Below are 144,179 nucleotides of genomic sequence, written 5' to 3' on the forward strand. Positions count from 1 at the left end.
GTATCTTCTATAGGAGCGAGTCAATCATTCTGGTCCATGAAGGACAATGGGGCATAGCGGTTAAATAACTGGAGAGGTTCGACAGAAGAATTTTGCCGTGATAAGAAGGGATATTGAGCTACAGAATTATGCCTTATATCCTGCCCTTGTCTGGGGTTGGAATCCCAGGGTCTATCCCACCCCAGTGCCGGAGTCCTTGGGTAGGTGACATTTTGTTGCTCCCCGTAGAAAAACTTCAATGTAAGAGGAACAACTGTGCCCTTTCTGCGTTGAGGGGGGAATAGATTGGCCAGGATGTTTGGGAGAACGTCTTGGTTCAAAAGGGTCACTGCCACGCAGTCCCCCTTGAACTTTTTCGGGCGGTTTCCCAGCCAAGGGACCCTGGTCGCAGACGTGATGACATTTGCTAGATGATGTTTTCCCCCAGGGGCTAACCGCATATTGTTGGTTAGCCAGTGCAGAGCCTTACTAGTAAGGGAGGTAGGGCTTTCGACTATTCCCCCTTCCAGGGGGGGTACGTTTGCAAGCACCAGAACCACAGGGGTGGCCTCAACTAGAAATTGGTGAGGGACCGTTGTTTGGGTATTTGCCGGGGGTGGTCCAACAGAAGGGGGAACCTCTGTTGGTATGGAAACCAAAAGAGGGCCCTCAGAAGTGGTAGACAAAGGTATTAATGGCTGGGGCAATGAATTATCAACAGGTAACTGAATCCCTTCATTATCACGAAAGACCTCATGTCCCGGGGGTGCCGGGTTCACAGGGGTGTCGACCACCTGAGGGGGGTCTGGAGGTTCAAACAGAAATACCGGTGCCTTTAATAGTGGTTTTAAGGAAGGTTTTATTGGGATAAAGGTTTTTTTCATGGGAGTCACAGTAAGGTCCTTTGTTCTGTGGTTCCGTCGCGGTGCCTTGTGGTCTTCGTGGTTCTACTTCCGGAAAGGATCTGCCCCGGTTGACTCACGTCGGACCCAGAAAGGAAAGAAAGCAACGAGTTACACCCTGAACTCAGGGAATGAGGATAAACGGGCCGGGAGTGAGGGAACGCACCCAGTGCTCAGTGCTCAAGAGAATGGTATTGGCAGGAAGTGCTCGTGCTCGGGGAAAGGGTTTCTTTGCGGGAGATATCTACGGGGGTGGCTGCCTCCGCCTCCCAACCCAACCCGCGACCCGGCCCCGTACCTCTCGAAGCCACGCTCCTCCCGTGGGCGCGTGGCAGGGCGAAGCGTCCAACCGTGGGCCTCCTGGCTTGTCGTCTTCGTCTTCTTCTCTTCCTCGTTCTCGTCCTGCGTCCTCCTCGTTCTCCGCCGCCTGGGAATCGCCGTCCGTCTTCGTGTCGGAACTTCCTCCTTTTGACGTCCTCAGGGGTGGCGTCCCGCGATCCAGGTCCCAAGCCTTAAAGGAGCCGCACTCATTTTCCTCCTCGGACCAGTCCTTCACGCCGTCATCGGGATTCCCATACCAAGTACCGGTTGGTGGCTGTGGGGAAAAGGCGCAGGGTGAGTGGGGGGTGGCGGACCACCAGTCATTGATAACAGGCTCGTGGGAGTCGGCTCCGTGACACACCTCCCCCCCTGGATTCTCCCGTTCGGGGAGAGGAAACACGCGGGAAAGGAAGTCCGCATTCGCATTGTCCTTCCCCTTACGGTGTTGGATCGTAAAGGAATATTGCTGCAAGGACAAAAACCATCTCAAAACCCGGGGGTTATGAGCGCTATTTTGATGCATCCATTTCAGCGGGGCGTGATCAGTATGTAGGATGAATGGTTTGCCCTCCAAGTAATATCTCAGTTTGTCAATGGCCCATTTGATGGCCAAGGCCTCCCTTTCAATGGTAGAGTACCTACACTCCCTGGGGAATAGCTTCCTACTGACAAATAGGACAGGATGTTCCACCCCCCCCCTGATCTGCGACAGTACTGCGCCTATTCCCTGATTGGAAGCGTCCGTGGCCAGCAGAAAAGGTTTCTCATGGTCAGGCGATACCAGAACGGGAGCGGTGGTCATGGTGGTCTTCAGGGTTTGGAACGCCTGTAATGACTCCGCAGAGGGTTGACTAAATTCCCTACTCCTGGTGTCCTTCCGGAGCATGTTGGTTAATGGGGCTGCTAGTTCCGCAAAACCGGGTATGAATCGTCGGTAGTATCCGACTAACCCCAGGAATGCTCGAAGGTCTCTTTTAGAGCTGGGAAACGGGACTGCTGCTATTGCTCTCACTTTTTCACTCTGTGGAGCAATGGTTCCCTCGCCGAGTACATACCCTAGGTACTTTACACTCTGGTACGCTGCTCTCGATTTCTTCGCATTGATATGGAGTCCTGCTCTGCGAAGAGCTGAAAGGATGGTCTGTAAATGAAGAAGGTGTTCCTCCCACTCTCGACTATAGATGACAATGTCATCTAAGTAAGCCGAGCTGAAGTGGGTGTAAGGTTGTAAAACTCGGTTCATCAGACGTTGGAACGTCGCTGGCGCTCCATGCAGGCCGAACGGAAGAACTGTGAATTCGAACACCCCGTCGTCTGTCACAAAGGCCGTTTTCTTCCTATCTTCCTCACGGAGGGGAACCTGCCAATACCCCTTCGTGAGGTCGATGGTAGTGATGTATTTAGCCTCGCCAATTTTCTCGATCAAATCATCGACCCTAGGGATAGGGTAAGTGTCGAAATTGGAGACGGCGTTCAGGGCACGAAAGTCCATACAGAACCTTTTTGTTCCGTCCGGTTTCGGGATCATGACAATCGGGGAGGACCAATGGCTCTGGGAGGGCCGGATGACCCCCATCTTGAGCATGTCTTGGACTTCTTGGCGTACAGCTTCTTTTCGTGCGGCGGGGATTCTGTATGGCCTCAGCTTTACCACTTCACCTGGACGTGTTTCGATGCGGTGTTCGGCTAGCTTCGTCTTACCCGGCACGTCTGAGAACACGTCTGCATACGGTGACAAGGTTTCTGTCAATTCCTTCTTTTCTTTGGCACTTAACTCAGGGTTCACAACCAGCTGTTCCAGAGTGGAGGGGCTCGGGACATTGTCCTGTCCCACAAAATGGCCTGCCCGGGGAACCGCACCCAACCACTCCTTCAATAGGTTGATGTGATATGTCTGAGTTTTGGTAGGAGATAGACGCAGGCGGTATGTGGTGTTTCCGATTGTTTCTATCACCCTATAGGGCCCTTGCCACTCGTTTTTGGTTTTATTACTGATAGAGGGCAACAACACAAGAGCCCATTTTCCTACCGCTAAGGTTCTCAGCCTCTTGCCCTTGTCGTAGACCTTTTTGTACCGCTCCTGGTGGTGCTCCATAGAGGAATACGCCAATTCTCTGAGTTTCCCTAGTCTGGTTCGGAGATGCGTGGTGTATTCCAGCATGTTCTTCTGGTCTTGGGATGCCTCGTTTTCCCACATCTCTTTGGTGATGTCTAGGAGACTCCTGGGTAGTCTCCCATACAGAAGCTCGAAGGAGGAACACCCTAAACTACTCTGCTTCTGTGCCCTTATAACATACAGGGCAATGGGTAGGAGACGATCCCAGGTGGGTCCCTCTGTAGTCAGCATTTTCTTCAAGGTGTGTTTTAGCGTTTGGTTGTACCTCTCCACTAAGCCATCCGTTTGTGGATGATACACCGAGGTTTTGATGTGTTTGATATCCAAAGAGGCACACACCTCTTTCATTAGTTTAGACGTAAAAGGTGTCCCTTGGTCAGTCAGCACTTCTTTGGGAAAACCAACACGTGAAAATAATTCCACGAATTTTTCGGCAATGGCGGCTGTAGTGGTGTTTTTCAATGGGAAGGCTTCTACGAATCGGGTCGCGTAGTCCACTATTACCAAGGCATACAAATACCCCCGCCCTGTCTTTGGCAAGGGTCCGATGAGGTCCATACCGACTCTTTCGAACGGCACTCCTATGAGGGGCATCCGTTGTAATGGTGCGGCCGGTGGTCTCTGCGTGTTTCTTCGTTGGCAAACCTCACACTGGGCGCAGAACTCCTGTACGTCTTTATATAGTCCCGGCCAATAGAAGTTTCTTACAATGCTGTCAGTGGTCTTTTCCTTGCCTGCATGTCCGGCCGTTAGGTGGGCATGCGCAAAAAATAGAACTTGATCTCTAAAGGACTGGGGAACCAACAGCTGCAGGTCACCCTCGGATTTGGCTTGTCTGTATAACAACTCATTTCTGATCAGGAACCGGGGGTAGGTAGGGGAGGAGAGACCATCGGACTGGTGGGCGGCCTCCCATGCATGGAACAGGGTTCTATCCTCACTCTGCGCGAAGCGAAAGCTCCGGTCTATGACCCAGGGTTCTGGTGATAAGTAAGCCGGGACGTTCTCCCTATTCTCAGGGTTGGAAAGGTGTTCCCTAAAAATGGATAGAAACTCGGAATTGTCAGTTCCTAGGATCATATCTTCAGGCAGGGAATCCACCACCCCCACCTGTACTGTATAGGGTTCTCTGTCTGGTAAAGTGATGGTGATAGAAGCAACAGGGTAGGGCTTTACATCCCCGTGAACACACCTAATGTATACGGGAGTCTGGGGAATAATCTGGTCAGCGGTGACAAACCGTGTCTGTACAACGGATTGTCGGCACCCGGAGTCTAAGAGAGCTTTTAATTGGTAACCATTCATCCACATACTCACGTAAAACGTGCTGCCCATTTCCGCTGAATACATTACTGTCCGGGGAAGATAACCAACTTCCATTGGTTCCTCTGGACTCTTTCTTTTAGGACACATCCGTGCTATGTGGCCCCATTCACCACACTCAAAGCACTGCGGGCCCTTGGTCGGAGGAGCCATCAGTCCGGGTGGTTTGAAAATCCTGGGTATCTCAGGGGCTACTTTCGGTCTCTTGTCCGTTTTGGAGGGGAGTGGCACCGTCTTGGATGTTTTCTCCGCTTCCCATAGGGGGGTCTTTGGCTGGGCTCTGGCATACTGCGAAGCCATTTCTATAGCTTGTTCTACAGATAGACCGACGTGTTGTTTAAGCCAGCGTTGGGTGGCATAAGGTAACGCCTCCATGAATTGTTCTAAGTAGATTTTCTTCATGATGTCCTCCTTAGTACACACATCCGGACGCAGCCACTTGTCGGCCGCCATTTTTAATCTAAAGAACAAGGTTTTAGGGTTTTCCCCTTGAACCCCTCTTTCCTTTCGGAAGCGTACCCGGTAGGCCTCTGGGTCTAGTCCTAAATGATCCAGGATCACCATTTTTATAGTTGCATAGGGGGTTGTCCCTAGGGGATTAGCTGCCTGATAGGCTGCTTGAGCATCGGCTGTGAGAAGGGGAGCCAGAAAAAACGGCCATTTTTCCTCGGGCCAGCTCATTGCCCGCGCCGCCCTTTCAAAATTCAAAAGAAAAGCGTCAGGGTCTTCCCCTGGCACATACTTCTGGAGGGCCATCCCTGGGGGGTGAGGGGTGTGTACCCGTCCTTCTCCGGTAGTCACCTGGGACACCACAGGTAGAGACTTGAGTCCTTCTACGTGGGCAGTCATGGTTTTAGTGAACATCTCTCGGTCCGCCTGGGCGATTGACAGCTGGTTTTCCACAGCCCATTCCAGTTTTTCCTGCCCCTTAATGAGATGGTCGATAAGGGTCTCCATCGTAGCCTGACAGATGGATGATGTAGGGGATCCCACTTCTGACACCAGTTGTCCCGGGGGTGCCGGGTTCACAGGGGTGTCGACCACCTGAGGGGGGTCTGGAGGTTCAAACAGAAATACCGGTGCCTTTAATAGTGGTTTTAAGGAAGGTTTTATTGGGATAAAGGTTTTTTTCATGGGAGTCACAGTAAGGTCCTTTGTTCTGTGGTTCCGTCGCGGTGCCTTGTGGTCTTCGTGGTTCTACTTCCGGAAAGGATCTGCCCCGGTTGACTCACGTCGGACCCAGAAAGGAAAGAAAGCAACGAGTTACACCCTGAACTCAGGGAATGAGGATAAACGGGCCGGGAGTGAGGGAACGCACCCAGTGCTCAGTGCTCAAGAGAATGGTATTGGCAGGAAGTGCTCGTGCTCGGGGAAAGGGTTTCTTTGCGGGAGATATCTACGGGGGTGGCTGCCTCCGCCTCCCAACCCAACCCGCGACCCGGCCCCGTACCTCTCGAAGCCACGCTCCTCCCGTGGGCGCGTGGCAGGGCGAAGCGTCCAACCGTGGGCCTCCTGGCTTGTCGTCTTCGTCTTCTTCTCTTCCTCGTTCTCGTCCTGCGTCCTCCTCGTTCTCCGCCGCCTGGGAATCGCCGTCCGTCTTCGTGTCGGAACTTCCTCCTTTTGACGTCCTCAGGGGTGGCGTCCCGCGATCCAGGTCCCAAGCCTTAAAGGAGCCGCACTCATTTTCCTCCTCGGACCAGTCCTTCACGCCGTCATCGGGATTCCCATACCAAGTACCGGTTGGTGGCTGTGGGGAAAAGGCGCAGGGTGAGTGGGGGGTGGCGGACCACCAGTCATTGATAACAGGCTCGTGGGAGTCGGCTCCGTGACACCTCATTAATCACATCTCCCCCTGTGTTGTTGGGCGTGGTAGTGACTATCTTGGTAATATTTTCCACCCCATCTACTACCTTAGAGCTTAAACCACCCAACCTCTTGACCTCTGCATGCAATTTGTCTAACTTAGATATTAAGGGTTTGACAATATCATTGATTTTATGCTCAAGAAAGCCAGAAATCCTTTCAAAAAGAGCGTCCTCCAAATTATGACACTGATTATCCTCAATGACGTTTGCTTGTTTAGTCTTTGGGGTAGTGATCCTTTTCTTTCTGGCCCCTATACGTGGACCACTCAGTTTTAGAGGGATCTTTGTACATAAGCGTCTAGGTCTTGTAGCGTGCCCTTTAGGTGTCATCTCCTTGGGTGCAGCCTGTGCGTGTGTCTCTAGATCAGAGTCAGTGTCAGAAACACTACCACCCTCAGCCTGTGTGTTAGAAGACTCAATAGCTGTGTCTGCATTATCTGGTGCACTGCTTACATCCAGGAGAATGGGGCCGCTGATTACGTTCTCCTGACTAGATTCTTGCAAGATGGTGTCATCAATCATGGTGGAAGCTGTAGGTGACAAGCAGCGAAGGCCTGGGGATTGGCTTAGACCAAGAGAGTCTCTCCTTTGCATATTAATTTTCCTAACAGTCTGAACTAGAAAATTATCAAGGGTCTTCTGTGGGGCTTCCTTGGTTTTCGCAGGCATACTTTTCAATGTGTTCACAGCCAACGTTTAAAACTTTAGATACGTAGTACATGGTTAACACCACTATATGGCTTACTTGGTATCAGTCCTGTAGAGTTTCTGGCCCAGCCCTGCCTCCTCGTGCCGATGAGGGCCGTAGAGGGCCCGCCCTTTGCCCGGGCTTAGCCCTGCGCTGCCCGCGCGCGTCCCGCGGGACGGGAGGCGTTCCGGTCTTTATTTGCGCCTCCGGGCGCCGCCTCTGACGTCCCGGGTGCGCCTCTGTCGCTGGGGCACCTGGGAACTGTGGTCTGCTGGTGGCGTGGACTGCTGGTGGACCGGCCGTTTCCCTCACGGCGCTCGCTGGTCAACAAGTGGGTAAAATACAGAGCCGTTGCCCTCACGGCGATGCCTGCCGGTTAAAGAATGCCCCCCACAGAGCGCTCGGCGCTCCGGTCTTTATTTGCGCCTCCGGGCGCCGCCTCTGACGTCCCGGGTGCGCCTCTGTCGCTGGGGCACCTGGGAACTGTGGTCTGCTGGTGGCGTGGACTGCTGGTGGACCGGCCGTTTCCCTCACGGCGCTCGCTGGTCAACAAGTGGGTAAAATACAGAGCCGTTGCCCTCACGGCGATGCCTGCCGGTCAAAGAATGCCCCCCTCATGAGTAATAAATCCTGTTCTTGTTATTCCTGCTTCCAGCGCCCGTCTCTTTATTTGGTAACTATCCAGAATGGGAACTAAGAGGCGACTTGCGCCAGCAGCCCGGGCAAGCAGAGCCATGTGAGAACCAACACTGGTGCCATTTTTGAAACTAGGGCCCTGCGAGGGATGTCCCTAACCCTAGGTATCAGTTCGCAGAATGGGGAGGATGAGTGGGGCGGTAAGGAATCTTATACTAACTACTATTTCTTAAAGATATATCATTACCGAAGGTAAGTAACTTGTTCATCTGAAAGAAACAGGTTAGTATTAGATTCCTTACCTTAGAATAGATACCCCAGCAATACCAACCCCGTTGGTGGGTCTGCGAACCAATACCATCTTACACCAGAAAGTCCTGGAGGACAGAACGGCCAAAGAAGCCATCCCTCCGGACTTGACTGTCCAGGCAGTAGTGCCTCGCAAAAGTGTGCAGCGAGGCCCACGTAGCCGCCTGGCAAATGTCCTGCAAGGGGACTCCCCGGCCCAGGGCAGTAGTAGCCGCCGTGGCCCGAGTGGAATGGGCCCTCAGCCCAACAGGAGGCTCCTTCCGAGCCAAAGAGTAGCACGCTTTGATGCACAGAACGACCCACCGAGAGATGGTCCGTTTATGTACCGCCCGTCCTTTCTTCGCACCCACGTAGCCAACAAACAGTTGGTCATCCACAAGGAACTGGCGTGTGCGATCCATATAAAATGAAAGCGCACGTTTTGGGTCCAGACGATGGAGCCGCTCTTCATCCTTTGAAGGATGCGGAGGTGGGAAGAAGGAGGGTAAGGTGCTGGATTGCCCGATGTGGAAAGCAGAGACTACTTTGGGCAGGAAAGAAGGTCTAGTTCGTAAAACCACCTTGTCGGGATGAATGGACAAGAAAGGAGGTTTGACAGAAAGAGCCTGGAGCTCACTCACCCTTCTGGCAGAGGTGATGGCAACCAGGAAAGCCGTCTTTAAAGTGAGGAGACGGAGAGGACAGGAATGAAGTGGCTCAAAGGCAGCACACATCAAGAAGGTTAGAACTAGGTTCAAGTCCACTGAGGCATCACAAACAGAACAGGTGGATACATGTGTGTGATGCCCTTCTAGAACCTTGTTACAATGGGGGACTTGAATAAAGAAGGTTGATCAGGCAGCCTCAGAAAGGCCGAAAGGGCAGAAAGGTAGCCCTTGATAGTGCCCAGAGCAGAGCCCTGATTGGCAAGAGAAAGAAGGAAGAGAAGAACTTCAGAAAGAGGGGCAGAGAGAGGATCCACAGCCTTTGCTGTGCACCATGCCACAAACTTGTTCCACCGACAGGCGTATACCGACTTTGTGGAGGAACGCCTGGCTGCCAGAATCACATCACAGACTTCAGGAGGCAAGTCAAATGGCCTCAACTGCCGCAGCTCAATCTCCACGCATGGAGGTGGGGGCTGGACAGGTTCGGGTGGAGGACCGTCCCCTGCTGCTCCGACAAAAGGTCCCCCTGAAGGGGCAGGCGGATCGGGGGACCGACTGACATGCTGAGTAGCTCGGGATACCAGTACCTTCGAGCCCAGTCCGGAGCCACAAGGATGACTTGGGCCCGGTCGCGCCTGATCTTCTTCAGCACTCTGGGCAGAAGTGGTATAGGCGGAAAGGCGTATAACAGACCGCAACTCCACTCACGCCGAAAGGCGTCGCCGTGCGAGTGCCGTCTTGGAAACTCCAACGCGCAGAACTGATGACATTGAGCGTTCTCTTCTGTGGCGAATAGATCTAACCAAGGCTCTCCCCATCGCAGAAAGAGGCCTTGCACCACGTCCGAGTTCAGACGCCATTCGTGATCCATCGAGCACCGACGGCTGAGTTTGTCCGCCCTGGCGTTCAGAGAGCCCGCCAGGTGTTGAACCACCAGGGTCACATCCTGATGTTCCAGCCACTGCCAGAGCCTCCTGGCAAAGGGTCCATGACCCAACCCGCCCTGTTTGTTGCAGTACCACATGGCGGTGGTGTTGTCCGCTAACACCTGCACCACACTCCCGCTGACAAAGGGGAGGAATGCCTTCAGTGCCAGACGAATCGCCCGCAGCTCCAACAAGTTTATATGGAGCCGGGACTCCGCCGGAGACCAGATGCCTCTGATCTCCGCCTCTCCCAAGTGGCCTCCCCAGCCCAGGAAGGGACGCGTCCATCACAACAACGTGCTCCGGTTGGGGAAGGGAGAGGGATCTGCCTCTGACCCAATCGCGGTCCGTAAGCCACCACTGCAGTTGTCTTGCAGTGCCCTCTGAGATCAAGATATGGTCGGACAAGTTGCCCTGATGCAGGGCCCACTGAAACTTCAGGTCCCACTGCAGAGCCCGCATCTGCCACCGGGCGTGATGCACCAGAAGGATGCAGGAAGCCATCAGCCCCAGCAGCCGCAGCGTCAACCTGACCGAAACCCGGGATAACGGCTGGAAGATGGGAATCAAAGCCTGTATATCCTGGACTCGCCGTTCCGGAGGATAAACCCGAAACTGCGCCGAGTTGAGAACCGCTCCGATGAAAAGGAGCATTTGAGAGGGACACAGGTGTGATTTCGGCACATTGATGGAAAACCCCAGCTCGCGCAGGAGGTCTGCCGTCATCTGAAGGTGGTGGACGACTGTCTGGGGCGAGCCCGCCTTCAACAACCAGCAGTCTAGATAGGGGAAGACTGAAACCCCTAATCTGTGCAGATGGGCTGCGACTACCGCCATCACCTTTGTGAACACCCGTGGGACGCTGGTAAGGCCGAAGGGGAGCACGATAAACTGAAAGTGCTCTTGGCCTACCGTGAACCGCAGGTAACGCCGGTGGGCCGGCAGGACGGGGATGTGAAAATACGCATCCTGCAAGTCCAACGCTACCATCCAGTCTTGCGGGTCTAGAGCAGCCAAGACCTGAGCTAATGTCAACATCTTGAACTTCTCCTTCCGGAGGAAGCCGTTGACTTTCCTTAGATCCAAGATAGGACGTAGGCCCCCTTTGTCCTTCTTGGGTACCAGAAAGTAGTGGGAATAGCAACCACGCCCTACTTCTGGCCCAGGAATGCGCTCGATGGCCCCCTTGGACAAGAGGGCCGTAACTTCCTCCTTCAGAAGTGCCAAGTGGTCCCCCGACACACGGTGGTTCTGCGGTGGCATGGCTGGAGGAGTGGTCTCGAAGGGGAGGGAGTAGCCCCTTCGGACAATCTGCAGCACCCACCTGTCCGATGTTATTGTGCGCCAGTGGGAGTGGTGATGGCGAACCCTGCCACCCACTGGCGTCACATGGGCCTGAAAGCACAGACTAGGAGGATTTAGTGATGGATGCTGTGGGGGGAGGTGTGGTCTGACCTCGCCGTTGTCCCCGACCGCCACCACGGCGGTTTCTACGGCCGCCACCGCATTGATAAGTTTGTTGCGGTGCGTGGCTGGCAGCAAGTGTGGGACCGCCCCTTCCTTGGCCACAAAAGGAGTGAAACGAACCCGTTTGCTGGCGCTGGGTCGAGAGACTCAAGGACTTAGCCGTGACCCTGGAGTCCTTGAAGCGCTCCAGCGCGTGGTCCGCTTTGTCGCCAAACAGGCGACTGCCATCAAACGGCATGTCCATCAAAGCATTTTGGACATCTGCCGAGAAGTTGGCGGATCTCAGCCAGGCGTGGCGACGAATCGCCACCGCCGTGGACATCGCTCTGCCCAGCGAGTCGGTCGTATCAAGACCACACCTGATGGAGTATTTCGATGCGTCTCGGCCTTCAATCATAGCCTTGCCGAGCTTAGCCCGTACCTCCGGCAGGCATTCTGGCAGCAGGTCCGCGACCGTATCCCACAGAGAGTGGGTGTAGCGGCCCAAGAGGCATGAGGTGTTGCAAGACCGCAGTCCCAGACTCAGGGACGAGAAGACCTTTTTTCCATACTGGTCGTACCTCTTAGATTCCCGGTCGGGCGGGGCCGACGGGAATGCGGTCTGGGAAGTTGAGGCCTGGATCACCAGACTCTCAGGGGTGGGATGGGTGGACAGGAACTTGGGGTCATCCGTACACGTACGGTGGCGTCTGGCCACGTTCCTATCAACAGGCGAACCTGAAGCGGGCCTGGACCACGTGCCCAAAAGAACGTCAGACAAGGCCTCGTTGAACGGCAGCAGTGGCTCCTGTGGGCATGACTGCGGTTTGAGGACCTGAGTGAGGATGTTAGTCCTCACGGCCGCGACGGGGAGCTCAAGGTTTAAGGCGGTGGCAGCCCTCATCAACACCACTGAATAAGCAGCCCCCTCCTCCGTAGCCACGGTAGGAGGCGAGACAAAGCCAGGGTTAGGGGAGTCATCTAGACCACTGGCGTCACCCAAGTCACCTGTCCAGTCCACATTGTACTGACACTCACGTGACAGAGGGTCCTCAGACCCCTCCCACTCCTCTCCGTAATCTACCTCCTCATCATATTCGGTATCAACAAGGTAGACCGGCTCCTCGGGGTTCACAGACCCCATCGGCGTCGGACTCGGCGTCGGGCGACGCCGGTTCGGCTCCGGGACCGGAATCGGAGAGGGTATGGGGGCGGCGCCGCTCGGTGCCGGAGAACCGGCGTCGCGCGGGGACGGCATCGAGGGTAGCCCCGATGGAAGCGGCGCCGGAGAGGTCGGTTGGCCAGCCGGCGTCGATCCTGAAGGCCCATGCGGCGCCGGGACCGGAGCCGTCGGCGGCGCCGGGGCCGGAGCACCCGGCGGCGTCGAGGCAGGAGCACCCGACCCCCTAGGGCCCTTAGACGGGGCCACAGGGCCCGAAGGCGCCGAAGGCCCCGTCGGAGGAGCCAGCTTCCTCATGGCCATGAGGAACTCTTCTATCTCCTCGGGCGTCGCGCCTTGCCCAGGGACCGTAGGGTATGGAGCAGGCCGCGCCGGCGGCTCATGCAGAGCCGCGGGGGTGGGCCACCCGAACCCCCGGCCGCATCGCGCGAGCATCGGGGGGAGTCGGGGGTACGATGACGACGCCCCGACTTCTTGTGTTTCCTACATGAGGAACCAGATGAATGGTGACGACTTCCGGAGCGTTCGTGACGGCTCCGCGACTGCTCCCTCGACCGCTCCCTTGACCTCCGGCCGGATCGGGACCTCTCTCGACGCGGGGCCGACACCCGCAGCTCGAGTAGCTTGCGGGACCGCTCCCGCCTAGCTTCACTAGTCAAGGCCCGGCAATCGACACAGGAGTCCACGTCGTGGTCGGGGCCCAGGCACCGGAGGCAGAGTCAGTGATGGTCCGTGACCGACATCGTGCGGTCGCAGTCATCACAGGTCTTAAAACCGGGCATCCTACCGGCACTGTAAGAATATCATCAAAAGATCAAAAAACTTTGGTCAAAGACCGGAGTACTGCTCTTCTCGGATCTGCGCTAACTGGCGCGGAAAAAAGAAGAACTGACGTTAGCGCGCGGAGGCGGCGTCTATATACTCCAGCGACGTCATCACGGCGCACGACGCCAACGACGGACGCGGAGCCGCAGGGGACGCCTGCAGACGACGCCTACCGACGCGCAGGGGTACTGCTACGCAAAAGTTTCCGGATCCAGACTGACGCCTGGGGATATTCTAAGGTAAGGAATCTAATACTAACCTGTTTCTTTCAGATATATAACCACAATGGATTATAATGCTCTTAATAGTATATGGTATGGCATTATCCCGGAACAGCTTAGGGAGTTGTTCCCGACAGCTGCAGACAAGCTCAGCTCATGCTCTAGCACCATCTCACGTTAAACCACGCACTCTGCCTCCAGGATTGATAAGGCCTGCCATAGGAGTGACTTATAGGTTCATATGTGTCCCGATATAGGTTTAGATATAGGTATACTATATCTAAGCAAGAGGTGATCACTCAGCTTGGGCAAGTTGGTGTAATCAGCCAGTTGTGTCAATTTAAGAACCAGCCAGGGGTGGCAAAAGCTATGCTGCAGTCCCTGGTAGGCCTTGGATGCACCTATGCCCTTGGCACCTATAGTGCACTATATAGGGGCTGACAAGGTGTCCAGTACCAATTTGGTTATGCCCCTAGGGTGCATGGAGTCCATTTTAAGGAGAGAGCAGATAGCCTGGGGCCCTGATTAGCAGGGAACCAGGCCAACTAAGTTGAAGACCAGCTAAACACAAGGCAAAAAATCTGGGGTAACCATAGTCAGGTGTCCACCTTCCTACATAAGGGTCTAATGCTTTACATTTATTCGCACTCTCTTCGGCCTATACTTACAAGAAAAAACACGTCCATTTAAAAACACAATTATATACCTATTTAAATAGCCATCAAACAAAGCAACAATAAAGGAATCTATGGGGTTCCTGTGTACTATGTATAATTTTAAATAGTTAGCCTGTGTAGGACAGGTAAGCCATCCATCATTCGTTTAACGGTCTTTACACAATCAAGTTTAAGGAGGCTCCTTATTATCCCACGCTCTTCCTCAACTAAATTCTCCATTCAACTCTTGTGCCTCTTCACAACAATTCACTTTCAATAACTTAGCGAAGTATGCCAGAGATTGCTTCCAGAACTATACACAATATATCACAGGTGTACTGGACTGTACATACATAGATGAATCCTTTAGAAATGGTCACAATATCCTAGAACTGTGCACAAAACTCCAGTACCTCAGAACTGGATAGAATATGGTACTGGCGGCCTTAAGATAATATATTGACACAGCTCCATGACAGCTATGGGTAGTAGTGTGCTTTATATAAATGTTATTGTCATTTAATTTCACAATGCACTAGAAATGGTTTCCAGAACAGCACATAGTACAAAATAAAAAAATAAACAAACTTACCTGGGCGCCTCCGCCGTTCGCTCCATCAATCAATCAATCAATCAGGATTTGTGAAGCATGCTACTCATCCGTGGGGGTCTTAAGGCGTGGGGGGGGGGAAGTTGTGCAGCTCCGATTCAGCCAAAGAGCCAGGTCTTGAGGTTCTTCTTGAAAGTGTGCAGAGTGGGGGAACATCTGATGTTGTGCGGGAGTCTGTTCCAGGTCTTTGCTGAGAAGTAGGAGTAGGCTATGCCACCTGTTCTGGCTCTGTATATGCGTGAGGTTTTCGGTGAGGGCGAGGTAGGCGGAGAGGAGATTTCTCTTGGGTGCGGGGAAGGAGGCTCTTTTGTTGAGGTATTGGGGTCCAGTGTTGTGGAGGGATTTGTAGGCGTGAGTCAGTAGCTTGAAGGTTACTCTCTTTTTGACGGGGAGCCAGTGGAGTCGTCGTAGGTGTTGGGTGATGTGTTCATTTGGTGGGTTGCCAAGGACGAGCCTGGCAGGGGTGTTTTGGATGGACTGGAGTTTCTGGAGCAGGGATTTGCTGATTCCGGCATAGATGGCATTTCCATAGGCCAGTCTGCTGGTTATGAGTACGTGGGTGACGGTCTTTCTGGACTCAGCAGGGATACACTTGAAAGTCTTGCGAAGGATGCAGAGGGTGTTGTAGAATGACAAGGAGCTGGCGTTGATCTGTCAGATGATGGTGAGGGAGGAGTTGAGTATGATGCCGAGGTTGCGGGCATGGTCTGTGGGAGTAGGGGGGCTACGGAGGGCGGAGGGCCACCAGGTGTTGTCCCAAGCTGAGTGGTGGGTTTGAGGATGAGGACTTCTATCTTCTCCGAGTTGAGCTTCAGACAACTGGTGCTCATCCAGGATGTGACGTCTTTCATTCCTTCCTGGAAGCTCAGGTTGGTGATGTTGGGTTGCCTCGTGAGGGAGAGGATGAGCTGGGTGTCGTCAGCGCAGGATACTATGCTGAGCCCATGTTTTCTGACTATGTCTGCAAGAGGGACCATGTAGATGTTGAAGAGTGTGGGGCTGAGCTACGATCCTTGGGGTACTCTGCAGTTGATCTCTGTGGGTTTTGGAGATGAAAGGCGGGAGTCTGATTCTTTGGGTTCAGCCGGGGAGGAAGGAGCAGATCCAGTCCAGGGAAGTTCCCTTTAAGCCAGCCTCATGGAGTCTGGTGGTGAGAGTGTGGTGGGAGATGGTGTCGAAGGCTGCAGACAGATCAAGTAGGATGAGGGCCGCCGTGTGCCCCTGGTCGAGGGGAGTGCGGATGTTGTCTGTGAGAGCGAGGAGGGCGGTCGCGTTGTGGGGTTGCTGCGGAATCAGTATTGGAAGGAGTCGAGAATGAAGTTCGTGAGTTGGCTGTTGACAATCTTCTTGGTGACGTTAGCTGCTCCATCGCGCTCTTTCTGCTTCTGGGGCAGGCTCCCACACTGCACTGCGGCCAGTCATGACACTGCAGGAAAGCAGCGTCCGGATTGGCCTGAGAGCTATGTCTTTGCACTCCCAGGCAGACCTGCTTTCTCTAGCCCTAGCAATGCTACTGGGTTGGGGAAAGCTTCACTGAGAATGAGATGTCTGGCCAGCCTGAAACAGCCGGCCAAATACCTCATGCACAGTGAATGGACAAGGGAGTGCACTACAACTCCCCCACCACAGTGTCATCCCACTGGACCTGTTCTCAAGACTCGTCAGAGTCCTTGGGGAAGGTCCAGGGGGATTCAAATAAAACGATAATAAAACAAGTTAGAAACCCGTGTTATTAATGTTTTATATGTGGGAGGTGGTAGGGGGGAGGTTGTCCTCTGCTCTAATGGAGGGCCACCGCTGCACAAATGGGGTTTTCAACAGGTATTTTGATTTAATAATGAAAACATTTTTCTTTTATAGATTAGTTTAGAAAATTAAAGCATTTCAGGATGTATCAGAAAGGTGCTACGTTATAGAGCTTTTTTTTAAAAAATCAGATAATCTGTATTCAATCTTTCACAGATGAGCACTGTATTCAATCTTTCACAGATGAGCATAAGAGACAACCATAATATAAGACAAACACAATTAATATAAAAAAGAACTGTCAAAATATTGTAATATTTAAAATACATCAATAAAAAGGAATGCATATCAAGCACAAGACCATTATCAAAAATCCAATCTTATTATGTAATACATCAGTTTATATTTTAAAATTAAAACAGCAGATCATACAGTACTTATTCAACAAAGTAGCCAATGACTGATTGCATGTTCCAGTTTCTTAATCTGCATAATGTAACTATTTTGCAAACAAAAATGATACGCAATCATTTGAAGGCATTGATTCTTTATATTTATCGACTGGGCCTTGCATTTTAGGTATTTGCTGGCTGTTTGGGGGCTAGCTCTGTTCCACGCTAGCAATGCACCTGCCATGGTTTGCATGCTCTGCCATATCAACACTAGGAATGGTAATCTAGTCTACCATATTGAAATCGCGAAAAGCCTTCAACAGGTGACGGTCAATTTTCTGATAAATGTATGTTATCCAGACAAGGTTTTATCCATATTGTACGTAACTCTCTCTCAATTCATATATCATGATCCCAAAAGGTTCTCCAGTTGGTCGCATTGTTCCAACCTTTGGAAGCTCATCCCAGTACTTGCTCACTGGCTTTTCAAATGTATTGTTCTTTTTACAGAGACGAAAGCCTCCACCTCGGTGAACAGGGTGCGCTGGTGTACATCAAGCAGGGAGGAGAAAGCAAAGTGTGACACATGGAGTGCCCTGAGCGGGGCCACCATTGAATGCACAGAGGCAAACTCAGCGGAAGAGTGCATTCTTCAGATTCTGGTGAGGGATTTATCGAAGGCAACTGGTTTATATCTGTTCTGTTGCTATCCTTCACCAAGGCCTTGCCACCAACCATATATTTTGCCGCTATACAAGACCAAACTAACTCCAGGACCTCAAGAAATAGCCTTATACACCCTGGGTGTGTTATGGGTAGTGCTGGAAACTCCTGGAGCCTTCAGTCAGAATACAACACCATTCAACTTTATGTCTGACTGGGCTGTTAATTCACGACAGGGATGCATGTGCCACATCCTCTCAATGGGTAGATTACTTGGGGAGACACGTGAACATTGGAGGCGCTTTAACACTGAAGATCATTTTGAGTGTTCTGGATTAAGGCGATAAATGGATATAGGTACTGGAACTGGTTGCTGTGTCAGAAGAGGAGACTCTTAGCGACGTAGGCTCTGTTAAAGCACTGAAAACGAAATGTCATTGGTCTTTGTTCTTCAGTTCCATCCTACCTTTGTAGGAAGTCATAGTCGTAGGACAGTTTTGGGCATGAGCAGTCATGGCAATCAATGATCGTCAGTTATTATCCGATTTTAGAAACGAGAGGCAGATGCTGTGACCGTGGATGGAGGAGTTGTCTTTACTGCTGGGAAGTGTGGTCTGGTACCCGTCATGGGGGAGTATTACGACGCAGGTATGTTGCCAGCAAAGACCTCTGAATTACAGGCGAGTTGGAGTTTGAGCATTTGTCTAACTGTTGCTTTGTGTCCATTGCAGATAATAAAACTCCATGCAGAAACAAAGCAGCAAAGACAGGTGGGTACAGATGGTTTCTGTTCTGTCCAGTGTTTGAGGTCTGAGGTCATGAGACATTATGGGCCTCATTTAGGAAAAGTGACGCATTGCTGCGTGAAAACAGCGATGCATCACGTTTCATTGCGCCCTCCTTGCGACACCAATGGTGCGCCATATTTACAGTATGACGCATCATTGCACAAGGAATTACAGATACGTCAGCATTTCTGACGTATCTGTATGGCGCAAAAGTGACGCATTGCTGGAGTGTGTCACAAAAGTGACGCAACTCCAGCAATGCGTCCTTTCACATGGGGCAAGCCCCATGTGAAAGGGCCTACGTCAGTCTTACGCCTGCTGTGAGGCAGGCGTAAGATATTGGCGCATTTGCATCCTAGAAGTGGCGCAGTGAAATCTTATAGATTTCACTGCGTCACTTCTAAGGCCCTTTCTTGCGTCAATATGCCCCCCTTGCATACATTATACCTGGTGCAGGTATAATGTGGCGCAGGGGTTTGCAAAGTGACGCATCTACTTAGATGCGTCACTTTGTAAATATGGCGCAAAAAGGAGCATTTTTTACTCCACTGGTGTGTCACAAAAAGTGACGCACCGGCGGCGTAAAAGTGACGCACAGCCTCATAAATGAGGCCCTATATTTTTTACTATTGTAACGCTATGCAAGGGCCATTAGCCTCGGACAATCAACTACAAGAGTAAAGGAAGGAACCAAAGATGATCTCTTCGCCGATAATGAAGGCACACAGTTGCAACGACCGTTTGTAGATGCGTTAAGAAGATGTGATCCCAATACATTTTCGGCTCCCTCGTTGATTCTTGCCTCAGCACTTCCCAGTCCACATCCCTGGGAGCTCTTAATCTAGTGTGTGGATGATAGCACTGTGCCTCTCAGGTCATTTTACATATCTCATTTACGGTTATATTGTTCTCTGCTCTAGTTCTCGTCTGTATTTAGAGTTGCAATTTCAAAACAATTCAATTGTTCCGCTCCTCAAATTTTCTCATTTGCGAATACTCTAGTGTAGTTTCTTTGTGTTACTAAGGGGCTTGGTCTGGAAATTCATCATATAGCTCTTCTTCAGTCAGTTATTGCGATCTCAGCAATGTAGCAACTTATTAGTCTCTACTTGGTAATTACACTTTCGTAGTGATGCAGCATTCTTGTTTGCTCTGTGGATGTTGAAATGAACTATCGGGATTAAACAGTGTGGAGTGGGAATGTTGTCTCTGCTGTGGCTAGATAAGTCCATATACACTGAAGTCTACCCCTATGGCGCCTCTATCTGATAATGAGTTCAAGAGCCTACTCAAAAATCCTCTCTCAGATGCAGTTTCACACACATATTTCCTTTTGCCATTATTCAAGGAACATACTATGCTGTGGCCATAGTAAAGAAGAGCAGTAAGGACATCTCCTGGAACAACCTGCGTGGAAAGAAGGCCTGCCACACAGGCTTCGGTAGAACGGCGGGATGGAATGTTCCAATTGGTTTGATACAGAACCAGACCCAGAACTGCAAAGTTGGTGAGTGGTCGACCCTATCTTTGCATTTTGTTTCTCATTTTGTTGTCACCAGTTTCTTGTGTGCATTTATTGTAAACACAAGGTAACATTATTTAAAGTTTTTGTGGATATATGTGTTTAGACATGGTGCTCCTTAACGTTACATTAAAGTGTTCTTCCGCACACAGGTTCAGGGGGTCTGTAATTGAAAGTTGATGTGAATGGAATGTAGAGGAGGTCTGAACATAGCAAAGAAGAAAGTAAAAAAAGGTGCAGATGCAATACTTGCACTGGTGACAGAAACTTTAAAAATTCTAATAGCCAGATTTATTGCATGATGATCGGTCCACTGAACCACCAATGGAGCAGAGGGGGCACTTTCAACACACTTGTGACAAATGGTCCGCCATATTTTCAATTTGCCCCTTCATTCGTTGTTAGTCATTTTCTGAAGGCTTGTTTGGCTGTGGGCTCTCTGGCCTTCTCTCAGTTTCTCAATGAAACGGGAGAATGCACAGGTGCAAGATACCTTTGAATATCAGGCTTCATGTGTTTGGTGATAATGGTGGTGGCAATGGCAAAGCCACATTGTGATGGGCTCATGAAGTACTGGTGGCCAAGAGAAACGAATATTGGCAAATGCAATAGGTCTGGCTTGCATTTTCTGTTATAACTAAGCAAGTGGTATTGGATTTTTAGTGCTGGTTTTACTACTGATTTATTTATTTGCAGAGCTTTATAAAGCGTGAACATGACCCTTCCGGGTATCATGGTGCTGTACTTATAGCAGTCAGGTCACACATACTTGAGAAAATGCAAGGAAGGAAATGTAGGAAGCAATGCAAAACACAGAAACAGATACAGTATACCACAATGGCTTGGTATATCCGTGATCCAGATGAGTCCACCTGAAAATGATCGAGCTGAGTGACTACAGATAACTAGTGGAGGAATCCATTCAGTAGAAGCTTTCTTACTTCAGGTACAGGAAGGGTTTGTCCTAATTTCTGGGGGCAGTGTGTTCCATATTCTTGGGGCTAGGCCAGAGAAGAAACACGGTTGTAAGTTTTCTTTTTGTTGAACTTCTGGCTTCAGCAGCAGGGAGTTAGAGCCTCTTCAGGAGCGACTGCCATCAGATAGCTCAAGTTTTTGAGCCAGGTAGACATGTGTGGTCAAGGCAGAAAACTAATTGGACTACAACTACCCCACAACTCACTCAGCAATATTTGGGTGAGATATGTTTCAGGTAATTATCAATCCTACCAGAAATCACAGCCCCAAACATATGCTCCCCGAAGCAACACCCCTGCCTTATCTTGTGATCCCAGCACTTCCTCAACAGTCTCTGAGGCCAGGGGTCGCAGAATTACTGTCAGGGATCTTAAGGGGAAAACCAGAGGTCGCAGTTGCGATCACTGGTGACTACTAAATGACGTCCATGGGCTATGCCCATGATTGGTGGACAGGTTACTCGAGAACATAAAGTTTTTTAATGTGTTGTTCTGCGCTCAGCCTAATTAAGACTGGGACCATTTAAAGCCATACTATTAATGCCAAGACAGCCTGCTTCCATTTAAAGGATGATACTATACTCATAGGTATCACAGGGAGCAGAAAGCCTGACTAGGACTAGAACTGATGGCTTTCCTGAATCTTTCACCTCTGGCACCATGAAGCAGACCAGACTCGGATACCCAACGAAACAGAGCCCGGAATGACTTGGGTGAGGCTTTTACTTCTTGCCAAATGGAATCAGGGGATGACACAAGTAGCTTTATCTCGGTTGTATGTCGTTACAACGCATTCCGTCGCAACGCATGCCTTTTCCACGCATGCCTTTTCCACGCACGCGTTACAACGCGAATGCAATTACCACGAATATGCTTTACCATGAAAATACCTTTACCACGCATAGTTCTACAACGATTTTCGTTGTATAACTATGCATGATAATGGCATTTTCATGGTAAATGCTTTCTCCAATCCCTGCCCCAATACTTACATGTTCCCTCCGCCCCCAGCCCCAATCCTACCATACCCTTACCGCCTGCTGTGCTTTTTTTAGTTTATAACTATAAATATATTTTTAAATATGCCTAACATTATAATTTAGTATCATAAATAAAATTACTCGCAGTTTTCCTTATTTTTCTATCAACAGACTTCTCCTTCTTCATACTCTGTTTTAAGTGGTCCTTTTTCTATTTTTTTGTAAATTCAGTACGTAGACGCCCGTACGTTATTACGTAGTTAGTGAGGCTCATTGAAAGACGGACAAGAAGCACAGAAGACCTTTTTTTAGGTAAGACTTATTTCTTTTTATTAAACCCACTCGTTTCTTTTGAGGGGGAACCCCCCAAGCCCCCTTTTTTAATTCTTCCTTTTACTCACATTACTTTACTACGTATTGCGTAGTAAAAGAATGCGTGGTAAAGCCTATACATGGTAACTACGCATGGTTTGTAAAGCATGCGTGGTTAAGTATTGCGTGGAAACGGCTGCGTTCTAGTGGCTGTTTCCCCTTATTCTCACCATGACCTGGATAAAGTGTATAGTGCCACAGGGAACACGGAGGGATTCACTGCTTTAAATGTATGTATAAGGGATCTTTGGAACCTCATCAGTGCTTACACATTGACTTGTGCTACATGCATAACTGAGTGCCCAAGTACAACTGTACACCAAAACACTTATCGCTTCATTAGGAGTTAGATTAATTTCTGCCAAGTACCCTACTCGTGGTACCCACATGGGGTCTTTGCTAACTCCACATAATTATAAACGGGTCATTAAATATTCATGATTATTGGATTTTTGGGAGTACCATGCATGAATCAGTATGTATACTCCCTCTGCGTCCTGTATGTATTTGCCCAGTATTTCACTTGAAGATCTCCGCTGCTTTCAGCAGCCAAAACCTTGTGGTGATATAGTCCCAACCCCCAAGATGACCACAGGTGAAATAACCCGGATTCGGTAGCTAACTTTGTCCAGCCAAATCGGAAATACAGTTTAAGTCGTATTAAGCCCCTTAATGGGAGTGCACATAATCCTACCAGCCTTGATAGCTTTTAGGTTTGTGTCTAGGTTTTAGTAGCCATTCCTTTTTTCTGGTTTTCAACAGCATTGTAGCCCTTGTAGAAGCATATTTGACAATTAATCTTCTTCAGATCACATCCTAGAGTTTTTAAGCACAACTGTTTTTCTGGCTTTTAGAGGCACTAGCCAGTTTGGCCAGGATGAACATATGTGCCTGGGGGTATGGATATCCTTACGCCAGTTAGATTAAATAAAATATTTTGTTCATTTCACCCTCACACAACACAATACTGAACTCCCCTAGAAACAATGGCCACACTTTTCAACATAATGATCATGTACAAATAAAAACCAACAGTTATGTTGTCTAGGTGATATGTACTCGCTACGTTAAACAACTGGTAAACATAGTCATCAATGCATCCTCTTGCACACTCATCTACTGCATTCCTAATGAGGAAAACATCATTGCACTTCGTCCATGCTGCATATGAAGAAATTAAAAACGGTGAACTGGGTCTTTTTCTAGGTCGAATCCCAGGCAATCAATCGGGGTAATGCCTACAATAATTCACTGGCTTCTTATCAGACAACAAGTCTCTTCTCAAGCACTGACCACATTACACAAACTTTTCTATTACACTGGCCCTCCTCTCCTGTTGCCCACCTTCTGAAAATATGCTCCACCGCTAATCCGAAGGGGTTAAGGGTTTAAGGGTGGGTAGGTAGGTGTATAGGGTGGTAAGGGCATTTTAGGGTTTAGGGTTGGGTAGGATTATCGAGTGGTAAGGGTGTTTTAGGGTTTAGTGGTGGGTAAGGGTATTGGGTAGGAAATACATTTTTAGAGTTTAGGAGTGTGTAAGGTGGTAAGAGTGTTTTTAGGGTTTAGGGGTGGGTAGCAGTACACAGAGTTAAGGTTATTTGTAGGGTTTAATGGGTGAGTAGAGGTATATGGTAGTAAGGGATTTTTAGGGTTAAGTAGTTGGTAGGGATATTGGGTGGTAAGGACATTTTAAGGTTTAGGGTTGGGTAGGGGTATAGGGTGGTACAACTGTTTCTAGGGTTTAGGGTTGGGTAAATGTATAGGGTAGTAAGGACATTTTTCGGGTTATGGGGTGGGTAAAGGTATAATGTGGAAAGGGGTTTTTAGTGTTTAGGAGTGGGTAGGGATATATAGTTGTAAGAGTGTTTTTAAGGGGTTTAAAGTTGGGTAGGGTTTTATAGGGTGGTAAGGGTATTTATAGGGCCATTGGTGGGTAGGGTATTGGTTGGTAGGGCCATTTTTAGGGTTTGGTGGTCGGTAGGGGTATAGGGTGTAAGGATGTAAGGGTGTTTTTAAGGTTTAGAGGTGATTAGTACTAATGGGTGGTAGGGTTAAAAATCAGGGGAATATAAATCATTTGAAAGAAGGACTGAATGAAACTTTTTTTAAAAGTGCTCTTTTTTGCAGAGTTTGAGCATGGAAAGTTTTAAGGTGATCCATTAAGTGGGGCAAGAAAAAAGAGGGGTCTCAAAATGTCTTTTCCCCATTCATTCATCGGAACTTTAGATGCAGCTGCAGCCAAAAATACGGTACGGATTTACACCAAAGTTGGTAGAAAGCTTGATCTAGGACCAGACAGAGTGCTTTGTATGTAAATCCATTCAGTAGTTCTTGAGCCATTAATGGTCAAAAACTTTTTACATCTAGGGATGGACTGGCAACATGGATCCCAACAAATCTCAAGCTGAGATCTGATTGGCTGTCACCTCTTCAACCAGGAAGGGGTGGCAGTCATCTTAGAATTTTGAACTCAGTCATGAGTCTCAAAAAATAAAAATAAAAATGAAGACACAAGAGGTCAGGGTAGGAATATCCTAATTCCATAGACCTGGTGTTTACATTACTTATTTTAAAAAAAACCTAGAAATACACTGAAAAAAAAGGTTACAGTTATGTTAGAATTAGGTGAAATATTCATTAACAACATAATGTATTAAACCCTAAAGCCACAGAAATTCACCAGTAGTCAGACAGTCAAGAATACTTTATTCGGCAACTCAATGCCATAAAAGTGAACATATCATACAACAGTACATTTCATTGACGATTTAAAAAAAACATAATTAAGATAAAACATTCTTAATATCAGTCAGAGGGCCGAGTTCTGTTTACATAATCTAGCAAAAGCATTATTTAACCCCTTCGCTGCTCGGCACATTCCCCTGCTGTGCTGGGGGGGGAGGGGCGCGTGTGCAGCACTTCCATGCTCATGACGAGCTCAGCTCGTCATGAGCTACAGTGCTCCTGTGCTCATGACGAGCTGAGCTCGTTACGGCCGCACCCGTTTCTTTAGAACGTTCAGCACAGCAGGGGAATTAGCCCAGCGTGCGAGCGTTCTAAAGGCCATGACGAGCTCAGCTCGTCATGAGCACCGGAGCACCGGACTGAATTTAGCTGTTATCTATGAGCTTTATCATGATACACATAACTGATATGTACTCTGCATGTTTTCTTGTAATTGCCTTCTCATGATAGTAATGATTAATGGTTTATTATTTGTCGTTTTTTAACCTCTCGATTTTGATTAATCCCACTAAGTTTTTCAGGGATGTTTGTTAGTTTTGTTCATTTAATCCGTTTTTCACTGTTCTTGTACGGGACGGTGGCACAATTATCATTTTCTCATCTCATATGATTGAAACGTCGACAACGTCACCAAGAGTGTTTTTATGCATGAAGATCACCGTATTTTTCTTATTTCACCTTTATCTGCATGTCTTACCCCTATCTATCATGGCCGCTCACACTAACTAACTATGGACCTCAGCTCGTCTTCTATTTTTACTGAATGATTAGGGACTTAGTCCGTTTTCTGTATTCATTAAACTCACGGCGATTTAACCTGTGCTTTCAAACCCGATTCGGAAACAACTTCCGCGGTTGGCGGGTAGGAGCTTCTGTTTAGCACAACCGGTAAGCGGGTGTAAACTCTTTTTTTTCTTTTTCATCCTGGCATTAAATGCATGTGGGGGGGGTTTCTCGTTACCGCACTCGAACTGTTTTTCTATTACACGTGCACGGTTCGCTTTCAGTCATTCTTACTTACCCGGTAGAGGTATATTGGTACTACTTACTTCGAACTGTTTAGTTTTGGTTTTTTACACAGGCACAATATAATTTAATCAAACGTCACACTCGTTGCATTAGTTTCTATCACTTTGACCTAATGGGTGGTATTTAGAAGTCGTTTCATTATGCACCATTTTGAGACTATCACCATGATGTGAATCAGACATTGAGTCCCCGATATATCCTTACATGTGATTATTTGATTTGTAGAATCCAGTCCCTGATGAAGGCTAGTAAATAGCCAAAATGCATTGGACGCAAAAATAATTATTCATAAGGCTGGATTACTCATTTGGATGAAACAATTTTGGAAATGATAAAATAAAGACATTTGAAGAAATTTGAGTTTATTTGAAACTCTTTTGTGGAACTCTTACAACCCAATTTATGGGCATAACGCTGTGACCAGGGGACGTCACTCAATTAAGGGTCACGCAATCGATTTGATTTTAGGTTTACCCAGGTGTTTAGGGATAAAAAATAATTCAGGACAACCTAACCATTTTGTCGAATTCATTATATACTTTAGCTTTAGCTAGGAAGTCAGTAATTATTATTTGAATTATATTGATAATAGAACTTGCCCAAACTCTCAACCAGCGCAATAGGGGGGCTACCACTATCTGATGCGATATATATCTCACCCCTATTTCTTCAAGTAGTATGCATGCAGCAGTTGAGGACGGGACTCCCTAGAGCTTACGAAAAAACTTGTTTTCAGCATGCATAACGTCCTTTCCTTCCTTATATCCCCATATATTGCAGCCATAACTTGCCATGGGGATGCATTTTTCTTTATACATCTTCATCAGGGCCGAAATGGGTTTAGATCCTAATCTCTTGGCAAAATTTTATGTTGCCCCCGTCGCTCTAATGAGAGTATTCTTTTTTTGTATGATTTGTGGGCACCATGACCCGCATTCATTAAAAAGTACCCCCAAATAGGGGAATGTTGGAACCTTTGTTAATTCGACCCTTTACAGTAAAATGTAATCTTATTTTGGGACTTTCCAGGTATGATAGACATAGTATGTTATTTCTTAAAATTTGTTGAAAGGTCTAAAGAGTCCATAAAAACTATAAAACCATCTAAAAGGGATTGAAGGCCCACTGCGGTTCTAGCTAATAAAACCATGTCAACCACATATAAAAGTACGGGAATCATCTTGTAACCAAACCTAGGGATGTCTTTACAGCTGGCTGTTAGAAAATCCCCTAACCTATTTATATATAGTGTTAATAAGAGGGGGGCCAGGATACAACCATGTCGTACCCCTCTCTTCCCATCCCAGGGGGTTGTCAGATCACCATTTTTGTTATATTCGACAGCAGCTGTATTATTTTCATGGATAGTGTATAAAAAGGCCACAAGCTCTGGTTCGAGACACATATCACTTAAAATTAACCATACCTTTAATCTGTTAACACAGTTGAATGCTTTTGTTAAATCCATGAATGCCAAATATAATATACCCTTTTTAGCAATTATATACTTTCCTACCACTAGGTGTAAATTTAAACATTGGTCCAAAGTCCCTTTGCCTGGCCTGAAACCATATCGCACATTGGCAATAATATATATAGTGGCCCATCCATGCCGTTAGGTGGTTAAGTACGACTTTGTATCAAACAACAAAAGAAGAGAGGTCTGGTCAAGCACAAAGCTACCAGAAATATGGAGCAAAGAGATAAGAGGTCCGGTTCAGAGGAATCTTGCAGGTTGACAAGCGGGTTGTGAGCGCTGAGGGCGATGTGCCAAGCGCGCTCCAATCCTCCTCCCGAGACCCATGGTGCTAGTAGCGCCCTGTTTTAAAAGTGCTGATACACCCCTGAAATTGGGGCTTTTTTTTGGAAAGAGCAATTGCTCTTCTAATTTTTAAGCACTTTTTTCACTTTTCCTTTTTCACTTTCACGTCCCCAGGTCAGGGTGGACTATTAGAGTGTCCATACCGCCGGGGTATAGTCCTGAAGAATGCCATGGTGAATATATACCACAAGTAAGGCAGAAACATCTTGACTGATTAATTTTAAAAACTCGTGGTATTTAGCTGAATTTAACCAAAATCCTAATAACCTTGGCCCTTAAATTCAGACACATATACCACTTACACGTGTCTTAGGGATCACTCAATAAAAGTTTTTTTGATACCCTGTTAGTCACTTTTAATTTTATAATTTCCACAACACGTCCTCCCCACACGACCAGCTCCGCAGTCTTTCTGGCGTCGCAGCACACCGAAGAGACACTCGGTCTCTTCGGTGGGGCCCGATGATGAAGCATGACACTGACCAGGTCGGTGTGTGAGGGCTTTCCTACTCAAATAGAGTGACTGTGATCAAAATTACCCTCTTATCTCTTTGCTCCATATTTCTGGTAGCTTTGTGCTTGACCAGACCTCTCTTCTTTTGTTGTTTGATACTTAACCGGGGATCAAGAGAGTGTCTCTGATTCTCCCTACCTCTCTCCTTGTTGATATATAAGTACGACTTTGCCCATTATTTTGGTAGCAGAATCTAGGAGTGAGATCGGCCTATATCATGTAGGCTCGTCCCTCGCACCCTTTTTAAAAATGGGAACAATGACGGCCTTTCCCCAGGATACTGGCAATCCATGTAAACATGCAGCGTTAAAAACGTTTGCCAAAATATTAGCCCAGACATTCGGATCAGGCTTACATAAATCAGCCGGGACTATGTCGGGGCCCGGGGCCTTTCCACTAGATGTGGATATGATTGCGTTATGGACCTCTTCTGCGCTAAAGTGGAGTGGCGTACTAGTTTGCCCACCTTCTCTATACTCTTCAAATTCTCTTAACTTTGCATCACTAAATATATGGTCAAAAGGCAATACCCATTTGTCAGCTGGGATTAGTCAATCAGTGTTAGAGGTAGGAGTTTTGGAGAGGAAAGGACTATTGACTACCGACCAAAAATTGGAACTATCTTTTAGCACACTAGCTTTCCCCAAGGCATCCCATGCATGCTCCCTTAACTGCTTCTTCCTATTCTGAACAGCTAGTTTATAAGCCTTTCTTTCGTTCCTGATTTCTGCTTCATCTCTGGGCATGGATTTTAAGGCCTCCACAAGCTCCGTATGGGTCATTGAACATGCACCACTGAACCACCTTAGGGCCTTCGGGCGTCTGGCCCCACCCACAACCGTGAGGTCAGATTGTATTTGTTTTGTTAGCTTCCCGAAGGCTGTTATGATAGAACTACCCTGCATATCGGGGTCTAGACAAGACTAAATTTCAGGGGCACAAACGGTATATAGATTTTTCAAAAAGTTATCTGGAACAACAGTTTCCCGCTTTAGTACTAATATCTTTGTTTATTGGACAAGTGGTAGGTTCTACAATTTCGGGAACAGGGAGTGATATAGAGACAGTAAGGGGATTAAGGTCGCTAAAACCTGACCAGGAGACAATTAATCCCTCACTGAACAAAACTAGTGGAGCAGACAGTAGAATAAAATCGATGGTGCTTGACCTTCCATTCCTTACATAACTGGGTACTGACGCCAAACTGTCTGCTTGCTGAAGGCAACATAGGTTTTGATTTGAGAAGATGCCTTCAAGCAAGATACCTGAAGGCGTGTGCATTGTGAAACAATTTAAGTAACATTGATGAATATTAAAATCCCCTAAGATTATTATAGCATAGTAAAATTATTTGGCCTCCTCATAGTATTCCAGAAACTCCTTTAAATCTTGCAAATGTTCTGACTCGTGCCCTCTGGAAAAAGAATTATAAAAATGTACCACTAGCACAATGGCACGGTTCTTAAAAGACATTTCTACTGCCAAAACAACATGAAGTGATTTACTCAACCAAACGTGTCCTGCACAAGAGCTTGAGTGAAAACATTAGGAGCAAATCCCCTCTAACTCTACCCATGTTCGCTGGAATAGCATGTTTATAAAACAAAATTAAATCATCTAGATAAAAACAGTTGTTTGTTTCCCAAGTTTCCTGGAGGGCAATAATGTGGTACATACAGAAAAAATCTTTCCAATGTAAGTTTCCTCTTTTGGACCTTATTACCGCTATGTTCCATGAGAGGATCCTTTCATGGGCGGCCATGTAGGGAATTAGGATAGGAGGAGTTCCAGGGGATTTATTAGTTATTTCAACAGGGTCCAGGACTGGTGGTATATGGGTGTTTTGAGCCATGTTAACTGGAGATGTACCCTGATATGTTTTGTCTTCTAGCCCTAGTCAGTCATTTTCATCCAGATTCTGGAGACTAGCTAGGGGTTGAAAACGGTTACTCATTGTTAAGATGTTATCTGTATTGCTTTAGTTAACAAACCTACCTGGGTTTAATGGTAGATGCCATTGCCTTTGCTTAGGGCATATTCACTGGCTAGGGGGGGATAAAAATGTTGTAGCAAGACTATTCTGATTGAGGAATTTGAGCTACTCTTATATGCGCAACCCGTTAACAGCTTAGCTTTCTCGGGATTCTGAATGTTGACTACTATGCAATCTCCCACACCAGTCTTTTTTGCTTGGCGGCCTATCCATCCCACTCTTCTGGCCATAATGATGTCAGATGATATATTCATGCCATTTACAAACTTTTTAGTACACCAATGAGTAACTTTATGTAGTAGGTCCTGGGAAGCTTCTCTGGATTCTTGAGAGAGAGAAGGGGCCTTCAATAAGACTGTCAAGGTCTGCGGCTTCGGTAACGTGGGGCCAGCGGCAAAAACGGGCTTCCAACGTCAAAGACTACATTTCCTGGCATGCCGTGCATACGTCACGCAACAACGTGAGATGCGCGCGCAAACCGGGAAATAAAGGGCTGCTGTAAGCGACGGGGAAACACTGATAATTTGTTTCTGTGGAGGCGTTCTTGGTTCTTGTACAAGCAGCGGTAGGATTCCTGACTTGTTTTCCCAAGTCCTACTTGACCGTGAGTAACATGTTCTAATCAGGGTGCGAGGCGTTGGTTCCACCGATCCCAACAGCGCACCCTTCCTGCTGTGTCATCTTGGAGGTTTCTCTCGGCTGAGAGGAACACAGGTATCTCCAATACTCAGTGGATATACCAGAGGGTTTGTTTGGGCAATCTCCGGCCACAGGGATAGAGACCCTTGTGTATGTGGCAAAACCCTGCGATAACTGCTTTTGCCCAAACTTGTAAATACCAGGTACTTTATTTACAAAGAGGAGAAGAGTGGTGCGATCGGACTCATACGTGTGAGAGTAACACAGAGCCTCGCAGTCCAGCTAAACGGAGCCTGAGCATACAGAACTATTGTGTGTTCATGTTAACAGGGGGAAGTTAATCCTTTGTGTGCAGTATTAACAACGTGCTAACACGAAGGAACCTAAACGCCTGTATTCTCTTTGTGGATTCATTCTACATGCAGGGTTCATTATTATTTACTTATCTCTTTGATTCAGGAGACAGGAGGGGTATTGCAGTATTGGAACAGTGAAGTACCCATACTAAGAGATTTGATGCATAGTAAATGGTATGTGTATTACAACCTCACACATGATAGTTTGGAATTGCTTCTACCTATCAGAAGACCTTGAATGTGTATTGTTTTATCTTCACAGTTGGGTATAGTTCCTGATACCTCCTCAAGCTACTGTCTCCATTGGATTTGGTCCTTTATATTTTCCTTTACAGGTATAGCCTACTCTCATTTGGGGTTTTCTCGTAAGGGACTGAAAGAAGGTGACACTGATAGGTTAAGGGAGGTGGGGTGATCTAATTCCCTGTTATTTGTCATTTCAGATCACCCTCCCCACTGTCCCCTTCATTTCCCGCGACGTCTGACCTGTCTCGGTTGTCTGTATCATTTCATTCGGACTCTGAGGCAGTTCAGAGGGGGCGGGTATTGGACTCTCAGCACGGCCCCGAAGAAGACGGAAAGCAGAGCCTGATAAAGACTGCTACTAAAGGGGCAGATACAGGAGGCAGATCAAGGATAGATCGAGGATACAACCTTAGATAAAACATGATGGGGTTGGGTGCGTGTAGGCAAGAGGACACTCTAAGAATTTAGAGGCATGGTAAGGTCATTGCTTTGTAAACACATTGCATGGTAAATGATGCGTGGTAAAGGTATGCATGCTAAAGGAATGCATGCTAAAGGAATGCATTGTTCCATCGTACATCCGTGCTGCAGCATGCCTTTAACAGTATAATACACAAGATGATGGACACAATTTTGCACAATGGCAAAACATTCACCCCCAGTCACAGATCTGGGTTTAATCCATCGTTATTTTGCTCACCAAGCCACCCCAGTTCAGACATGGCCAAATGCAAATCAGTCTTGACTCTGTGCCTCATGGGAACAGTCTAGACCGAACTGCCAAGCCATGTATTTCCTGGACTGGAATCAAGCATCCTAGACCGGTTTCTGGCTATTAGCCGTCTTCAGCCAGGATAGCTTGACTCCAGTGGTTAGTGAGCGCGGGACCCACGTCTGGGCATGCCCTTCTCATATAGGGTGAACAGCAAAATACACAAGATGATGGACGGAATGTTGCACAATGGCAAAACATTAACCCTCAGTCACAGATCTGGGTTTAATCCATTGTTTTTTTGCTCCCCAAGCCACCCCAGTTCAGACATGGCCATATGCAAATCAGTCTTGACCCTGTGCCTCATGGGAACAGTCCAGACCAAACTGACAAGCCATGTCATTCCTGGACCTTATTCAAGCATCCTGGGACCGGTTTCTGGCTATCAGCCATCTTCAGCCAGGATATCTTGACTCCAGTGGCTTAGTGAGCACGGGACCCACGTCTGGGCATACCCTTCCCACATAGGGTGGCTTGCTGAGCAAAATAACGATGGATTAAACCCAGATCTGTGATTGGGGGTGAATGTTTTGCCATTGTGCATCATTCCGTCCATCATCTTGTGTGTTTTGCTGTTCACCCTAAGTGGGAACGGTATGCCCAGACGTGGGTCCCGTGCTCACTAAGCCACTGGAGTCAAGCTATCCTGACTGAAGACGGCTGATAGCCAGAAACTGGTACTAGGGTGCTTGATTCCGGTCCAGAGAAGACATGGCTTGGCAGTTCGGGCTGGACTGTTCCCATGAGGCACAGGGTTAGACTGATTTCCATATGGCCATGTCTGAACTGGGGTGGGAAATCATGCTCAACATATATGTGGCTAAATGTAGAAGCATAGCTCTTTACGGAGCAGGGATATGGGGGTACCAGGATGTTTCAACGCGCCAAACTGTAGAAAACAATTTTTTTCGATACCTTCTGTCCCTCCCAAAAAGCATATCAGTCTACAATTGTCATATGGAACTAGGAATGGAATATTTGACAGATCTGATTAAAATCCAGCCAATTTTGCTTTGGAGGAGAATTTGGGTGACGCCAGAATTGGGACTAAATCGAGAAGTAATTAACGACGTTATGGCCCTTGACAATGTAAAAAGTATCAAATGGCTTGAGTATGTGAGGAATGTTTTAATGGACATTGAAAGGCCAGAATGGTACTACAAACCTGAACTAATTGGGAAAATCCCAAAGAAAGCCCTAAAAAAACTATGTATGGAGCATTTCAACATTCTAAGGCTTGGGAGTGAAGCCAGCAAAAGATCTGTGCTCGAACACCAGTCGTTGCTGACTACTTACAAAATACAACCGTACTTAACCATCGTGACTCTGGGGTTTGAACTCTTTGTCCTGACCAGATTCAGGTTCAACATTTTTCACCACTTAGTTTCATACCCGGCTAAAAATGACTGGAATAGAACTCTGGCTCCCTGCCCATGTGACAATGTATCCACCCAGACCACATTCCATCTAGTACTGTTATGCAAATTGTATAAGAAAGAGCGTGCTAGATGGTTAAAACAATACCTGAGAGGTGGGGCTTGGCGGCAATGTAGGCCAGCTTATCTGAATTTGCAACAACTAGGAAACCCTCTGTGCATAAGGACTATGATGATGTTTTTAAAAAGAGTTTTGAAACGACGGAACTCATTATGAATTAATGATCATTTGATTAATCACTCCAATTGATTGAATACCTTTTTAATCTATTTATTATGTGTACTTGTAAAGATATATTTTTTGTATGAATTGCTTTTATGATTTTTAATAGGTGAAAATTGAATAAAGCTTTAAATTGAATTGCATATGGCCATGTCTGAACTGGGGTGGCTTGGTGAGCAAAATAACGATGGATTAAACACACATCTGTGACTGGGGGTGAATGTTTTGCCATTGTGCATCATTCAGCCCATCATCTTGTGTGTTTAACAGTATGCTGAGCACAGAGCTGGTCAGTGTGCCCTGTTACAGATAATTCATTGTCTCCAATGCAGCAGTGAACTCACACCTGCCCTAAGTGTAGCACATTTGTGAAAGACAGACTGGCTGTTTGAAGCAGTCAGTCCATCTTTCATTCAGGTGGCATAGCAGCTTTCCTTTGCAAAGCAGGAACTAGATCGGTCTACAGGAGATGCACCAAGTCACTATACTCACCTACAGAGATGGATATCTCAGGGGGACTTCATGTGACCCACTTTCCCTTGTTACAAGTGGCAACCACAGAGAGTGCACAGATTGTTCACCATCTCTTTGTGGGTCAAAGTCACTTTGTCTTTTGACAGCTTCTTTGCATCTGGACCTGCTTTTATAATAAGTTGCGGGTGTAGAGGTAAAGTGTTTCCTCATTTGCATGGAGCCATGCCCCATTTAATGGGTGTAGGACTTGGCCCTATTTGGCTAAAGTCGCTAAACTTTTTGCTTTCCCCCTAGACCTTTTTTCTGACAGGGTGTTGCCAACTTAGATGCTTTGGACACTTTGCCACTGCTTAACAGTGTCAAAGTGTAAGTGTTCCCTGTATAAAGTAATGGTAATTGTTTGTCCAGGATTGGTATGTTTGCCTTACTAGTAAAGTCCCTAGTACAGTGCACTATGTGTGCCAGGGCTGGTAATGCAAATGCTACTAGTGGGTCTGCAGCACTATTTGTGCCACCCACACAAGCAGCCTTAAAAAGGGAACTCAGGTCTTCCATTGCAGGGCCTGCGTGCGCAGTTTGTTAAACTGCCATGTTGTTCTGTCAAGTGCATTCACTTACCAGACTTTTCCCTTTCCTTTCTAGGCACATCAGAGCCCCCTATGGTAGAAAGGTAGAAACATTTATTATGCTTTATTAATTAAAACAGTTGCATATGTTAAAACATAATTAAAAATATCTTGTTTATATACAGTTAAAAAGCACTATTAAAAGGCCACATTTTAAACATCAGTTACAAAAAAGGGAGGAGGAGGTCGTTGGACACAATTATTAGACCTTTTCCAATGTACCCTTTAAAATTTTTCCAGATAATTGCAGTTCTATTGTAAAGCAGTCTGTGGCCAACATGGAAGGATTCTTCAGTGTCTTTTCCTTAAAACATATTGTTTGCCAACAACATTGCAACACTCCACCAGGATAAACCCCTACAGTTCGACTACGATGAAGAGGCACTGATGGCAGGCCCACGTTTTATATGCCACAAGTTACTGCTTTAAGGTGATAAGGAGAAGAAGAGTTTTTAAGGCATAGGCTCCGTTGGTAAATCTTCTGCTACTTATTATTTTAAGTAGGTTAATCCATCTAACAGAGCTTCTGTTGTAAAGTGTTCCAAGGGCAACAAGAGCGAGTTTTTCAGTCTCTTAGCTGTTATTGTGTAGGAGAGTAGGGTTTGCTATCGTATGGTCATCCCAATTTTTGCTTTTTGCTTCACTGGTTTTCAACTTAATGTGGCTGTGGGCCCGCTAATCAGACCCACAGCCTGCTGTTCTCTCTCTAAATTCACAGATATGTACTATAGGTACATAACCGATTTGGTACTGGACACCTTGTCAGCCCCTATACAGTGCACTATAGGTGCCAAGGGCATAGGTGCATCCAAGGCCTACCAGGGGCTGCAGCATATCTTTTGCCACCCTGGCTGGTTCCTAAATTGACAAAACTGGCTGATCACTCAGCTGGGGCAAGGTGGTGTAATCACCCCTTGTTTAGATATAGTATACCTATATCTAAACCTATATCTGGACACATATAAACCTATAAGTCACTCCTATGGCAGGCCTTATCAATCCTGGAGGCAGAGTTCTTGGTTTTACGTGAGATGGTGCTCTAGCTAATTCTGCTCGAGGGCCTTATCATACTAGCCGGCGCAGTTGTCTACAACTCCCCACGGCAACGAGCTAACATTGGTGCTAAATTACTGAATCAACTGTTACCATTTTGTTTAAAACACAAAAATTACATAGTCATCGCTGACTTCAACGTCCACTATGAAAAAATAAATGCCCCCGGATCTTCCCAGCTGAAATATGACATGGAAATTTTACAACTCAAACAATGGGTTGAGGGCCCCACGCACTCAGCAGGGCATACCCTAGATCTCCTTTTCACCAACATTGAGTCAACTACTATAAAGGAAATCCTCCCCCTGTCCTGGTCGGACCACTCCATGTTATCCTTTTCATTCAAGCTCCCTGGCAAACCCTTGAAGCACAGCCTCACCCCGTTTATCACCAACAGAGCCTGGAGACTAATTAATTACTCCAATTTTCAAGACCACTTTCTCGAGATAGACGTCACCCTGCGGGACGACTCTCCCATTTGCAGTAATGTCTCCCTCCTAGACACTGGAATTCGCCAAACGCTGGATAAAATAGCCCCTATGCGGGAATCAAGGAAAAAAATAACTGCTAGGGAAAAATGGTACACCCCCCTCCTCAAGGGCCTTAAAAAGGAATGCCAAAAGGACGAACACCGATGGAGACAAACAAAAGACTCAGAAACCAGAGCAATCTATGTCACCAAACGAAAACAGTACATCTCAGCCATCCGAGACGCAAAAAAAGCATACTTCACCCAGCGAATTTATGAAAGTAACAATTCCGCCAAAGAATTGTTCAAAATAGTAAAGGAACTCAGTAACCCGTGCAGCACCTCACAAACCCTTACCCCCTCAACCGAGGCCTGTGAGCGCATCAGCACCTTCTTTGCTGAAAAAATTGACAAAATTTACTCTACTTTCGCCCCCTCTAACATCCCTACCTTACCAGATAACCCCGACAAGCATCCGCCAACACCGGACAACTGCAATGCCCAACCAGATGCTGGCAACTCTCCGTGTCTAACCAGTTTTCAACCATTTTCCGATGATGAGGTACTATCGGCATTGAAGACAATCAAATCCGGTTCTCCCGCGGATCCGTGTCCCCATTTTGTGTTCTCCAAAATTGCACCAACGCTCTGCCCTTTTATCACCCAACTTTTTAATCAATCAATCACCACCGCGTCCTTTCCGGAAGCCTGGAAACACGCATCCGTGACCCCCCTCCTGAAAAAAGCCGGGTCCGATATCTCCAATCCGGAGAACTATAGGCCAATTTCCCAGCTCCCTTACCTTTCCAAGGCTTTGGATAAACTGGTCAACACACAATTGTCCCGCTATCTGGAAGACAATTCACTCCTGGACCCCTCCCAGACCGGCTTCAGAGTCAACAATAGCACCGAAGCAACGTTGCTGGCAGTGTCGGACAGTGTCAGATGCATCACAGATCAAGGGGGATCTGTGGCTCTGATACTGCTTGACCTGTCAGCGGCGTTTGATACGGTAGCACACGATTGCTTACTAAACACCCTCCTGAGTAAAGGGGTGCAATCCACAGCTCTGAGCTGGATTAAATCATTTCTCAGCAAGCGCACCCAAGCAGTGCACATGGGCCAGTACCACTCAAAACCCTACCCCACCAGCTGTGGGGTCCCACAAGGGGCCTCACTGAGCCCCACTCTCTTTAATGTCTATGTTTCATCTCTGGCCGACATTGGAAGAAAGTGGGGCATCGGCATATGTTCTTACGCCGACGATACACAGCTGATGGTAACAATGGGCGAAGAGGCGGAGACAACAAAGAAAAAACTACATAGCTGTCTCTCCGAAATGGCGGACTGGATGCGCAACCACTGCTTAAAACTAAACGCCGGCAAATCGGAGATACTACTGTTCGGAGGAGCCAAACTCACATGGAACGCCACATGGTGGCCACCATCATTGGGGTCAGCCCCCACCCCAAAACAGCATGCCAGAAATCTGGGTATCATCATGGATGACGCCCTATCCATGAAGGACCACATACGATCACTTTGGGGCAAAGGCTTCGCAATACTTAAACTCCTGGCAAAAATCTTTCCCTGGATACCTCTGGACTGCCGACGTACAGTCACTCAGGCCCTACTGGTCAGCCGCCTGGATTATGGCAATGCCCTGTTCGAAGGGATGAACGAACAACTGTTCTCCCGACTACAGGTCCTACAAAACCAGGCAGCTAAACTGGTTTGCAACAAAGGCAAGCGAGACTCAGCATCCGCATGCCTCAGGAAACTCCACTGGCTACCAATGCGCCAGAGGGCTACCTTCAAAATACTCTGTCACGCGCACAGAGCGCTTAATAAAACTGGCCCCACTATCCTCCAAGGGAAAATTGAATTCTATACCCCCAACAGGAATTTAAGATCGAACCAACTGGCTCTGGCTACACCCAAGCGCATTTACAAGGCAAGGACCGGCGGACGCGCCTTCTCATATCTGGCCGCCAAAAGGTGGAATGAGTTACCTGTAGAACTCAGACACACCACAAACCACTCTCAATTCCGAAAAAAACTAAAAACTCACCTTTTTCCCTAAAAACTAACTCTCAGCACTGTCCTCGGCAGTCTCTTTTGTTTACAGCGCCGTGATATCCCCTGGGATGAGTGTCGCGCTTTATAAATACCAGAAATAATAAAATAGCACGAGCTGAGCCTGTCTCCAGCTGTCGGGAACAACTCCCTTAGCTGTTCCGGGATAATGCCATACCATATACTATTAAGAGCATTATAATCCATTGCGGTTATGTGCTAACTTTGGTTTGGCTTTATCGAAACATGTCGTGTAAGGTGTCATACGATTTAGAATACTACCCCCTCGCCAGTCCTGGCGACGGGGGTAGCATTCCACCCTTCTAGAGGGAGAAGACATGTTACTTTACTAAAACGCGGTTAATCCTAACCAGAGGCTCAGCATCACAAAATGGATGCTGCTGCCACCGACACAAGTCTGACCTCCTGCTGCTGACCGAAACTTGGCAGAGGAGGCCTGGACAAAGGGTTTCCTGTCGTGGGGAGGTGCTACACCACCCCAGACAGGAGATACTGTATTGGGGCAGGGAGGGCTGAAAGAAACTAGACACTGCCTGGGGAGCACAAGGCTTCCCCTTGCATAATCCGGTCAAACCGGTTCTGGGGCTCGCCAGCCCCAGTCCGAGCGCGACCCTGGACAAAGGGAAAGGGGTGTAACCACCCCCTTCCTGGGTCCCACCCATAGGAGGGACCTAGTAGGTAATCCAGCCCACTAGATTGGTATAAGAGTGGGAGCAGTGCCAACGTACATCAGATTATCCTGACTGAAACTTATGAAATGAAACTCTGGACCCTTCGACATCCTACTCGACGTAGAAGACTGAAGAATCTCCCTTGTGGTCAAGGAGTGACCACCCTGTGCAAACAGGCACCATCCAGCACCTCACTGTTTGTCGCTCGAGTTCCGGCGGGAACTGCAAAAAAGCAGAGATCGACAAGACCCAGCGTTCCCGCCTTCTTACAGCCCGATCCACAGTCCCAGAGAATCTGAGACCCGTGGAGGCGACCTGAAGCGTGGGGCCGGCCATCTTGGAAAAACCATGAGGCGCTGACCGTGCAGTTCCCGAGGCTCCCTCGACGCTGTGCATTGGGGTCTGAGAAGCCCTAGCCCTGAGCAGCTTTTGCACTAAAGCTACCCCCTCCACACTCTCCGAGTGCTGCGTGGGGCCCTTCTGCATTTTGCTGCTCAACGCATTGGTCCAGTCGCTTGCCCGTTGGCTAGCGGCCCCAGTACCGACGACCCTTTGAATTCGCTCTACCAGTCCGGTTGCTCTGGACTGGCCCCACTCCCCTGAAAAGGAGCACCCGCTCTAACCTTCCTGGTCCAAGTAAAAAGCGATCTTCGAATCCTGCGTGGGTTGCGCTTGCCAAGGTTTGTTTGCTCCAATCCGGAAGCCGACAGCGAGAGCCTTCGTGGGACAGCTCTTGGTCCACTCCAGGACCTCCTCGGTGCCCCAGAGTCCACGTGGCAGCGGAGACAAGCTTCTCGACAACCACCTGATTGCGCCCGACATTGCCTGGTTCCTTCCTGGTTCCACCCTGGTCACTGCTGAGTGACCCAGACTCTGTCCCCTCTGCTTTCAGGTTACCTTCAGCTTTGATCCACCCTTGGATCGCAGCGGACACTTCTCTTCTGACCGCCTGCAGCATCATCATCTCCAGGCTCCATAGATCCACACGACGAAAGCCGACACGACTTTGCACCTGTGCACCCGCTTCCTGTGGGTGAGGTAACTCTTGAACGCCGGTGCTCCTGTAAAGGTATACACCTCTAGAGTCTAGGTCTAAAGTTTTGTCCTTCTAGGTAAGTCGGAAGACTCTTAAAACAGTAACTCGATAACTTTTACGCACAATTGACTTTGCATTGGTGTATGTGTGTGCTTTCAGCGCTGCACCCGAATCCCGCTGGCTTTTCCCGACTTCAACATTGCTAGTCCCGATTGCTCCCAGCGATTCCCCAGGCCCTAGGCCTGACCACTGTTCGATTAATGATACTTATACCAAAGTGGTATGAGTGGCCCCTGGGCCTCATCCAAAATTGTGCAACTTTTATATGTTTAACTGTGCTTTTGTTTAAACGCTTGTGCCTCTGCACTCATAAAGAGTACAGAGGATTATTCTAGTAATAAATACATATATTTTTATAATATATAACTTGTGTTTTGTCCTTTCATTTGATATTACAGGATTGTGATTGGTAAAACAGCTTGCTTTACATGCCCTCTTGAGTTAAGCCTTTAATGCTGCTTAGTCCATGCTACCCTTAGGATAGCTTGTCTATAAGGTTGACTTACAACCATCACCATAAGGGATTGTTTGGACTGATACAAGGTGCCCCGAGAATTGGAGACATCATATATCAGGCCAACTTCTCACATATGTCGAAAAACTTTGTAAGTCGACAATTTAGCTGCACTCTCTCTGGATTGAAACACAGCAGTGCTGTAGTGTAGTTCCTATTTTCCCTATAGGTCCTGCGCATTGGAATAACATAAACAGTAGTATAAACGTAGAAGTGCGGCCTTCCAGGTCTCTACTGACTATGCTAAACTTAATTGGGTTTGTTACCAACTAGCTCAGAGGTCACTGGAAACTTTCTTGACTGAATAGAAAGTGATCAGCTTCCCTGGTACAGACAAGAAGGGATTCAGTTTTCCAACAACTGCATAAACATGACAACTTTGCTCCTTAAAATAAGAGTCAATCTCTAGAGTCGTGTGAAACAATAGACAGTTATTTTACTCAGTCAGTTGTGCAGATTACTTTCACCAAGATGCAGAGAAATAGAGAGACGGGCGTTTTCAATAAAAAGGTATTATTTATTGAACAGTCTTTCTTCTCGTGCAAGAGAAATGAATTGCCACAATTGCAAGACAAGTTATTATAAAAAGTGCGTACAGTAAAATGAGGATTGCGAAATAATACTGTAAAAGCATTGATATGGTTTCTTAGCCATACAATGGTTAAAATGAATAAAATATATACATTCATATATACATTTGACTAACGTACTCAACTGGTGCTTCTAACTACGCCTACCCCAGTGTACCTGACCTAAGCCTAATACCTGGGAGGGAGTAAGTAAGTAGGAGTTTTAGTTAAGTTGGTTTTGCCAAAGTTTGCTTCAAGAATTCTCTATAAGGGTTTAGTCAACACCATACCTCTGGAATAGAATGTTGGAGGTCTTGTATCTCCTTCCAGGACTCGATATCCCAGTCACTCGCAAGAGTAGGCTGGAAACGCCGGAGCTGGATTTTCTCTGCAGGAGAAAAGACAGTGTCTCTCTCAGCGCGTCGAGGAGGAGGAGGGGCAGCGTCAGTGGGCAGCTTGTATCTGCTGGGCTCTGCAAGGGACAGCTGTTCTGCTCCTGTATTCACCACACCATCGCTATCATCGATGTCGTTGAGGCAGCGTTTGCTTAAGGCAACGTTGGTAATATTTATGCCTGAAAGGTGCCTGGTTTGACGTAAGTTTTTGGATATAAGACGTCAATAAAGATGTCACTAGGAAGTGATCGTCTCTCAGTGCTCGTTAGAGTTCTATTACTAATCAAAACATAGCAAGCGGGGCTTTCCCAGTTTGCTGAGTTTTATCTTGTTAAAGAACTCGGAGTGTAATCTAGGAATCTTAGATAGTGGCTTCTGCTGTGTCATTTGCTCTAATGAGCTGCAGAGGAAGAGATTCTGAAATGTGGCTCTGATCGTGTTAGGCAAGAGACGAGTTTCTGAAATATCGCTCTTGATTGTTTATGCCATTATAGGGGTATAAATGGATTATAGCCGTATAGGGGCATAAGGTCACAGTATTGATCTGGGTCCTAGATTAGAACGCGACACCCACTCCACGAATTTATGTCCATCAAATTACTAAAAACTATAGCAAAAGATGCATGTGTAACATTACCCGCCCCAAAATACATATTCGCATTTGAAATGGCGTATTTGAAATACATGGAATTATTTGTACTGTACGTCTAAGCATAGAAATCATTCAAAATTATAGCATATGTAATCAGTGAACGATTTTGCGAAAAAAAATTACACATGAAATATCTCTTAATACAGAAAAAAAGGGCGAGATAATTTCATCGCATAGAATGCATTTGCTGTAACATGTGCTAGAGGCTGATGTAAAGTTATTATGTCTCTAGAAGTACCTAAAAATAGAAGTTCTGTTCTTTATGAATAGGTCTACTTTAAGCAAAGAATTTTTGTGCCAGATAAAAGGTAAATATTTTGAAAAATGTTCAATTAAAAAAAAAAAAATTCTTGGTGAACGGGGGAATAGAGTTCCAACGTGTTTCAGTAGTTTTTGTTGATCAAAACTGAAGGCCGAATTCAGAGTTCACGGGAACGCTGTGGGTTGGAATGCTTTTCAAAAATTATTGTTTCTGTTCGGGGGAGAACATCATATCAGACAGGCTCTCAAAGAATTGGTCTACAAAATCAGGTGACAGTTCGACCAAGTTCGATAATGCTGTAACTTGGCAGGTGGGAGAATGATTGCTATCATCAAAGTCTGGATCAGCAATGCTCACAGAAGGTCGTACCTGGGTGATGTTGCTTTTATTTCTCGCTCCACTGTCACCACCTAGTCGTAGCACAGGAGTCTCAACGAATGCCGTCATCAGGATTGGTAGCCGCTGGGGACAACACAATGCGTGAGCCGTTATAGGACTTAGAAAAGTATTGATATCCATTGGTACTGCTGATGGAAGTGCAAGACAGATGTCCAACACACACTCATCTCCACATAGCATACATCGAAGCACAGGTAAGATGCAGGTCTGCCATATCGGTCTGAATGAAAGAAACCAGGTCATGTTCAGATCTCTTAGCCGGGCTAATCCAAGGACTTTAGTTATGCGGTCCCGGTAGTGTATTGCTAGGATCGTTTCTTCCATCCTTGTCGGAGTCATGTCTGAGTTTTGGCTTGCCATATCGGAGCAGGAGGGTCAAAAATAAAATGCCTGCTACAAGTCCCAAAATCAGGGGTATGCCGCCAAAGACTGAATGGACAAAATTAGGAATGATTCCTAGAATTGCTTTGAATGGTGTTAACAGTCCCGTAAAAATGGTCTTAAATACGCCTGGGATGCCTATGGCACTCGACATGTTAAGAATTTGGTTAAGCATTTCTGTGAAATGCACGGGGCAATTTGTTGATAAAAGGTCATGAATCTCTGATGTTGTCCTTGCAACTTGGAGATCATACGTCTCTTTTGATGACGTGATGGGCACTGTTGTCTGCAAAAGCACAGACTTCATTCTGCTTAAAGTATCAATTTGTATAGAAGAGACATTCAAACAAGGCCATATGGGAGTCTCTGAGTCTCCAGGGCCGTTTGGAAACAATGCTTGCATACAGCATTTGACCATGGAAGTTACTTGAACGAGATATGCTTTCCCTGGCAAAAGGCCACAACAGCTGTGATCCGTTATTAGAATGTAACTCCTGTTCGAGAGTTGCTTAAAGAAAGGCTCTATCTGCGTTGCAGGTGTGACATGTTGGTGGCATGAAAGGTTCTTTGAATTTCCTTCACAGGCTCCGTGTAAATTAATACCGTGGCACAAAAGTATACCGCTTAGTGAATGTTTGCAGTTTTCACCACTAAGAAATACATTTTTGTTGTTGTCACTATAGCATGTGTGTGTGTATGGTAATTTCCATGCTGACTTAATGTATCCTTTACCCAAACGTTCATACTGGCCAGTCGGTATGTATTCAAGGCAATTTTTAAATCGGAAAGTTGTTATCGGAATTGTGATAATCCCGTGTATTATCTATTCAATGACAGGACTTTCTGACATTGTCAAAGGTAATCTCTCAAGTTTTTCGATGCTCAGGATTGTATAGTCTGCTCCTTTCTGTGTCAAGCTGATTTGTTTATCAGTAAGGTTAAAGATGGAAAACAATGACGTTGTGTTGATTAAGGGTGGGCGGTCAGCTACGCTCCGTGCACGGAGTGCGCGTAGTGCCGTCTCCTACGCATTTTGCGTAGCGGGCGTAGCCAGGCGGCACTACGCGCGCTCCGCGCGCTCCGCAGACGGTGCATAGCCGGCCGCCACCCGCCTCTCTCCCGCCTTCCCACGAGAAATGCGCATGCGCGGGCGCCCGCGCATGCGCATTAGTATTCGAAATGGCGGCGCGAATCCAGGGACGGCGAGAGGGAGCCCCGGGGACGCAGCGGACAAGGTAAGTGTTTTTAAAAGCTTTCTATCCTTTTATTGAAGCATTTAGGGAGGGCGGGAGGGAGGCGGGCGGCGCGTAGTGGGGCTACGCGGAGTGCGCGGGTGGGCGTAGTTTTGTGCCCACTTCGCGTAGCTCCGCGTAGCCCCACTCCGCACACTACGCCCAGGGTTAGTGTTGATTAAACGCCAAGGCACATAGCCTGAACGAAGATTTTGCAGCGTCCAGCCTAACTGTACAATAGAACGCAATTGTGACTGGCCATGCTGTAACATTAGCAAGTCTTTGTCTATTATATCTATGGCAGATGATACAATACTGTCCAGTGAATATATTCTGGAGGACAGAGTCATTAACCCATTGTCCACAACAGAAAGTGATTTTTCCAAATTAATACGATCAATTTCTTGTATTTTTTCAGCTGTTTCAATTTGTGTTACTTTCCAAGCCTCGTTGTAAGCCGCATATATACTGGTCGCTATGAAACGCTTTTGACGCTGTTTGCGAGGTCCCAGAATGAAATCGCGCAAATCAGCACCATCTTTAAGTAAAGATAAGTGTTGCTTAATTTCTGCCAGTGTGGATGTTTCTAGCCATTCAAGGCACAGCTTCCCTACACTGTATGTTGTTACTATCCCTGGATGTTGTCTCTGGGAGTATCTAGGGTCTGGTCTGGTCATGGCTAACCCCTGTGTTTTATTCAGGAATCTATCTTGACAGTTGTTTGTGTCAGTGGGCCAGATTAACCACTTTTTCCAATCAGGATGTGTTCTGTTTAGATGTAAAATTTTAGATACGTCTATTTCAGTATCTGTTGTTGCATTATCAGGTATTGGCTTTGGAATAGACAGTTTGTTAACGTCTTTAATCTTAGCTAGGCCAAGACAGGTTGTTTGGTGAATTGTGTCATTTAAGAACATTAATTGTTCTGGGATCATGCAGGCTCGAAATAATGCTTCTATGCCTTGTACCTGCCAATCTTTTGTACCCCAGATAGTTTTTGTTTCAATGTTATTTTTCCAATAATCAAAACCAAATGTCATAATTTTTTCATCAAATGCTTCTGAATATATCAATTTAGTATTTGTCAGCATAGTTTTCAATCCTGCTTTATCTAACAGTTTATAATAAAACGTTTCTGCATCACTAGTGTTAAACCCTGAGAAGTACTGGAATTTCTCATAGAATGTTTTAGAACTGCTTTTAGGTGGAGTAGCACAATGTTCCCATTGGTTATATTTAAAAACATTTCTAGGTTGTGCAGATTTATGCAAGCAATGATCACCGTAATGTGAGAAGCAGTACATCTGTTCATAACTAGACGAACCTTGTAAATAATCATGTTCTGTAAATCTTGCTGACAACACTAAATCAGACATCATATTATTAATACTTTCAAAATCCCAATCATCAGAAAATGTACTTGGTTTTACAAAGTCACTTAAGGAAACCTTGAACTGGTGAGGATATTTCAGGATTTCGACCGGACCATATACTTCATAGTCAGTTTTGTCCCATACTACCCCGCCGGGTATTGGAATGGCTGTGACATTTACTGTTGACAGTTCTCTTTTCTTCACGTGGGATGATTTGTGTGGTTTTAGGACTAAGTTGATGTTCTGACTTGCTGTGTCCATTGAACTGTATTTTTCCTCAATGAATTTTCCCAAACAAAGTACCATGATGAGCCAAAGCAGGAGGAAAAATACACCTAGACCAAACCAGAACTCTAACCATGGAGATATAAGGTACATTTCCTTGAGTTGATGAAAGAGTTCTGTTACTTTTTCTTTAAAAGTCTTTGTTTCTGGTGTTACTTCGGGGTTGCTTTGATCCTTAGAAATGTTATCGAAGTTGATGAAGTAGCCAGAGGCAGTTCTGTTCTCTCACTTTGTCTTTCGGTAGCACATTCTGATGCCACGTCATTGTAGACTGGTGTTTCATGACGAACTGTTTCAATCTGTGTTTCAAGAGGCACGAGTTCCATGGCATTATTGCGTAGTCCCTCTCTGTGCACTGCAGGTTTATCAAATGTGATTAGTCTTTCAGTTTGGACCTCTTGAATTGTTGCAAGTTTGGGTATTCTGTTGTTTCTTGGGAGTCCACTGGGCCTACTGTTGATTATAGGCCACATGCTTGTGGTTTTACCAGGTCGATTGATACAACTCTGTTCTCCTTTTTACCAGCAAGGAGCGGTAGTACTACTGATATTGTTCTCTTGATTTCCAAGACAGGTACAGCTTTTCTGTAAGAAGGCCCAAATTTCTTCTTCACCGCTATTTTTTCTCTGACTAGATCCCCAATCTTTGTAATCCAGACAGGCCTTGCTGGGGCTAGTGGTGCCTCGTCAGTGGTAGCTGGCTGTTGCTTTAACTTTTTGTTGCTTAAGGATTTTCTTGTTTTATTCAAGTCCTGTAAAACAGCCAAACAATCTTTGATGTCAAAGTCTTTATTCTTATCTTTTACCACTGATACCTGACTATCTAAGTCCTGAATGTACATTCTAGTTCCGAACAATAGTTCGTACGGGCTGAAACCTTTTAGAGAATTTCTTGGCAAATTGTTAAGACTTAACTGGACACCTATTAAATGTTTGACCCACCCATCACCCAAACCTAATACCTTCGCTGTTATAGATTGCTTTATGTCCCGGTTTTTTCTTTCCTCTACACTGTTCCCTTCGGGGTGTGATGTACAAGAGTATCGCAAGCCAACGCCCATGCTGGCAATGGCCTCCTTATAAGCTCGAGAGCTGAAAGCAGGACCCTGGTCAGAATGGAACATTGCAATTGCGTATGTGCCGATAAAGACTCGCAGATCTTTTATAACCGTTCTGGCGTCAGCCGAGCGCTGGGGCCACATTTATTAAGTGAATTTTTGTCTTAAATGATTAATAGGACACAGGATGGCATGTAGACAGCATTACCCTGTCTATAAACTGTAACTGGGCAACAGACTGGACCGGTTCACTACTGTGATCCCTGTCACAGTTGGGACAGTTCTTCACATATATTTGGTGTTGCACGCTCATCCCCGGCCACCAGTATACTGATTGTAATTCAGTCAGAGATTCCTTGATCTTTTTGTGCCTCGGACCTTCACCCATGTGTGCGTCTGCTATTAATAACTTTCTCCGGTTCATGTTTGGAATTACCCTATCCCCCACTCCAGGGATTCGAGCAAAAGGAACGGAGTTTGCATCAATTACGTATGTATAATTGAGTGGATAGTTCACGGGTAGTGCTGCACAGTCGCCTTTTACGGACGTTTTTACTGCCAGCATGGTTTCCCCGTCTATGTATTTTTCTGAACGCTTTTTTGTGGCTACGGAAGCCGGTTTAGTTGCTTCCACTGTGGCTGTAATAGCCAATGAATTCCCTGCAACGTGAACGCCATCACGTTGATGACTCAGACTGTGTATCACGTGAGTCTTTTGTAGTTCTTTCTGTAAAAGAACTACTTGTTTCCAAAGCATTTTATGCTTGATTGTGGCACCTGTGTCATCTTTGTAATCATTTTGAACCCAGCTCTGTAACTTATTATTGTAAGAGTTGACGCAGAAATGAGAATCGCACACGATTAGTGTTGGGAATTCACGTTCTGCATTTTCAAGCGCCATCTTTAAAGATCTGATTTCAGCTCGCTGAGCCGAACAGTTTCTCACTGATTCAGTTTTTGTTATTTTCGGTCTGAATTTACCGCACAGCCAGCGACCTTTAACAATCGCGCAAGCTGCATTGTAGGATTTGTTCTCTAAGTTAAAATGCTGTACAAATCTATCTGTATAGATTATACAGGAGTATTGTTGGAGAGGCAGAAGTTCGATTGGCAGAGGATATTCTTCTTCATAAGTCAAATCATTCAGTTTTTCCAGTTGCGGGGCGAAATAGTATTTCACATCTTCCGCTCCAAGAGAATTTACACACTGTTTCCATTTCGGATCCAGTGACACTGTAGACAGATTTACTGGGCAGAATAGCGCCTCGAAGGCGGATTCCGCTGTGAGGATATTGATCCTTCTGCCACGTGCTAGTTCTCGTTCATTCGCTAATGCAGTTTCTACTGCTTTCACAGTTTTTTCTGTGGGACAATGTTTTTTCCGCTTGTGTGTACAAGTGTGATTTGTAAGCTATTGGTACCTTTTCTCCCTCATTAGAGGTCAGGTACGTGAATCCGCATCTTCCTGGGATTACTTTGATTACAAGATCGCGTGTGTTATGTGTATCTAATTTTGTTTTTGCTAACATGTCTGTTTGCAGTGATCTCAAAATTTCTGTGTGTTTTTGAGTCCAAGTGATTGGTTTAAAATCAGGGTTAATTAGTTCATAGAGAGGTTTAACCCTCTCCGCATAATTTAGGATGTAAATTCTTCCGAAATTCAGAAAGCCTAGAATCGATTGTAAGTTCTTCAGCGTTTTTGGTGCTTGGAGTACAGCGCACTTCTCTAAGAAGTTGTCCGCTAGGCTTTTTCCTTCACTTGATAATTCGTATCCTAAAAATAATACTGTCAGATGGGCAATTCGGGACTTTTTAAAGTTGAATTTGTAACCCTCTGCTGCGAACCCAAGTATTATGGTGTTCACCCTTTTCAAGTGAGTCTCCAAGTCGTCATCTGTTAGATAGATGTCATCGACGTAAGATAATGCCTCATCATCATACATTTGTAGTAACTCTGTTACTCTGGCTGAGAATAGTCCTGGGCTGTTCTTGAATCCCTGTGGGAGCCTACAGAAATTTTCTGAGACCCCATTACTGAGAAAGCGGTCAAGTATCTGCTTTCTGGTGCAATATTTTGACAAAAGAAACCATTTGATATGTCTAATGTCGTTTTATATTTTTTCCTAACTATGTTATTCATTAGTGCAGCACTATGCGAATTTTGTATTGCAAATGTTTTGCAACATGAATTAAGGGGTCTGTAGTCCAAAACTAGACGATATGAATCCGCTGGTTTGGAGACAGGAAACAAAGGATTATTCATTTGAGAGGTGCATGTTTCAATCACCCCCTGATATTCAAGTTGATCTAAAATCTCCCTGACTTGTTTTTGAGCTTCTTGCTTAATGGGATACTGCCTTTGTGCAGTCGGTTGACTTTTTAACTGGATTTTGTGAGGAGGAGAGTCCTCATCCCATCCTACATGATTTTTATATAATGCTGGTGCCTGGGCTACTGCCCATTTCCTTGCATATATATATTTAGTGTGAATCGGAATGTGATTCGAGAAGGCAGGCATAATCATTTCTTCACCACGAGGGCACTCCCTGACAAACTCTGGGGGCCAGTCTTTTTCAGCTAACAGAATGTCATAGCCTTTTGAGAGTTTATCCCAAAATAGACCCTTTATTTTCCTAGTCTTATCACCCTCTATACGCAGTATTATTTCGTATATCTTATGGGGCTCGCTAACTCTGGTGTCGGCAGTTTCTACTTGAATGTATTCATTCGTGTCCACTGTCTCCAGATGACTCATCAGGATCTTGCGAGCTATGGTGATTTCTGCTGCACTGTCTAGCATGGTCTGTGCCCACTCCCCGTTTTTCAACTGTGTCCTCAGTATTCTCGGCATGTTCGATTACTCTAATACTGGCTACCTTCTTTCTTGGAAATTGAGATTTTTTACTCTGAGCAGGTTCCTTGTCTTTGGACTCGGTGTGCTCTCCTGGGTCTGACCGTCCTCTTCTTTCCGATTTCTGTGAAAAAGATCGAGAGGGACGCGTATCAACACTTTGATATCTATCAGGCTTCTTCAAATTATCCCCATTTCTAAGGTTATATCTTTTCTCAGAGGGCTCCCTCTGGGGAGACTGGTGTTCTCGAGTCAGAGTTCTTTCCCTCCGTCGAGGAGACCTTCCTCTGGACTGGAAAACTTTTTCCTTGGGAGTGGATTGTTTATTTCCATCCCAGCTCTTTTTAGGAGTATTTGAATTATTTTTAATAAATAATTTTTCAGGATTTTCGAGCAGTTGGGGCTTTACTGGTTTTCCACCCAAGCTGTCTCTACCTAGTTCTTCATAACATTTTTCTATAATTCTGGGAAGCTCAATTGGTTGATCTGTTATATCTGTTTCCTTCAACTTCTGGCGGATCGCCACAGATGCTGCTTCTCCTTTTATATTGGCTAGTAATATAGCTGAGACCTGCTTGAAGTCTTTCAGTAATTTCATACCAAGAGTTAAAGCAGGCTCTGGACCGTATTCATTCTGAATCTGTTTTAGCACTTCTGGTATTACCGCCATTGACGGAACACCATGTGGTTTTGTGTAAATGGAAGCAAAGACTGTACCCCAAGTGTCACAGTCCTCCACGTGTGGTGCGACCCTCATTTGAAGGCAGATGGTCAGGATTCTGTGTTTCTCAATAGGGGTAGTATTCGGAAATACTGCCTCTATTTGAGTAATTTTCTGCGCTAACCAGAAAGGAATTTGTTCCAATTTTATGGGTGTTTTACCAAGACATGATTGTATGTTCTGTGGTGTAATTTTATTTGTGTTCCCCTGATGAGGGGTCAGCTGTGGTACATTAACAGCAGTTTGGACTGTTGCAGTCCGCATTACATATTGGACTAATTGTCTATGTATTTTGATTAATGTTTTTAGCTGTATTAACAGCTCATCTCTTGACATTTTTGCAATGTCCAGATGTGGTGTGTAGCTGGCTAGAACCGGCCACGTTGCTCCTGGTCTACCTAGTGGACCGAGCCTGGTAATATGATCGTTGTGTTTTAGGGCGCCTTTAAACTAGAGCAGGTGCTCTTGGTATTTTAATGGGATTTCAATCTCCTCGAAAGGAGCGCACTCTTCCGGTGGATCCCCTATTTTGTATTAGTGGAACTCGTGTGTTGCAGTGTTTGCCGCTGGAAATTTTATCCAAGAATAGAATACCTCTGTCTGCCGATATTCGTGTGCCTCTATCACGAAGACGACTGTGCCACCTTGTGTGGTCAGTCCATTTTCTATAAGTTTTGACGTTATAGATTTTCTTAAATGTACCGGAATTATTATTGCACCCGGTTCATTAATTTCATCGGGACCCTGCTGAGTCGCATTTACTGCTGTTCCCGCTGTTCCGTTTTCAGTGTCTGACATTTTTATTGTCAGAAAGGTTTTTTGCAGAGCAGGTCTCCAAGGAGACAAAGATTAGGTGCACAATATTTTGGAATACTGTATCCTTCAAAGTTGAATAAACCAGAGCTTTACATAGGAATCTCTTCCTACTAAGATCGGGCAGATTTTAACCTTTCACCCACTCCAGACGTCTATTGGAGTATTTACGGTAGAAAGGGGTCTGTGTGAAAAATGCACGACTGAGTTACTCTAACGTCTTGCGTTAGTTTTATCGCCTTACCAAACGTTGGGCGCCATGTAGTGTAGTTCCTATTTTCCCTATAGGCCCTGCGCATTGGAATAACAAACAGTAGTATAAACGTAGAAGTGTGGTCTTCCAGGTCTCTACTGACTATGCTAAACTTAATTGGATTTGTTACCGACTAGCTCAGAGGTCACTGGAAACTTTCTTGACTGAATAGGAAGTGATCAGCTTCCCTGGTACAGACAAGAAGGGATTCAGTTTTCCAACAACCGCATGCATAAACATGACAACTTTGCTCCTTAGAATAAGAGTCAATCTCTAGAGTCGTGTGAAACAATAGACAGTTATTTTACTCGGTCAGTTGTGCTGATTACTTTCACCAAGATGCAGAGAAATAGAGAGACGGGCGTTTTCAATAAAAAGGTATTATTTATTGAACAGTCTTTCTTCTCGTGCAAGAGAAATGAATTGCCACAATTGCAAGACTAGTTATTATAAAAAGTGCGTACAGTAAAATGAGGATTGCGAAATAATACTGTAAAAGCATTGATATGGTTTCTTAGCCATACAATGGTTAAAATGATTAAAATATATACATTCATATATACATTTGACTAACGTACTCAACTGGTGCTTCTAACTACGCCTACCCCAGTGTACCTGACCTAAGCCTAATACTTGGGAGGGAGTAAGTAGCAGTTTTAGTTAAGTTGGTTTTGCCAAGGTTTGCTTCAAGAATTCTCTCTAAGGGTTTAGTCAACACCATACCTCTGGAATAGAATGTTGGAGGTCTTGTATCTCCTTCCAGGACTCGATATCCCAGTCACTCGCAAGAGTAGGCTGGAAACACCGGAGCTGGATTTTCTCGGCAGGAGAAAAGACAGCGTCTCTCTCAGCGCGTCGAGGAGGAGGAGGGGCAGCGTCCGTGGGCAGCTTGTATCTGCTGGGCTCTGCAAGGGACAGCTGTTCTGCTCCTGTATTCACCACGCCATCGCTATCATCGATGTCGTTGAGGCAGCGTTTGCTTAAGGCAACGTTGGTAATATTTATACCTGAAAGGCGCCTGGTTTGATGTAAGTTTTTGGATATAAGACGTCAATAAAGATGTCACTAGGAAGTGATTGTCTCTCAGTGCTCATTAGAGTTCTATTACTAATCAAAACATAGCAAGCGGGGCTTTCCCAGGTTGCTGAGTTTTATCTTGTTGAAGAACTCGGAGTGTAATCTAGGAATCTTAAATAGTGGCTTCTGCTGTGTCATTTGAAATGTGGCTCTGATTAGGCATGGGCGAATTTTGCGAATCTCGCGTTCGCGAATTTTGCGGATTTGCGAACTCGCAATTCGCAAAATCCGCGAATTCTCGCGAATTTGCGGATTTTTTTTGTGTGTTTGCGCGTGTTTCTGCCAGTTCGCGAGGGTTTTGTACAATTTCGCAAAACGCGAACTTACCTGTCGGGTCGCAAGTTTTGCGAACTTGTTGTTTCTACGTGTCCAGCCTGTTTGGGACACTCTTCTTCATCACTGCCACTCTCTGACTACTCATGCCACCCTCTGGCCCACCCATGCCACCCTCTGTTTCATCACAGCACCCTCTGGTTGTCCAGTCAGTGTACATTATTGTGGCAAAGCAAAGCACACCTTCCCTGCCTCAAGTGACCTGAATTAATTTGGGGCTGATTAATGTGTCACAGAATATTTTTTTAGTTGGCACCTGCTTCCTTAGTGCTTCCTGATTAGTGATCTTTTGCACTTGCTAAGTGCTTCCATTGTTGCAAAATTAGTTACAACACCTGCCCTGCCCCAACTGACAATAATGAATTAGGGGCTGATTAATGGATTTTAACTTCCAGCCTGGCTCCTGCTTGTCTCCCTTAGCTGTAATTCAGGACCTTTGTGGCATATGTGTAACTATTCTGAGGTTCAGAGCTGGGTCACATAATAGTTGCAAGTAGGCAACTGAACTCTGGAGGGGCCCCTCAGGAAGCACTACAGGAAATGGCTACTAATGATGAGCCTGAACTTTTGAACCTGTTAAGTAGTTTCAGTTTTGCTAAGATCGTATTTCTGCAATTTAGCGCTTATTCGCGGGGTGCGAAGTTGTACTGGGAAGCCGCGAACTCACGCGAACAGTGCGAGCAAGCCATAAAATCCGCTGCTCGCGGATTTTGCGGGATATTCGCGAATCTCGCGGATTGCGAATTTACCGAAAATCCGCAAAATCCGCGAGCGAAACGGATTTTCCGCCCATGCTTAGCTCTGATCGTGTTAGGCCAGAGACGAGTTTCTGAAATATGCCCCTATACGGCTATAATCCATTTATACCCCTATAATGGCATAAACGGATTATAGCCGTATAGGGGCATAGGGTCACAGTATTGATCGGGGTCCTAGATTAGAACGCGACAGTGCCGCTTGTCTGCAGGTCCTAACTCCATACTGTCTGAACATAGGTTTTAACAGGGTTGTTCTTATATCCCTTAGGTCTTTACAGATGCAGATAACATGAATTAGGTCCTCCACTCCACAGCCACAAAGGCGATACAGCTGGTCACCGCCTTCTCTCTCCCATGGAGGAAGAAATTGATTAATTGCGCCAATCCCCAAGGGGAGTTTTAGGAATTTTTCCTTGGTGATGGTTTTTAGTCTGATGTTCAAGTATGATTGCAGTTTTAAGGTGTTGTACGTATTTAATACGACCCATCCATGAGATAGTTTGGATATCGTGTTTTTGTCCTCTATAACTGACAGTTGGCGGGTTACCTTGTTACAGCTTTTTTAAATATGGAGTGTGACACGGTAATACTCCAAAGATCTGTCAGCCCTAAAAGTTTGATGGATTCCTGCAGGTACTCTCTAGCTGGCGATTTTTTAGGGTGAAGTAACTCAGTCCAAAGATGGTTATTCAAGGACCCTTCCTTTGCTTCTTTAATTTTATGCCAGCATTTTATGTATGCTCCCCTTCTTTCAATTGACTGTTTCTAGGGTCCCCCCTTGACAGGGTGCAGTGCATGTGAAAGGTAGGACATGTACTAAGGTGTGTGTCATGTCCTGGCAGTGAAATAATCTCCATTTCGTTTTTCACTGTTGAAAGGCCATCTTGCCCATAGGACAGAATGGGAAGGCTGTGTAGTATGTTTTCCAGCCTATCTTACTGAAAGCTTAAGATGGAAAGGTAAAGTTTAGTATGCCTGAACTCACAATGTAATAACGAATGTATGAGTTACTATGCTAGCAAATACCACACAGTAGGTTACAACACGGTCGTTACAACAACCACTTTGTTACCACACGTGGCTTTATATCGCAAGTCGTTTCTATGACTTGTGCTAGATGGCGCGCTGGACTTAAGAATAGTATAAATTACTATTCCTATTCCAGTTAGCACAACAGCCGGGAATGTATTGGACTTAAAATCCAACACATTCCCTGGTGTTGCACGCCACCTAGCTCAAGTCGTAGAAATGACTTGCGATGTAAAGCCACGCGTGGTAACAACGCGGTCGTTGTAATGACCGCATTGATACCTACCTGCGTGGTAACAGCAGCATTGTAAACTGTGTTTCCCTGTAATAACACATCTTTTTATGTAGGTGGTTTTGCACAGTGTGTTCAGAAGCCACTCTTTTAGAAGAGGTGAGTTTTTTTGCTCTGACATTTCTGTGTGTCTCTGCCTGGCTGTGAATTGACTGTCTGGATTTGGAAGCAATAGGATCTGGGGAATGTCTTGACCCAGGGTAGGAAGAGAGACAGTAACAGGCTGACCTACATCTGGAGTGTAGGGGGAGGACAAGCCCCTGGAGGTGAAAAGGCGTGGGTTGCTGCTATAAAACAATTATCCCATCTCCTGCTGAGTGATTGAGAATCCAGACCCCCACTAATCAAAGAAAGAAGGTGTCACTGGCAGGGAGGCACCCAGAACTGGTTTGAACAGGGTTCAGTGCCCCCTGAACACAAATACCTCAAAGCCATTGAGGGGTATACCAATGAGTGCTGAAGCCCCTGAAACTTGGAGAATGGCTTGATCAAGATTGAACAATACTGAAGATACTTTGTGGTCAACAGAAACCTTTGCCAAGGAAGAAACAACTGAAGCGACTGAAGGATAGGACTGACCCCTGCTGTGTGATCTGGGGCTGGCCTGCAGTTTGCTGTTTCAACCAAGGAAAGGCTAAAGGGACTTTGCTGTGTGCTGTGTCCCCCTGCTTGAAGGACTTTTCTGTGTGCTGTGTCCTGAAATAACTATCCCAAAGGGCCTGAGGTGAGCTGGCTCCCTGTTCGGAAACACAGGAGCACAAAAGTTTCCAGGAGAGTCTCAGCAGTGCTGTGTGAGCGTGCCTGTTTCAGCCTGAGACCCTTGTAAGTACTGCCTGTGATCGTAGGAACCTGGCATCCAAGTGAGCCTAAGTGGCTTTGTCTGTGCGTGTGCAGCCTGAACCCCTTTGTGGGGATTGTCCAGTGATCGTGTGCATCTGAATCCGAGTGAGTCTCATCAACGCTGTGTGCGTGTGCATTGTGCACTGTGAGACCTTTGTGGGGATTTGCCTTGTTATTGTGTGCACCGGAATCCAATTAAGTCTCATCAACGCTGTGTGTGGGTGCATTGTGCACAGTGAAACCTTCATAAGGAGTTGCCTTGTTATCGTGTGCACGGAGTAAAGTGAGTCTCAGCGGCGCTGCGCACGGGATCTTCGTGCAGGCTGAGACTTGTGTGTGGAGTGCCCAGTGATCGTGCACCCGGAGTGAAGGATGACTCAGCAACGCTGTGTGCGTGTGCTTTGAGGCAGCCTGACATTTTCGTAATTGAAGTGGCCCGGACCGGCAGTCCCGGAGGAGCTGCGTTACCAGTCCGAGCCACCGTTGCCATTTCACAAAAGCTGCATTGGAGACCCAGCCACTGGACGGAGAGAGGAGAGTGAGTGCACGCCCAACAGGTAACGTGTGTGGACTTCTAGGGCGGAGCGCGGGCTCGAGGGAGACGCTCTTGGCCTCTCTCCCGTGTTTGCAGCGCAAGCCTCTGCTTCGGCTCGTATCGCAGCCCGTATTGCCAAGGGAGTGGAGGTACAGGGGCCGGAGTACGAAGCTGAACTTTGGGATTACACGTACTGTCTTAGGGGCAACTGTGAGAGGCTGACCGCAGGTCAGACGGAGAGGCAGAGAGTAAGTCTCGGTGATCGGGACTGAGTGTATTACGCATTATTCCATTTCTGCAGAATGGAGTACCTGACTGCCGTATTACACAATGCATTCTTTCTGCATAACGGAGTACCTGATTAGAGTATTACCCATTGCATTTTTCAGCATAACGAACTACCTGTTTGTCATATGATGCATTGCCTTGTTTATGCATAACAAACGACCTGATTAATGTATTGTGCATTGCATTATTCCTACATAACAAATACCTGATTATTGTATACGCATTGCCTTATTTTTTTTCTTTCTTTTTTTTCTTTCTTTATTTCGGCCTGACAAGGCCATAAAATCACAGATAAAAACATATAAGAAACAATTCAGATAATGTCACATTGTCCAAAGTTGCTAAACATACACTAGTCTAAAATTTCCCAAGAAATAAACAAAAGAATTATAAATATATAAAAATAAAGATGCATATTTATAGCTCCTTGCCTTATTTTTGCAGAACAACATAGCTGGCGGTTGTATTACGCATTGCATTATTTTACCTTGCAAAGTGTCTGATTGTTGCGTTAAGCATTGCATTCTTTTCATTGCAGAGTGTCTGATTGCTACGTTATGCATTACAGTATTTTTACATTGCAAAAGTGCCTGATTCTAGCAATACGAACTGTATGATATGACATTAGGAGTACAGGAGAATGTTTAGAAGTGCTAATTGACATTGCCAGAACTTACAAGAGCTGGCTGGCCTAACAACTTGCCAGGAGAAATATTACACAATGGTTTTCATACGTTGGTTTTATATTGTGTGGTCTTATCGTATATCTTTTTTCATAAAGTTTATACTCGATTTATAAAACTTGTGTGGAGTCTATTTGTGGTGTCATCACTGGATTATTGTGAGCGTGGTTGCGAATACTTTACACATTTGCCTTGAAGATAAGCCTCGCTGCTTGTGCCAGGCTACCGAGGGGGTGAGCGGGGCTATCTAAGAAGGTGACCTTCCTTTCCCTGATGTTGGAACGCGGGTCCCTACTTGGCCTAAGGTACCTACCTCAGCCAACCAGTGATCCCGGGTCTAACAATGGGGGATTGCTACCTGCAGATCGCGCTGGTGCACATGTAGTGATAGCAAGATCATTATTACAGAAGGGGCTGCAAACGTCTCTGCAGCCCCTTCTCTATTACAAACATGCTCCAGGGATGAAGGAAGAAGGGTACTTTCTGTAATCTGGTCACTGGTTGCATTTCTTTCTGCTGACTCTATATAAAATTCCTTGTTCGTAAGTTCTGAAATGGCTTCTCTTCCCTTACCCAATTAGGCAACAAAAACTGAGTCCTTCAGTTGGTGTCACACTGCATCCAGAGGCGATCTTCTTCACACTGCGTATATTATAATACTGAAATGTATACGTTAATTCAGCATCAGAACCCTCCATTTATGTCCAGTGTGTCTCATGTCAAGAATGCATTTTTCTAGTGCCTCATAATACCCTGGCAATGCATAAAGACAGGTGAAAGGGTTGGAAATATAAGTGCACAGTGTAACGTGTGGGAGCTGAACTTGTAGAGAGTGTGCTTGGAGGGTAGCCAGTGCACCCCGCAGACTTAAGATTTGGATGCTTTAAATGCAGGGCCAGAGGGAGTGGTGACACCTTGAGGGGGGGCTTGTCCAGTTTGTTTCCCAATATGTGCCTCAGTTAACACCTAATGCTGTCTTTTGATCTGGACAGGTGAGTTCTTTGGTGACAGTTGTGCGCCAGGAGCAGACCGTGGCTCCACACTGTGTGCCCTATGCAAGGGAACTCCTGGGATCAAACAACAAGACACAAAGTGCCTGCCGAGTGACAAGGAGCCATACAACGGGTACTCTGGTGCTTTAAGGTAAGTACCACAAGTTATCACAGGATCAGGCATGACTTACACTGGCTTTCCGACCACATTAAACATGTGCTTTCCTCTACTTTAGTACCCTCCCACCTCATGAATATCCATCACTGAGTATCAGGATCCCAAAGTGAAGACACTTTTTTGACACTGTCTGAACTGACCTACAAATAAAATTCACATGCGAAAGTCCTTTCTATCATGATAGTTATCTTTTTACTCTACTGAAGCGTTTTTCATCTTTATTATATTTTATGTTGTGCTAGGTTTGAAAAAAAATTCTCCCAGTTTTATACAGGGGGATTATGACACCACAAAAGAAGATTTACAATTACTTGCCATTCACTGTTTTCATTTTATTTGATTTTGTACTTTTGTAAGTCGTGCTGCTCTCCAAAAAGGATGTTTGTGCTAGTAACACAGTGTGGCGAGTCTGAATAAAAGAACAAGTTTCTCAAGATATCATTCATTCATTCATTTCAAAACTTTATTGCGGGTAGATATAGCCATAAAAGCACATTCATTTCTCGACAATTATTAGTACAGATCCAAGGTAAATCCAAAAATTTCTAATGAACACTGGCAGATGGGCAAATAAATTAATACCATTAATTTACAATCGTCATTATGGGATTTCATAGTTGATAAAACACACTTTAAAAGTATAATTTAGCTGTAAAAGTATATAAAACTCTAAAAACTCTAAAACTAACCTCCCACATCACTCAAACCCCAGATGCATACCAACAAGACTCCCTCTTGATCAAATTCTCCGTAATTAAATCAAGGGGCTAGATATGACAGAAGGGGAATTACTATTCGTTACTTTTAAACTGTTCCAATTTTAGTAAATTCCTACAGTTTGACCACATAGCAAATAAGAACTTTGATACAGTGACCACATAAACCGGATCAGTATCAGTTTTTAAGATCCTAAAGAAAACTAGATAGTTCCTGATGACTAGGTTCCTACAAAGTTGAATGATCCATTTAGACCTAGGTTGTTTAAATGCCACGCAGAAGAACTTAATATGAATAAAAGATTCTTCCTCTGTGTGGCACCCAGGACACAGATGAATAGGAGCTCCCGACCATTTGTTGGTGTTCGCAAGTAGCTGCAGGGTTCCAAATCTGAATTGAAGGAACAACTTCTTTGCTAAGGTAGGTTGTATGGAATCCAGGACCCCTTCAAATTCATAGTGGCTCTTAAAATCAAGAAACCTGTACATAAGGCTCGTTGGATTCGCTAACTGGAAGATTTTTGCCCGTTTATACTCTTTTAGGGCATTTGCCAAGGATTTCTTGGAAATGGCTAGGCAGGATACTTCAGGGTCTATCCAAAGGTTTGCCATGCCAATTGCCCTGAAAGAGTGCTTTACATAAGAAAGACAAGGTATACTACCCGCTCCTAGAGAGGTCAACACCACTTTTAATTCTTCCCTGAAGCTAGACATCTCCGGAGTAGTCCACAACCGCCGCCAGTAAAGCAGCGGACGTATCGAGATAAGGTCCGCAACAGGAAGGATATTTAAATCCATCCTGAGCGGAACTAGCGGGGTGTTTTTTGCAGAGACAGAATTTGTCTGAGGAAGTTGTTTTCAATTATTTTGAGAGCATTATGGTCCTTATGCCCCCACAATTCCGCCCCATAGAGGGAGGTTGACCTAGCTTGAACCCTATACATTTTCAATGCTGGGCTTATGTTTTTCAAAACACAGATTTTTTGGACTTTTATAATTCCCCCAACTGTCTGGGTCAGTTTTAAGTTGGCCTTATCCATCTGAGGGCCCCACCCCATGTTTTCAGTCAGTGAGAGACGCAGATAATCAAAAATAGGCACCCTTTCCAGGGGACCAGCCTCCATCATTCATTGGATACGGACAATTAATGGAGTTAGCAATAAAAACAATGTATTTAGTTTTATTAATATGGACCACAAAATATCTTTTTTTACAAAACTGGGCAAATTTATTTAAAACACGCTGCATACCCATAGCTAACTTTGAAAGCAGCAGGGTATCATCCGCAAACATTAATGCGGGAAACCTAGCATGGGCCAAGTTTCGGGGAGGCTATGTCCTTGGTGGCAAGTAAATCATCTATCAACCCGTTTAGGAAGAGGGAAAAGAGGGTCGGCGCCAACACGCAACCCTGCCTAACCCCCTTTCCAACAGGAAACGGGACCGTCAATTGTCCATTCCTGCCATACCTCACTCTAGCAAAGTTGCCTTCATGAAGTCGTTTAAGCTGAAAGCATAAGTATGGTGGAACCCCCAAAGCCAGCAAAATACTCCACAGCTGGCTTCGGTCCACCATATCAAATGCTGATTTTAAGTCGACGAAGGTTAGGTATAGGCTCCCTCCTTCCAAAACAACATGCTTCCAGTGATTTAACTGGAGCCTGAATAACTGGTCTATAGTCGAAGTTTTGGCCCTAAAGCCTGCTTGTAACGGGGTCAAAATACCCACGGTCGCTAATCCGTTCCTGTAATCGTTGTAATAGTACCCTTGCATACATTTTTTGGGATACGTTAATGAGGCTGATTGGCCTATAGTTGGCAGGGTCCATGGGTGAACCTTTTTTGAAAATGGGTATTATCTCGGCCCCGGCCCAGATACAGGGGGTTTGGAGTCCCAGAAGAATAGCATTGAATAACAGTTGTAAATAGGGACCCCACACTGCCTGTTCACTTCTGTACAGGTCTCCGGGGCTCCTATATAATCCTGGGACTTTGTTAATTTGAAGATTTTTTAAGGCTAACTGTACCTCAACCGCTGTACACTGTGGTATACACCATGTGGGGTCTGCAGTTAAAAGACATACCGGGATCTCACTTTGTTCGTTTGGTGAAATGTTATAAAGATTTAAAAAATATATACGCCAGGCTTCCTCACAGATATTTGGTTCTATTGTGGTCTTCCCTGTATGAACCAAATTCCAGAAAGCCCTTACGTTTTTTCCGTCTAGGGCAGACTTAATGGCCTGATGGGCTGCCATCTATCTGTTTCCAATTCCGATTTTGCAATAAAAAGATTTATTTTTAAATCAGCCCTTGCTGCCTTAATACATAATGAATCACCCCCCTTAAGGGATGATATGAGAGTTCGCTTAGCTTCCCTACAACCCCTGCTGAACCACGGGTTTTAATCCCCACGGGGTTTGCATTTAGTTGGCCGAGGGCAATAGAAAAAATCCCCCAGCAATACAGCCATTTACTGGTGGATTTTTCCCAAATCATTCCAAAACTACTATCAAAAGTGTTTTTAGTAACAATAGCTGCCTTTTCTATTAGGGGAATAATACTATTATAGATTCTTGCCATTGTGTCTGGGGATTGTATAATTGTAGCCCAGCGAATACGCCTCCCACCATTTATTATTCTAAGATCACTAGAGGGGGGCGTAAAAAAGCCTTGGTCTGTGTCGTTTATTTGTAGATCTAACTTAACCACTTGGCTGCTAGGCGTTTTCCCCCCCCTGTGCTGGAAAATGCCATTTTAGTGGCACCATGACGAGCTCAGCTCGTCATCAGCACACGACACCCGTGGGTGATGACGAGCTGAGCTCGTCATCAGCATGGAAGGGGTTAATGGTCAGTGGGTTATGGTCGCTTTCAAAGCCCTGAACGACCTTAAAATCTACCACTTTGTACCATATTACTACACTAATTAAAAAGTAACCAATTACTGATTCCTGTCCCAATCTTTCAAATGTTGGGAGCCCAGGATTATCGCTCGGGAACCACATTTTACAGGCCCTTATAGAAGAGGTCAGTGTAAGGGACGTCATTTGAAGTACTAATGGAGTCCACCTTTTTATAAGTGTTAGGGTGTTGGATTGACCAAATTGAATCCTCATCCGCAGTTATGGATTTCATAGGTCCGTTGAGGGGTTCGTATTGGCAATTGAAATCCCCTCCAATCAAAACGCCACTTCACCCATGAATGAGTTCAAGAGGTTTCCCAAAGAATCGAAGGTCGGAGAAATACCACCATACTGAGCTGGCGTGAATAGATATTAATAAGTGCCAGTTTTTTACATTTTTAATGGTCAAGAGAATACAGGGTATATCTGGGGAATGGGTGTTAACTCTTTTTACCACACATTCAAGGTGAGTCCCCACCCATAGGCGCAAACCCCCGATGTTCTACCTCTAGGGCCCTTCACTGCTGGCTCAAAATATGTCACAAAACCCACCCTATGGATAGGTCTTAGGGCCCAAGTCTATTGAAAGAGGAAAATCCCGTGGGAGTCAATGAAGTCTCCCCAGTTTGGCAAAACCATTTTATCCATAAGGCCCGCAATTTTCCATGACAACATTGTCAGGCCTCTGCTTAAACCCTCTGAATCACTCCCGACTTTAACCACTGGCACTACATTCTCCAATAAGTTTGGGTCCAGCGAATCTAGATCAACAATACGTAAACGGGATGGTACTTCAGGGGATAATATAACTTCACTAGGCGGAATTGGCATTTTGTTGGTTAACACCTGATTTCCTACCTCTACCTCAAGATATTGCAAAATATGTTTTGCTGTTTTGTAAGCATCAAAAAAGGCGGCACAGTATTAGAAAATGTATGGACTAAAGAAGCATTGTTCCCGATGCCAATACAGACACTGTATGCCTTTCCGTGCTAGAAAAACAAAAATGAGACATGACTGCTCTGCAGCCAAAGTCTCATGCGATTTGTCTGGCCAGTTATGCCGACTGAAACATCGAGTCAAGTTTTTCTACACTAGGAAAAACCAAATGTGAAAAACCTAACTACTAAGATCAGGCATACTGAAATTAATGCTTGAAATAATGCATTAATACACCAGACTCATAATAGGGGCTTGATGGCACTTTTTCCCTAATATGCCAATTTTAAAGAGCTTCTAACACACCAAGAGTGGTTTTAAATCCCCTAAGAAGTCGGTGCTTCTGAAGTGGAGCTATACAAAAATAAAGATTTTAAGAAATTTCAGAAAGCCAGTCAGTCAATTAATCAAGTATCATATAATAATGTGATGATCAGAATAAAATGCAAATAGTCAAATGGAAGAACAAAATATGGTTCAGTTAAAATTAGTGCTACCTCCGAAATTTCAGGGGAGGGTGAGACCACAAACCTTAGAAATTGGCTTCTTCTATAATGCAAAATGCAATGAAAACCATGATGAACATAATTATATTAGAATAGCACAAATTGGAGCAATCAGGTTAAAGGAAGAACGATCCAGTTTCTGAAATCACATTATTCATCACTATCCCATAGATTCACATATTACAATTCCCCCCCCTGGTGCTTTTCAGGCACCTTACAAAAATAACTCCTTAGTATACAAAGTCAAGTTCTCATAAGAATCACACCATGGTCCCAATAGGTGAGGACCTGGCAACATTCACTCACAATAATAGAACAGTGTGGTACAGGACTCTAAAGATAAGAACCAGTGAACGAGATATTACATGTCAAAACATTGTTTACAAGATGTCTGTACACTGAAATATGGCAGCATGCAGAGTTGCCATTTTGAATTTGAGGACTACATTGAGTAATGTTAGCATAGCATAGATTCCCCTACATAATGCCTTAATTTCAACAAGTTGATTTTGCTTTTATCGTGTTATTGCAGTTGTACATTTAATTATAGTACATTTAATTATAATACCCTGCATCAATCCTAAGTGTTCAATTATTTTATTATTTAAAATAAGTTATTTCTTCTTTTCAAAAGTGCGCATGTCTGCTGACATTTTTCAATCTGTTCACAATATTACCAAGATGTTATAAATGGTGATAGAGGAGGTTAGTGAAATATAAACAGATTGCTCTCTATGTACCATGTAATTTTGACTGTCTACTCTAAGTAATATAGTATCCTGTATATTGTCGTAAAATACTTCCTTTACTCTGAATCTAGTCAAATCCTCCAGAAGGGATTGGTCTCAAATACATGTTCTAAATATATGTTAATGTATGTTAAACTATACATCCATCTATCATAGGGAGCCTCTCATGAGCTACCAGTATTTTTATGGTACATGATTGAGACTATTCTTCCGTACATGAAAGATATTTACTGGCCTTGGTAAGCCTAAAACAAAGTTGGAAAAAACATGTGCTATTTTGATGACAAGTGAGTTTGCTAAATATTAAAACTAATTAATACTTAATATCCCTACAAAACGTATGTCAGGATAACTGGAAATGTCCCGCCAGAGTTCCCATTCCTCACAGTTGCAACTTATGAATTTTGTCTCCTCCAATCAACACCTCATATTGAAATGATATGTCAGTCTACATCCTTTTAATTCTGAGCCAGAGTCTCGGAATCACCTTTTGAAAACATCACATCACACTTTTTTTTAAAACTTTTTTTTATTATTTTCCATTCCATTTACAGGATGCTTTAAGAGTGTACCTAATACAGTCAACTGAATACCTGCTTAGGGCACCGTGACATCACACATTCTTAATTTAAGTTTGTTGTCTCATCACATCACTTTGGAAGTTCAATGCATATTTTCTACTAGCACTGTGTCCAGTGTGATATGTTTGGTTGAGCAGTTTTAAATAAATTCTAGAATAGGTGGTTACACAAAGTGTAGGAACAATGACTGTTGCAAAACTGCAACAAGCAGATACCTGACATCTTCTCGTAAGGTGTAAACTCTACAATTACCTTACTTAAATGTTTGCGCACACCGCAAAGTGAACATGGATGACCTTCGGTGTACATCATGTATATTTTCTATGATATATATGACGTAAATATATAATTTACTCTCTTAATTTCTATACAGGTAAGTACTTAATCAATAATAACTCAATCGGAAAGAAAGAAACCAGAGTCCGTGGTGTTAGAGTTTCTAAGGGATTTTATTCCTCAAAAAGGAATGGTCATGACCCAGATATCATGTTCTTCCCACCACTGGGGTGGAAGAAGGGATAGTAAGAGCGCGCCACATTTTATTGACAGTACATAGCTTATATACTTAATTTACAGCATGGAAAGCAATGCAGTGGGCGTAACAGCTGAGAGAAGACAAGATAACAGTATACACGTGTTGCTAGTACATAATCAGAAGGCGTGGATTAGGCGTGAACTGGAGGTGTGTAGGGACTTGACATTTACACTAAAGGAAAGAGACAGAAGTCTGGTATGTCAGAGCAACTTGTACTTCTATCATATCTGATATCTGATGTTTGGGAACCATATTATCTGGACGGAAAGGTCTCTAGGGCAGAAGCTATTCTATACTGACTGTGAATGCGTGTATAAGCGCCTAAGTGTCTGCATGAGAAGCGTGGGGCACGGGGCCTTTCATGGAAGCATGGTAACAGAAGCTATGAATTACTTGCACGGAGACAGGTCGGCCCTTTGGCTCTGCAGCTGGGGAGGATGTTTACTGGAGCTAGCAGGCAGGAATGTATTTTCGAGGAGCGGAACAGATAACCCGAAGGTTATAGTCAGTCTTGGCAGGCAGCAGGCTGAGCTGAGCACGGAGGGCCGCGCTGGAAGTAAGTCAGAGTTCACGGGTACAGAAGCAGCCTGGGCTGAGGCTGTCAGAGTCAGAAGCCAGAAAAGAGGCTCGATGACAGAAATTCAGGGCCTACTTGGCCAGAGCAGGAAAACATGTAAAGTACACTACAAAAAGACGTTGGCATAGCATACTTAGGAACGGACCATTTAATCCATTCAAGGTGGATCTGAAAGAGGACAAGTTAACGTTGGACGCAAATGTATTTGCGTCTTCATAACTGACACAGGAGGGAAGTTACATGCACTTTAAGCTGGTACATGGAGTCGGTGGGGTACGCGCTAGGGAACACAATCATGACCATAAAATTTATATTTCCTCATTCCCTCCTTGTTCCCTACGGACCCTTCATGATATATCGATCCTCATGAATCGATCAGTTTGTTCTTGTAACATCATTTGCTCATCTTTCTTTCTTTGGCGGCTTGAAAGGAAACTGGAATGTTCAATACAAGAGGTGGCACACAGTCCACAAATCGCTGGCCCGCACTGCAGGCACAGGCAGCAACTGAATACTAGGACTAGGCCAATGCCTAGGAAGGATAGGATCTTCCATCCCCAAGCGGTTAACGTTGTCCAGAACCAACCGGACCAAGTCCAGGTGCCTGGATTCTGATGTATCTGATTCGCAATTTTATGGAGACGTGTAATAGCTTGATATACAGATGGTGCGTTTTGTGGAATGAAAACACAGCAACTTGACCCGATGACCTTACAGGCTCCACCTCTATCTGCCAAGATGACGTCAATAACAAGACGATTCTGAAGGACAACAACCCGCATGGCGGACTGCTCTTCTGTTAAGTTACCTAAGGCGGAGGCAGTTTCATTTACTACTGCTTCAAGTGTTCTCGTTAATCTGCGGATTAGTTTACTATTTTGGACAGGTCCTAAAAAGAAAAAGAATCCTTTATTGAAATCGGTATACTGTTCCCATGCCGTTTCTGTGTAGTCGACAAGTGGGATATCTCTTCTGGGTCTATTCTTTACTAGATTTGTATTTCTGTGGTAATCAGGAGGAGCTAGGAAAACAGGTGGCAGAAGGAATGCAATATAACAGGTACCATCCCAATCTGGAGGTAGACGTATGTATGCGGTATGACCACAAACAAAATAAGAATGACGGATAGCTTTAAAGGACGATTTTCCATGATCACTGAATTCGACCACAGTAGTGCATTTACTATGACCTAGGTGTACTGAACCTTTCTTCCTGATACATAATTCACCAGTGACTGGCAATACTGACATAGTGGGTATAACAGGTGCGGCTTCGGATTCAACAGTAAGAATCATAAGGCTAATTGTATAATTACTTAATCCATACACTTCATTTTCTAGATCAGTTCCTATTCTAGTGGGGAGTCCCTCCTTATCAGGGTAACAGACGTCGAGCAGGACCAAGTTCAGGTTTCCCCAAACCCAACCCCCGTCGAAAACAGCAATATCAGGATCTAAGGAATTAATTATTTTAAACCATGCACCACAGGAGCCATTGTGAGTGAACGGGTACGGAAAGAGGGGCAGAGCTCCCTTGTAATTCTGGTAGGGAGGGAGTCGGCCACATATCCAGCAGTCTGTAGCATTGTTAGTTTGATGGGAATGGTGTAGCATACTAATGAATGTGTTGTTGCGCAGCGCAAGTCTGTAGGAGAGTTCATGTGGAGGTAACTCGCTAAAAGTGTGTTCAGCAGAAACATTGTAAACAGATTGTTCACGCCTGAAAATAGGGTAGTAGACAGGTAGAAGGATGCTAGCAACAATAATTAAGATACTTAGAATCAACATGATTAATAGTGTCACTATACAGTGACTACGCAGTGATTTACAGTATGTATATTTCTTGATCTCTCTCTCTCTATCTCGATCTAGGGGATACATGTCAGAAACTATTTAACCGATTCACCTAGGGGAGGACTTAAACAATTAAACTGTCTGACTTGCTAGATCGGAGTTTCGTTCGGTACTCCTCTTGGGGAGTTTTTTCTCGTTCGGGTGCTGTAAAGTCTTTTGGCTCAACACAGTCTTTGGTGGGGGTGGACGAGTCTCGGTCTGGTTTCAGTTCATGGAATTTTTTCACATGACTCGTGTGGACCCACCCCTTTCTCCCTTCGATCTTCACGGCGGTCCTCGTGGTGAGAAGGACGGTCTTCGGTGATCTCCAGCGGGGCTCCAACGGACTCTTTCTATCAAAATTGCGCACCAATACTAGGTCCCCAGGACGGACATCATGTGGCTTTACATCAGTGTTGTCAGGGAAGGCTGCGGCAACCTGTGAACGACATGATTGGAGTGCAGACATCAAGGAGGCAAGGTAATCTGTCAACATGTTACAATCAACATCAGTAATCTTTTTCGGAATGGGCGTCCCCCACATATTCGGTGGTCTGCCAAAAACCACTTCGTACGGGGATAGCCCTGATCTTGAATGGGCAACCATTCTCATGTAGAATAGTGCCACTGGCAGGGCGACTATCCAGTCGACCCCTTTCTCTTTACATATTTTAGCAAGTCGTAGTTTCAATGTCTGATTATGCCTCTCTACAAGGCCTGCGGCTTCGGGGTGTCGGACACAATGGAATTTCCACTGGTATCCTAGCAATAAAGAAACTTCTTTCATTAATGCGGATGAGAATGGCTGACCGTTATCTGAGTACACGACACGAGGCAAGCCGTATCGTGGGAAAAATTCACGAACCAACTGCCTGGCAGTGGTCGGAGCAGTGTAATCTGGGACTGGGTATGCTTCGGTCCAGCGGGACAGAGCACAAACAACTACGAGAACATATTTAAATCCTCGACAACGGTCCATCTGGATATAATCCATCTGGAGGACTTCAAAAGGGTGATCGGGAGGATGAAATCCACCTTGCTCTACAGGGACGCTTTTACCTGGATTGAACTGACAACAGATCATGCAAGTACGCACTTTCTGTTTCGCTGCTGCTCGTAAGTGTTTATTGTTCCAAAGATTTTGTAAACTGTCTAACATCGCTTTCTCTCCTAGATGTGCTGGACTATGTGCTGTATTAATCATGACTTGAACCATAGAGTCAGGGAGAAACCATGTACATTTTCCCTTCGGCATCCAACCTTGATCTGTCTGGATCCCTCCTAGTTCAATCCATTTCTTTATTTCTTCTGGAGTAGCATGTGTCTGAATATCAATAACATCTAGTGTGGGATCTCTGACTGTCATACAATGTGTCGGTCCGGTTGTCTTTGTCATGTCAGTTGTCTGAGTGTGAGTCAATGCTGTATGTTTTGCTGTCTGATCTGCCAGGTCGTTACCCTGGGAAACAGAATCTGTGACTTTAGTATGTGCTTTACACTTCATAACAGATATGCCTGAAGGCAGATGTATTGCTTCTAACAGTGCTTGAATGAGGGGACCATGTTGGATCTTGGTACCGTGAGAGGTCAGAAAACCTCGTTCTTGCCATAACATGCCGAAGTCGTGTACAACTCCGAACGCATAGCGGGAATCAGTATATATGTTGACATTTCTGTTCTTGGCTAGAATACAGGCTCGGGTCAGAGCAATAAGCTCTGCCGCTTGAGCAGACAGTGTATCGATACGATGTGTTTCTTTAACTTCGGTTTCAGTGGTCACGGCATATGCGGCCACTAATTCTCCTGTACTTGTTCGCATGCATGAACCATCCACATAAAGTGTCAGGTCTGGATTTGTCAATGGAACATCTGTTAAGTCTCGTCTGGGCTTTGTTACTGCATTAATGATCTCTATGCAATCATGCGGGGCTGGATCTGTCATAATTGTAGGTAGCAGTGTTGCGGGGTTCAGGATGCTGCAGCGTTTGATTTCTATGTGTGGCTGGAATAGCGTTAATTCATAACCTGTCAGTCGTGCTATAGTCAAGTGTTGAGTCTGAGTTCTGTTTAAAAGAACTTCTACAGAATGTGGAACTTGTACTGTTAACTGATGGCCTAGAACAATTGAATCGCTCTGTCTAATTGCTAGTGCTGTTGCTGCTACTGACTTTAAGCATGCAGGGAGTGCCTGAGCTACTGAATCCAATGTACTTGAAAAATAAGCGCAAGGCTTATGTGAACCTGCTTGATCTTGAGTGAGGACAGACAATGCTGTACCATCACGTTCTGTAACAAAAAGTGTAAACGGTTTGCTGTAGCATGGTGTCGCTAAAACTGGTGCTTGGCATAATGCTTTCTTTAATTCCTCAAAGGCTTGTGTGTGTTCCTGAGTCCAAGGGAGGACAGTCGAAGTCGCTGCCTCCTGCGTCGTTAACTGGATGAGTGGTTTAGCTAGAAATGCATATTGAGGAATCCATTGTCTGCAGTACGAGGTGAGGCCTATGAAGGCCCGCACTTCCTTTTGTGTCTGGGGTCGTGGCATATTTACAATTAACTGAATGCGATCGGGAGTGAGCTGTCTCCCCACTTTGGACAGCAAGTGACCCAAGTACACAACTTGCTGAACACAGAATTGCAGTTTCGAAGGAGACACCTTGTGTCCCTTGTCTGCCAGGAAATGTAAAACTGTCAATGATGCTTGTTCACATTCGGGCTCACTTCGTGCGGTGATCAGTAGATCATCGACGTATTGCAGTAAGGCTGTGTTAACTGGCATTTGAATACAATCTAGTTGTCTTTTCAGTGCTTGACTATAGATGCTGGGGCTTTCTGTGAATCCTTGAGGTGCGCGAGAAAATTTGAAACTTCGTCCATTTAAACTGAATCCGAAGAGATATCGGCTCTCTGGATCAATAGGTATACTGAAGAAAGCGTTCTTGAGATCAATTACAGTAAAGAACGTTGCTTCTGAATCAATAGGGAAGAGATATCGGGGACCACAGGGTACTGTGGTACAATACATTTATTCAGCTCTCGAAGATCAATCACCAGCCGATATACTGGCGGTGCATTGGGATCAGTACGTTTAAGAATTGGAATGATGGGTGAATTACAGATATTGGAGTCGGTCTCTACGACCACTCCTTGGGCAATGAGCTCTTCAATGATTTCCAGTAAAGCCACTACAGCATCAGGCGGTAACTTGTATTGTCTGATTCGGGGTAGAACAACTCCTGTCTTGAGTGTAACACGGTATGGTGTGATATGCATACAACCTACATCAGTTGGGCCTTTTGCCCACAAGTAATCTGGTACATTTTTCAATCTGACATCGAATTCTCGCAACACATAATGACCCTTGAAATCCCGTAGAAAGAGTCTAACTCCCTCGGGGGAACAGCAGATTATAGCTCCTAGAGCCTTCAATGTTTTAATTCCTAACAGATTTTCTGGGCATGAGTTCGTAAGTAACAAATCTGTAACTCGTGATAATGGACCCACAGCCAAGGGTACTGGTTCCGATACTTCATTTACAATAGGCTGTCCTGAAAAACCAAGGGAAACATTTTGTGAGCCTGAGAGGGGTGCCCCTGGGACTTCATTATGGCTGATTGTGGTGCGACTTGCCCCCGTATCAATTAAAAACTTTCTGTCTTTTCCCAATACGTGACTGTGTACATAAGGACCTTCTTGATCTACAGGAATTTCAATAAGAGGCAAGCCACCTTCCCTCTCTAGGCTGTTTCATGTATATCGGGGGTAATCTGGATATGCAGATTGGGCATACTGGTACATCTGTTGTGAAACTTGCTGAGTCGCGGCCATGGGCTGTGGTACTGCTACAGTCTGTGCTGTATGAGATGAAGCATTCGTAGGCTGTGTGTTCTGCATGGGCTGTACATTCTGTGAGGTCTGTTGCTGAACCTGATCTTGTCTAGGTGGATGCGGTCTCTCTTTAGTCTTACCTGTTGCTATGTTATGTTTCAGGACGGGGCATTCATGTACGTAATGACCTGGCTGCTTGCAGTAATTGCACGTTCCCTTAACGGGAGCTGTAGTGTGACTTGTCTGGGCCCCACCCTTCCTTTGACCGTCGGCTGGGACCGTCTGAGCTACTAACATTTTCATCTTTGTGTCTTTCATACGTTTCTGTTCTTGATCCTGTTCTTCTCTAATTCTATTCTGATGGTATTGTAACATTTGTAACATCTGGGATGGCGTATTTGCCTGCCAAGTACTTTCGACTTTGTACACTCTGTTTTTAACTAATGGTAGGGAGTTCTCGACTAATTTTGATACAAAAAGGTGCGGATATGATTCGCTACTTGGTTTTAGGCCACTATTAATAATGAAACATTTCTCGAATCTTGAATAGAAGTCACTAGTATCTTCATCATGTTTCTGTTTACAGGACGAGATGGCGTCCCAATCTTCTTTTCTAGTTGTCAATAATCTTGGCAGGACCTGTACTATTAAACCTGGTAATGCTTTAGTTCTGTCCCGAAGGCCTACCCCTGGGACACGTTTGCTTTCTTCGTCTTCTATTTCTGCCCATACAATCTTTTTCTCTCCCACCTCCCATTCCTTTTCTTTTAGTTTCTCGTAGATGCCCGTGGGCAGCAGTACCTTTAACATTTTCATAATATCATCATACGTGTAATCCCCCATCAGTAACATGTCTTTAAGCTCTCTGTGAAAACCTGCAGGGTCTTTATCATGGCTCGGGACTAGTTTCTTCATTTCTAACAGTTCTAACTTAGTCAGTGGCGTGTGTACATATACACGTTTCAAGACATGATCCGTACCCATAACTGGGTGTACTTCTCGTAAAGGGTTCTGGCTTTCAATGCCACTCCCGCATTGCATGTGGTACATTTTCCTTTCTGGAGGCGGGGCGGGAACATATTCAGAGCTCACGAAAGCGTTATATTTATGTCTTTGTTCTAGAATTATTTGTATTAACTTGGTACTGAAACCTCTCCATCTATCCATGAGTAGTGCTTCTAATGTTTCGGGTAAGGGACCTGGATCGGAATGTTGGTTTCTGTATTTCGTGAGGAGGTGCTGAATCATGTATACACCTGCTAATTTCTGTTCGTCTGGGGAAAGGTTCAGAAATGTCTGTGCTAAAGTGTCATCATTATATATGTCTGGATTTTCAGCCCATAATATGGCTGACCGGGCTAGTTCTTGTTCATCCATTGAATTGAGTACGTGGTACCCCGTTCTTTCTCGTAGTCTTTTATCAGTCTCCTGGAACTGATGTTCAGAAGAATTCGGATTTGTTAAAGCAGAGAGAAAAACTCTCTTGTTTTCTGGACGGATGCCTTTCCTAAGGTAAGTTCCCTTACCTACATACGCTATAGTATCTGTAGTCCTTTCTAGTTCTTCAAGTTCCTCTTCCTCCTCGGAGGAAGCTTTTTCTTTCTGGTGTACTGTTATCACTGCTTTTCTAATTTTCTTGTACATACTGGCTATGCAAGTCCCCTTGTCATGTTTTCCTTCAGCTATATTTTGGCCCCACTTGTTCAGTGCATCTAATTCACTCTGATCTGTTCCAGGCCTGTCTCGTTCTCTTATTAGACAATTTATGAAAAATCGTAGTATTTGTGCTTGAACGTCAACTTTCTGTTTCTCCATGGCATCCTTGATACTGTCAGGGTCTTTCCCTGTCTGAACAAACTCATATATTCTATCTAGACGGTCCTTCATTCCTACATAGCATAACAAGATATCAGTAGCAGATCTTAACCGTAGTGATGCCAATATCATTAGATCGTCTTTTCCGGGTACTGGATCATATCTGCAAACTGAAAGGTTTTCTTTAAATGCGTCAAGGCGGGGTGACCTGAACGTGAGAGGACTCTGCATGTCCCTGAGATTGAATCTGTGTGCTAATGGCGGGGTCCGAAGACCCGCGGTTGCACCTCCTGAAGCGGAGGCTTGGGCATTATCTCCCTGTGGAGTCTGTATCTGAACTTGAATTGGTCTTTTAGTAGGATCCGGTAGACGTGGTTTCGGTAAGTCAATTTTGGGTGCGGGAAGTGGCGGGGCTGGCGGAACGGGAGAGGTCTGTCGCGGTACCGGCGGAACATGATCTGGGGGCGTGTTGCCACCCCCGTCCCTGTCAGTAGACAAGGCACGAACAGGCAGATTGGTGTAAGCTGGCGCTACATCCTCTAGATAAGAATTTAGGAATATGTCTTTAGTAGTCTTATGCATTACTTTAGTTGGAACTAATGGTGGCGGTAGGTTTTTCGGTATTTCTGATAGGGCCTCAGGTGTACCCTCGGCCGCAAGATACATACCGTTTACGAGATTGTTTCGGGCACGGTCTATTTGTTCTGTTTTTACTCGGATCCCTTCAGTAACTAACTCGTTTTCTTGGGCTTTTTCTGATTCTTTAAGTCTGTCTTCTCTACGGAGTGCTTTCTCAGCACGCTTATGTGATTCCTTACGCCAAAATTCTATGGCGTCTTTCTGAGATTGTCTAGCTTTCTTTTTCCATAATACTTCTTCTACCTTCATGATGCACTCGGCATCCCATGTTCCGGTAACAGGCCATCTGTGTCTTTCGTCTAGATGCTTGGTATAATCGGCCCATAACTCTAGATACAATATGGCATCTATGCCATGTTTGTGATACATAAAGTTACCTGGAGTGTCCCTAGGGGGAATAGGAATTTCTTCCTCCAGTATCCCTTTCCTAGTTCCTATCTGCTTTAGCTTGTTGAAAAACGGCATCTTGTTTACTTATTACTGAATGCTCAATCCTTACTACTTAATACTGGATACAGCTAGTTTACACAAGAAACACAATAATGCACATTGAAAACAGTCACATTCATACCACGACATTAATCACATGAAAAGACATTTGAGACATAGATGACTACCCCCTATACTGGATGTACTGCTAAAACAGTACGGATACACTGGTGTAACAGTGCAGAAATTCATGAATTCAGAATACTAGATATACTGCTAAACAGTACAGATACACTGCCTAAAAACAGTGCAGACCGGACTTGTGTACCCAAACCCGTCTAGATACGTCCCAGCAATGGTACTCACCGGGAAGCACGGAAACAGAAGGCCTCGGAAAACTCGACTGGACTCGACTCGACTCGACTTCGGAAAACTTCGGAAAACTTCGGAAACTTCGGAAAACTTCGGAAACCTGGTGGGCCTCTTGACACCTCGGACCTTGCTTCTTTCGGCTAGGCTCTGGTCGGGATCCTCCGCACTCCTCACCGCCTCGTCTGGGCACTGATCGCAGTCTTCGTCACCTCCGTGGGTCAGAGGGAGATGCAGGAAATCCTGCCGGTACGCGTAGGTTCCATCTAACTGATGGCAGGGGACAGAGCTTGCAACGCACCAACCGGCGCGTGAGGTGGGGGAGGGGTCCCTGTTCGGGCGCCAAAATGACGTAAATATATAATTTACTCTCTTAATTTCTATACAGGTAAGTACTTAATCATTAATAACTCAATCGGAAAGAAAGAAACCAGAGTCCGTGGTGTTAGAGTTTCTAAGGGATTTTATTCCTCAAAAAGGAATGGTCATGACCCAGATATCATGTTCTTCCCACCACTGGGGTGGAAGAAGGGATAGTAAGAGCGCGCCACATTTTATTGACAGTACATAGCTTATATACTTAATTTACAGCATGGAAAGCAATGCAGTGGGCGTAACAGCTGAGAGAAGACAAGATAACAGTATACACGTGTTGCTAGTACGTAATCAGAAGGCGTGGATTAGGCGTGAACTGGAGGTGTGTAGGGACTTGACATTTACACTAAAGGAAAGAGACAGAAGTCTGGTATGTCAGAGCAACTTGTACTTCTATCATATCTGATATCTGATGTTTGGGAACCATATTATCTGGACGGAAAGGTCTCTAGGGCAGAAGCTATTCTATACTGACTGTGAATGCGTGTATAAGCGCCTAAGTGTCTGCATGAGAAGCGTGGGGCACGGGGCCTTTCATGGAAGCATGGTAACAGAAGCTATGAATTACTTGCACGGAGACAGGTCGGCCCTTTGGCTCTGCAGCTGGGGAGGATGTTTACTGGAGCTAGCAGGCAGGAATGTATTTTCGAGGAGCGGAACAGATAACCCGAAGGTTATAGTCAGTCTTGGCAGGCAGCAGGCTGAGCTGAGCACGGAGGGCCGCGCTGGAAGTAAGTCAGAGTTCACGGGTACAGAAGCAGCCTGGGCTGAGGCTGTCAGAGTCAGAAGCCAGAAAAGAGGCTCGATGACAGAAATTCAGGGCCTACTTGGCCAGAGCAGGAAAACATGTAAAGTACACTACAAAAAGACGTTGGCATAGCATACTTAGGAACGGACCATTTAATCCATTCAAGGTGGATCTGAAAGAGGACAAGTTAACGTTGGACGCAAATGTATTTGCGTCTTCATAACTGACACAGGAGGGAAGTTACATGCACTTTAAGCTGGTACATGGAGTCGGTGGGGTACGCGCTAGGGAACACAATCATGACCATAAAATTTATATTTCCTCATATATAACTCAAGACACTGCCTACTGCATCTGTATCGTGACTGAATATATGAAGTAAACAAAAAGTGTAAGCTTCAGAACTACTCCCAAAGTACATATAAGATAAAACAATTTATGAATTAATATACTGAATATGTAGTGTATTTCAGTGGCGTAACAAAATTTGAGGGGGGGGGGCCCCGGCAAGATACCTGGAGGGGGCCCCTCCAGACTCAATCAGAAGCTCCCCAGCCAGGGTATTGAGCTGAGGGGTCCCTTGGTGCTTGCCCTCGACCCCACACTGCATGTGCTGCGGGTGTCTATGTTACACCACTGGCCTGGTGCTTCAGCTGCCTTCCCCTTTACAGTCGCTGCACCTTGGTCTCTGCCCTTGGAGCCAGACATGGCCTCATTCGAGTAGCGCCTAGTTACCTTGTCTCTACTTGTGACACTATACTTCCTGCAGGAACCCAGGGATTTCTGAAAGCTTTTGCAGATACGATGCAGGCCCTTCACAGCTGTTTTCTTACACTCTAAGCTATGTCTGATTTGGATGGAGAGGCCACCCCTGAAATGTTGCTGGGACGTGGAAGATGATTACATTTACGCAAAGTGGAGCACTCATACCGGAATGAGGAAGGGAGTGCCTTAATGTATAATTTTCTGTTCTATGCTTTGAGTTTATTGCATCATTTGAACCAAGCTCATTTGCATGCCAATTCCTACAGCCATGACCTTTCCATGTCCTCTCTCCTCACTTCTGATGATGCTTTGCCACAAAGTTTAGGGCGTTAGGGGGGCAAATTTTCCACCCACAATTGAAAATGAGCCCATAGTCAGTCAAACACTGTTTCTGTAAGAAAATGTCTATCCCTTAATAGTGCAGATTTGAGTTGGAAGGCTATTTTGGAAAACGTTTGATATCGACTAGTAGTATCAGCACATCAGCAGAATCAAGAAGCCTCCCAGTAAATGATCCCAGAACTATTTAGTAGTATCAGAAAGTATGTTATCATTAAAATAGGAACAAAATAACAACACTTAATCCGTCACTGCACAGTTATAGTATAGCAAAGTACTATTCCCATTCCACGTGAACAGTCCATTAATTCCTGCACAGTGCTCACAAGTGGCCCTGGAGACTTCTTCCCACTCCATTAGCACAGCATAACTCCCAGCTCCAGTCAACCTCTTGCCTTCAAGCAGAGTAGAGGGGCTGGCTGCCTTCAAGCAGAGTAGAGGTGCTGGATGAGAGTCAGTCATCTTGTGCAGCCAGGCACAGTCCAGGTCCCAAACTTCACAGAGTTCTTGGGACGGTGTCTCTGGCTTGACCGATGGCAAATTAGCAGAATAAGACTTGGATTCATGCTTGGTTACCAATATTAAGTGCCCAAACGGGCAAGCAGGAGCAAACTAACAAGACACACATTCACAATAACTTGTGACTAACTACAGCTATCTTGTCAGGGAAAACAGGGGTCCTCAGGCACAGCTCAGAATTTTGTAAAAAACAAAATACAAAAATAAAAAGTCTTTTCACTTCAATGTAAGCAGATTTCAGAAAGCGGTGTATTAAGGAGCAATAGGTTGGTTAAAAAAATAGGTGGTAGAGCATAAAAAGTGCTTATAATCAGATTCCCTCTATGCAGAAAAGTAAAACAAGCATAGGTTTCTACTGCTACTAGTTGTCTCCAACTCACCTGAGGCCTGCAGCTTTGGTGGCTGGCACGGCCGGCTGCAGAAGACGACCATGACCAGCAATTATAAATTATGATCTCACTGTTCAGTGCCTGGGACCCACCGGCCGCCTTACGTGCAGTTTACACTGCGCATAACAATATAGGAAATTAAAAAGTGAGGGAGGAGGTAGAGGAAAAAACAGCTAGGTTCGCCCTCCACAGCAAAGTGTAAGTCAAAAAACAATCTGAAATATCAGATCAAAAAACCTAGCTATCAAGAAGAGTCACTTTCAGCATTGGATGTGGCTCACACAAAGGAAAAAGAAAAAGGGGAAGAATATCCTTTTTCTTTAGTCCCCTCACTCACCGGTGTTTCCTCACGGTGACATGCTTCATCATAGGGGCTTCCCAACACGCTGTGGGTTGAGGCGTGCTACGACTTGTGCCACTACGTAGGATCACTTTTTAATTGAGGACTATGTGTGGTGTCATGTGAAAAAGGAAGTGGGTGGAGTGGTGTGAATTAAAAATATCCTACTAGTGGGCGAGAAAGACTTTATTTGTGCTCCTAGTAGATATATTAAAAGTGGGGTGGTTCTCTAGGTGAGCTGGTTCGATTATGAGACCAGGACCCTAGTAGAAAGCCAACTAGTTTCGAGCTGTACCCCTCAGCTCTTCAGGACGTCACAGGGTCCAGCCCTATGATTACCGCTCCAAAAAAGTGAATCATATGCCTACCAATGAGCATGTACTAATATTTATACATACGACTCTTCTGCGATTCAGTGGCGTATCTGTAGGAAAAAGAACAGTGTTAACGTGTAGACTCCAGAAAAACTTCAAGGTCTCGTCTTGCTTTACTGTAAACTGAAAATGAGCTGCTTAGAAGTGCCTGTTTGCTCAATTATGTGGCGCTCGTGAATATGAGCGTGATGTCCCTAAAAGGAAATAAATGGTAAAAACACAGTTTTTACATGCACCGCTTAACCCTCGTGTTTTCCTGTAATTTAGGAGCTCGAGTGCGGAAAAGAAATATATACAAATATACACAATGACCACAAAATAGTGCAGTGCCTATGGACAACACAAAAGACAGATGTACAACAGGGGTTAACATACTTTTTTTAAGGCTCTGATGGGCCTCTGGGACATACAAGGCAAATAGAGGAAGTCCGCGGAACCATCTGTAAGGTTAAATGGTCGAAAGTTAGTTTAGCACAGATCTTACCGGTCCAGCCCTGGTGTGCCGTGTGCCTCAAACGCGGGCGCCCCATTGAATCCGTGCGGTTTACAAAACAGGAAGGGTCTTACTTGTTACGAAGCTCTTCCTAGCTGTTACACCTAATCGGCATCCCTCGAGGCCGGCAGATGCCGTCTCAGTCTCGGGTGCTCGATATGAAGCTTTTCGAGTTGTCGCCTAGCTTCCAGTGGTAGACTAGACCGCGGGTAAATCCAAAATGGCCGCCCTGCTTGGGACAAACCAGTGTCCATCTTAGAATACTCGCGAGGAAATACTTGTGTATTTTAGACTATAAGAGTCACCAGACCCCAGAAAACAAACAACATAGACACAGTGGGACACAGATATATTTACTTACAGTATGTTAGGTGGGTTCTTCATCATTACACAAATACAAAAAATGGTTATTGTTACAGTTAAATTGCCCGTGATGGTTTAATGTGAGGTGTTGTCACTAATAAATTCCCAGTATGGTTAGGTTGGGATTAGTTATTATAAGAGAATTGAAGGTTAGTGATTTAAGCTAATGTTAACTTATGATTGTCTAGTCAAAAGACCCCATGGAATGGCATCATTCAGTCCGTGGGTATCAGTCTTGAGTTTGTATACTACGCCAGTAGTATTACAGTTAGTGAAAATTTTGATTTCCCACGTCATTTTGTTATTAAATTCAATTTTCTGTCACACTCAACAAATGACAAACACTGCAATCACTACATGGGTAGTGTCCTGTGGATACCGTAGTGATCGTTCTTTGTTTAGAGTTCCTGTTCTCCACTTTTAGGGCGGGTATGGACAAGGTAGTCTCTCAGATTTTTACCTTTCTTGTGACTGAAAATTGAATTGTGGGAATCTAAATATCCCAAAATCAGAGTGGGCCAATGTTTTTTGATGATTTTGGTCACTCTGTCAGAAGCAATGTTATATGTAGTGATACAGATAGGTCTTTTTTCGCCTGGTGTGTCCTTGATCACCTTTGGTTCCAGTATGCCTCCCTGTTGTTGTTAGCAGCTCTCTTTTTGGCTTTTTTGATCAAAATCTCTGGGTATTGTCTGTCAATAAGTTTTTTTGTGAGGTCATTCACTTGTTGATGGAATGCGTCTTTTGAGCTGCAGTTGGCCTCAATCTTAAAAACTGTCCGAATGGTAGGTTCTCTTTTAGTTGTCTAGGGTGGAAACTGTAGAAGATTAAGAAGCAATTCCTTGCAGTGGGTTTAAAATGGGTTGTGGTACTTAGGGAATCGCCAGTTGCCATGATGTTCAAATCTAAGAACACGAAGTGTGACCTGCTCATAGTATGTGTGAATTTAAGGAAAGGATCCTGCTGGTTAAGCCATACTAGAAATTCTAGTGCCTCTGTCTCTGTGCCTTCCCAAATCAGTAGGACATCGTCGATTTACCTTTTCCATAAACTCACATGTTGTCTATGTGGGTTGTTGTCATTCGGGATCTTTTGTTTTTCCAGTCCCTAAGTACCACAACCCATTTTAAACCCACTGCAAGGAATTGCCTCTTAATCTTCGACAGTTTCCACCCGAGACAAATAAAAGAGAACCTACCATTCGGACAGTTTTTAAGATTGAGGCGCAACTGCAGTTCAAAAGACACATTCCGCCAACAAGCGAATGACCCCACAAAAAACGTATTGACAGACAATACCCAGAGAATTTGGTCAAAATAGCCAAAAAGAGAGCTGCTAATAACAGGGAGGCACTACTGGAACCAAAGGTGATCTGTATCACTACATATAACATTGCTTCTGACAGAGTGACCAAAATCATCAAAAAACATTGTCACACTCTGAATTGTGGGAATCTAAATATCCCAAAACCAATGTTCAGTCACAAGAAAGGTAAAAATCAGAGAGACTACCTTGTCCATACCCGCCCTAAAGTGGAGAACAGGAACTCTAAACAAAGAACGATCACTACGGTACCCACAGGACACTACCCATGTAGTGATTGCAGTGTTTGTCATTTGACGAATGTGACAAAGAATATTTAATTTAATAACAAAATGATGTGGGAAATCGAAAATGTCACTAACTGTAATACTACGGGCGTAATATACATGATCACCTGTATCTGTAATCTACACTACATTGGCATGACGACAAGGAAGGCCAGAACGAGGATAGTGGAGCACAGAAGCAATATAAGATGCAAAAAGAACACCTCAAAAATGACATCTCATTTCATTGAAAAGAACCACACACCTAACGACATGAAATGGGTAATTCTGGAACATCTAAATGGACAGGACAACCTGGAACAACGCCTTCTGGAGAAGGAACAGCGCTGGCTGTACAAACTCAAGACTGATCCCCACGGACTGAATGATGCCATTCCATGGGGTCTTTTGACTAGGCAATCATAAGTTAACATTAGCTTAAATCACTAACCTTCAATTCTCTTATAATAACTAATCCCAACCTAACCATACTGGGAATTTATTAGTGACAACACCTCACATTAAACAATCATGGGCAATTTAACTGTAACAATAACCATTTTTTGTTATTGTGTAATGATGAAGAACCCACCTAACATACTTTAAATAAATATATCTGTGTCCCACTGTGTCTATGTTGTTTGTTTTCTGGGGTCTAGTGACTCTTAAAGTCTAAAATACACAAGTATTTCCTCCAGAGTATTCAAAGATGGACGCTGGTTTGTCCCAAGCAGGGCGGTCATTTTGGAGATGTACCCGCGGTCTAGTCTCCCACTGGAAGCTGGGCGGCAACTCGAAAAGCTTCATATCGAGCACCCAAGACTGAGACGGCATCCGCCGGTCTCGAGGGATGCCGATTAGGTGTAACAGCTAGGAAGAGCTCCATAACAAGTAAAACCCTTCCTGTTTTGTAAACCGCATGGATTCAATGGGGCGTCCGTGTTTGATACACACGGCAGGCCCGGGCTGGACCGGTAAGATCTGCGCTAAACTAACTTTCGACCATTTAACCTTACAGATGGTTCCACGGACTTCCTCCTTACAGATGGTTCCACGGACTTCCTCTATTTCCCTTGTATGTCCCAGAGGCCCACCAGAGCCTTAAAAAACGTATGTTAACCCCTGTTGTACGTCTGTCTTTCGTGTTGTCCATAGGCACTCCTCTATTTCGTGGTCATTGTGTATATTTGTATATAGTTCTTTTCCGCACTCGAGGTCCTAAATTACAGGAAAACACGAGGGTTAAGCGGTGCATGTAAAAACGGTGTTTTTAACATTTATTTCCTTCTAGGGACATCACACTCATATTCATGAGCGCCACATAATTGAGCAAATAGGCACTTCTAAACAGCTCATTTTCAGTTTACAGTAAAGCAAGACGAGACCTGGAAGTTTTTCTGGAGTCTACACGTTAACACTGTTCTTTTTCCTACAGATACGCCACTGAATAGCAGAAGAGTCGTATGTATAAATATTAGTACATGCTCATTGGTAGGCATATGATTCACTTTTTTGGAGTGGTACTCACAGGGCTGGACCCTGTGACGTCCTGAAGAAGAGCTGAGGGGTAGAGCTCAAAACTAGTTGGCTTTCTACTCGGGTCCTGGTATCATAATCGAACCAGCTCACCTAGAGAACCACCCCACTTTTAATTTATCTACTAGAGCCACAAATAAAGTCTTTCCCGCCCACTAGTAGGATATTTTTAATTCACACCACTCCACCCACTTCCTTTTTCACATTACACCACACATAGTCCTCAATTAAAAAGTGCTCCTACGTAGTGGCGCAAGTCGTAGCACGCCTCAACCCGCAGCGGGTTAGGAAGCCCCTATGATGAAGCATGTCACCGTGAGGAAACTCCGGTGAGTGAGGGGACTAAAGAAAAAGGATAATCCTCCCCTTTTTCTTTTTCCTTTGTGTGAGCCACATCCAATGCTGAAAGTGACTCTTCCTGATAGCTAGGTTTTTTGATCTGATATTTCGGATTGTTTTTTGACTCATAACAATACAGGCCTAGCCCTGCCCCACCGAATGCCTCACCCCAAAGCTGAAAACCACGCAGCTGCATGTTGTGCACCATGCAGCACGTACGCACCATTTAATCCGCGAGGCAGCGAGCGTAACTTTAACACTATGTTCCACGCGGACCCTGCTGCCAGTTTTTCAAATACATTAGATGGAGAAGCAGTTGAGAAAAAGGAGCACTTCTACTCTCTCTCTGTAGCATAATGAATAGGATAATGTATCTTTAGCTGTACATTCTAAAGATTCGCAAGACCAAAAGAATGTTCCTGACTATATAGAGGCATGAGGACAAAAGACTCAGTTCCTTTATAAGGGCATGGAACTCCAATGATACTGTTATATTGTTCCTTTTAAAAAGTGTGAAAATGGAAACTCGTGTAACATCTACATTTTTGAAATATAATGGATATATAATTCTATGGCTAATGTCATTTGCAGGCCTACAGTAGCAATATGCCAGAGGAAAACATTGCTAGTAGCTTATAATAAGTTATTTTAAGCAGTGGAGGCTTATTTTTATTTACCGATTTGCCATAACATGAAAACATATACTTAATAATGAATAAAAATGACATAAATACAATGGTCCCCCACTGATTATAATAGTGGATTGTTCAAGAGAAGAAGATAGTGAAACCACCCTTTTTCAGCATTCCAGAATACAACCCATATAAATGAGGTTACAGCATAGGCATTAGCATTGAGGAGGGAGAAAGAGTGCATTATACCAAGTCCCTCTGAGTCTTTGTATTTAATTCACTCACTGCAACAAATATTGAGACGGTTTCTTGCTTTCATTGATCTGGATAAGAGGGCGATTACAAGTTTACCGGAATTACAATGCTTTGTAGTACATTTGCAGACTTGGAACGTTTCAGCCGGAGACTCGCGGCTGCTAAAAGCAGGCAAAATATCCAGGATAATTTCTCAATGGAGGATCAGGAATCTATCTATAATACCTGTTAACACCATCCCTGGACTGACCAGTAGTGATAGTATCAGTAAATCCAAAGGCCGGAGGCAAGGGACGGGGTGCAGGGCGAGCAACCTGAGACCCCCAAAATGTAATATAAGATATTTACTAGCTGGATAAAGAGCATTTGAGTTGCCAATCTTTGTTTTGGGATTTAATTGTAAAAGGTCCCACTTAAACTCAAAGTTTATATTAAGATGATAACGCTGGATTTTTCGTATGACAAAAAATTACTCCAATGCAGTTTATATTTGTGATATTACATGTCACAATATCGACCCTCGACCCTTCTTGTATCAGGGACCCCACAAGCCTTACCGTCTGCCTGTAGAGTTGTCTTGCAGGGATGATATGAATAACCTCCACCGTCTCCCACCTGCTCCCTTGTCCTACCTTAATAGTACCAGACCGGGGCTTGGGGAAAACCGGGGGAAGTAATCCTGGTAGGAATGTGCCTGAAGGTATGGTGAAACAATAATGGATCCTCCGGGGTGATTGTTGGTTATTCTCCTAGGCTCCAATGCAGGAAGACAACAATCAATCACCAGCTGCGCTACTCAGTACGCACACATTCATTCCCATGCATTCACTAATAAAGGCAGGTATACAGAAATGATAGTCACCTGAAGGAAGTGAAGATTCCAGGGTAGGCAGGATAATAAGTGAGTCCTAGCCTGCAATATTGTGTGGTTGCTCCTGGCTGCAGAGTAGGAAGAAAGGAACAACGCACTCCATGCTTGGTACCAGGAAATAAAGGAAAGGAAGGCTTGGTGAAGCGTTCCTGCGCCCACCACGATAATAAGGGGAGGAAGCAACAAGCATCAGTGTTACGACCAGGGGAACAAGGTACAGAATGGTGTCGCGCTCCTGCGCTCACTGTGATAGTACCAAACAGGGCAAAGGAAAGGTGAAGCGCTCCTGCACTCTCTGTGATAGCAAAAAAGTAAGGCAATGTACGGTGTTGCGCTCCTGCGCTCACCTTAAGGAAACAAAATGAGGCAATGTACGGTGTTGCGCTCCAGCGCTCGCTGTGATAATCAGCAATGCAAGGTACGGTGTTGCGCTCCAGCACTCACCGTGATAACTGGGAACAAGAAAGAACGGTAACACGCTCCTGCGCTTATAGTGTGGACGAGCTCCTCCACGTCCGATGCGAAATCAGAAGCACAGGCATCAAGGAAGTTGTCTGGTTTTGTTGACGTTACCCGGAAATGGTCAAGTGGTGACCTGCGGTACTGCGCTGCTGTATAGCGCTAGACCGCTAACCTGCCACATTCACTCCTTGCTACGTTCAAGGACGTGACACTTAGGCAGGTCACTCCCAACTCGGCACAGCACCACCTGTGTGCCCTGCTCTCTAGCGGCAGCTGCTGCTGCGGAGGAGAGTTTGAGGCCCTCCTCCACACACAGGCTACCACCTGAGCCTCATCCTTGGTGGCCAGTGGTAGGCCGTAGGTTTGTCTTCTGCTGTTATTGTAGTGCTTCTGTACTATTTGTCTATTTGTCTCTTGTTCCCTGTTTATTTTCTGTGCCCTTTTGCCTCCTGTTTCCTTGCGCCGTCCATGCCCCCTTTTTCGCTGCTATTGAAGTGCTCTGTATTATTTGTCTATTTGTCCCTTCTTCCCTGTTAATTTTCTGTGCCCTTTTGCCTTCTGTTTCCTTTCGCTGTTCCTGCCCCGTTTTTCCCGCCAATGTGTCCCCTGCGGCCCGCCCCCTGCTCACCCATTCAAACGCCCCCTCCTCCCAGCTGCCTCCTCCCTCCCACCTCCTGTTCTTATGGCGGCTGCTGCGCGGATGCGCATAGAGGGCATGCCGCTTCGGCGCGTGCCTAAGGCAAGCCCGTCTGCACCCGTCAGTGACTGGACCGTGCCCCACAAACGCCACAACACCCGCCTCCGTTACGATGCCAGCAACCTCCAAGCACTTAAAACCGGACGACAACACACCTGCTTTCTGACGGCCCCAAAGCGCCCCCAGGACCCTTCTCCTGCCGGAACTGCACCTTCACCAGCATCCGATCCACAAACTAACCCACCCTGAAAGAACATAACCACCTCTGATGCATTCTTCTCAACACCCGCAAACACGCCATCGAACTCTGGGACCTACTCGACTCAACCTTCCCAGATGTCGCCTTCCTGATGGAGACCTGGCTGAACCGCTCCTCGGCACCTGACACTCCCGGAAGGCTACAAGATTACCCGCAGGGACCGCACCGACGGAGTAAGAGGAGGAATCGCCATCGTCCACATGAATACTCTCAGAATCTCGACCAACACAGACGACACCCTCAGCACTGCTGAGCACATGCACTTCCAGATCCACACCGACCGCAACACCACCCTCAGAGGAACACTCGTCTACTGACCCCTCGAACCCCGACCTCAGTTCAGCTACCCCATCACAGACTTAGTCAGTACACATGCCCTCGCCTCCTCAACCTACATCCTTCTCGTGTACTTGAACTTCCACCTCGAGAACAACAACGACTGCAACTCCACCACCCTGATTGACAACCTCGCCAACCTCGGACTCAGACAACTCGTCACTACACCCACCCAATCTGCCGGCCACACGCTTGACCCCATCTTCTCTGCAAGCTCCCACGTCTCCTTCAAACACACCACCAAACTACACTGGACCAACCATCGCTGCATCCACTTCATCCTCCAGAAACCCACCACTCACCACCACACCCAACAAATCTCCCGCCGCTGCTGGAGCAAAGTCACGAAAACCAGCTAACCGCCACCCTCGACCGGAACCCACCTACCGACCCCAACTCTTCCTCCCGCTACCTCAGACAATGGATAGACGACTGCACCAACACCTTCGCCACGATCAAGGAACCCTCCAACAGACACAACAGCAAAAAATCCAGCTAGTTCACTGAAGACCACCAGGCCTCCAAGCAAACCTGCCGAAAGCTAAAGAAGAAATGGCGCCATTAACAGACATCGGGTAGCTACGCAGCCCACAAGAACGCCACCCGCAGACACCATCACCTCATCAGATCCGCCAAAAGGGCCTCCTTCAAAGACCGCCTAGACAAAAACTCACACAACAGCAAAGAGCTCTTCAACATCGTGAATGAACTTTCCAACCCCAGCTCCAACACCGACATCCCACCTTCGCAAGACCTGTGCAGCTCCCTTGCCACCTTCTTCCATCGCAAGCTTCAACGCCACGACCGTCCCGACAACCATGGAGACCTCTGTCCCCACGGCTAACATCCGCACCAACCCCCTGCTCTCCAGGACCAACATAACCGATGACAACACTATCAAAATCATGAACACCAACCAGTCAGGATCTCCGTCTGACCCATGCCCACACCACATCTTCAACAAAGCCAGCACCACCATTGCACCCTATCTCCAGAAAGCTATCAACATCTCCCTCGAGACAGCAACCTTCCCGGAGAGCTGGAAGCATGCTGAGATCAACGGCTTACTCAAAAAACCAAGGCTGACCCCAAGGACCTCAAGAACTTCCGGCACATCTCCCTGCTCCCGTTCCTGGCAAAGGTCATCGAGAAGACAGTCAATAGACAACTGACCCGCTACCTCGTGGAGAACTGCATCCTGGACCCATCCCAGTCCAGGTTCCGCAGCAACCACAGCACCGAAAATGCCCTCATCGCCGCCACCGATGACATCAGGGCCCTGCTGGACTACGGGGAAACCACAGCCCTCATTCCCCTGGACCTGTCAGCCGCCTTCGACACTGTCTGCCACCGCACCCTACGCACACGCCTCCACGATGCTGGGATCCAGGACAAGGTTCATGACCGGACCACCTCTTTCCTCTCCTGCAGAACCCAGAGCGTCTGCCTCCCCCTTTCCTTTCCAAAGCCACCAAAATCATCTGCAGCGTACCCCAGGGCTCAGCCCGACATAGTTCAACATCTACATGGCACCACTCGCCCTTGTTGCCCGACTGCACGACCCCAACATCATCTTCTACGCCGACAACACCCAGCTGATCTTCTCCCTCACCAAGGACCCACTCACCGCCAAAACCAACCTCCACGAAGGAATGAAAGCTGTCGCCAAGTGGATAAAGAACAGCTGACTGAAGCCAAACTGGGACAAGACGGAAGTCCTCATCTTCGGCTCCCCCCCCTCGGCCCGGGATGACTCCTGGTGGCCGACCGCACTGGGAACACCCACTGACCATGCACGCAACCTAGGGTTCATCCTCGACCCTACTCTCTCCATGACAAAGCTGGTCAACGGCGTCTCATCCTCCTGCTTCAACACCCTCTGCATGCTCCGCAAGATCTACAGGTGGATCCCCACCGAAACAAGAAGAACGGTCTCCCAGGCCCTCATCAGCAGCAGGCAGGACTACGGAAACGCCCTCTACGCTGACCCTGGGCAAAGTATTACACTACGCTTGCGTAGTTTGCGAAGTTTGCGCTACTTTGCAGTATGCAAATTGCATGTAGCACAATGCAAATATGCGTAGCGCAGCGGTCATTTTTGTGCTTGCTTGCGGTCCTCAACGTCAAGTTGGTGACCGCGAGCGAGCAAAATGACATCCCGGCGAGACTTTTTCCTTGTTCGCGATCAGCATTATCAAGTTGCCTATAGCGAGCGTGGAAAATAAACCTCCCGGCGAGATTCTCAACGCGGGGAGGTCATGTTTCTCATTGCGAGTGGCCGCGTATGCACACGATGAGATACTATCAGTCCGCATTGAGAAAGCTGCTGCTCGAGTATAAATCTACTCGAGCGGCAGAAAATGACCGCTTGCACTGTGCAAGATGCGGTTTGCACTGATTGCACAGTGCCGGATGCTTGTCCGCACTGTGCAATCAGTGAGAACATAATTTTACACAGTGCACTACGCAGTTACTGTAGTGCAAAGTGCACTATGCGTAGCTACATATAGTGCTACTATGCAAACTATTCCCAGGGTTGCTAGAGGGCGCGCTTGCGGAATGGCTGCCTAAATCTGCAGCTCCCGCTCCTTGGATATTGATCCTGCATCGATCTGCTGCCACGGGGACCGTGTGACCCCCAGAAGCCTGGTCCCCGCATCACGGGAGTGCTCCCTGCACTCGACCGAAGTTTGAGGCGGCTAGGAGGCTCGGAGCCGGAGATACGGGCTCCCGAAGATCGCCCGACATCAGCCCTGGAGCGCACTGGGGAGAGACCCCGGCCACCGCAGCTACGCGACCCCGGGGACCGCCACGAGGCCACCGGGCCGCGCGGACATCTTGCCTGCATCGCTCCTCCGAGCCGGACCACGGTGTAGGCGGAAAGTGAAAGCGGCGCTTCTCATCCTGCACTCGACTCCATCCTGAGCGCAGCTTTGCCGGTACGCTACACGACCTGCTCCCAGCGTGGCGTCCGGTGCCCAGCCGGCGGCCGAGCCTGTCCCCGGAGCCACGACGGACCCGGAGCTCTGAGCGTTGCCTGCCGATCTCGGCTCCAGCGGTAAGATAGCGGGGCTGCTGGCACGGAGCGGAGCCCCCGTGCTGCTGGTAGCGCTCTTTGCTCACGAATCGCCACAGATCCTTCAGCCACTAGCGGAGGGGACAACAGCGATCAGGAGGCCTGAGTGCCCTTCCCCCAAAGGGCTACCTGGTGCACTGCATTGCGCGTTGCGACGGCTGGCGAAGGGGAATTGGCCCGAAGGCTTGGCGCAAAGACTGACGCTTCGGCGCCCACGCTACCTGGCTGGCACCTGGGGCTGCTGCTGGATGCACGGCGGACGTCTGCTGCCATAGAACAACTGCTGGCCGCGTGGCGCTACCTGTGTCACTGCGCGCGCTTTGAATCGCTGCTGGGCCCCAGCCTTTGAGTCACCCCTGATACACAGCCGGTTGCTGATCGCCCGCTTGGCCACTACCATCCTTGCTACTCTATCCGGACCCTCACTTGTTTGGAGATATCACCATGGGGCGTCCCGACGCTCGCCAGCCCAAACTAAGCTTTGATAGTACTCGCAAGGGCCACACATCGACGCAGACGCGCCAGGGTCCCGGTGAGCCACCCCCGCAGCCTGCCCAGCCTGATGCCCCTGCTGCGGATATCGCCAGCCTTCTACAGGAGATGCGGCAGGGCTTTGCCACCGTGGTAGAGAAAGTGGATGGAGTCACGGCTCGGCTGGACGCCTTGGTCCATAAAGTGGATTGCCATGAGGAACGCCTTACGACTGCGGAGCAAAGGATCTCCGACAACACCGACGCCGCCGCGACCCACGCAACACAGTTAGCAAGAATGGATAACCTCCTCCGTGTCATTGCGGCAAAGAATGAGGACTTAGAAGCGCGAAGCCGCCGCAATAATATTCGCATTACCAATGTGCCGGAATCCACTGCCACAGGCAGAATGGAACTCTATGTGGAGAAATTGCTCAAGGGCTCAATTGGGGAGGACGCCTTCTCCTCACAATTCATAGTGGAGAGGGCTCACCGATCACTGGCACCTATGCCCCAGCCTGGCCTACCACCGAGACCCATAATCGCTCGACTCCTGAATTACCGGGACCGCGACACGGCCCTTCGAGCGGCCCGGACACAGAGATCGCTGAGGTATGAAGGCATCACCTTTTCCATTTATCCTGATTTTACACCAATGGTTCAGGATGAAAGGCGCAAATTCCTTCCAATAAAAAAGAAACTGCGTGAAGCCCAGATAGACTATGCACTGTTATATCCGGCAAAGCTGAGGGTTACTCATCAGGGCAAACAACGCTTCTTCACAAACCCGCAGAAAGCCGAAGATTACTTCAAATCCATCCGAAGGGCACGCAGGGGCGACCAGGCACCTGAGGACGACCTGGAGAACGATGACCTGCCACCTGAACGCCAGGAGGACTAACTGCCTTCATGACCTTCGACATTTGGCAAGAACGTAATCATCTACTGGTTGGTGCTGACTCACCGTTTGGTGGATAGGCAGCATCATGTGGCTCGGACTTACTGGACATCGCACCCCCTGTGGTAACGTATACCAAGGACCGCTCTCTTGGCCCTAGCCTCCACTGAGGGCGGTACAGACTGGAGCTATGGGCCGGATAGTGGCAGCGCGCACCTTTAGATGTTCCCTAATTGGGTGTTCCCCACTGAACAATTGTTTGTTTGGCTTTTTGCCACACTGAAGTTGGGGGGGAGGGGTATGAGGGGGGGGTGTTCTTGGGGATTTCGTGGCTACTGGCATGTTTGGGATGCTGGGGTGGGCGGGGGGGGGTTCGGACGTTATGAGGTTACTATTGCATAGATGGTGTTTGCATATGCTGATGTGGTGTGGGGCTTGGCGCTCCTGTTGCGGCTGTAACTCCATGCTTTGGCCCGCTTGGGCGCCTTCTTCTTTAATGTCAATGTGCTTATGGCTGCGGTGAACTCAACTGTGCGATTAACATGTCTTTCATGGAATGTTCGGGGGTTGAACGATGCTCGGAAATGCAGGAATGTTCTCGCCTACTTGAATAGACACCATGTACAAATAGCTCTACTACAAGAGACACACTTGCCCGTATGCAGGGACGCCCCGTTTGGACAGAAGTGGGCGGGTACCCGTGCTTTTTCCTCCTATTCGTCTTATGCTAGAGGAGTGGCGATACTAGTTGCTCGAGGTGTACCTTTCTTACACATGGGGGAAATGGCGGACAAGGAGGGGAGATATGTTTTGCTGTGGGGGAGAATGGGGCATGACACTTATTTATTTGTCCCAATGTACGCACCGAATATTGACTCACCTGGTTTCTTTTCCACACTGTGGGGCAAGATTGTGTCCATCGGGGCAAGACATGTCATCTGGGGAGGTGATTTTAATCTGGCCTTGGTACCCTCCCTGGATAGGGCGGATGGTGTTAATTCTTACAAGCCCCGAGCTAGGGAGGTTTTGGAGGGGGTAATGGAGGAGGGTGGACTAATTGACGCCTGGCGACAGCTACACCCCCACGGGCGGGAAGGCACGCACTTTACACATCACACCGGGACCTGGGCGCGCTTGGATTACTTTTTGGTAGACCGGGGCGTCACTGGGGAGCTGTTAGAGGCCGATCATCTGCCCAGGACCTATTCAGATCACAGCCCTGTTAGACTACGGTTCCGGACCCCTGGGTGGGATAGTCCAAGACCGCATTGGAGGCTGAGCCCCGATACGCTCCTTGATGAGCTCTTTCGCACGGAGTTGGGCGAGGAGATCAGGGACTTCTTTCCTAGAAACAAGGGCTCAGTAGAATCAGTGGAACACATATGGGAGGCCTTCAAAGTCACTATTCGGGGATTCTGCATCTCTAAGAGCCATGGGGTCCTGCGGGATATTCTGCGTGCCATAACCACATTGGAAAAAGAGTTGCATGCACTAGAGCTCCAAATGGTGGCGAGCGATGACCCACTCCTACGGGTGACCTTTAGGGACACACTATCCAAGTATGAGGAGGAGACTGCAAGAGAGGCGAAATACCGGGGCAAACACTGGGTGGCCCGGAAATACTGCGAGGGGGATAGGCCTGGTAAAGTGCTAGCCTCACTCACGCGCGCGCCACGCGAACACACCACGATATTAGAACTTATTGATGAGGATGGCACTGTCACTAGAGAATCGGATGGGATACTGACTGCATTCACAACGCACTACTCGACACTATATACCTCAAAGGCGGAAGCTGATGCTCCATACGCTGACTATATGAACGACGTGGCGCTATGCTGGATTAGCGACGGTGACAGGGAGTTCCTAGCGGCTCCTTTTGAACTCGAGGAAGTTCGCGAGGCCATTATGTCCCTACAGAATGGGAAGGCCCCGGGGCTCGATGGCATCCCGGCCGAATTTTACAAAGCTTTTATTGATATTATGGCACCCGTGCTTAACGAAGTATTCACCGAATCGTTAGCTGATGGTAGACTACCTCGATCTATGCGTGAAGTGGTTATCACCTCCCTTCTGAAACCTGGCAAGGCCCCCACTTCCTGTGACTCTTACCGCCCACTCTCCCTTCTAAATTGTGATGTGAAGATCCTTGCTAAGGTTCTCGCCACGAGACTATCACTGCTGATGACTAGAATCGTCCTGCCCGACCAATCTGGCTTCGTAGCAGGCAGGTCCACCTCCCACAATCTGCGCACCCTGTTTTCGCTAATACGCTCTGTCCATCCTGATGTCCCAGTGGCAGCTGTGTTCCTTGACGCCACCAAGGCGTTCGACTCCGTCGAATGGCCTTACCTCTTCTCGGTTCTGGGACGCATGGGGTTCCCTAAACTGTTCTTGGCCTGGGTACGCCTCCTATACACGGATCCCACGGCGAAAGTACTGATCAATGGGAAGCTATCGCCACCTATCAGTCTTACCAGAGGCACTCGCCAGGGATGCCCGCTCTCACCCCTGTTGTTTGCAATCGCGGTCGAACCATTAGCGTGCCGCCTCCGCCAGTTACACCGGGAGGGAGCGGTTCAATGCCTCCAGCGGCAAATTGATGTGTCCCTCTATGCGGATGACATCACACTGTATGTCAAATTCCCGGAACTACACCTTAACCCCCTGCTCCGCGAATTTGTCCTGTTCGGGGGGCTATCAGGCGTTCATATTAACTGGGCCAAGTCACAATTTTTTCCCCTAACTGATGCGGTAACTGATTTCCCATTAGATTATCCATTGGTGTGGTGCAAAGACGATCTTCGTTATTTGGGGATCCGCATCGCACGGGACAAAGATGAGACGCTTCGCTCCAATTATGGAGTGGCTATAACCAAACTGGCCACTTCTGTCGACAGGTGGATCACGATGCCACTCTCCATGGCTGGCAGAGCCTCCCTTATTAAAATGGTGATATTACCCCGCTTTTTGTACTTTTTTCTAAACATCCCATATTATCCAGGGGCTTTCTTCTTCAGGACGCTTCGCGCCGAGCTACGCAGACTTTTTTGGGGTGGCAAATCTCCCCGGCTAAAGTGGTCCACGTTGACCCTTCCCTACGACCAGGGTGGCTTCGACATCCCAGATTTCGAAGCATACTACCTGTGCGCACAAGCGCATTTTGCCTACCATTGGATGGCTCCTACCCCCTTCATGCCTCACGTAGCGGTGGAGGATTGGATAGCACACCCACTTCCGTTGAATGGTCTGATGCATTGTCCCGAGACTTCCATCCCCACAGCGAACACCTCGGTCTCCTGCACCCTAGACGCGTGGCGGCGAATCGCTCAGCGACTCCTCTGTGCGATGCCCTACTCTCCTAAGCTTCCTCTGACCTACCACCCAAACCTTACCTTGCTGTCGGAAATTGGGTTTCGCCAGCTCTGCAACAAACTGCACATTTCCTCTTGGGGGGACCTGTTCCACAACGGAACGTTCAAGACGACGGATCTCTTTTTCCAATCGCATGCCCACTCGCCCCTCGAGTTGTTTTACTATATTCGATTGCGCGCGGGGATGCGAGACATCCTTCCGGATTACCCCACTGAACCTGTGCCCTTGCCTCCGCTACACCATCTCCTAGAATCTCCAGATGGGGCCCATCTAGTCTCTGGGCTCTACCGCCAATGTCGTGGAGCTGCCCCCCTATCGGTCTCTACTGCCAGATTGCGCTGGTCGGCGGAACTGGACACAGAGGTCTCGGACGATCAGTGGCACTACTGCTGCGCATTGACTTCCCGCATCTCTGCCAGTTGCAGATTGAAAATAATACATTATAAATACTTGCAGAGGGTCTACTACACCCCGGCCCGGAAACACAGATTCGGGCTGGCCGATAATGACCGCTGTGAACGCTGCCGCGCTGCACACGCTGACTTTCTCCACTTAGCATGGTCCTGCCCCCAGATTGCTGACTACTGGCGACAAGTCATCGGGGCCGTTGTGCAGATGGTGGATGAGGAGATCCCCGCGGACCCCTTGGTGGCCATCCTTGGATACACGAAGCACATATCCAAGGAAAGTAGAAAATTCGTCGATATAGCATTCCTCCTAGCCAAGCGACGTGTCGCCTGCCGCTGGAGCAGAGGCAGAGCGCCTAAATTCAAGGATTGGCTAACTGACTTAACATATTGCCAGGATCAGCATAACACTTTTTCGGAATTATTACCTCTCACAAGCAGACCTAGGAATATCTGGGACCCACTGGTACACTACCTGCTCAAGTGCTCAGATGATGACACAACGTCAGGCGATGGGCTCACTGCCTCCCAATCCCATTAGCACTATTGTTCGCCTTATTGCCACCTGGCGATACATGACACACACTGGTTCCCTACACCCATGGGATCCCTATGCCCCTGCAGTCTCCTCGTGGAAGGTGTAGCACTGGCCTCCACGGTACAGCCCCCCTCGCCTCCCCCTCCTATGACCGACCTCCCCTTCCGACGCGCCACCGGACGTCCCCCCCCTCCTCCGGAGGGTGCTGTCCTGCATACCACTAACAGCGTTGCACTCTAGCCCCATGGACTACCGATGCCTTAGGCCCTTGAATTCTGGACGTTCACCGCCCCACGCACCAGCGCCTGGCGGTACCACCACACTACATCACTATCATACATTGTAATCGCATTGTAATGCACCACTTCACGCGCGTAACCTCGTTGAAAAGTTGGGGTTTTCTCTTTTTCCTTTTTTTTGTTCTACTCGTTACAAAAAATTAGGAGCGAGATTCTCATCTTGCTCACACAAAAACTGTTCGGCTGCAGTACATCCTTCCTTGGCCTGCCCTGCCGGACAGCGCTGTACGAAGCCTTTTCATGGTAACGTGCCGCCGGGCCCCCGGGATGCCGGCTACAAGGCTGTGTATTGTTGCTCTACTATTGCTGCCGGCCTCCGGGTTGTAGGCACCCCAAGCTGTGTATCCTTATGTGCTCTTATCAATAAAGCAGTTTTGAACACCAAAAAAAAAAAAAAAAAAAAAAAAAAACTATTCCCAGGGTTACTCTACGCAGGAGCCTCGGCTTATCTCCTGAAACGACTTCAACGCATCCAAGTGCCTCCGCACGCCTTATCCTAGACAGCCCTCGCGGCAGCCACATCACACCCCACCTGAAAGACCCGCAGTGGCTCCCTGTCAACAAGAGGATCACCTTCAAGCTCCTCACCCACGCACACAAGGCACTCCACAACTCCGGACCAGCATACATCAACAGACGACTCAGCTTCTACACCCCCAACCACCAGCTCCGCTCCACCGACCTCGTTCTCGCCACAGCCCCCCGCATCTGAAAAGCGACCTCCGGCGGCAGATCCTTCTCCCACCTCACCACCAAGACCTGGAACACCCTACCCATCATCCTACAGCAGACCCAGGACCAGCTTACCTTCAGAAGACACCTCAAGACCTGGCTATTCACGCAGTAGCAGCATCTCCCCCTCCCCCCAGCGCCTTGAGACCCTCACGGGTAAGTAGTGCGCTTTACAAATGTTCTGATTGATATATTGAATGTCAAGAGTTCCCTTAACAAAAATTCTGCATTCGCCCTTCATGCATGGAAAAAGGTATTCCCTGAATTTAGTTGATAGTTCAAAACATTTGTTTTATCATCAAAACACACATAAAAAACCTTACAATTCCTCTACGAGCAGTCAACAAATAGAACAATTAAAAATCTGAGAGCATACAATAAAATTAATTTATGAGTTAAAAACAAGGGTAATAAAAATGGAAACCGCATGATCCCATTAAATAATTGCTACTATACAATCAAATGTCCTAACAATATAAAACCTGCAAGCAACAACCACCAACTCAGGCAATTCACATCAGCTGAATATGTTCAAGCCTTATTTTATCTAACATGTTGCCTCTGATTAACCACGCTGTGTGGAGAAATGTTGCAACAGTCACAACCACAATTGAGGTAGTTTCACTAAGGTGTACCTATATGCTTCTCCTCTCGTAGGTAGGCTCAAAAGCTTTCACATTCGGACAAGCCATGTCGATCTAGGTTTTGCGTAAAGTGGGCAAAAGGACAAGAGATGCTCCTCACTTTCACGTACATTTTTACAACAAAAACAATATTCGAAGCCCTGGTTACTTTTTCTTTAACCAGCAGTAAAAACTGCTACAGGCAGCGATCCGTACCTAAATTGAAGGTACAAAATTCGAGCACAAACAGGGTGAATAAAATTCGGAAATTCCTTGGCCTTGCACACTGATTTTATTAAGAGGAAAGCACTTGTTAGAGTCCCTTGTGAGGCTGCTGATCTGTGGTCCATAAGCCTAGAGACCTTATCTTCTGTCTTCTTTTTAACTAGGGTCCTGTCCCCTCTCTTGATCAATTGTGGCACACTTCAGATTTTGCCCGGGCAAATTCATTCCAATCCTTCTTGAGTGCCTTTAACCATTTGATTTTCCCCCCACCATTGGCCGCAATAATATCCTGCACACCCTCTATTAAAAGGGACAATTCTACAGTGCTCTAGATTCAAATCCAATATAATAGGGGTCTCAATGCTACCAATGAGGAGATCTCAGTCATCTCCAGATCCATATGAAGTGGAACAAGAGTTGTGTCTTTCCCTATGCTCACCAGACTTCTAATACAATTATTGTCTGCTACACTCAGGTGAGTGATGTTATAGAATCCCCACAATTCTGCCACATAGAGGGCCACACCCCACCAATGCTTGCGCCTTATAAAGGCCCACTGCTGGATGTACGGGGGACCATTGGACCCTTTTGGCCAACTTGAGTGTAGCTGCTTTCCGTTGCTTTACAGTTTGGGTACTCTTTAGGATTTGTGGGTCCCAGGATCCAGACTCATCTAATCTGATACCAGGTACTCAAACTCCTGGACTCTTTCGAGTTACTCCACCCCCACCTTAATGGCCCCATTCGGCTTTCCCTTCTTAGTATGGGTCATATATTTGGTCTTGGAGGTATTTATTTCAAGACCAAAATATCTGCAAAACTGATTAAAGCTGTCAATCAGCCTTCGCAGACCCCTCTTGGTTATGGAAAACAACAATGTGTTGTCCGCAAAGAGGAGGGCCAGTATTATTTCTCCTTCCACAGAAGGGAAATCATTCACACAGTTGGTAAAGGATGCAATGCAGTTATTAACATAAAGGAGGAAAAGGGTGGGTACAAGTACACAGTCCTGCCTAAAACTCTTCGTTGACTGAAAATGCCTCTAATAACTCTCCTTTTGCTTTGCACCTTACTTTAGGCTATTGCACAAGGGGAACTTCGCCAATCAGATTTAAGAGTTTGGGTGGAGTTCTGATCCCCAGTAGCACCTCCCACAATTTCCCTTTGAGGACCAGGCCAAATGCGGCACGGAAATCTAAAAATGCCATATAGAGGTGACCCCCAGCCATGTCGACCGCCTTCCACCTAACCAAGATGAACCAGAAGACCTGGTCAACTGCGCTGACCCTATGCCTAAATCCGGCCAGGAACCCCGTTAGATTCTGCTTTTCTTCACACCCGCCCAGTAAAGGACCTGCTTACAGAAGATATTTTGGAGGTTATCCAATAAGCTGGTTAGGAGGTAGTTCGAAGGCATACCAGGATCGCCCTTCTTGAAAATAGGGATGATCTCAGCCCATTTCCAAGAAGGGGGACTTGCTCCTTCTGCCGCAATGGCATTGTGACAGCACATTGATGTAGACTACGCAGACCCCGCAATTAGATAAAAAAAATGTTAGCCAGGATTTTATCAAGCCCCAGAGCTTTCTCGAGTTGAGCAATGCAACTGCATGCTCAGTTTCCTAGAGGGAAAAACGTATCAAAGGATGGAGGTGGCTCTTTGCACCAGGTGCATTCTCAGACGTATGTGGTCCCTGATGGGCAGAGTTAGGGGCATGGAGACTCTTGAAGTGCGCTACCCATTTACAGGGAAAAATGAACGATTCAATAAGGTTTCCATCCCTACCCTCACTTCTACTGACTAATGACTAGAATTTCTTCTGGTTGGTGTTCACAGCAGAGTCTAGCAAGTCAGCCCACACATCTTCCTTCCATGCCACTTTTGCTGCTTTTAAACTTGCCAGATAATTCGCCCTGTAGACCCTTATGGATTGAATATCCCACTTTTATATTGCTTGCAAGAGGTGTGCTTTTGCCACTTCACACTGGTCATTATACCATCCCTTTGGGCACGTTGGGCTGGTTAGGACACTCCTCAGCTTCGAGAATGCCATGTGGTGCTCTACAAGGCTCACCTCATTTAGCACATATATTCTTCATTTGAGTAGCCAGTAGCTAGGATTAAATAAGGAGCCTAAGGTCCTCCGGAGAGGAGGCTTCTGATTCCCACCTCAGATTTCACCTATTGTTTGCAGCTACACCACTTTCTGCAAGCGTATGACATCGGAGGGTCATGGGAAATCTCAACTTTAGTGACAGACTATTATGGTGGCTTTCCTCTCTCTCAATTACCACCATATCTGCCATCTCGCTCCACAGTCAAATGTCCAAAAGAATATGATCAATTCTGCTGCAACAATAGCCTCACCTAAAAGTCAGTGCAAGCAACTTATCCAACGGGGAATGCCCATTGCAGGCCCAAATACCATAGGTGATTGTGAGATCCACAACCTGGATGGCCGCTCTCGGCTTGAACTGATTTCTGGAGGGGACTATGTCTGGGATACCCCACATCAGATTCTCATCTCACTAGGTCACTCACCAGACTACTCAGCTCAAAAGTGGGATCCCCTGCTATGAGCATGTAGCTCAAAAGTGAGGTCCCCTGCTATGAGCATGTAGTGGGTACTAACATGTTTCTCCACAATTCTGGCTAGAAGTTGGAGCATTCTGAAATCCTGCCAATGGCTGCAAGACCTATTATATATATCTTAATGATCAGAAGGGGTTGTAGACTCTTCCTCGTAAAAACAGCTGGCCAAAATGTCAGGAGAATCCAAATGTCTGGGTGTAACAGAATAAGATAAAGTGGCTCTGACTGAGTCTATTAAGCGACTTGCAGGGCTAGACATCACTCCTGGGAGATTATAGCCTTTGTAGTCACATCTGTTTACTTGAGATAATGCCCAGGTTACCTGGAAGAAGCATATATCATGGGTGCCAAAAAAACGGCCCGCCCAGGTTACCTGGAAGAAGCATATATCATGGGTGTCAACAAAACTGTCCAAATCACTATCTCCCAATTTACTTCTTATTTCTGCCATTTTCCAGCTTAAAAAGTGTCTACGGAGGAAAATGCGTTGGGTTATGCAGTGAGGCTCCACGCCACTCCCCCAGAGGGATGTTAAGGTTCCTGGGACTGCAGTTTGGGGATCTAGTCTGGGGCTGGTCAATAAGTCTGTGGGTCTTGAGTCCCTCAGCTGTGTATCAATACCAAACTCTGGAAGCCCAGAAATCCCCTTCTCATCACTGTCACTTCCCAAAGAAAGAGACACCACCTTTATTCTAATCTCATCACTGACAGATCCCTTCTGAGCTGAGGTGAGTCAATCCACCTCGATTAAAGAAGAGATGGATTTAGATTGAGCAATATTTACCTAATGGCCAGCCCCTACTCTTTGCACCCTGTTTTGTTGGAAATTCTCTGTTAACTGCTGAATTGGTCCTCTCCTGCCCCTCAAGTGCAGCGATGAAGAGAGATGCTGGAATCTAGCTGGTTCAGATCTGGAGGGTGAGTAAGTAAGCAGTACACAAAGGCAGGGTCCATGACATTTACAACACAATCAACCCTATATGATTTAGGTAGAGCCCCCACCCATGTAACTCCCCTCCACATCAATATACACCAGGCATCTTGATATGAAAAGCCATCATGGGTGCCCAGCCACGGTAACGTTTTGTTCCTTTATTGAACAAAGGATTCCTCTGCTTCCTTGGTTAAGCAGGGCACATTAGGCAAAAAGATAACATGTGGGCAAGCTTCCCAAGGGAGGTTCAAGAAATGTGGCACATGCCCCTGCACTGGCTCCCTGACCGAACATGATACTTCTAGCGCCCCCTCCCACCTCCCTCTACAACACCCATGCCTTGCTCCACTCAAGGCTGGTCGGCCTCTCCTTGCTCGGTGGATAGATGGTTGGTGTTCATAAAAGAAGGTTTCACAATGGTGGATAACTTAGTATAATCAGCCTTCTTAGTGGGTGGGATTTTAGATAAATCAGATGTAACCTGGCTAGCACTCGTTGCATCCCTCTCGCTCCTCATCGCAGTCTCAAGCATCCCCAAGGGCTGGTAGATGGGCTCATGGTTTTCTTCTATTAATACAATCAGCTTATCACACCAGTCTTGGGATCCTTCGAGCATCCTGAGTGGGGATTCACCCTTCAGCGCTCCTGTCTTCCCTTTGGTCACAGAACAAATACTTTTAGATTTGAGAGTTGGAGTCGCACTTTTTCTCTTGTTCCCTGGGCCTTTAGGCATCCCTGGCCCAGTGGGGACAGCGGTGTGATCACGGAGTTCTCCAAACCATTCTTCTGTCTGGACAGTTGGGGGCACGGCTCAACTCTCAAAGTAGAGCGGAGTGCTTCATCTCCCAAGGAGCACCCTGACTCTGAGCTGGTCAGAATCCTGGCCTTATGAGGTGCAGGCCCTATGTGGGAAGGAGTTAGTGAAAGCGCTGTTCCACCAACTCACTTTCTTTATCAACTAGGCCCATTGCTCTCTTAATGAACCCATCCAGAGTGTTACCCAGTAACATTTTAGCCCCCGACTCTGCTACTTTCCGCTTAACCATATCGGCCCCAGCAACTTAGAATATCAAAGAATAAAAGAGAGAATCCAGAGAGCACTTCCCAGTGGCAGAACCTTTGTATTGGGCTGGTCAGCAGACAACAAGAGACGCTTCCAGGTAGTTGAAAATTGAAGAGAGGTGGCCCTGCCCTTCCCCTTCTTGCAATGACGGGTGCATGACAGGCCTGCCCTTGGCACGGGCCCAGCCCTGGTCCGTACCACGTCGTCGGGCTTTCAAAAGCGCTTCATAGGCCTCGGGGCAGCAACAGGCAGCAGGTATGAAAAGGGGCCACCTCTGACCTCACAGGAACCTAGGAGTCAACATTCCTCCACGGATTCCTCTCCCGCGCTGCAGGGCTTTCAAATGCGATTTATAGCACTCAGGGCAGCAACAGGTAGCAGGTGTGACAACTTAAGGGGCCGCCTCTAGCCCCACTAGAACCTGGGACTTGAAGTCCCTCCACGGATTTCTCTCCCAGTACAGTTATATACACACAATCTAGGTCACTAAAATGATAGCATCTGGGGGGACAGCAGAGCACCTATCTGTATAAAATAAACACCTGTTTTCATTAAACAAAATAAACATTCCTTGTCACAATTTTAAATCAGTAAGAGACAAAATATGCTTTTCATTTTGTCTTGGTAAATGTTGATTCACTAAAAAGAAAGGACTGGTTAGAAAAAGTGAAAAAATTAAGATAAAGGGAGGATGTTGTGTACCATCTTAAGTTTGCAGTGTGTTTTGAAAAGTCAGCTAAGTTCTCCGTAAAGGTGTACTCTGCATTGTGGCAGTGGTAAACACAGCCACTGAAATATTTTCAATCCATTAACAATTATCTTTATAGATTTACTTTTTACATGTTTATAAGATTATTATTTTTGCAATAAGGGAAAGCTAACGCCATACCAGACCTTGTAATATTCCACCTAATCATAAGGATGTAATTGAAGTTAGTATGACCTAGTTCAATATAACCTTTAGTTGTGCTATAACCTCACTCCAGAATGATTGTGTTCTCACAAGACCAGAACATGCATTTTACAGTCTTATCAGGTAATTTATAGCATGTATCCTCTTTTTCAAGGCTTAATTTATGCAAGTGGTTGTAGATGGTGTGCTCTTAGATGCACTTTTGAGGCCTATGAGTTATTTTTCATTATTGGACTTTGACCAAGACCAAGAGAGAGGATGTCTGAACTGGGAGGAAGACGGTAACAGTGATAAAAGGCAGGCATGATAAAGAACCTACTAAATATAAAGAGGTATGAAATGTAAGCTGGTGGAAGAAAGAGCTATGAAGTGAAATCTAGGCAGCTTTGGAATTCAGCAGTCTCAGTTTAGTGTTGGCTCCTAAGAAAATTCTTTGGACCCTGGCACTAAATGTTTTTAAAGCACAAGTTACTACTTGTGTAACGATATATCTGTAAGAGACATTAGTTAGTGATAGATTCCTTACCTTAGAATATCCCCAGGCGTCAGACTGGATCCGGAAAATTTTGCGTAGCAGTACCCTTGCGCGTCGGTAGGCGTCGTCTGCTGCTCCGCGTCCGTCGTCGGCGTCGTGGGCGCCGTGATGACGTCGTCTGAGTACTTAGACGCCGCCTCCGCGTGCTGACGTCAGTTCTTAGCCACAGCTTTTCCACGCCAGAAGCGCAGAGCCATGACTAAAACCGACACTGGTGCCAAGAAACTAGGGCCCTGAAAAGGGATGACCTTAACCCTAGATATCGGTTCGCAGAACGGGGAGGATGGGTGGGTCGGTAAGGAATCTATCACTAACTAATGTCTCTTACAGATATATCGTTACACAAGTAGTAACTTGTGCATCTGAAAGAGACACGTTAGTGATAGATTCCTTACCTTAGAATAGATACCCCAGCAATACCATCCCCGTGGTGGTGGGTCTGCGAACCAATATTCACACCAGAAAGTCCTGGAGAATGGAACGGCCGAAGTAGCCATCCCTCCGGACTTGACTGTCCAGGCAGTAGTGCCTCGCAAACGTGTGCAACGAAGCCCACGTAGCAGCCTGGCAAATGTCCTGCAAGGGCACACCTCAGCCCAAGGCAGTTGTAGTGGCCGTGGCTCGAGTGGAATGAGCCCGCAGCCCCACAGGGGGTTCCTTCTTAGCCAAGGAGTAACACGCCTGGGTGCACATGATAATCCATCGAGAAATGGTCCTCTTGTGCACCGCTTTCCCTTTCTTAGCGCCCGCGTACCCAACAAAGAGTTGATCATCCACCCGGAACTAGCGTGTGCGATCCAGATAGAACGAGAGCGCACGTTTTGGGTCCAGACGGTGGAGCCTCTCCTCCTCTCTCGAGGGGTGCGGAGGCGGAAAGAAGGTGGGCAATGTGATGGACTGCCCCATGTGGAAGGCCGTGACCACCTTTGGCAAGAAGGAGGGCCTAGTCCTCAAAACAACCTTGTCCGGATGGACTGAAAGGAAAGGAGGCTTACAAGAGAGGGCCTGGAGCTCACTCACTCTCCTGGCAGAGGTGATGGCTACCAGGAAGGCAGTCTTCAAAGAAAGAAGGCGAAGTGGACAGTTATGAAGTGGCTCAAAGGGAGCGCACATCAGAAAAGTCAGAACCAGGTTCAAGTCCCACTGAGGCATCACGAAAGGAACAGGAGGAAAGGTATGAGTGATGCCTTTCAGAAATCTGTTTACTATAGGGGACTTGAACAAAGAAGGTTGGTCAGGCAGCCTCAGAAAGGCTGAAAGAGCCGAAAGATAGCCCTTGATAGTGCCCAGAGCAGAGTCCTGCTGGGCAAGAGAAAGAAGGAAGAGAAGAATCTCAGAGAGAGGGGCATTGAGAGGATCCACAGCCTTTGCTGTGCACCATGCCACAAATCTGTTCCACCTGCAGGCGTATACCGTTTTTGTGGAGGGACGCCTGGCTGCCAGAATGATGTTGCAAACTTCAGGAGGCAAGTCAAATGGCCTCAACTGTCGCCGCTCAATCTCCATGCATGGAGGTGGAGACTGGACAGGTTCAGGTGGAGGACCGTCCCCTGCTGCTGCGACAGAAGGTCCTCCTGAAGAGGCAGACGAACCGGGGGATCGACTGACATACTGAGTAGCTCGGGATACCAGTACCTTCGTGCCCAGTCCGGAGCCACAAGGATGACTTGTGCTCGGTCGCGCTTGATCTTCTTCAGCACTCTGGGCAGAAGAGGTATAGGCGGAAAGGCGTACAACAGACCGCAGCTCCACTCGCGACGAAAAGCGTCTCCGAGCGAGTGCCGCCTTGGAAATTCCAACGCGCAGACTGATGACATTGCGCGTTCTCTTCGGTGGCGAATAGATCTAACCAAGGCTCTCCCCAACGCAGAAAGAGGCCTTGCGCCACGTCCGAGTTCAGACGCCATTCGTGATCCATCGAGCACCGACGGCTGAGTTCGTCCGCCCTGGCGTTAGGAGAACCTGCCAGGTGTTGAACCACCAGAGTCACGCCTTGATGTTCCAGCCATTGCCAGAGGCGCAGAGCCTCCTGGCATAGGGTCCACGACCCCACCACGCCCTGTTTGTTGCAGTACCACATGGCGGTGGTGTTGTCCGTGAACACCTGCACTGCACTCCCTCGGACTGACGGGAGGAATGCTTTCAGTGCAAGACGAATCGCCCGCAGCTCCAACAGATTGATATGGAGCCGGGACTCCGCCGGAGACCAGAGTCCTCTGATCTCCGCCTCTCCCAAGTGGCCACCCCAGCCCTGGAGGGACGCGTCCGTCACAACTACGTGCTCCGGTTGGGGAAGGGAGAGGGATCTGCCGTTGACCCAATCGCGGTCCGCGAGCCACCACTGCAGCTGTCTCGCAGTGCCCTCCGAGATCAGGACATGGTCGGAAAGGTTGCCCCGGTGCTGGGCCCACTGAAACTTCAGGTCCCACTGCAGAGCCTGCATCCGCCACCGTGCGTGATGCACCAGAAGGATGCAGGAGGCCATCAGCCCCAGAAGCCGCAGCGTCAGCCTGACCGAAACCCGGGATAACGGCCTGAAGATCGGAATCAGGGCCTGAATATCCCGGACTCGCTGTTCGGGCGGGTAAACCCGAAACTGCGCCAAGTCGAGAACCGCTCTGATGAAAAGGACCTTCTGAGAGGGGCACAGGTGTGACTTCGGCACATTGATGGAAAATCCCAGCCTGTGCAGGAGATCCGCCGTAGTCTGGAGGTGGTTGACGACTGCCTGGGGCGAGCCCGCCTTCAACAACCAGTCGTCTAGGTAGGGGAAGACTGAAACCCCTAACCTGCGCAGGTGAGCTGCGACCACCGCCATCACCTTCGTGAACACCCGTGGGGCGCTGGTAAGGCCGAAGGGGAGCACGGTAAACTGAAAGTGCTCGAGGCCTACCGTGAACCGCAGGTAACGCCGGTGGGCCGGCAGGACGGGGATGTGGAAATACGCATCCTGCAAGTCCAACGCTACCATCCAGTCTCCTGGGTCTAGGGCAGCCAAGACCTGAGCCAGTGTCAGCATTTTGAACTTCTCCTTCCGGAGGAAGCCGTTGACGTTCCTCAGATCCAAGATAGGGCGTAGGCCCCCTTTGCCCTTCTTGGGTACCAGAAAGTAGTGGGAGTAGCAACCACGACCTACTTCTGGCCCAGGAACGCGCTCGATGGCCCCCTTGGCCAAGAGGGCCGAAACTTCCTCCTGCAGGAGCCGCAAATGATCCCCCGATACGCGGTGGTGTTGCGGTGGCATGGCTTGAGGGGTCGTCTCGAAGGGGAGGGAGTAGCCCCTTCGGACGATCTGCAGCACCCACCTGTCCGAAGTGACTGTGCGCCAGTGAGAGTGGTGATGGCGAACCCTGCCCCCCACAGGCGTCACATGGGCCGAAAAGCACGGACTAGGAGGGCTTAGAGGCGGATGCTGCGGGGGCAGGTGTGGACTGGCTCCGCTTGCCTCCCCGACCGCCTCCATGGCGGTTTCCACGGCCGCCGCCGCGCTGGACGACAGTTTGCGGCGAGTGGCTGGCGGCATGCGTGGGGATGCCCCTTCCTTGGCCACGAAAGGAGCGAAAGGCACCCACTTGCTGGCGCGGGGCCGAGAGGCCCAAGGACTTGGCCGTAGCCCTGGAGTCCTTAAAGCGCTCAAGCGCGTGGTCTGCCTTGTCGCCAAAGAGGCGACGGCCATCGAACGGCATGTCCATGAGGGTATTCTGGACATCAGCCGAGAAGTTGGCGGATCTGAGCCAGGCGTGGCGTCGAATCGCCACCGTCGTAGCCATCGCTCTGCCCAGCGAGTCAGTTGTATCCAGTCCGCACCTGATCGAATACTTCGCTGCGTCCCGGCCCTCCACTAGGGCTTGGCCGAGTTTGGCCCGTACCTCCAACGGACACTCTGGCAGCAATTCCGCCACCGTTTCCCATATAGAATGGGTGTAACGGCTCAAGAGGCATGCGGTGTTGGAAGACCGCAGTCCTAAGCTAAGGGACGAGAATACCTTTTTGCCAAAGGCCTCGTACCTCTTGGATTCCCGGTCAGGGGGAGCCGTCGGGAAGGCGGTATGGGAGTTAGAGGCCTGGATAACCAGACTCTCGGGGGTGGGGTGGGTGGACAGGAAACATGGGTCGCCCGGAGCCGGGCGGTGGCGTCTGGCCACGTTCCTATCTACAGGCGAATCTGTAGCGGGCCTGGACCAAGTGCCCAAAAGAATGTCCAACAAGGCCTCATTAAACGGCAGCATAGGCTCCATGGAGCATGACTGCGGCTTAAGGACCTCAGTGAGGAGGTTAGTCCTCACGGCCGCGACGGGGATCTCAAGGTCCAACGCCTTAGCAGCCCTCATCAACACCACACTATATGCCGCGCCCTCCTCCGAAGCCACGGAAGGAGGAGAGACGAATCCAGGGTCTGGAGAGGTGTCCAGGCCACTGGCCTCCCCAAGGTCTCCTGTCCAGTCCATGTTAGACTGACATTCCCTTGTCAGAGGGTCCTCAGACCCCTCCCAATCCTCCTCTTCCCCATCTCCTGAGACTCAGGGTCGTAAGTGAATGAGGATGGGTCATAGGGATGGAACTCCCCGACCGGCGTCGAGATCGGCGCCGACAGGCTCCGTCCCGACGCCGGAACCCATAGAGAGGAGGCAATGGGGACGGCGTAGGCCGAGGCCGACGCCGGAGGGGACACCACACGGACCGACCCCGGGGGGGGGGTCGTAAGGTCCACTGGGGACGATCCAACGCCCGACGAGGGCCGAACGGCACCCTGCGGCGTCAGGCCCGAAGGCACCGACGACGCCGGGACCGCAGAACCCTGCGGCGCCGAGCCCAAGGGCAGCGGCGGCGTCGGGATTGTGGAGCCCTGCGGCGCCGGCGGCGTCGAGGCCGAAGCACCCGACGGCGTCGGGGTCGCCGACCCACTAGGGCCCCCTGACGGGTTCGCTGGGCCCGAAGGCACCGTGGAACCCGTCGGAGAAGAAAGGGACCTCATGGCCATGAGGAAGCGCTCTATCTCCTCCGGCGTCGCGTTCAGCCCAGGGACCGGGGGGTATGGAGCCGAACGCGGCGCCCGCGACTCACGAGGAGCCGCGTGGGCGGTGTCACCCGAACCCCCGGTCGCATCGCGCGAGCGTCGGGGGGAGTCGGAAGAGCGATGATGTCTCTTCGACTTCTTATGCTTCTTACCTGACGACTTGGACCCGGAGGAGTGGCGCCGACTCCCGGAGCTGTGACGGCTCCGCCCCCGCGACCTGTCCCTCGACCTCCCGTGGGACCGGGACCGGGACCTCACACGGCGCGGGGCCGACTGGCGGATCTCGAGTCGCCTGCGGGACCGCTCCCGCCTGGCCTTCCTCGAGAGGGCCTGACAGTCGGAGCAGGCCTCGTCGTCATGGTCGACGCCCAAACACGTCAGGCACAGGCGGTGCGGATCCGTAATCGACATGAGGCGTTCGCACTCGTCGCAGTGCTTGAAGCCGGGCATCCCTAACGGCACCGTCGGAGTCGTGAAGACTTCGAAATAGATCAAAAGATCCAAAAAGTTAGTCAAAAAATGACTAGGGAACTGCTTTTTCCAGATCTGCCACAAACAACTCTTGTCGCGGATGAGGGACTTCGACATCCAGGGCACAGCCCACGCCTGGTTTGCTTCTTTTCTACAAGGGAGGACACAAAGAGTTCAGCTGGGAGAATTGCTCTCTACTGCAACACCAATCTCATGTGGAGTGCCACAGGGGTCGGCTTTGTCGCCCTTGTTATTCAATCTATATCTCCAACCATTGATTGCACTCCTGAATCAAATGGATTGTCAGGTATACAACTATGCTGACGACACCCAAATCATTATCCAAATGGATAATGCTCCTGGGGCGCCAGCAAATCTGCAAACCATCTTGAAGCATACAGCTAATTGGATGTCGCTGAACTCCCTAAAAATTAACCCGGACAAGACGGAGGTTCTACCTATTACCATCGCTGGCAATCCATGGCATGATGGATTCTGGCCTAGGGAACTTGGACCGCCCCCTGAGCCGGCTGAGGCAGTAAAAAGCCTAGGCATCCATGTGGATGACAAACTTTCTATGCGGAAACAAGTCACCACGGTGGTAGGAACTTGTGTTGGCCTGCTCCGTCAACTCAGAAAACTTGCGCCATTACTGTCCTATTCCACATTGAGACGGGCGGTTTCCGCAATGATTCTGGCAAGATTGGACTACGGCAACTCGCTCTATTTGGGTTTACCCCAAAAACTCCTGGATAAACTTCAAATGGTGATGAATGATGCCGCCAGGCTCATTCATAAGAAACCCAGGAGCACGCATGTGTCCCTCTTATGCGTGAGCTACACTGGCTCCCAGTAAGGCAGAGGGTGCTCTTCAAAGGGTTATGTATTGCACATAAATCTCTCTATGGTAAGGCACCAAGGTACATTAAGACCCGCCTGATTCCATATAAACCAGCCAGGGTGCTAAGATCTGCTGAGGCAACCCTTCTCACGCAACCACGTTTTAGATTGGCGACAGTGGGCGGTCGTGCCATCTCGAACACCCTCCCAGCAGTTTGGAATAGTCTACCGGCGGACTTGCGCAAAGAACCTAATTTGCTGTCCTTTCGGAAGAGGTTGAAGACTGTTCTTTTCCAGAAGGCCTGGGGTGGGCTATAAATTTCTGGGAAGTGTCTTGTTCAGGTTTCCTGCGGTGTTTATCGGACTAGCGCTTAGAGACCCCTGGGTTATAACGCGCTATACAAATCGAAAGAAATAAAATAAATAAATAAAATAAATCTGCGCTGGCTGGCGCGGAAAAAAGAAGAACTGACGTCAGCACGCGGAGGCGGCGTCTAAGTACTCCGACTACGTCATCACGGCGCCCACGACGCCGACGACGGACGCGGAGCCGCAGACGACGCCTACCGACGCGCAAGGGTACTGCTACGCAAAATTTTCCGGATCCAGTCTGACGCCTGGGGATATTCTAAGGTAAGGAATCTATCACTAACGTGTCTCTTTCAGATCTAATCATTTCTCTTAACAATATGGAGGTGAGTCATCTTACTTGATCCAAATCCATTCTGAGGACAATTGGGAAACAAACTGCAGTCTATAGTTGACTGAGGCACAAGAAACACTTCCACAAATCACAAACTACACTCTCTCATCAATCGTCTCTTCTAATTAGAAACATTTTTATTGACACCCTCAGCTAATGCTTTTTGACACTGAGGGACAAAATTCAGTAAATACGGGATTCAAAATGTGACTGCTTCAGCTTCAGCATCTTTGTTTGGTTTCTGACAGGTGCCTGGTGGAGAAGGGAGATGTAGCATTTGCAAAGCATACCACCGTTTTTGAAAATACTCAAGGTATGTAATGGCAGCAGTTGCTGGAGCAATCTCCAAAGAATCAAGTATGTGTGTTCTCACACAAACGCACAGCTGCGATATTCTGCGTGTCACCGTTGACCTTGCAGTTTTAAATGTTTTGTTTTTACTTTACAGGTAGGAACCCGGCTGCTTGGGCAAAAAGCTTAAAACCTTCTGATTTTGAGTTACTCTGTTGTGATGGCACTCGGGCTGCAGTTAGCAACTACCGACGGTGTAACCTGGCTGAAGTGCCCGCCCATGCTGTGGTGTCCCTCCCTGAAAAGAGAGACCTGATTGCCCGAATTCTGAATGCCCAGCAGGTCTGTATACTGCAAGATGATTTCCAAGTGATAATGCGTTTAATACACTAGAGTACATTAGTATTGGTGACAGCTTTAAATCACTGTGAAACACAATGTGATCGAACAAGGCTTTTACTCTGAGAGTTAAACAATTTCAAAGGTATGCAAAGACATTAGAGAGTGCCCAGTAGTTAATTTGAACTTTCACAGGTATTGCCCCCAAATTCCTATTTGATTCCAAATACTGTGAAAAATATTTGTTGAACGTATTTTCACTGTCTGAACAAATGTAGATCGATTTAACTACCTAAGAAAGTAGTGACTTTCACATGGTATTACTACACATTTGACAGTCTATAATTAAGCTGAGTCAAAAGTGTTCTTACCGAAAAAACTAGTCTTCAAAACTGGACATGCCCTGGACCAGCCTTAAAGTGGTCCAGGGCGTTGTTTTGTACGCCTTTGGGTCAAGCGTATACCGCTATGATCACTTTATACATCCATTTAGAACTCGGAACCGGCTTAACAGCTATCGGGCATGCGCCGCTGTTTACCTTTTAGTGTTAAGTTGTTGAGCATGCGCGCACGCAAAGGCGAGGCTGTAATTGCGCATGCCCAGGTCTTCTGTACGCAGCTCCCGCTTTGGGTTTCACGCATGCGCATTTAAATACATTGCCCGGATCTTGAACGGGTTGACATCATCGATGTCGACAGCTGTGGACAATCGCCTTTCTCTGCCCCAATCAACGCGGGTATTTAAACACGGCTTCCGCCTCTCGTCGGTGCCTCCTCTTCGGCTCAGGACTTTGCCGAGGGGTACCGACGGAGAGGTGAGTGTGCTGCGGGTTGTTACGGATCACTAGGACCTGATTTGTCTATTTTTTCCCTTGAGAGTCCCTTTTAGCCAAGACTACCTTGGCTCATGATATCTGTATTTAACATCTCTCAAGCCCTTTTTTTTTAAAAACAGCATAGTGCAGGTTAACCTTGGTGAACTGCATAGTCATCAATCCTCCAACATTTTTTTAAGAACAAGGGTGAGGGAGGGTATTGACCAATAATCAACAGAGAGAACAGGGCTGTCTTCACTGACAAGATGTTGTAAGAATATATTACATCTCCTTACCATATGGACCATGATAGACAATTGAGTGGATTTTCCACGTCATCCTAGCAGGACTTATTAAGGTCATGCTCCATTAATATTCTACAAACCCCTTCTTTTCTCAAATGCTTCACTAACCATGGATGTCAGGGCTAAGTGAATATTTCGGGCAAATTACGAACTAGTTTTATGCACATAACAGTAGATACCAATGGTATAAGACTTCTATGAGGCTTCTCAATTGTGCCTTTCATATATATTATATTTATTATTTTTTGTGCATAGAGCGGGGCCTCATCACTCTGAGTCGTTGCCAAGTGAGGTGAGGCTGTACTCCCAAAACTTTCTGGGTAAGTCAAATTATGGATTAATTTTGAATAATCATAAGATGTTGTTTGACCCTCCGGGCAACCGATATCTTAATACTATTGGCCACTCAATTGAAGTTTGGATTAGCTGAGTTGTTTTGTTTCTTGCTGAATGACTTGATCCAGGACCCCTATGGCTCCTGGCATTGTACATACACATTAACATAATAATTAGTGGGTGTGTCTCTGTGTTTTTCTTTCCCTACAGGAATGTATCCTCCACTTATCATAGAATTGACAAGGATACGGTAGGATCGTCCAATTGACGATTTAAGTCACTATATATCATTTCTTCACTTTAAAGTTACTTCACACTTCAAGTTCGAGTACGACTTTGCAGTAGCAGGATAAACATCTCTGGCCCTGAAGAATGCCGGTGGACTTTTCACCTTAAGGCAGAAACATGTTGGCCTATTTTACCAATTAGCAAAGAATACAGTGATTTTTTTTTCACACTGTTCTCTCACTCGTTTTTAATTGGCGTCCAGGTGAATACTAAATAAAACTCTTTTTGTCTGGATAGTCATTTTAACATCACTCACCACTTTCACTGCACTGCACTGTACCAGCACCGCCAGTGGCGAGGACACTATCTCTCATTGAACCTTGGGCATATGTCATCCTGCCAATTCATCTAGGCACCCGCCAGGTTTCATATGTCCTAAATGAAGATGCTCCGCCACGAGGGTGGGCTGATAGGACTTTGTTTACATTAATAGTGTCTTTTGACCACTTTAAGGCTGGTCCAGGGCATGTCCAGTTTTGAAGACTAGTTTTTTCGGTAAGAACACTTTTGACTCAGCTTAATTATAGACTGTCAGGTTTGTTTGTTGTTTCTAGTAGCTTGAGTAGGGGTTTTAACCTCGACGGTCTCTAAACTATTTACCCTTGACCCTCCTTTGAAATTTAGTATTGTCCATTACTACACATTTTGCACAGTAATGTGTTATTGAATAGCAAATGATATATGTATAACTGAATATTAAAGTAAACTGAAAATACCCCTATCACTGAATGACTGATCAGGATATCAACTCTCATAAGGTAACATATAGAGAACATAAAAAACATAACTAAATTAATAACTTAAAAAGTTAACAATTTTGAATACTAGTGACACATTGCATTGTGCACTCAAGCCCACATAAAATTATACCTCAATATTCTTTTAACTTTTACCTGTCAAATAACATACATTTCTGTGTATCCAACTGATCAGCCTCAAAATAACTCCTCTCAATACATCATTGCCCTTTTTATCATTTAATAATTTTTAAATTTCATTCTATATAAGTTCATCTTTTATTTACATTTTTGTTAACACCCTAACCTAATTATTAAATTTAACTAAATACAAAATGTAAATCTAGAATTCTACATTGAGATGTTTTTTCTGGTTTAATAGCATAGTCACTAAGCATTTGTTTTTGAATTACTTAATTTGTATACAATTCTTTTTTATCAGGTACAATCTTCTCATGTAAACACTTGTTTATTAATAACACACTATAAGCATCCTAATTACTTTTACCTTATAAATAGGTTGAATTGGAAATCATATTTCTAAATGTGACATGACAGTTACTACTTCCTCTATTCTGACAAAATTTAAGCAATGCTCAATAGGTATCCTCCATGCTATTCTTCATAATAATAAAACAATGTTGTAAGATCAGCTTCTTCAAGGAAACTGGAGGCCGTAGCAAAGTTAAGGGGTTTATTAGGTTAGAAATCATGAAGAACCCATCCAGCACCGGAGGCAGGCAACTGTCAACTGACAGCTCCACAACCATCAATGGCAACCAGGGGTTCCACATTCCGTGTCATGTGATAAAAGAATATTCCTTAACAAAACAAGACACTACATCATCTCTCTCCCAATATGCAACGAAATATAACGAAATAAGCAAAACCATGGTGCAGAATGGTATAAGAACAACAGGTTTGAAAAACACAGAAACCCAATAGTATAAAACCTTAGGCAAAGTCATACAATCTGGCAGGTCGTCTGATTTCCCTTTGGCTCCTTTCTGCAGAGCTCAACCCAGAGGTGGTGGCGTATAAATTGGGTAAATTCAAGGTAAGACATTTGCACACCCTGTTAAGATTCCAGACCCTGCGGTCACTGGTCTTAATGGTATTCTTAAACAGCTTGATGTCTTTGAAGGGCTTGCTAAATTTGGAGCAACCTGTGCCCAAGCAAGGACACTTAGTTTTAACCCAGTCCCCAACAGAAACTGCAGTTTCTTTCACAGCTCTTCGGTCATCAAACCAAATCTTCCTCTTTTCTGCAACTTGCTTCTCTCTCTATTTCCATCCTTCCACACTTCCAATATTATTATCAACAATGGCCCTCTTAGACAGTACCCATGAGGGACAAACCTCGGTATTAGCCACTCTTCCTTTAAATAAGCGAAAAGGTGAAACTCCTGTAGAAGAGTGCGGAGTAAACCTATACTCCCTAACCTTCTTTCTCATAAATACCTTCCAGTCTAAACCTGCTGCACAGCCCTGCTGAAAAGACTCCTTCAAGAGTTTCACAAACCTCTCAACCACTCCATTGATCTCCGGATGATAGAGGGCTGCTTTCTTATGTATGATACCTCTTAAAGATAAGAACTCCTCAAATACATAAGGTAAATTGAATGTCGGTATCAGACAATAAAGAGGAAGGGAAACCCTCCCTCTCAAACAGTTCATCCAAAAAATCAATAACGGCAGTTGACTCTGTAGAGATCACTATTTTATTTCAGGCCACCATGCGTGCATGCCCATACAAAACAGAACATACCGCTCACGCACATTCTTCTTTACCGGACCTAGAATGCCTATGGATATATCGGACCAAGGCCCTTCAGACGGCTGTCTCGTTACCATGGGTTGAGTCCTGCACTTAAAAATCTCGTCACTAGAAGCACACTCTGCACAATTTGTTACCGCTCTCTCAACATGAACAGCCACGCCAGGCCACCAATACACTTCTCTAATCCTTTCTTTATTTTATACAATTCCCATCTGACTGGCATGGACACTCGCCAAGAGCCATTCCCAGAGAATACGAGGAGGAATTAATTTACTACCTCTTAAGAGAATGCCATCAACAACAGATAATTCCTATTTGACCTGCCAGAACACCTTGAGATCTTCACCACAATCCTTTTTGTCGCACCACTCACCCAAAACCTTGGTCACTACCTTCTGCAGCAACTCATCCTTGGCCAAGGAATCCTTCCATTCGTTCTCAGAGATGATGCCTTCACTGATGAGACAAACGTCAACCTCTTCCTCAAGTTCCTCCTCTCCAAACCAATCACCTTCACTAGCGGCTGCCACACAGTCATCATGGACATCTCCTAACCTGGATAGGCAGTCAGCCAACAAGTTAACGGCTCCAGGGAGGCAGGAAACTATGAAATCAAACTCCTGTAGAGCTACAACCCATTTCCATAGTCGGTGAGACACCAGATCAATGCCCTTCCTCAAACACACTTCCTTCAATGGTTTATGATCAGTCACTATAGTGATGTTAGAACTCCACAGGAACTTTCACAGCTTACGGACGGCCCAAAATATGGTAAGGGTCTCCCTTTTGATGACGGAGTAATTGTACTCCTCATCTCTCAAGGGTTTGGACAAGAACAAGATCGGTTTCTCCTCACCACCAGAACTCTGATGGAGCACAGCTCCCAGACCCTTCGAACTGGCATCAGTCATTAAAAGAGACATTTCCTTCGGGTCAAAACTACTTAGGTTAGGGGCTTTGCTCAGACACACTTTCAAATTGTTAAACTTATCATCACAAGACTCGCTCCAGGTAAACTCACATCCTTATTTTAGGAGACTCATCAAAAGTTCCGTTACACCAGCAAAGTTGGGGATGAATTTATGATAAAACTCAGCCGTCCCTAGAAATTTTACCAGCTCCACTTTGTCCTGGGGGACTCTTAATATTGCTGATAGTATTGACCAGGGCAGGTTTGGGCTTGATGCCATTGACAGACAACAAATGTCCTAGATACTCAATTTTTGCCACGTGAAATCAGCATTTAACTGCCCTCCAGGTTAGACCAGCATCACACAACCTTCTTAGGACCACTCACATTCTGCTATCATGCTCTGTGGTGTCTACAACAAATACCAGAACGTTGTTTTGCTAGACTTTCACACCATCCACGCCCCCTCAAGATACTCTCCATGACTCTCTGAAATACAGAGGTGGTGGAGATCAGGCCGAAAGGCATCCTCAATAATTTGAAAGTGCCAAAAGGTGTTACGAAGGCCGTAAGATATTGAGATGTTGGGTGCAGTCTGACATTAAATCAAGGGACGAGAAATGCTTCGCCCCCACCTAGTGAGCACAACATGTCACTAATGTTGGGAAGAGGGTAATGATCTACTACTACAGCCTTATTGAGTTCCCTGAAATCTAGCCTCGCCATTGGCCTTGCGGGCCAGTACGATCGGAGACAGCCACTCCATAGCCTCAACCTCTTGTATGATACCATTGGCAATCATCTTATGGTTTCATACTTTCTTTTGCCAAAAGAGGGACACCCGGAACTTTGGCTACCTTTGGCGTAGAGCCACTTTTAACCTTGATGTAGTGTACGTAGTTTCTGAGACACCCAAGTTTGCTGTGGAACACTTCAGGAAACTCTTTCACCCAAGTTTTCCACCCTTCAGCAATTTGACTGACAAGATGTGATCTCCTTCAGGCACACAGGGGAATCTCATTATGGTCTAATAACACATGTAAATCCTGTTGGTGAAACCAACTGATAAGCGAATCACGCTTAATAGTTACATACACCTTTCCTGGGATGATCCTATCCTTAAAATCAACAGTGCCCCAAAAGTAACCCAGAAGATCAATTACTTCTTCAACGTAACCCTTTGGCTTTATGTCAGGTATGTATAACTTTACTTTCTTCACTAGATGTTGTTCAAAGAAGATTTTGGGTATTAAAGTGACTTTGGCTCCTGAGTCAAACAACATCTTCACCGGGACATCATTGATTAGCACAATTTCCATGGGACCCTCGCAATTAGATCCCTTGACATGACATATGTTCATGTCCTTGAGATCCAAGTCATCATCAAAGAGATCAACTTCCCTGATCTTCTTTTGACCCTTACTCGATCTGTAACATTCGGTAAAGTGGCCCTTGCGTCCATACACACTACAAGTGGCCTTCCAACCTGGACAAGCTTTAAACTCAGCCATATGACCCGGATTGCCACATCTGAAACATTTGCCAGAGAAAAACCTGGCCTGGGAATCCTTCGGTCTGGAAGTTTTGGTTTCAGACCTCACAGGAATATTGGGTCTAGATGCTTTTTCCTTCTTAAAAACCAAAACTTCATTCACATCACTCTTGGTTGAGGAATCATTTTTCCGAATAATGTCAATACAGGCTCTGGAGTACTCGTGGGTCTTAGCTATGGTAAGCACTTCTGTTGTAATGATGACAAATGAACCAGCTGTAAGTAAACTCTTCTTTATTGCTGTCACCCTGCTCTCCTCACTGACAGGAATAGGTCAACATTCCAAGGATGACTGGGGGGAAGATACCAAGAGGCTGGGGCAGGGAGGGGGAATGGAACGTACCATTTGTTGAAGATAGATAAACATACACAGGTTACAACACATCTCCCTTTGAACCAACAAAGCATTACCATATCAGCTTAAGTTGCAACACATCTCCCTTGGACCGAAGAGAATAAGGGATGAGAGAGAGGGGAAGGGGAAAAGGGAAGACAAGGGGGGGGGGGAAGGGAAATAACTGGCACACAATAACAGTAACGCGCAGGGATGAGGACCCTAAAAACCAACACCTCATGGGGCAGAGGAGAGGCTGAGGGAGGCATGACCCTGATCAACCGAAACAAGGACCACCCCACCCTCATTTCCAAACTGCACGCAAGGTACCTCATCCTAGAACAGGTAGACAAGGTTATTAGAACACAAAATTAGAATCCTGCACCTCTTCGCTTTGTACCATTCTGACTTGACTTCTCTCCCCTTCCTTACACACCCTTGCGAAGTGGCCCCTTCTGTTACACTTCATACACATGGCATTTCGAGCAGTGCAATGCATACTATTAGCAAGATGATTATTGCTTCCGCACCTGAAGCATTTCAACCCTTCAGTGACATTAAAGGGCTTATCACTCTTTACCTCTTTAGATTTGATCTTGTTATCTTCTCCTTCTCTTTTATCTTCTAACACCAACCCTTTGATTTTATTCACACCCCCCATGGATTCTTTTGGTTGGTCCATTTCCTGGATGAATTTTGCGGTGTGCTCAATGGAGTGTGCGATGGCCACCGCTTCCCTCAACGAGGGATTCTTAGCCAAAAGTTTTTCTTTTATCTTCGGATTGTGGGTGCACCTCACCATTTGATCCCTAATGAGGGAATCATTCAACTCCCCAAACTCACACAGCTGTGTGAGACCTCGGAGAGCGGCAATGTAATTAGTTATGGATTTACCCTTCGCCTGCACTCGTGAAAAAAACTTGTGACGCTCAAGCACAACGTTGACCTTGTCCCCAAAATGAGTCTCTAGTTTAATCCTTGTAATTTTGAAGACATCTGAATCTAACTCGTCATCTTCTAATGCTGGGTTTGGGAGCGTGTCATATATTTTCCTCCCTTGCACTCCTAGATTGTGAAGCAAAACATGCTGCTTCCGCACCGCTGAGAATTTTTCCCCCCCTATGGCTATTAGATATGAGTCAAACAAGTTGATCCAATCCTTCCAGTGTATAACTGGATCGCCGATGTCATTTAGGAAGGAGGGGGGGGGGGTTCATAGAAGAAGCCGCCATATGGAAAGTTAGCAGCTATAAGCACCACTGCACCAGAAAGAGGTGGAAAGGGAACCTTCGAGGTCCTTAAAAATGTTCAGATACTTGAACTATAGCTTACAGAAAACAGTGAATAAAGTTATGTAGAGGGAAAGGTCGTCACCCAGAGGGGTAGATGGACTTCCTCTGACAAGGTGAACCAACACTACTAATGGTAGAGGAGCACAGCTACATGACCTAGGACATAGAGCAAAGTACCTCTTACCCCTGACACTGATAGGGAGGTTCCCCAACACCTGCGCTGCTTAGTGGAAAGTCACAACCGTCACTCGAAACGCTCACAATGTCACGCTCAGCACGGTACACGGAGAGATGTACCTGGATTACCTGACTATCACAACTCCTCAAAAAGGTGCACTTGTCACAATTGCACAGTATAACGTAAGACTGATTCACAAATACCCCAAAATTACAAGAAAAACACCCCTCCAAGGTAATAAAATGTAGGTAGGAAAAACCACTCTATGAAATACTGCTTAAAATGTACTTTAGATTACTCACTGATGCTATCTAGTTGTGTACTGACGCCACGAACTTGAGAAATTTACGATCTTCCCCAGCTTACACCAGACCAGGGAGGAAAAAAAATAAAACCCCCCCAAGAAATGGATGAAGAAATGGACAAAGAACACAAATCAGAAATCAGCCAAGATAGTTACACACGTATCAAATAGCACCATTGTCAAGTTGAGACCATTTCACAATTCAAATGGGCAGGTGTAGATGTGAAGATGAGGTAAGTACACAGTTTTTCTGGAGGACTGCCCTTGGCAAGATACTGGAAAGAACAGTTGACAGTATGGTCTACTTGTTATTATAGTTCGGCCGTAACAATAGTTGTCACTGTTGAAAATACCAACTTGCAAAAAAATCTTGCCTGAAGGCGTGGACGCTTTTGAAGTCTGTCCTCTTGGGATGGATGCACACGGTGTGGACGAACAGTTTTATATGGCTTGCTTGAAGGCAGGACCAGCGCAGGGGCGGGAGGCTGGCTACGAGTGCCCAGGAGATAATGATGCTGGTAGGAACACTTGTGAATTGGCGCGAAGCAGAATATGGCCGGAAGACAGGACCAACGCTGGGAAGGCTGGGGTGCCGGGAAACAGACGAGAAGTGCCTTGAGGAAAACGAAACACCGATGCTGACCGGTACACTCGCACCAAAACGCTGCCCCCTGGTGGATTTGATGGGCACAGTAGGTGCACTTTGAACGGACGAGAGGCACACTGAGCAAAAGTCCAGCTGGGGAAACTGACAGCAGGGCTCCAATGACACGTACTTAGACACCCGCTGGAACACTAGTGAAATGACGGAGGCGCTCTGAGGGAACGGCTTGTAGCACTTCAATGGAAAAAAACTCCACGCTGGATAGTAGCGCCCCCGAGTTGCCCCCTGAAGGAATCGACCTCTTCAATTAACTCGGAAGGAACGTTACGGGGCACACTAGTGCGAAATGTTAGCTGCACAGCAATCACTAGACCCCTGACACGCAGCTGGCGCTCGAGTGAACTGACGAGAGGCGTGCTGAGGGAAAGTATTTGCAACGCTTCACTGACGAGACTCCCACAGCTTCACCATTCACAGAGAACCAGACAGTGCCGCCTTCGGTAATTAATTACCTCAGAGAATGCCTGCGCGCTCCTCTCTTCCTCACGAGAATTGCTTTGCTGAAGCACTCAATGTACACTAAAAGCGTCTCTAAAAGCGGCACTTCGTCTCCTCACAGTCCGCTGGTGTCACGCCAACCAATACCAAGATGCCTACGAGTTCCACCCGTTCCAGTCAGTCAGAATCGGGATAGAAGTCTCTTTCTCATATAGCACTGACCCGTTTGCAAATGACGTTTCTTATCTCATCATTTCGCACTCACTCCTTCTTCCTGCGCTGGCTGGAGTTTGTCACACCTTCCTTTTGCCCTCATTTACTCACGGGGCAGATTTCGAAGGTCGCTCGGATCAGCTGGCACCTCATAAATAATTGTAGCATTCCGCCACTTCGACAGCTGAAATATCTGTTGAGGGCACTTATAGATGGACACAAGTGGCTTTATCACGGCTTTTCTTCAGTAAAACTCCTGAAATCGCAAGTTGACAGACCTTCCTGTATACTTCGGCCACCAGTCCGTCGAACAGAAATCACCAACTGAACTTTTCACATCATTTTCACCTCGCACGAACTTCACTGCATCACTCTTGCACAGGTTGGAGAGAGCACTGAAAGGGGAGGTGACAGCTGGGCCCCCTGCGCCAGGTTCTTCCCGTCGTCGCCAGTGTTGTAATGATGACAAATGAACCAGCTGTAAGTAAACTCTTCTTTATTGCTGTCACCCTGCTCTCCTCACTGACAGGAATAGGTCAACATTCCAAGGATGACTGGGGGGAAGATACCAAGAGGCTGGGGCAGGGAGGGGGAATGGAACGTACCATTTGTTGAAGATAGATAAACATACACAGGTTACAACAACTTCATGTAAGGATGGGTTATCTTTCTGCCATAAGTTATCCCTGGCTTTATCGATTCTATAGCCCAACATAAATTGGTCTCAGAGTTTCTCGTCCAAAGATGCTGCAAAATTGCACGTGGATGCAAGTTTGTGTAACTCTGTGATGTACTGCTCCACTGTTTCTCCCTGTGTCGGCATCCTCCTTCCAAAATGGTATCTCTCGAGAACAGTGCTTCTCTTAGGTAAATAATGCAGATCCAGCGTTATTATTGGTATCTCAAATTCATTTAGACTAGCAGCATCAGAGAGGTCAGGAAGGTGCTCGAAAACCTCTTGCCCCTCCGAGATGTACCACACACTCTCTCATAGTGTGTAAAAGCCTTTTTCCACTTTAACCAAGCAAGAGATGGCTCCTCAGGGAAAGATAAGAACGGGGGAGCAGGTAAATTTTTCATTTAGCAAAACTTGAAGGCAACCAATAAAGGAGAAGAATTAATAGCAACAAAACCTTTTAAAATTGGCAGGAAATTGAAACTTGAACAACAGAGCCAGAGCAGATATTTTCCCACATAATCAGTAGCAGCTTCACTCCAAAGCTACGAAGAACAGTACTGTGAAAGTTGCAAGTATGCTGTGTATGTCGGCAATGAAGAAAGACACGATGTTGATGCCAAAGGAAAAATCAAACTGTACGTGTCAGCGGATGAACACCGGTACCCGCCGAAGGGTGGAGAAGGCTGTGCATGTCAGCGGTGAAGCGCAGCTACGCGTGTCAAGCCAACCACAAGATGGCGCTGAAAGCAGAAAAAGATTGTGATGCATGAAGGGCGGCTGTGTGGCAATGAGTGACGGTGAGAAATCCAACTCGTATCCTAGCAACCCATGAGCCCACATGATAAAGAACAGCGTCTTTGACATATTAACGCACTGGGATGACAGCCGGAAGGCAGTACAAATGGTTGCGAGGTAACGTGTGACGACAGAACAGTCACGTGCACCTTAGCAGCCAGTAGACTCACGTGATGTGTGGTGGTGTCGTCAAAGTCCCAGGAGGGCCTGCCAGAATGTAGTTACTTCACCAGCAGGTTCCACCACCTCGAGCTGTACCACGCAAAAGAGCACGCGATGTCCTCATGGATCACAAGAGCCAGGGACGCTCCCAAAATCGGCTGAATTGACAGACCGGTTCACTGAGGCTAGTGCGACACAGCAGGCATCAGCAGACATCCTCTCGGGAACCAAATCATGCTGGACTCGTCAGCAGGAGAGACTGGAGGAACTCTTGCAAGCGGTGCGTTTGGGTCTCTTTGAGGTAAACGGGGACGTCTCCTAATGTTCTGATCGTCGCCAAATGTAAGATCGGTTTCTTCAAGGAAACAGGAGGCCATAGTAAAGTTAAGAGGTTTATTAGGTTACAAAGGTAAACGGGGAACGTCTCCTAATGTTCTGATCGTCGCCAAATGTAAGATCGGTTTCTTCAAGGAAACAGGAGGCCATAGTAAAGTTAAGAGGTTTATTAGGTTACAAATCATGAAGACCCCATCCAGCACCGGAGGCAGGCAGCTGTCAACGGACATCTCTACAACCATCCATGGCAACAAGGGGTTCCCCATTCCGTGTCATGTCATAAAAGAACATTGCTTAACAAAACAAGACACTGCAAATGTTATCCAAACCTTTGTTTTTATTATTCACCTTCATCCTTTTAACAACACAATTTTCCTTTACTAATTCACTAAATAAATTGAAAATGAAGCAAAAAAGCTAGATATGTTGATGTATTTGAACAATAAAGACTTTTTTTTTCCTGATGGCTAAATTTGAAGCTACTGAAGCAAGCTTCCTTAATTTGGCCTTGGTTACGAGTAGAACCACTGGAATGATGGGATTGTGCGGCCGCAATATGTTAGCATGATGCACAAGTTACTACTTGTGTAACGATATATCTGTAAGAGACATTAGTTAGTGATAGATTCCTTACCTTAGAATATCCCCAGGCGTCAGACTGGATCCGGAAATTTTTGCGTAGCAATACCCCTGCGCGCTGGTAGGCGTCGTCTGCGGCTCCGCGTCCGTCGTCGGCGTCGTGAGCGCCGGGATGACGTCATCGGAGTATATAGACGGCGCCCATGCGCGCTGACGTCAGTTCTGATAACACAGCTTTTCCGCGCCAGATACGCAGAGCCATGATAGAACTAACACTGGTGCCATGAAACTAGGGCCCTGAAAGGGGATGACCTTAACCCTAAATATCGGTTTGCAGAACGGGGAGGATGGGAGGGCGGTAAGGAATCTATCACTAACTAATGTCTCTTACAGATATATCGTTACACAAGTAGTAACTTGTGCATCTGAAAGAGACACGTTAGTGATAGATTCCTTACCTTAGAATAGATACCCCAGCAATATCAACCCCGGTGGTGGGTCTGCGAACCAATATCACACCAGAAAGTCCTGGAGGACGGAACGGCCAAAGAAGCCATCCCTCCGGACTTGACTGTCCAGGCAGTAGTGTCTTGCGAACGTGTGCAGCGAGGCCCACGTGGCTGCCTGACAGATGTCCTGCAGGAGGACACCGCGGCCCAGGGCAGTTGTCGTTGCCGTGGCCCGAGTGGAGTGAGCCCGCAATCCAGCCGGGGGCTCCTTCCTCGCCATGGAGTAGCATGCTTGGATGCACAAGATGATCCACCTAGAGATGGTCCTCTTGTGTACAGCCTTCCCCTTCTTCGCGCCCACGTAACCAACGAAGAGTTGGTCATCCACCCGGAATTGGCGAGTGCGGTCTAGGTAGTAGGAGAGCGCACGTTTTGGATCCAGACGGTGGAGCCTCTCCTCCTCTTTCGAGGGATGCGGAGGCGGAAAGAAGGTGGGCAAAGTGATGGACTGCCCGATGTGGAAGGCCGTGACAACCTTGGGCAGAAAGGAAGGTCGTGTACGCAACACCACCTTATCAGGATGAACAGACAGGAAAGGTGGAGAAGAAGAAAGAGCCTGGAGCTCACTCACCCTCCTGGCAGAGGTGATGGCAACCAGGAAGGCCGTCTTTAGAGTAAGGAGACGAAGAGGGCAGTTATGAAGTGGCTCAAAGGGAGCACACATCAGATAGGTGAGAACAAGATTCAAGTCCCACTGGGGCATCACGAAGGGAACAGGAGGGAACATGTGCGTGATGCCCTTCAGAAATCTACTTACAATAGGAGACTTGAATAAAGAAGGCTGATCTGGTAGCCTCAAGAAGGCTGATAGAGCAGAAAGGTACCCTTTAAGAGTGCCCAGAGCAGAGCCCTGCTGGGCAAGGGAAAGAAGAAAGAGCAGCACTTCCGAAAGGGGTGCAGAGAGAGGATCCACAGCCTTTGCTGTGCACCATGCCACAAATCTGTTCCACCGGCAGGCGTATACCGACTTCGTGGAGGGACGCCTGGCTGCCAGAATGATATCACAGACTTCGGGAGGCAAGTCAAATGGCCTCAACTGCCGCCGCTCAATCTCCAAGCTTGTAGGTGGAGACTGGACAGGTTCGGGTGCAGGACCGTCCCCTGCTGCTGCGACAGAAGGTCCTCCCGAAGAGGCAGACGAATCGGGGGATCGACTGACATGCTGAGTAGCTCGGGATACCAGTATCTTCGTGCCCAGTCCGGAGCCACAAGGACGACCTGGGCCCGGTCGCGCCTGATCTTCTTCAGCACTCTGGGCAGAAGTGGTATAGGCGGAAAGGCGTACAACAGACCGCAGCTCCACTCGCGACGAAAAGCGTCTCCGAGCGAGTGCCGCCTTGGAAACTCCAACGCGCAGAACTGCTGACATTGCGCGTTCTCTTCTGTGGCGAATAGATCTAACCAAGGCTCTCCCCACTGTCGAAAGAGACCTTGCGCCACATCCGAGTTCAGACGCCATTCGTGATCCATCATGCACCGGCGGCTGAGTTCGTCCGCCCTGGCATTCAGAGAGCCTGCCAGGTGTTGAACCACCAGGGTCACGCCCTGATGTTCCAGCCACTGCCAGAGGCGCAGAGCCTCCTGGCAAAGGGTCCACGACCCCACTCCGCCCTGTTTGTTGCAGTACCACATGGCGGTGGTGTTGTCGGTGAACACTTGCACCACGCTCCCCCTGACAGAGGGGAGGAATGCTTTCAGTGCAAGACGAATCGCCCGCAGCTCCAGAAGGTTGATGTGGAGCCGGGACTCCGCCGGAGACCAGAGGCCTCTGATCTCCGCCTCCCCCATGTGGCCTCCCCAGCCCTGGAGTGACGCGTCCGTCACAACTACGTGCTCCGGCTGGGGTAGGGAGAGGGGTCTGCCACTGACCCAGTCGCGGTCCGTGAGCCACCACTGCAGTTGCTTCGCAGTGCCCTCCGAGATCAGGACATGATCGGACAGGTTGCCCTGATGCTGGGCCCACTGAAACTTCAGGTCCCACTGCAGAGCCCGCATCCGCCACCTGGCGTGACGCACCAGAAGGATGCAGGAGGCCATCAGTCCCAGAAGCCGCAGCGTCAACCTGACCGAGACCCGGGATAACGGCCCGAAGACAGGAATCAGAGCCTGAATATCCCGAACCCGCTGCTCGGGTGGGTAATCCCGAAACTGCGCCGAGTCGAGAACCGCTCCGATGAAGAGGAGCTTCTGAGAGGGACACAGGTGTGACTTCGGCACATTGATGGAGAACCCCAGCAAGTGCAGGAGGTCGGCCGTAGTCTGGAGGTGGCTGACGACTGTCTGGGGCGAGCCCGCCTTCAACAACCAGTCGTCGAGGTAGGGGAAGACTGACACCCCTTGCCTGCGCAGAAGGGCTGCGACCACCGCCATCACCTTCGTGAACACCCGTGGGGCGCTGGTAAGGCCGAAGGGGAGCACGGTAAACTGAAAGTGCTCGTGGCCTACCGTGAACCGCAGGTAACGCCGGTGGGCCGGCAGGACGGGGATGTGGAAATAGGCGTCCTGCAAGTCCAACGCTACCATCCAGTCTCCTGGGTCCAGGGCAGCCAGGACCTGAGCCAAAGTGAGCATCTTGAACTTCTCCGTACGGAGGAAGCCGTTGACGTTCCGCAGATCCAAGATAGGGCGTAGGCCCTCTTTGCCCTTCTTGGGTACCAGAAAGTAGTGGGAGTAACAGCCACGTCCTACTTCTGGCCCAGGAACGCGCTCGATGGCCCTCTTGGCCAAGAGGGCCGAAACTTCCTCTTGCAGAAGTCGCAAGTGATCCCCCGACACACGGTGGCATTGAGGTGGCATGGATGGAGGGGAAGACTCGAAGGGGAGGGAGAAACCCCTTCGGACAATTTGCAGCACCCACCTGTCCGAAGTGACTGTATGCCAGTGGGAGAGGTGATGGCGAACCCTGCCTCCCACAGGCGTCACATGGGCCTGAAAACTCGGACTAGGAAGGTTTTGAGGCGGGGGCTGCTGAGGGAAGTGTGGACTGGCCTCGCCGCTGACCCCGACCACCGCCGCGGCGGTTCCCACGTCCGCCACCGCGCTGCTGGACATTGTGCGGCGTGTGGCTGGCGGCCCGTGGTGGGGCGCCCCTTCCGTGGCCACGAAAGGAGCGAAAGGCACCCGATTGCTGGCGTGGGGCCGTAAGGCCCAAGGACTTGGCCGTGGCCCTGGAGTCCTTGAAACGTTCCAGCGCATGGTCTGCCTTGTCGCCGAAGAGGCGACGGCCATCAAACGGCATGTCCAGGAGGGTGGCCTGGACATCGGCCGAGAAGTTGGCGGACCTCAACCAGGCGTGGCGTCGAACCGCCACCGTCGTTGCCATCGCCCTGCCCAGTGAGTCCGTGGTATCCAGCCCACACCGGATAGAAAAACGTGTCGCATCTCGGCCGTCCGCAAGGGTTTGGCTGAGTTTAGCCCTGACCTCCTCAGGGCATTGTGGCAGCACCTCCGCAACCGTGTCCCACAGAGTGTGGGTGTAGCGGCCCAAGAGACAGTTGGTGTTCACTGACCGTAGCCCTAGGCTCACAGACGAGAAGACCTTCTTCCCGAACTGCTCATATCTCTTGGATTCCCTGTCGGGCGGGGCCGACGGGAATGCGGTCTGGGAGTTGGAGGCCTGGATGACCAGACTCTCGGGGGTGGGGTGGGTGGACAAAAAGCAAGGGTCGCCCGGTGCCGGGCGGTAGCGTCTGGCCACGTTCCTGTCCACAGGGGGGCCTGTGGCGGGCTTGGACCAAGTGCCCAGAAGAACGTCACACAAGGCCTCGTTGAACGGCAGGAGGGGCTCCGCGGAGCCGGACTGCTGTTTGAGGACCTCAGTGAGGAGATTAGTCCTCACGGCCGCGACGGGGAGCTGAAGGTTTAGGGCCTTAGCTGCCTTCGTCAACACTACACTGTAAGCAGAACCCGCCTCCGAAGCCACAGTCGGGGGCGACGTAAATCCAGTGTCTGGCGAGGTGTCAATACCACTGGCCTCCCCAAGCTCATATGTCCAGTCCTGATGTGACTGGCAATCACGTGCCAGAGGGTCCTCGGACCCCTCCCATTGCTCCTCGTCACCCGGCTCCTGGAGACCAGGATTAACAGCCAGGGCCTCCTCGTGGAGATAGAACTCTCCGAAGGCCGACGGAATCGGCGCCCAGCGGCGCCCTTCCGACTCCTGAGTAGGACCGTAGGAAGCATTGGGGTCGGCAACCACATCGGCTGCCGGGGACGACACCTGAAGGGACGGCGCCGGCGAGGTCGTAAGGTCGACCGGCGGGGTCCCGGATCCGGAGCCGGATCCAGCGAGGTCGCGCGGCGCCGGGACCGAAGTCGCCAGCGGCGCCGGGCCCGAAGCACCCGACGTCGTCGGGGCCGAAGCGCCCGACCCGGAAGGACCTCCAGACGGAGCCGATCGGCCCGAAGGCGCCACGGGAACCGACTGAGGAGGGAGGGCCCTCATGGCCATGAGGTACCTCTCGACCTCCTCCTGCGACGCGCCGTGCCCAGGGACCCGAAGGTGTGGGGCAGGCGGCGACGCTTGCGACTCCCGCGGAGCCGCGTTGGCGGTGTCGCCCGAGTCCCCGGTCGCATCGTGCGAGCGACGGGGCGGGTCGGAGGACCGATGGTGTCGCTCCGACCTCTCATGCCTCTTACCTGAGGACTTGGAACCAGACGATCGGTGTCCACTCCCGGAACGTCGATGACTCCGACCTCGCGACCTATCCCTCGACCTCCCGTGGGACCGGGACCGGGACCTGGAGCGGCGCGGGGCCGACTGCCTCAGCTCGAGACGCTTGCGGGACCGCTCCCGCCTAGCCTTCGACGTCAGGGCCCGGCAGTCGGAGCAGGTTCGATCGTCGTGGTCGAGGCCTAAGCACTTCAGGCACCGGCGATGGGGGTCCGTGACCGACATGGGTCGGCCGCACTTCGAGCAAGGCTTGAACCCGGGCATCCCTGGCACCGATAGTCGAGGATCGACTAAATAGAGGATCAAAAAGATCGAAAAAGTTTTCAGTCAAAAAGTGACTGGGGGTAGAGCTTCTTCCGGATCTGCGCTAGCTGGCGCGGAAAAAAGAAGAACTGACGTCAGCGCGCATGGGCGCCGTCTATATACTCCGATGACGTCATCCCGGCGCTCACGACGCCGACGACGGACGCGGAGCCGCAGACGACGCCTACCAGCGCGCAGGGGTATTGCTACGCAAAAATTTCCGGATCCAGTCTGACGCCTGGGGATATTCTAAGGTAAGGAATCTATCACTAACGTGTCTCTTTCAGATTATAGATTTGCCACATAAATAATCCATCATCTACTGCATAATCTGCTGAATTTAACAAAAAATTGTGTCTAGCTCAAACGGTTCAAAAGTTGTAATCAGCGACATGTGTTACCACGCAGTGGAAGACCCTTTGAAAAGGTTCTCTAGTCACCTTTCTGTTGCTTATTGCTATATTTGGGTGTTGGAAAAATGCCCAGACAGTGCTCAGAAGTGTAAAAATGACAAAAGAATAGAGTAATACTATCATAATTTGGATGGCATTACTATGCATAATTTACCTTTTGTTGCCTCATAATTTACTCAACACTGCCACATAATTTGCCCTCCCCTTCCGCATAATCCCAGTGGACTCGAGTATAAGTGCCTCAATAATTAGTTATTCTGAGGGGAGTGCCTGAGAGCTCACTTCAATGAGGCAGCTCCTTGAAACTACTAGGAGAGCTATAGCTAATGTCCTGCAGAAATATGAAGGTACAGTGTCTTGCTGTCGCATGTACTATGATTGCCCAAGACGATGAACATTTGGGGAAGCCCATAGTGCTGCAGAGCTGGTGGGCTTGAGTGCGCATCAGCAGCACAGTGACTGCTGGCACTTGCAGCGGCCTGGAGATCCGGGGTACAGCTACTATACACCAGGAGAGAAGAAGATTGGCGTGTGAGACTGGGCTGTAACTGCAGCCCAATCGTGCTTGCTTGTGTGCGGTGGTGAGAGGAGCTGGGCCGCATAAGACACACCACACAAAAGAGCGAATGACACATGGTTGATGCCCTGCAAAAATCCTGGCAGACTAGGCGAGTCATGGCCGGCTAGATCTATTCCACTAAGGGACCTAAAAACATTGTTGGGATAACCCAAGTGCAGATTTGCATTGCTAGATGGGCACAGGGAGAACCTGGATAAAACACATTTCTTTTTAATAGTGTGGCTATGGTTAATGCACTTTAGGGCTTGTTCGAGGTGCACATCAACTGTGGACCGCTCTGGTGGGTTCCCTTGCCCATCAGAGCTCGTATGGCACACCAATAGCGACTCTTGCCCCTTGATAGATTGCTGCCGGCCAGGCACCTACTGATGACAGGGCTTCAGCCCCGGGCAAGTGCAAACCTTGCCGTCATAGTTGCTATTGCCACCACTCTACATTGCTGGATAGCTCGCTCTTGATTGGGACGTGGGAGTCATCCTCTCCACATTGCATCCTGCAGTCCTCTCATCGCTGCGTCTTGACTCCCTCTTGTCGTGAATTCTTTCACCAGTGGCAAATCAGAATCAATCCCACCTGAATTTTGAGGCCCTCAAAACTATAGACAGCAGCAGGAATCCAATCATCAGGATATGGGGGATGGGAAGCTAGCGGGAGGGGACTCACTTTCTTCCCATGAGGTCACCAAACTATTGTGCGAGATGAAAACCAGCTTATCAACAATTGATTCCAAAATAGGCTCACTTACCCGTTGATTAGATGACATGAAGGAAAATATGGACGGCCAACATGGGCATATAGATATGACTGACATAATTTCAGATGTGGAAAATGAATTGGTAAAGCACACCACGACGTTAAAGGAGATAGCTTCAGAAATTGAAAAAATCAAACTAAAGAATTTGGAAGTACACTTATAGGAGCATCTTTAGAACCCTTGATGTGGCCAAATGGATGGCAATAAGGTGAACGGAAGACTACTTAGAAAAATCTCTCTGGGACATTTTTGGTGCGGACCACACATGCAGGTGGTGGAAAGAGCACACCATGTGCTAACCCCCACACCGATACATGGAGCAACACCATGCCCCATCATTGCGAAACTCCTAACTTATAGGGACAGGGGCATCATACTGAGACTTGCATAAGAAAAAGATAACATTCACTATGAAGGTATGGCCCTGTCATTTTTCCCGGGCTTCACTCAGAATGCACAAGACGCTTGACAGGAATTTGCCTCAGTTATAAGGAAAAGCAACAAGAAATGGGGATCCAGAAGGCAATGCTCCACCTGGCCAGGCTCCAATTTTCCCTTAGGGTCAGAAAACATCAGGGTTTTACCCTTAAGGAAGCAGTTTCACTACTCATAAAACTCAACAAACACAGGGGTAGCTCTCACTCAGAATGCAGGGATGTAACAGAACATGGACTGGATAGTTCTACATAATCAACATGGCCTTACATCTTCGGCATTTAATATGCACTGAACCGGATACTGAGACTCATCTGATGAGGTTTGCATAAGCTTCCTGTCTCTTGCTCCATGTTGTGAGAAGTTGGCATGGTATGTGATGCTCACTAATTCTAGTGATCACCTTATACCATGCCAAGCAACCCTTATGATGATTGGTTGTAAGTCAACCTTATAGACCAGCTATCCAAGTGGTAGCGTGGACAAAGCAGCCAGTCTTAGGCTAAACTCTGAAAGGCATGTGAAGCAAGCTGTTTTACCATATACAACCCCCTTGAATACCAAATGTAAGGGCACTACACAGATATATATATTGAAAATATATATATATTTATTAACTACAAATATCCCCTATACTCTTTATGAGCACAGAAGCACAAGCGTTAAAACAAAACACAGTTAAAATACACACAAGTTGCACAATATGGATGAGGGCGGGTGGCCACTCAAACCATATATTAAGAAAGTGGTATAAGAGATACCAATCGAAAAGGAAATAGGCCTAGGGCCTTGGGAATCGCTGGAGCTGATCGGGACTAGCAGTGACTAAGTCGGGAAAGGCCCGCGGGACTCGGGTGCAGTGTTTAAAGTGCACGCATTCACCAATGCATTGTCTATGGTGCGTAAAAGTTACAAAGTTAGTGTTTTAGGAACCTTCCGAGTGACCTAGAGGAGTGAAACTTTAGACACAGACACTAGAGGTGTGTACCAGTGTTGGAACACCGGCGTTGTTGAGTTACCTCACCCACAGGAAGCGGGTGCACAGGTGCAAAGTAGTGTCGGGTTTCGTCACGCAGGTCGATGGTGCTTGAAGCTGAAGATGCTGCAGGCGGCTCAATGTGAAGAGTTCCGGTGGATCCAAGGGTGGATCTGAAGTGGTGAAGACCTGAAAGCAGAGGGGACAATGTTCAAAGTCACTAGCCAGTGACTACCGCGGAACCAGATGGGAACCAGGCGATGTCGGGTGCAAACAGACGATGAGGTGTAGCTTCTCTCTGCAGCCACGTGGACACGAAGAGGTCGAGGACGTCCAGGTGTCGGTCACTAGCTGTCCCACAAAGGTTCTAGCTGAGGGCGGTGTCGGCAATTTGATCAGAGCAAACAGGCCTTGGCTAATGCAAGCCATGCAGGAATCGAAAAAGGCTTATCACTCGGACCAGCAAGGTCAGAGCGGGTGCTCCTTTTTACAGGAGCCAGGGCATGTCTGGAGCAACCAGACCCACAGTGTAAATTGTAGATTTCGTCGCCAAGATGGCCGCTGACCACGTGGCAAGTGGCCGGGATGGCGCGTCGAGCGGCACAATGCAAAAGGGCCCCACGCAGATCGTGGAGAAGCTGGGGGGCTGATCTTCAGTGCAAAGGCTACTCGGTTGTGGGGCTTCTCAATCCCCAAAGCACAGCATCAAGGGTGCCTCGGGTGCTGCGCAGTCAGCTTTTCGGGGGTCTTCCGAGATGTCCGGTCCCACGTCTCTCGATGCCTCCACGGGTCCCTTCTTTGCAAGGACTGTGGATCGGGCGGTGAGAAGTCTGGCAGTCTGGGTCTTGTCAAGCTCTGGGCTCCGGCTCCGGCGGGAGGCGGCGGCAAAGCAGATGTTGAGTTGCTGGTTGGTGCCTGTGTTCACAGGGTGGCCACTCCTAGGCCACAAGGGAGATGCTCTTCAGTCTTCTGTGCAGCAGAATGTCGAAGTCCAGTCGTCTTCTTAGTTTCAAGTTGATTCAGGATGATCTGAGGTGCTATGGCACTGCTCCCACTCTTATTCCCAATCTGAGGGGTGGATCACCTGCTAGGTCCCTCCTCTGGGTGGGACCAGGAAGGGGGCGGTTACACCCACTTTCCTTTGTCCAGCTCCTCGCCAGGCCTGGGTCTGGAAAGTCCCAGGACCGGTTTGGACTGGCTTATGCACGGGGACACCTTGTGTGCCCCGGGCATGTCTGATTCTATTCAGCCCTGTCCTACCCAATACACAAAATCCTGTCTGGGGTGGTGCTCGCACCTCCCAAGGCAGGAAACCCTTTGTCCAAGCCTCCCTCGCTGGAAGGACTCCCAGCAGCAGGAGGTCAGACTTGTGTCTGTGGTGGCAGCATCCATTTTGTGATGCTGAGGCTCTGGTTAATTTTTAACCGGGGTTAAGGCTATGTACATGTTGTGTCCCTCTAGAAGGGTGGAATGCTATCCCTGTCGACAGAACTGTCGAGGGGATAGTATTCCAAATCGTATGACACCTTACTCGACATGTTTTGATAAAGCCAAACCAAAGTTAGCATATAACCGCGAGGATTATAATGCACTTAAGAGTATATGGTATGGCAATATCCCGGAACAGCTAAGGGAGTTGTTCCCGACAGCTGCAGACAGGCTCAGCTCATGCTAGAGCACCATCTCACATGAAACCACGCACTCTGCCCCCAGGATTGCAGGGGCCTTCCATAGGAATGGCTTATAGGTTAGCATGTGTCCAGTTAAGGTTAGATATAAGGCTACTATATCTAAGTAAGAGGTGATTACACCAACTTACCCCAGCTGAGTGATCAGCCAGTTGTGTCAAAATATTGAGGCCAGGCCAGGGGTGGCACAATACATGCTGCAGCCCCTGGTAGGCCTTGGATGCACCTATGCCCTGGGTACCTAGGGTACACTGTTACAGGGACCTATAAGGTGTACCAGTTCCAATTCATAATGCACCTAGAGTGCATTGGGAATAATTTAGGGAGAGAACAGCAGGCTGTGGGTCTGATTAGCAGGCCCACAGCCACATTAAGTCATAAACCAGTGAAGCAAAAAGCAAAAATTTGGGGTGACCATAGGATAGCAGACCCTACTCTCCTACACATGTAAAGTCTGCAGAGATACACTGCTACTGTATATCCTTTTCTACTTGCAGGTTCTCCACCTGACTACACTCCTCTGATTTCACCAACTGCAGGGACATATCTCATGTTTATTGCTTCTCTAGCTCCTCTAGGCAAGAAGCCATTTGACCTAATGGCGATATGTTTTTGCTAATGCTTATGCGTATTGCTAGGTTATGTTGGATGGGGCTTTTGGGGGGACATCACTATGCAATTGGGGCTGGAAGGTGGGTGGGGGTGTTCACAGTTCTTTTAATGCATGCCGAGCACTCAGACTAGATCGGGACTACCCCGGTACAGAATACCACTTATTCAACGTCACTAAACAAGATACCCTGACTGGGATCATGCTCTTTAGCAAGCTCTTCTCACCATGACCCTAAAATGGATGTTGCAGAATGTTGGAGGGCTAGGCAACTTGCAGCAATTAATCCAGATTGTTGCTTACCTATCACAACAAAACGTCAATGTGGTATTTCTTCAAGGAACACACCTGCCCCCCACATGAATCCCTGCTTTTGCGAAATCATTGGGATAACATTGTTATTTCTCATCCTACTCCTCGTACTCAAGGGATGTAGCAATTTAATTACCTGGTCGGCCAAGTTACACCACCTTCACATGATTGTTATTTCTCATCCTACTCCTCGTACTCAAGGGATGTAGCAATTTAATTACCTAGTCGGCCAAGTTACACCACCTTCACATGATTGTTATTTCTCATCCTACTCCTCGTACTCAAGGGATGTAGCAATTTAATTACCTGGTCGGCCAAGTTACACCACCTTCACATGATCGCAGACACTGAGAGGCATTATTTACTTGTCCAAGGAAAATTTGGCAACACACAAGTCACTCTGGTGAACTCCTATGCTTCAATCACAGTTTGACCAGAATTATTTTTATTTTATATTATCCTGTGTCCACCTAATGGACATGCAGTCAATACTGTGGGGTGGGGATCACAACATGGTATTAGTTCCCGTACTTGATTGCACCAATGGATTATCCAGAAGACACAACAAGGAAAGTGAACCTATAGTTAACATGCTACGAAGAAATTAAATGGTAGATATTTGGAGGGAATGCTACCACCATTGCCAGGAATACACATTTGTTTCCTCAGTGCAATACTCCTCCTCTAGGCTGTACACCTGGTTCAGCATAAAAGATGTCATGGGAATGGCAGTTCACTGCCAACATCTTCCCTATATGCTTGGAGACCACTCCCCAGTGATCCTTGACCTTGCCCTCCCTGCTGAGTCCCACAGCCTCTGGCAATGATCCCTACAAACTGCGAACCTGCTGAGTCAAAATGGACAGGGAGTAATGTAATCAGGCTAGCAACACATGCAGGGCAGGTGGTGCTTGGTTCTAATGATATCCTAGAGATCTTTACTAGATTCCACAGACACCTATATAGCTTCAGATCCAAGGTGTATGAAAGGGACACCTACAAACGATTAGCATGGTTAGAACCTGACCAACGTGCCTCCCTCTGCTAGCCGAATACAGCCAAGGAAATACGTGAGGTTATCGCCCACTTAAAAAAAAGTACGTTTTTTTTTAGGCATTTTCAGAAGAACTGATCCTGGTTTTGTTGGCTGTCTCCAAGGAGGCATTTCACAAAGGCAAACTCTTCTACATGTTGGCTGAAGCCATTGTCATCATGCTCCTTAAGCCCGGGAAGCCAGCTGACAGATGTAGCTTAAATTGCTGTCTATCCCTATTCAATGCAAGTGGTACAATACTCACAAAACTCCTGGCCAATTGTCTTTTACCATTGGTACCTGCCCTGGTGCATCCAGACCAGTCAGGTTTATCCCAGGCCACCCCACAGCAGATATTCTACATGCACTTTTCACAGTAACACACAATTAGACCCAGAGCTGGAGGTGCTGGCAATGTTCTAGATGCCGAAAAGGTGTTTTATTCCATAGAGTGGCCCTTCCTGTTCATAGTTTTGGAGATTATGTAAGTGGGGAGGGCCTTCCTACAATAGATAGATTACCAGGGCACCTCCATGACCACATTAAAGGTTAATTACCCATTATCAGACGTGTTAGAAATCAGCAGAGGGACGAGGCAAGGGTGTCCGCTATCCCAGCTCCTATTTGCCATTGTTATGGAGCCCCTAGCTTGCCTCCTAAGAAAGCAGCAGTATCATAGGGGAATATGATTCAGTAGATGTAATGTCCTGCTATCAATGCATGACATCTTCCTCCTGATCAAGAAACTGGCCTGCAACTTACATCCTATTATATGTAATGCTGTAGTGTACGGAGGATGGTGAGGGTTACAAATAAACTGGAACAAGTTCATACTGATGCCGCTCACGGATTCCACAATGCAGTCGGAGCTCAAAGTTCTGATGTACTGGACTACTGTCCCAATCAGATACCAGGGTATAATGTACAATAGGGAGATAGACACCATTACAGCAGCAAATTATGGGCTAATTATATCCTACATCCACTATCATGAACTTAGTGAAGAATTGGATCGAACTTTCCTTCACCGTAGCCAGTAGGATCGCCCTGATCAACATGGTGGTTTTGCCAAAATTGCTGTACCTTTTCCAACCTTCCTATTCCTCTTAGCAGAACATTCTTTACCCAATTGAAGTAACTTATGATACCATAGCTTGGGCCATTAAACAACCGCACATCAGCTGCTCCAGGACGCAAAAAACATGACCAGGGAGGGTTTGGAGCTCCAAACTTTGAGCTCTATTATAAAGTATTCAGGCTTGATTCACCCACCAATGGCTACACAGCCATAAACAGTCCTCACATTATGACCTAGACAGCGGACTGGCAGAGCTGGCCCCTATTCTGGCCAAACTGAACCAGAGATCACCCCGCCCTGACCACAAAATTCACAAGGTACAATGCTAGGATTGGATGCTAGCACAGTTAGCAGAATTAGTGGACGATCAACCTACACATTCAACCCAAGCTGAAATTCAACATTACTTATATGCCACACAGACCATATTCCTACCCTGTTTCCGATACTATTATGCAAGAAGCTCTAACTCATGGAGGACATTTTCCGGAATAAAATTGTGTATCACTTGAGGAATTTCTGGGTACGTTGCAGTCCCCAGCATTAGACACACTAGTGTAATACAACCTCAAACATATGTTCTGCTACTCAACCTATCACAGATGTATGTCAGTCCTATTCATCTTTGCAGCATCAGTTGTGGGCAGGCAAAGACCCACTGGGTCCAAAGCCCATCCCCATGTCCATTGTGTAAATCAATGCATAGTTTCCTCATGCAGGTTGTCCAACATGTCCAGGCTAGCTACGTAGTCTCAAAGAGGTCTCCAAAATCTAGAGGTAGGTAATGAAGTGTCCGAATACAATTCCATTAGTTCACCACACATCATCTTGTCTTTTAATCAACTCTTGGAGTTGTGTGTCTCCTTGCTTTCCCACGTCAATGACAACCTAGGTTGACCCAACAGGGTTGCTGCCATTGACAGCAGTCTGCTGTAGTGTTCTGGGGCATCCAGCACATACCCAAAAACAACCATGGGAGATATAGGTAACAAATTAATATTATTTCAAGTGCTTGTATCACCTATGACCAAAATGTGGCTACTGCTGGGCAACCTTACGTTAGCTGCAAAAAATCAGCACTCGGAGATGAGCATCTGCGGCAGCTGGGCTCAGTCGATATGCTATGCTTGACCATGCACACAGAAGTGTCCTATGTAAATGTCTATAGTGAAGCAGTAATTATTTTACACTTGAAGACTCCTCCTTGGTGTGCATGCAACAGAAGGCCCATTGCCTGTCAGAGATCGCAACACCCAGACCCAAGGACTACGATGTCTGGCTCCGAAGCTCTCCGAAGCTGTCTCAATCTTTTTTTAGAAATCCTGACTCCCAAATACATAATCACCTGAATGTACACTATAGTGCGATGTGCAGCTTCGGAGCCAGACATCGTAGTCCTTGGGTCTGGGTGTTGCGATCTCTGACAGGCAATGGGCCTTCTGTTGCATGCACACCAAGGAGGAGTCTTCAAGTGTAAAATAATTACTGCTTCACTATAGACATTTACATAGGACACTTCTGTGTATATGGTCAAGCATAGCATATCGACTGAGCCCAGCTGCCGCAGATGCTCATCTCCGAGTGCTGATTTTTTGCAGCTAACGTAAGGTTGCCCAGCAGTAGCCACATTTTGGTCATAGGTGATACAAGCACTTGAAATAATGATAATTTGTTACCTATATCTCCCATGGTTGTTTTTGGGTATGTGCTGGATGCCCCAGAACACTACAGCAGACTGCTGTCAATGGCAGCAACCCTGTTGGGTCAACCTAGGTTGTCATTGACGTGGGAAAGCAAGGAGACACACAACTCCAAGAGTTGATTAAAAGACAAGATGATGTGTGGTGAACTAATGGAATTGTATTCGGGCACTTCATTACCTACCTCTAGATTTTGGAGACCTCTTTGAGACTACATAGCTAGCCTGGACATGTTGGACAACCTGCATGAGGAAACTATGCATTGATTTACACAATGGACATGGGGATGGGCTTTGGACCCAGTGGGTCTTTGCCTGCCCACAACTGATGCTGCAAAGATGAATAGGACTGACATACATCTGTGATAGGTTGAGTAGCAGAACAAAATATAGAGCATACATTGTTTCTATATTTTCCAATGTCCTAATGCATGCTTACATACAGTAGGACTGGGGTCTGCATTTGGCACAAACATACAAAATGTAATGAACAAAGTCAATAATTACCTATTCCTGCACAAACTGTCTGCGCTGGTATCACCATTACAAGTAGTAAAATGTTTATCATAGCTGGTAATGACCGAGCGTGATAAAGACTGCCCTCTGGATTTTTTTTCCTGGTACATTTTTGCAGGGTTATCCTACTGAAATGTAACCAGTCAAATTAGCTGGTAATTACCAAGGCCTACAAATTATGATGTGGAAAGCACCAAAATACTTACAATGTAGCCGATTTCTGAGGACTCAGCTCCCAATAGATGCTGTTTATCGAACCCATACAATTGCGAGCACAGGCATATTGTTTCTTTTAACAAGTGTTATTAGTAATGATAAGACCTTAGAAGGAAGTGACATAAGGCCTTTACAAGACCTTCTACAGCATACAAACCCAACATGTAGGTTCATACTAGTGCCAACCAAGCAATATATACCACTTTTTTTTACCAAATTATATATTCCCTGGTTACCTGATGACAAATATCACTACCCCAGCCCAGTCAAATTTATTAACAAGCATTGGCAAAGCCAATAGATCTTTACAATCTGAGAGCTAATTACGTTGTCAATGACAATGTCTTTAGCCATGTGTCATGGAGTGGAGTGGCTCTATGGGGAGTGGAGTGGAATTATGGAGGTTGGATTCAATTTGTTTGTTGTGGAAGTGTGTGGTGTGGAATAGTGTGGTGTTGAGTGAAGTTATGCGTGGTGGAATTATGTGACATGGTGTGCAGTTGAAATATGTAAATAGTAATCATGCAGTATTGAGCGTACTGGAATTATGTGAGTGGTATTATGCCTCATGAAGTGTAATTATCTGGTATTGTGTGTTGAGGATTGGCATGTAGTGGAGTGGAATTATGTGATGTGGTGCTGAATTAAGTGGCATGATGTGGAATTATGTGGTGTGGATTGGATGTATGTGGTTTGTAGTGGAATTGCGTTGTGGAGTGGAACTATGTGTTTTCAAAGTGAGAAGGGGTAATAGAATGGTCCTAATCCCGTACTGACTGTATTATGGAGTACAGAATGCATGGGTAATTTGTGCTGGACAGTGGGTGACCCCCATCCCTCTAGTGAATTGAAAATATCCAAGGTTTGTCTGGACAATTTGAGGGTTTAGTAGTTCAATGGTGGGAATAATTTCCATACGCAATTCTTTTATATACAGTTGCCAAAACTCCTAATGTAGATAGTATTCATGCGGTATTGAGCGTACTGGAATTAGGTGGAGTGGTATTATGCCTCATGAAGTGTAATTATCTGGTATTGTGTGTTGAGGATTGGCATGTAGTGGAGTGGAATTATGTGATGTGGTGCTGAATTAAGTGGCATGATGTGGAATTATGTGGTGTGGATTAGATGTATGTGGTTTGTAGTGGAATCGTTTTGTGGAGTGGAATTATGTGGTTTGCTGTGGAATTATGTGGTGTGGATTAGATGTATGTGGTTTGTAGTGGAATCGTTTTGTGGAGTGGAAATATGTGGTTTGCTGTGGAATTATGTGGTGTGGGATGGAAATGTGTAGAGCTGAACTGAGTGGTGTGGAACTGTGTGGTGCTGAGGGAAATTATGTTGAGGGGAATTATGTGGCATGGTGTGGAGTGTATGTATGTCGATTGTTACTGTGGCATAGAGTGGATTTATGTGGGGTGTATTTATGTGGTATTGAGAAGCGTGTCACCATGTGGAGCTGAAAAACATTCAAAAATGCTATAAATTAAATAAATTTGACCATTCTTGTGCATATCTTGTACGTTTGTTATTGGAATTCCTTGCTGTCACTTTTTTTATTTTGTTTGTACTAGAGCATTTTGTAAACTTCCAAAACACACTTTACAAATGGTTTTATTATTATTATTATTAATACTATTAGAGAGCATGGTTACACTATAACAGTGTGTCCCCGCGCTATGGAGAAAAACCGTCCAGCGAGCAAGACCTTCTGCACTTGGTACCATAAGGGGGGGAAGAGGTAAAAATACTGGGCTTAGGTTTGAGGGTACCATAAGGTGGGGGAAGAGGTAAAAATACTGGGCTTAGGTTTGAGGGAATAGGTATGTTTTCAATTTAAGTTGGAATCTTGCTTCCGATGGTTCCATACGGAGTTCGATAGGGAGCTCATTCAATCTTTTACAAGCTAAGTATCTGAACGGGCGACCTCCCATTCGTGCTTTAAAGATGCGAGGAACCTGAAACAGCATGCGCCCAGATGATCTCAAATTACGTTTTGGGCGATGGATCTTAAGAAGCTTTTGAAGATAGCTTGGCCCTTTTCTCTGGGCTACACGATGTGTAATACATAGTGATTTGAACAGGATACGTTCCTGTATGGGTAGCCAATGGAGGCTCTTAAGAGCCTGTTTCCCTGAGGCTCTTCTGGACAAATTTAGGACCAATCTGGCAGCCGAGTTTTGTACGCGTTGCAGCTGCTGTAACCCTTTCTTACTCAGGCCAATAAACAGGGAGTTTCCATAATCCAGGTGGGGGGTGACTAGTGCATGTATGACAGATTTCCTGGTGTCAATGGGCAAATAGTCGAGAACTTTACGTATGGCTTTAATACCGTTTTTCAGAATAGCGAGGCCAATTGAAGCACAAGTTACTACTTGTGTAACGATATATCTGTAAGAGACATTAGTTAGTGATAGATTCCTTACCTTAGAATATCCCCAGGCGTCAGACTGGATCCGGAAAATTTTGCGTAGCAGTACCCTTGCGCGTCGGTAGGCGTCGTCTGCGGCTCCGCGTCCGTCGTCGGCGTCGTGGGTGCCGTGATGACGTCGTCGGAGTACTTAGACGCCGCCTCCGCGTGCGGACGTCAGTTCTTAGCCACAGCTTTTCCGCGCCAGAAGCGCAGAGCCATGATAAAAACCGACACTGGTGCCAAGAAACTAGGGCCCTGAAAGGGGATGACCTTAACCCTAGATATCGGTTCGCAGAACGGGGAGGATGGGTGGGTCGGTAAGGAATCTATCACTAACTAATGTCTCTTACAGATATATCGTTACACAAGTAGTACACAAGTAGTAACTTGTGCATCTGAAAGAGACGTTAGTGATAGATTCCTTACCTTAGAATAGATACCCCAGCAATACCATCCCCGTGGTGGTGGGTCTGCGAACCAATATTCACACCAGAAAGTCCTGGAGAACGGAACGGCCGAAGTAGCCATCCCTCCGGACTTGACTGTCCAGGCAGTAGTGCCTCGGAAACGTGTGCAACGAAGCCCACGTAGCAGCCTGGCAAATGTCCTGCAAGGGCACACCTCAGCCCAAGGCAGTTGTAGTGGCCGTGGCTCGAGTGGAATGAGCCCGCAGCCCAGCAGGTGGTTCCTTCTTAGCCAAGGAGTAACACGCCTGGATGCACATGATAATCCATTGAGAAATGGTCCTCTTGTGCACCGCTTTCCCTTTCTTAGCGCCCGCGTACCCAACAAAGAGTTGATCATCCACCCGGAACTGGCGTGTGCGATCCAGATAGAATGAGAGCGCACGTTTTGGGTCCAGACGGTGGAGCCTCTCCTCCTCTCTCGAGGGGTGCGGAGGCGGAAAGAAGGTGGGCAATGTGATGGACTGCCCCATGTGGAAGGCCATGACCACCTTAGGCAAGAAGGAGGGCCTAGTCCTCAAAACAACCTTGTCCGGATGGACTGAAAGGAAAGGAGGCTTACAAGAGAGGGCCTGGTGCTCACTCACTCTCCTGGCAGAGGTGATGGCTACCAGGAAGGCAGTCTTCAAAGAAAGAAGGCGAAGTGGACAGTTATGAAGTGGCTCAAAGGGAGCGCACATCAGAAATGTCAGAACCAGGTTCAAGTCCCACTGAGGCATCATGAAAGGAACAGGAGGAAAGGTATGAGTGATGCCTTTCAGAAATCTGTTTACTATAGGGGACTTGAACAAAGAAGGTTGGTCAGGCAGCCTCAGAAAGGCTGAAAGAGCCGAAAGATAGCCCTTGATAGTGCCCAGAGCAGAGTCCTGCTGGGCAAGAGAAAGAAGGAAGAGAAGAATCTCAGAGAGAGGGGCATTGAGAGGATCCACAGCCTTTGCTGTGCACCATGCCACAAATCTGTTCCATCTGCAGGCGTATACCGTCTTTGTGGAGGGACGCCTGGCTGCCAGAATGATGTTGCAAACTTCAGGAGGCAAGTCAAATGGCCTCAACTGTCGCCGTTCAATCTCCATGCATGGAGGTGGAGACTGGACAGGTTCGGGTGGAGGACCGTCCCCTGCTGCTGCGACAGAAGGTCCTCCTGAAGAGGCAGACGAACCGGGGGATCGACTGACATACTGAGTAGCTCGGGATACCAGTACCTTCGTGCCCAGTCCGGAGCCACAAGGATGACTTGTGCCCGGTCGCGCTTGATCTTCTT

The 144,179-nt window shown here is 47.2% G+C and overlaps 1 protein-coding gene across 1 annotated transcript; it reads left to right on the forward strand.

Annotated features, from left to right (window-relative positions):
* Positions 1–16,455: 16,455 nt before the first annotated feature.
* LOC147676740 (serotransferrin-B-like) lies at positions 16,456–111,604 on the forward strand. The gene is made up of 8 exons (XM_086945564.1): positions 16,456–16,471; positions 17,299–17,450; positions 18,003–18,099; positions 18,183–18,221; positions 19,588–19,746; positions 58,933–59,083; positions 111,169–111,233; positions 111,369–111,604. The coding sequence occupies exons 1-8, from the start codon at positions 16,456–16,458 to the stop codon at positions 111,602–111,604; spliced, it is 915 nt and encodes a 304-aa protein (XP_086801690.1).
* Positions 111,605–144,179: the final 32,575 nt, after the last annotated feature.

This window comes from Lissotriton vulgaris, chromosome 12 (genome assembly GCF_964263255.1).
Source record: "Lissotriton vulgaris chromosome 12, aLisVul1.2, whole genome shotgun sequence".
In the NCBI taxonomy this organism is placed as follows: domain Eukaryota; kingdom Metazoa; phylum Chordata; class Amphibia; order Caudata; family Salamandridae; genus Lissotriton; species Lissotriton vulgaris.

Coding starts and splice junctions, on each gene's coding strand:
- LOC147676740 (XM_086945564.1), top strand. Junction 18,100..18,182: donor GGGGGAGTATTACGACGCAG/GTATGTTGCCAG, acceptor TGTCCATTGCAG/ATAATAAAACTCCATGCAGA. Junction 18,222..19,587: donor AAACAAAGCAGCAAAGACAG/GTGGGTACAGAT, acceptor CCATTATTCAAG/GAACATACTATGCTGTGGCC.